The 126,810-nt window shown below is 45.1% G+C and overlaps 4 protein-coding genes across 5 annotated transcripts in view; 2 read left to right on the forward strand and 2 right to left on the reverse strand.

The window, feature by feature from the left end:
- The window catches only part of LOC113452262 (tubulin alpha-1 chain-like), a 6,425-nt gene extending 168 nt beyond the window's left edge, over positions 1–6,257 (forward strand). Inside the window, exons 1-3 of the mRNA XM_026723708.2 lie at positions 1–13; positions 2,328–2,476; positions 5,274–6,257. The exon at positions 1–13 is cut by the window's left edge and continues 168 nt beyond it. Of these exons, the coding sequence (XP_026579493.1) occupies positions 1–13; positions 2,328–2,476; positions 5,274–6,257 (1,146 nt within the window). The remainder of the gene's footprint in view (positions 14–2,327; positions 2,477–5,273) is intronic.
- A 2,628-nt stretch (positions 6,258–8,885) lies between these two features.
- TSGA13 (testis specific 13) lies at positions 8,886–23,156 on the reverse strand. Its single transcript, XM_026723709.2, has 5 exons — positions 23,103–23,156; positions 14,187–14,393; positions 13,204–13,319; positions 10,766–10,872; positions 8,886–9,076 (listed from the first exon to the last, which is right to left on the reverse strand). The coding sequence occupies exons 1-5, from the start codon at positions 23,154–23,156 to the stop codon at positions 8,886–8,888; spliced, it is 675 nt and encodes a 224-aa protein (XP_026579494.2).
- A 10,429-nt stretch (positions 23,157–33,585) lies between these two features.
- On the forward strand, positions 33,586–61,417 carry IL15RA (interleukin 15 receptor subunit alpha). 2 transcript variants are annotated; one of them, XM_087935350.1, is made up of 8 exons: positions 33,586–33,840; positions 51,190–51,378; positions 53,516–53,548; positions 54,693–55,061; positions 55,883–55,918; positions 56,663–56,717; positions 58,112–58,615; positions 61,122–61,417. In XM_087935350.1, the coding sequence occupies exons 1-7, from the start codon at positions 33,678–33,680 to the stop codon at positions 58,263–58,265; spliced, it is 999 nt and encodes a 332-aa protein (XP_087791476.1). In that variant the 5' UTR covers positions 33,586–33,677; the 3' UTR covers positions 58,266–58,615; positions 61,122–61,417. The 2 variants fall into 2 exon arrangements, with proteins under 2 accessions (XP_087791476.1, XP_087791477.1); XM_087935351.1 differs by lacking the exon at positions 54,693–55,061 and having other exon boundaries at positions 33,625–33,840.
- A 9,556-nt stretch (positions 61,418–70,973) lies between these two features.
- On the reverse strand, positions 70,974–117,306 carry FBH1 (F-box DNA helicase 1). The gene is given in 22 exon segments (XM_087935339.1): positions 70,974–74,991; positions 78,689–78,820; positions 80,015–80,130; positions 80,971–81,096; positions 82,669–82,863; positions 84,493–84,553; positions 85,862–85,986; positions 86,071–86,109; positions 86,112–86,169; positions 87,232–87,368; positions 88,837–88,923; positions 90,051–90,138; positions 92,172–92,394; positions 95,768–95,936; positions 97,546–97,634; positions 98,058–98,162; positions 100,552–100,742; positions 103,598–103,736; positions 108,058–108,188; positions 110,984–111,510; positions 114,781–114,951; positions 117,179–117,306. Coding segments are annotated over 22 exon segments (3,090 nt in total). The 5' UTR covers positions 117,180–117,306; the 3' UTR covers positions 70,974–74,811.
- Between the last annotated feature and the right edge of the window lie 9,504 nt (positions 117,307–126,810).

Genomic DNA, 126,810 nt, shown 5'->3' on the forward strand with positions numbered 1-126,810 from the left:
CCAACAGTCATAGGTACTGGGTGGGTGGGTGAGTGGGTGGGTGGGAGGGAGGGAGGAAGGAAGGAAGGAAGGAAGGAAGGAAGGAAGGAAGGAAGGAAGGAAGGAAGGAAGGAAGGAAGGAAGGAAGGAAGGAAGGAAGGAAGGAAGGAAAGTTGGAAGCATTGATGGATGGGAGGATGGAAAGGATGGATGGATGGAAGGATGGATGGGTGGGTGGAAGGAAGGAAGTTTGGAAGCATGGATGAATGGAAAGGATGGATGGATTGATGGCAGGCAGGCAGGCAGGCAGGCAGGCAGGAAGGAAGGAAGGAAGGAAGGAAGGAAGGAAGGAAGGAAGGAAGGAAGGAAAGAAAGTTGGAAGCATTGATGGATGGAAGGAAGGAAGGAAGGCTAGAATCATGGATGGAAAGGATAGATGGATGGAAAGGATGGATGGAAGGATGGATGGAAGGAAGAAGGAAGGAAGGAAGGAAGGTTGGAAGCATGGATGGATGGAAGGATGGATGGAAGGACTGATGGATGGATGGATGGAAGGAAGGAAGGAAGGAAGGTTGGAAGCATGGATGGATGGAAAGGATGGATGGATTGATGGCAGGAAGGAAGAAAGGAAAGAAGGAAGGAAGGAAGGAAAGTTGGAAACATTGATGGATGGATGGATGGAAGGAAGGAAGGGAATCATGGATGGATGGATGGATGGATGGATGGAAAGGATGGATGGATGGATGGAAGGATGGATGGGTGGGTGGAAGGAAGGAAGGTTGGAAGCATGGATGGATGGAAGGATGGAAAGGATGGATGGAAGGATTGATGGATGGATGGATGGATGGAAAGAAGGAAGGAAGATTGGAAGCATGGATGGATGGAAGATGGATGGATGGAAGAAAGGAAGGTTGGATGGATGGAAGGATGGAGGGATGGGTGGATAGGTGGAAGGAAGGAAGAGGTAAGGAGGAAGGTTGAAAGCATGGATGGATGGATGGAAAGGATGGGTGGAAGGATTGATGGATAGATGGAAGGAAGGAATGTTGGAAGCATGGATGGATGGATGGGTTGATGGCTGGAAGGCTGGCTGGCTGGCTAGAGGGATGGGATGGGATGGATGGATGGTTGGAAGACTGACAGCTGGAAGGGAAGGAAGGAAAGAAGAAAGGAAGCATTGATGGCTTGGAAAGGATGGATGGATGAGTGGATGGAAAGGAAGAGTGGAAGGATGGATGGAGTGAAAGGATGGAAAGGATTGGATGGATGCATGGAAGGAAGGAAGGATGTCAGAAGGTGGCCAAAGGGCATCACATGACCTTGAGATACTCCAACCATTATTAATACAAGTCAGTTGCCAAGCGCCCGACTTTTGATCGCCAGGCCACAGGGATGGGTGCCAAGGTCGTAAGTGTGACAAACGGTCGTTGTTCACATTTTTGGGTGCTGTTGTAACTCTGAACGGTCGCTAAATGAACTTTTGTAAGTCAAGGACTACCTGGACAATAATGCAAAGCCAGAATGGACACTTCAAGGGGGGATTGGTATGCAGCTGTGTCCCGTTCCGCCAGCCATTCTATCTTGAAGTGGCGTCTCATCTTGGGCAGATACGATGAACTCTTTGTTTCCCTTCAAATCCTCCCCACCTGTCCCATCCAGTCCTCCCACACCTCACCTCCACCCCAGGTGTACATGGCAGACTGGCGCCGAGCATTAGCAGAGCCCAAGCGTGAGGTGGCAGGTGACAATTGCAGTGTGCGGTGTGTGAGCTACCTGGGTAGTTTGCTCTCGAGACTGGCTTGAGGTTGTTAATCTCCTATAGCCATGATGGCAAACCTATGGCAGGTGTGCCACAGGTAGCATGCAGAGCCATTTGTGCCGGCACACAAGCTGCAGGCAAACTTACCTTATTGGGCATGCGCGTACCTCACAGATGATTTTAGGCAGGTTTGAAGCCTTTTTCGGCCTCCCAAAAGCTTCAGGAAGGCTTCTGCAGGTTTTGCAGGCCGAAAACTAGGCCCGTTTCATCACTTCCTGTTTTTCCTGGAAATATCGGAAGTGATGAAACGGGCCTAGTTTTCAGCCTGCAAAGCCTGCAGACTCCTTCCTCAAGCCTCCGGATGCCAAAAAGGCCCCAAACTGTCTGAAAAATCAGCTGTGATGTGCAGTGCAGGTAAGGGGGCGCTAGGGTGGGTGGGTGGATGGGGGATTGCGCACGCATGCATAGGCGGCGCGCATTGCCTTCTGGGTGCTGGCATGCAAGCGCGCGTGTGCAAGCACACACACAATTTTGGGCACAGGAGCCCAACAAGGTTAACCACCACAGTCCGATATCCCTTTCTCTACAGACGAAATCCGCTGTGGGACCTTTCGCTCACTCTTTCACCCTGAGCAGCTGATCAGCGGCAAAGAAGATGCCGCCAACAATTATGCCCGAGGCCACTACACCGTTGGCAAAGAAATTATCGAGAACGTGCTGGAAAGGATTCGCAAAATGGTAAGTTGCACGCTGGGCTCCCTCGCCTCCTCAGGTAAACAGCGCTGGGGCCAAGGATGTTTTCCGGTGTTCCTTTGGAATTAAAAACAGGAAGGACTAGGGTAGCATCGTAGTTCAGATCTAGAACTTGGAAGATCGAGATCAAATGCCGGTTTGATCGCAAATCTCATCGTCTTTGAGCCAGCCAGCCTACCTTATAGGGGTGTTGTTGGATTTCCTGTGGCTTTCAGAGAAAAGACATGTGCGAAAGCAATACAGCTGCAGTCCTTCAGGATTTCACCCTGGGCTCCGCTCCCATCGTTCCCATGTCATGGTTGAGAATTATGGATATTGTAGTCTTATTGAGTTGGGGAAGACTGCTCTGAGGACGCTAGGTCTCCGGGTGTTGTGAATTCCCACCATCCCAGACTCTTGATTCTTAGGAGTAGCATCCTGGATGGAACATTGATGGAATGTGAACTTGTATGTGTCAACTCAAAAAGCATGCCTATGCCTGTTATAGATTTGCCATAAACAAGAGGGTGAGGGGTGGAAATCTGAAGGAGCAGTATGGCAGGGGGTTGGACTAGATGACCTCCAAGGTCCCTTCCAACTCTGTTATTCTATGTTCGAAGTACATTCCACCGTTATCTTAAAAAGCGCTGCAGTTTAAAACCACAAGTACATCCCAACACTTACCTTACAAAGATTGTAACTAAGGGACCGGGTCTTTTGCCCACAAAAATCCTTCATTGGAGAATGTGATTGATGATACCCAGCCTGGGAAGGTGCTTCAATTGGAGGATTTGATTTATGACATTCCCAGGGAGGAAGGGGGAAACAGGGTCGCAAGGGACTGTAAACTACGCATGCCAGACAAGTGGTGGGATTCAAATATTTTTACCCCCGGTTTGGTGGGCGTGGCTTGGTGGGCGCACTTTGCGCATGTGCGCATACTTTGCATGCACGCGCATGCCAAATGCGTACTTCGTGCAGGCACAAAGGCGTTCTAACTCACCTCCTGCAAGCCTGCATGATCCCGGTCGCTTCAGCAGCTTCTGTGCCGCGCAAAGCAGCTGCGCTTCAAATTCAGAGGACAAAGGTGGATATAGGAACTTGGGCAGGCAGGTAGGTCTCCGCTACCGGTTCGGCAGAACTGGGCCAAACCGGTAGAATACCACCACTGATGCCGGAGTTGGCTTCATACAGGTTAATGCCGGACATGTTGCTCCTAACAAATCTTTTGGTTTCTTTTGAAGTTTGGCTCAAGGCTCCTGGTTCAATGAGGGCAATCGCCGGAATCCTGACACTACGTTTGTTTTCCCAGAATGACCCGGTTCATACAACCCATTGAACCTCAAAATCCAATCCTGTTATTAGCCTAGTCGAGCAGGTTGTGGGAACAGGCCGAAGCACTGGTTGCTAGCTCAGGGTGACGTGACAGTTGAAGAAGAAGTGTATAGATGGAAATGTTATCCTGGTTGACTTCTCAAAGTTGAGTATCACTCTACATCAGGGGTGTCAAACTGGGTTTCGTCAAGGGCTGGATCGGCATTGTAGTTCTCTTCTGCAGGCTGGTGGTGGTGAGGGAGGCGGGATGGCAGGACAGGTGCCTCCAGCACCCTGCCAGCCAAAAGGGGATATGGCGGGGGCGCATGGTCCCCCGTGCCTCATTTTCACCTGCCATGGCCTCCCAGGTTTTGCTGCCGAAAACAGGCCACGTGGTGCCATTTTCGGCCTGGTTTTTCAACTTGCTTTGGGCCTATATTTTTGGCCCATTTTTCTGCCATTTTCAGCCTGTTTTCGGCCCAGTTTCGGGCAGCAGAGTGCTGCAGGAAGCCATGGAGGGTGAAAACAAGGCACGGGGAGTGCGTGCCGCCCATTTTAGCTGCCAGAGGCACTGTGGGCCGGTCCCTGGATATTTCCAGGATGGCCCTGCGGGCCGGATCTAAGCACCTCACGGCCCTCGAGTTTGACACCCCTGCTCGACATCCATATTGGTCAACGTTGAGAATTTTAAAACGGGTGGACTTCAACTCCCAGAATTCATCCATGCTGGCTGGGGAATTCTGGGAATTGAAGTCCAACCCATCTTAAAATCCCCAAATTTGACAAACACTAATCCCGATCTAGGCCAGCCTTGATGGTGACTTCAACCTGGTGTTCTTCTTCCTAACCCAACATTTTTCCAATTTGTTGTGGAGTCTCTCCTTGTCAATGAACAGCTGTAATTTAGGAACCTCTGGGTAATCTCCATCCTCAACCCAACCATTGTTTTTGACCCAGGAAGGACAGGTCATAAAGGTTGGATCCCAAGGACCATCTTGCACTTCCTGGTCCAATGTAGTATTTAAGTAGGATCTCGTACCACCATCCCTACCAGCGAAGGCTAAACTCCCTGACCTACGACCTATGATAAACTCAGAGAGAGGGGGTGGCTGGGCTGTCCCTCAGCCCTATGATGGAGAGTCAACAGTCCCCAGGTCTGGAGGTGGCTGATGAGGAAGAGGAGGAACAGCTGGGTCCAGTGCCTGACACGTGGATGTGTAGAAGGTAGAGGAGAGGAGAGCAGTGGAAATCTATGGGCTGGTCCTTGGGACAAAAGAGCCACCACTGGTAGCAAAGCCCCGCCAAAGCTCTGGGGATAAAAGGCAGGGGGTGGAGATGAATAGATGTGACAGATAATTATTCATCTCCCTGATTAACACACACACACACAGAGAGAGAGAGAGAGAGAGAGAGAGAGAGAGACTTTTTGCCAGCATGTCTCAAATGCTCAAATCCTACAAGGAACTCAAACTAAGGTCTTCTCTTCCAGGCCGAGCAATGCAGTGGCCTCCAAGGTTTTCTGCTCTTCCATAGCTTCGGAGGAGGCACGGGTTCAGGATTCACATCTCTCCTGATGGAACAACTTTCAGTAAACTTCGGAAAGAAAGCTAAGCTTGAGTTCTCCGTGTATCCTGCGCCACGGATTTCGACCGCCGTGGTGGAACCGTACAACTCCATCCTGACCACCCACACCACCCTGGAGCACTCGGACTGTTCCTTCATGGTGGACAACGAAGCCATCTACGACATCTGCAACCGGAACCTGGACGTCGAACGCCCAACCTACACGAACCTCAACCGTCTCATCGGGCAAATTGTCTCCTCCATTACTGCTTCTTTGAGATTCGACGGGGCCCTGAACGTCGACCTCACCGAATTCCAGACCAACCTGGTGCCGTACCCCCGCATCCACTTCCCCCTGACCACGTACGCCCCTATCATCTCGGCCGAAAAAGCCTACCACGAGCAGCTCTCCGTGCCGGAGATCACCAACGCCTGCTTTGAGTTCTCCAACCAGATGGTCAAGTGCGACCCGCGGCGGGGCAAATACATGGCGTGTTGCCTCTTGTACCGGGGAGACGTGGTGCCGAAAGATGTCAACGCGGCCATCGCGGCCATCAAAACCCGGCGGTCCATCCACTTTGTCGACTGGTGCCCGACTGGCTTCAAAGTGGGCATCAACTACCAGCCGCCCACCGTGGTGCCCGGAGGAGACCTGGCAAAAGTCCAGCGGGCCGTCTGCATGCTCAGCAACACCACGGCGATCGCCGAGGCCTGGGCCCGTCTGGACCACAAGTTCGACCTCATGTACGCCAAGCGAGCTTTCATCCACTGGTACATGGGCGAAGGCATGGAGGAAGGAGAGTTTACGGAAGCCCGAGAAGATCTGGCGGCTCTGGAGAAGGATTACGAAGAAGTCGGAGAAGATACGAGGCTTTGTAGATCTGACGCCGAAGATGACCAAGAATACTGACCCCTTTACCCAAGACTATCCCGGCTTCTTCAGCCTAACCTGATGATGCAGACGTAAAACAGCCAACATGCTACATCCTGGCTTGCTAGGATTATGGTTTGTTCCTTCCTTTCTAAGCACCTAATAAAGTCAATTTTGCAATCTGTGTCTTCGGATGGTATGTCTACAGGGGGGCTGTTTGTCAATGTAGAGGTAGCCCTTGGCGTACAACAATTCATTTAGCGACTGTTCAAAGTTATAAAAGCATTGGAAAAAGGGCCTTATGAGTTTTTTAACATTTACGACTGTTGCAATGTTCACTTAAAATTCATCCGTCACCCAGCTGGCTTTCATATCTAAGGCGGGACTAGACCTCACCATTTCCTGGGGATTGGCCCAAAGTCACCCAGGTGGTTTCATGCCTAAGGCAGGACTAGAACTCACCATCTCCTGGGGATTGGCCCAAAGGAACCCAGCCGGCTTTCATGCCTAAGGTTGTTGTTTAATGTCTGACAGACAAAGATTTGTAGTTCCTTGATTGAGGTAATGTTTCCTGCCTGATTTTTGGTAAACAATAACCTAACCCAGGAGCCACCAAGGCTACCCCAACCAATGCTAACAGGGCAACCCACTTGTATATTAACTGAGAGAAAATGCCATTCCTTCTAGCACTGATGAGGTTACCTAGTTGGGTCATGAAACATCTGCAGGAAAGTCATCAAGCTCAGAGAGCACCAAGGACTCCACAGTTGTCCTCCTCCTTCTCCTCCTCTCCACAAACCCCATTCTCTAAACCCCACTTCCTTCAACACTGCTGATATTGTCTAGCTGGGTCATGAAACGTCTGCAGCAAAAACACCAAGTTCAAGAGACTAACAAGGACTCTACAGTTCTCCTTCCTCTTCCTCCTTCCCCTCCTCCCTCCTCTCCTCCTCCTCCCCTCCACAAACCCCACTCCCTTCAGCACTGATGATATTACCTCGTTGGGTCATGAAACATCTGCAACAAAGCCACTAAGCTCAGAGACCACCTAGGACCATACAGAAACAAAAATTCTCTCTGCTCGCAAATGCTGGACAATTTCTCTACTTGGCAGTTAAACTGCCAGCAAAGTTCAAGCAAACTCCACCAGAACAAAATCAAAATCTGGCGCAGGAATGACTTTTTCCCAGAATCCCCCTTCCCATTAAATATTGTGCTCCATTGGTGGTCAAGACCTTCTCCTATGGGGGGAGGGGGGGGAGGATGGCCCCTTTATGATTTGTGGACTTCAACTCCCAGAATTCCTGAGCCAGCATGGCCCTTTAAGAACCTGTGGACTTCAACTCCCAGAATTCCTGAGCCAGCATGGCCCCTTTAAGAACCTGTGGACTTCAACTCCCAGAATTCCTGAACCAGCATGGCCCCTTTAAGAACCTGTGGACTTCAACTCCCAGAATTCCTGAGCCAGCAGGCCCCCCTTTTACAACCCATGGACTTCAACTCCCAGAATTCCTGAGCCAGCAGGGCCCCCTTTTACAACCCATGGACTCCAACTCCCAGAATTCCTGAGCCAGCATGGCCCCTTTAACAACCTGTGGACTTCAGCTCCCAGAATTCCTGAGCCAGCAGGGGCCCTTTATTACAACCTGTGGACTTCAACTCCCAGAATTCCTGAGCCAGCAGGGGCCCTTTATTACAACCTGTGGACTTCAACTCTCAAATTCCTGAGCCAGCAGGCCCCCTTTTACAACCCATGGACTCCAACTCCCAGAATTCCTGAGCCAGCAGGCCCCCCTTTTACAACCCATGGACTTCAACTCCCAGAATTCCTGAGCCAGCCTGGTCCCCTTTACTGTGGCCCTTTGATGACTTGTGGACTTCAACTCCCAGAATTCCTGAGCCAGTAGGGCCCCCTTTTACAACCTGTGGACTTCAACTCCCAGAATTCCTGAGCCAGCAGGCCCCCTTTTACAACCCATGGACTCCAACTCCCAGAATTCCTGAGCCAGCAGGCCCCCTTTTACAACCCATGGACTTCAACTCCCAGAATTCCTGAGCCAGCCTGGTCCCCTTTACTGTGGCCCTTTGATAACTTGTGGACTTCAACTCCCAGAATTCCTGAGCCAGTAGGGGCCCTTTATTACAACCTGTGGACTTCAACTCCCAGAATTCCTGAGCCAGCATGGCCCCTTTATTACAACCTGTGGACTTCAACTCCCAGAATTCCTGAGCCAGCAGGGCCCCTTTATTACAACCTGTGGACTTCAACTCCCAGAATTCCTGAGCCAGCAGGGCCCCTTTATTACAACCTGTGGACTTCAACTCCCAGAATTCCTGAGCCAGCAGGCCCCCTTTTACAACCCATGGACTTCAACTCCCAGAATTCCTGAGCCAGCCTGGTCCCCTTTACTGTGGCCCTTTGATGACTTGTGGACTTCAACTCCCAGAATTCCTGAGCCAGCATGGACTCCAACTTCCAGAATTGGACTCCCAACTCCCAGAATTCCTGAGCCAAAGAGGCTGGCTCAGGAATTCTGGGAGTGGAAGTCCATAAGTCATCAAAGGGCCACAGTTCCGCCCCTCTCCCCCCCCACCTTGGTAGAAACCAAACTCTCCACATCACAGGAAACCAACCTTGCAGAATGCAGTCACTGAGCTAAGATTTTACTAGGGGGAATTTAATACCACTGAGTTATTTACAATCCAGAGAGGGGCGTTCCCGTGTCTAAAGCCGTCTTCTCCGGGGACGATAAATGTGGGTTTCATTTCGGTCAGGCAGGAAAGGGTGAGAGGCTCCCACTGAAACTGCGTGGCAGACCATCCTTCAATCCTCGGAAGAGGCTGATTTTTCAAATCATCTGCAAGGAAAAAAAGCGGGAAAATGACTACGCGAACTCTGTTTGCAGGCAGTCCTCGACTTACGAAGGAGAGTGAGCGAGAAATGTGTCGAGCGACTTTTGCCCTGTTGTATGGCTTTCCTCGCCGCGTTTGTTAAGTGGATCGCCGCCGTCCTTAAATTAGTCACCCGATTGTCCGGTGAATCTGGGAGCGGCGTGTGGGTCTCGCGGCAGGGTTAGGATTCAAATTTTTTAACAACTGGTTCTGTGGGTGTGGCTTAGGTGGTGGGTGTGGCTTAGGTGGTGGGTGTGGCTTGGTGGTCATGTGACTGGGTGGACATGGCTTGGTGGTCATCTTATTGGCTGGGCGTGGCCAACTCAATATCACTCACATCGAGGCACGCATCTCCTCGCCTGGCCTCTCGTGACTGTGGGGATGCTGCAACAGTCGTAAGTGTGAAAAATGGTCATAAGTCACTTTTTTCAGTGCCATTGTAACTTTGAGTGGCTACTCCAAACAAGCAAAGTACCAGCAAAGGAGGGGGAAAAAAACTCCAGAGAGGTTCCTGAGACAGGAAGTCTAGTCCTGCCAAGAATGTAATAAGGGTTAATGGAGAGGCAGTTTCTGTAAGCAACACCAGAATGTTTCCTTCCTGCCTTCCTTACAGGATTAGGCCAGTAATTTCTTCTAACAACCGGGTCTCCGAACTGCTTAGGATGTTAACAACCGGTTCTAGCGAATAGGTGAGAACTGGTAGAATCCCACCCCTGCCTAGCGGTGAAGCTAATTGCCTCCCGTTCAGAAGGTTAAGAGTTCAATCCTAGCTAGCAGCAAATATTTCTCTCTTCCCGGGTGCAAAGAGAAAAAAAAAATCAGCTGTGAACTCCCATGTGATGTCGGGAAAGGCATCCGGCCAGGAAACGCTCAGCTCCATCCAGTTGCCACAACTAGGGGTGGGATTCTACCTGTTCAGACCGGTTTGGGTAAACCAGCCCCTCCCCTCCCAGGAGTCTCCATGGGACCCATTTTCAATGCAGGTAAGTGCAGGATCTGGGAGGAGGCTCTGGGAGGGGTGAAATGGGCCTTCCGGAAGTCTGGAAACGGGCCTGTTTCCAGCTTCCAGAGGGCCTCCAGAGCCCGGGGGAGACTGTTTTTCTCCTCCCAGAGGCCTGAGGTAAGCCTCCTGACTCTGGGGAAGGTGAAAAATGGCCCTCTCAGAAGTTCTGGTAGGCCACGCCCACCGTGGCCACACCCACCCAGCAACCGGGCAGTGAATCGGTTGCTGGGATTTTTGAATCTCACCCCTGGCCCCCGACTCTACCCCGAATTACTGAAGGGATGAGTGTCGTAAAAGGGGAGTTTGTTAAGTGAATCGGGCTACCCTGCCGACTTTGCCAGTCAGAAGGGGAACACGTGACCCCTGGGACACTGCAACCGTCATAAATACGAGTCGGTTGCCAAGGGTCTGAATGTGGATGGCGTGACCCCTGCAACAGTCGGAGTTCGAAAAATGGTCGGAAGTCGCTTTTTTCAGCGCCGTCATAACGTCGATCGCTAAATGAACTGTTCTAAGTCGAGGGTTGTCTGTATTGGCAAGATTAAAGTCAATGTTTAGGATTCCTCAACGCTTCCCATCCCCAACACACACACACACACACACACATATGAATTTCCCAGTTCCTTAGAACCATGAAGAAGCCACAACTTACCTAGTCTGGAATGAAGGTGCAACTGAGGATACAACCTTTGTAAACGCCTCTCGGCATAATTTTTGGAAAAGCGGGCTTCGCCTTTGAAATCCTTCTTGTTGGTGAACCTGCTGAGAAGACGAAATATGTTTGTTGAGGACGCAGCTGTCCTGACCGACTCCTCGTCCTAAAAAAACCCACCTTTTTATTTCGTTTACAGTGAGTTCCTCTCCAGCAAAGTCACGGCCAACAGTCTTTCAAGAGTTGCCAGGCCGATAGCTTCCAAACGCCACACTGTAGCAGCAATGACTTGGCAAGAAATCAGGAACAGATCTTCACCCGAATGAATTGAACTATCTCCTGCAAACCCCACTCCCCTTTCGCTCCTCTTTATTCCCTTATGGGAGGGGCCATCCACCGTCCTCCTGAGCCTTTACTCCCGAGTCGACCCTTGTTCCTCAGCTGTTCCCTTCGTCTGGCAGCTCTGTGCATGCGCACACTGGGAACAGGCTCCAGCTGCTCTTCTTCCCCACTGATCTCCGACTCTGAAGGCAGCTGATAACTGCCGGACGGCCCTGGCCCCATCTCTGCCTCGTGTTCCTTAGCTGTTCCCTTCATCTGGCAGCTCTGTGCATGTGCACACTGGGAACAGGCTCCAGCTGTTCTTCTTCCCCATTGATCGCTGACTCCGAAGGCAGCTGATTAACTGTCGGACGGCCCTGGCCCCATTTCTGCCTCCGACGCAGAGCCCTCCTCAGAGCCTTCCTCAGCCTCCAGGACTGGCCCAGGTTCCTCCCCAACCTCCTCACTGTCCAAATCTGCCGCCAGCTCTTGTGCTAGCAGACCACAACAACGGCAATCTCTTTTTGCACATCCAGAAATCCCAATTTGGACCTCAGATTATTCAGGTGGCTAACAAAAGATTTGCTCAAAAGGATTATAAATAAAATAATATTTCCATATCTGGGATTTCATCCCAGAAAAAAATAGGAATAACGATGTGACAGTCAAAAAGATAAAGGAAAAATGAACGTTGCCAAAGGGAATCGCGTGACCCCAGGATGCTACGACCGTCATAAATACGAGTCAGTTGCCAAGCGCCTGAATTTTGATCCCGTGACCCCAGGGATGCTTCAATGGTCCTAAGTGCGAAACACGGTCCTATGTCACATTTTTTTCAGGGCTGTTGCAACTTCGAACGATCACTAAACAAACTGTCGTAAGGCGAGGACTACCCATCAGGGGTCAGCTTGAAAGTATCACCAGTCTTGTTTTGGGGGCCTGACATCTCTTAAATGGCTTTAATGAGTGGTGAGGTAGCCTAAAGTTGGAGCTCTGGCCTCACCATCAAGAGGCTGTGAGTGGTTCTGACCCAGGCTTCGTCAAACGTGATTAATCTCAAGCTTGTTTTCAAAGCAAAACCTATTTTATGGCGACGCCGGGAACTGTTTGCATTCCCAGCCAGAACTAATCTTAAACAGTTCCCCGAGATAAGCACACGCCTTTCAGTGCTGTGGAATGCTGCCAAAAACAGGAGTCTCCAATTAATTATACCAGAAACCGAGCAGAGTATATACAGAGCTTCAAGGAGGACTCGGAATCTATTGAACTACTTTGCTTCCTGCAAAGGTTTCGTCATTGAGGTCTGACTTTTATCCCTTATGGGAGGGGAAATCACCTCCCAGCCTTACTCCCGAGTCGCCCCTTTTGTTTCAGCTGCTCTCGCCTTCTAGCAGCTCTGTGCATACGCGCACTGGGAACAGGCTTCCCTAGGGTCCTCTTCCTCGCTGCTGCCAGACTCCGGAGGCTCCGCAGGCAGCACCCCATTCCCAGATGGTCCTGACCCCATCCCTGCATCGGACGCAAGACCCTCGTCCGAGTCCTCTACAGACTCCCCGACCGGTCCCCATTCTTCCTCACTGTCGATTCCACTGCCGTCTGCACAGCCTGCCGGCGAACCACAATCGATCCTAGGTGAGGAGCTCTTTCCCTCTCTGGGCACAATGAGCCTATTATCTGCTGAACAAAACTCCGTACTGGTGACAGGAAGAGCATCTGGCCATTATTAGCTCCATGCAGTTTCCTACACTCCACCCAGCAAGGGATTATGGGATCGTTAAATGATAATGATGATGATTTATTCTATTCTATTTAGAGTGATGCGGTGGCCTAGAAGGGGAACTCTCACCTCTCAATCAAGAGGCCGTGAGTTCAATCCTAGGTAGAGGCAGATATGTCTCTTTCTCTTTCTCTCTGGGTGCCATGAGGATATTATCTGCTCAACAAAACTTCGTACCGGTGACAGGAAGGGCATCCGGTCAAGAAAACAACTCTGCTAGCTCCGTTCAATTGCCCAGACTCCACCCACTTAAGAATTATGGGCTCCTTAAAAGGAGATCATGATCTCCTCAGTTGCTTTAATAGGGAAGACAAACCAGGATGGATTTAGGATTTGGTACCTTAATTGCGTGGGGATTTTCAGCTTTTTGGTTTCCATCCCGGGGGGTTCCTTGGATGAGACCCCCACTGGGGGCAAGAAGCGGGGGGCTTGACCCCGGAAGCTCTGCGGGTAAGGCTGGGTAGGAAAGGAAGACGGTCAGTCGGGGGTGACCTCCGATACAGGCAGTCCTCGACTTACGACGGAGCCCAGAATTAATGGTCATAAGTGGTGCTGGTTCTTAAGTGAGTCACGAGGTGGCAGGGCCCAGTTTTACCCCTTTTTTACCCCTTTTGGCAGTCATTCAGTGAATCCCGATGTCCACGATGGGCAATATTTGACCAGAAACTGGAATTAAATCATCGTTTCTGAGGAAAACAAGTTAGTCAATCGTGGTCACCTGACTTTAGGATTGCCCTAAATGCGGATTGTGGATTGGCTGGGTACCCGACATAGGATCGTGTGACCGAGCGGGTGGATGTTGGGACTTCGAATGTGAGTCCCTTCCTTCATTTCAACTACCTACCTACTCATCTTCCTCCCTCCCTCCCTCTCCCTCCTTTCTTTCTTCCCCCTTCATTCATTCATTCTTTTCCTTCCTTCCTTCATTTCAACTACCTACCTACTCATCTTCCCCTCCCCCTCTCTCCCTCCTTTCTTTCTTCCCCCTTCATTCATTCATTCTTTTCCTTCCTTCCTTCATTTCAACTACCTACCTACTCATCTTCCTCCCTCCCTCTCTCCCTCCTTTCTTTCTTCCCCCTTCATTCATTCATTCTTTCCCTTCCTTCCTTCATTTCAACTACCTACCTACTCATCTTCCTCCCTCCCTCCCTCTCTCCCTCCTTTCTTTCTTCCCTCTTCATTCATTCATTCTTTTCCTTCCTTCCTTCCTTCATTTCAACTACCTACCTACTTCTCTTCCTCCCTCCCTCCTTCCCCCTCATCCATCCATCCCTCCATCCATCCATTTTTCTGCCAGGGGAAAGGGCCGAGTCCCCTTACCCTCCTGGACAAATCTTTGGGGAAGTACTGGAAAGGGGTGGTGAGGTGTTGGCCAGAAACGAGCAGAGGAAACGGGTTGTTGGTGACGATCAGGGCCGTCTTGTCCTGGTTGAATTCCGACGATCTCAACATGAGGGCGATTTCCCTCCGGTGCTGCTCCAAGTGCTCTTGGAAATCCGCGTCCGTTGGAGGGATAAAATATTGGGTCTGCAAAGAGACGGGTAGAGCTGGTGAGAAAGAAAACGTAGGGTCTCCCAAATTCGGATTTGAGGTTGCTGGGAGGAAGCGAAGAGGCGTCAGAGGTCAAAAAAAAGACAAAATGGCACCTATGGTGGGAGGACGGAAGTCTGCCCCCTTTCGGCCTGAAGGGGGCAGGGCTTGGATCCCCCATCGATGGTGTCCGATTTGTCCTTTTGGACTCTCCCCTGACAGACCCCCTACAGGTAGTACTTGATCTACAACAGTTCATTTAGTGACCGTTCAAAGCACTGGTGGGTTTCAAAACTTCTTCCTACAGGTTTGGTGTGAGCGCAGGCTTTGCGTTTGCAACTCTGCTGCAAGCCCTGTGTATAAAACAGATGATGCGCGCTAATCGGCTATGCCACGCGAAGAGCTGAGGTTGAAAAGCAGGAAATAAAGTCAGTATAGCGCCAAGGTGGGTGGGAGAGCCCAGCAGCTGATCGTTGGGGTGAACCGGTTTGTTCAAAGCTGATCATTGGAGCGAATCAATTCACTCACAGATAATTGTCGGAGTAAACCAGTTCACTTACAGCTGATTGTCAGAGCAAACTAGTTGGCTAACAGATGATCATTGAAGTGAACTAGTTCGCTCTCAGCTGATTGTCAGAGTGAACCGATTTACTCAAACCTGATCATTGGAGCGAACCGATTTGCTCACAGATGATCCTTGGAGCGAACCAGTTCGCTCACAGATGATCGTCAGAGTGAACCGGTTCACTCTCAGCTGATTGTTGGAGTGAACCGATTCACCCTCAACTGATCATCGGAGTGAACTGGTTCGCTCTCAGCTGATCGTCAGAGTGAACTGGTTCACTCTTAGCTGATCGTCAGAGCGAACCGATTCACTCACAGATGATCATCGGAGCAAACCAGTTTGCCCACAGTTGATCCTCAGAATGAACTGGTTCACTCATAGCTGATTATCAGAGTGAACCAGTTCGCTCACAGCTGATCATTGGAGTGAACAGGTTCACTCTCAGCTGATCGTCAGGGTGGCCAGTTCGCTCACAGCTGATTGTCGGAGTGAACCAGCTCAGTCAAACCAGGCCGAACTGGTAGCATACCACCACTGGTTCAAAGTTGCAACAGCACTGCAAAAATTGACCTATAACCGTTTTCCCCACACAACTGTTACAGCATCCCCATGGTCACATGATCAAAATTCAGACTCTTAAGATGCTCGCCGTGTCCGAGAGATCACATGATCCCCTTGGGCCAGCTTTTGACAAGCAAAAGTCAATGGAGAAGCCAGTCGTAAGTGTGAAAAAAAAAGAAAAATCCATGGCCATTGTTACTTTCACTGGTTACTATGAACCATGGTAAGTCAAGGATTCTCGGTGATCCGCCAAAATGGCTACTCCGCTTTGTGTCTGCAAAAGTCTCTGGGTTGGAGAATGCGGTTGCAAGCAGAGTGGGGTACATGTAAAAGCTCTATCCCCCCAAGTTTCCATTTCAATCCTGTTCTGATTCTACCCCATTCCTAAATCCAGTCCTCAATATCTCATTTCCTTGTCCCAAAGGAGCTTTTTCACGAGGCAACTGGACTTTCTCATTTTCCTTTGAAGTTGTTTGTTAAACAGGAAACGTTGTCTATCTCCAGTCTACAACAGTTAGTCCTTCAACAGTTCCAAGAAGCTTCCACACTGTAGGAAGAAAAATCCACTCCGGTTCCAAGCCTGGGAGAAGAAAAATATGCTGGAAATAAAATGGAGGCTGGCTACAAGTAAAGGAAGTCTCTGTTTATTTGGCTTTCCAGAAACTTCAGGGATAGCAACGTGTTTCTGGGGCGGCTGACAAAATAGCTGAGTGAGTAGATGGACTTTTATAGGGTTCTGGGGGTTTGGTGTTTGAGATGCTCCAGGGCGTTGTGCGATGTAGCGAGCCTTGTGTCTTTTGCTATTCTAATGGTGGTGGGTTAATCCTATTATGTCCTAAAAGATCCTGTCCTGTTCTTCTTAATTCCATCACCCTGGAGCTGAAAGTGTTTTGTTTATGAATAGATTGGCCCGGATTTCTTAATGGGCACAACATCTCTAAAGACTTCAGGTCTCTGCTGGAGGCTGTTTTACTATGCAGGAAGACTGGGGGGGCTGCTTTCCACCTTTAAAAACACGTTTTCTCTTTTGCTTCTTTGGGGAAATATACTATTCTGCCTCTTTTAATATTCCCCTAAATATTTTGTTCTCTAGGTGTGTGTGTGCATGTGTGCGTAAGCGTCTGTGTGTGTTATTACTTCTTACATCATGTCCTGCCCTTAGAATTTGGGTGGGAGGGGGATATAAATTCTTGATCCCATCAGCTCCAGCCTTCTGTGGGAGTTGTGGCTGAAGCAGTGGTGGGATTCAGAAAAAAAGTTTTAACTACCGGTTCTGTGGGCGTGGCTAGGAGGCGTGGTTAGGAAGCATGGTCATGTGACTAGGTGGGCGTGGCTTTTTTTTTTTTTTTGCTTTTTGCAGCAAACACCCCACCCCAATTTTGGGGCCTTCTGGGTAAAAAAAACCTCCTGGGGAGCTTTTTTGTTTCCAGAAGGCTTCCCTCAGGCTCAGGAAAGAAAAAATGGAGAAGGGGGGGCAGCATCCCCCACACTTCATTTTGGGGCTCCCTGGAATCCAGGAAGGCAAAAAATGGAGAGGTTTTGGGGTTTTTTTGCCTTCCTGGTCCTCAGGGAAGCTTCCTGGGCGAAGCAGTAAGTCAGCGAGGGGAATCGTAGGAACAGTTGATCGTCAGGAGGGGAATAAAAGAAATACCTTAAGGAGTGACTGGGCAGCGTTGAGGTATTTCCCTGTTAGGAGAATGAGCGCGTACAGGGAGACATAGTGAGAGTAGGGAAGAATAACACACACAGACAGCACACGGATACACTGTACAGTAAGCGTAGGTTTTTACTTCCAATAAATGTTTAAGCACATTCCAAGATAAGCAGTCCAAGTCATTCATAGGTAAAGCAGTCGATGTTCAGGTCAGGGATAAGCCAAATATCAAAGTCCAGTATCAAAAACAGTTCAGTAACAGACTTACATCAAATACAAGAATAACAGTCAATTAGGAGGAACGGCAATACTCTCTAACAGAAGGAAACCGAGATACACTCACACTCTCTTCTGAGACTAAAACAACCCAGGTTTCTGGCTCCATCTTATGGCCATTTGAGAAACCACACCCAATTACCGTTTTAGCATTTTCTTAAAGACATAGTATTAAAATGTCTATCCTAGTTTATATATTTCCAACCCAAATAACTGTTTGGTGACTTACATTCCTAACATTCTCCCCTTTTGGGTAGGACAATATATACAACCTTACATTCTAAGTCCATAATCCTTGCAGCACGCCTTATGCTTTATAGAGCCTCGGGCCTTTGTAAAATGATCTGCTATGTTGTTTTCTGACATACAGTATTCCAGCTTAATCATCTTACTTTGCACACATTGTCTCACATTTAACTATCTTAAATCTGTGTGTTTTGATTTTGTCTTGACAGCAATACTTGAAGCCAACTGTATCACTGATTGATTATCTTCATAAACAACAATAGAATCTGTTACATCAATTCCCATGTCAATTAGTAATTGCTTATAACAAACTAAATCTGTACATACATTCCTAACAGGCGGGCTAGCATCGGGCAGGCGGGGCGAGTGAGTGAGTGGTGACTGGGCTGGGGGCGTGGTCAGCCAGAAGTTACTACCGATTCGGCAACCCACACCAAATCCTTGCTACCAGTTTGTTTGAACCGGTGCAAACCGGCTAAATACCACCACTGGACTGAAGGCGTTTTGTTTATGAATAGGATGGCCTGGTTTTCTTAACAGGCACAAAATATCCATTTCTAAAGACTGGAAGCTTCTACTTGAAACTACGGCAAGAAGACCAGCGGGGTGTGGGGGTGATGGCTGCTTTCTGCCTTTGTTAAGATTTTTTTTTTGCTCCATTTTGAGGAAATATACTTAATATTCTGCCACTTTTAATATTCCCCAAAGTATTTAATTCTCTAGGAGAAGTGAGATTCCCACAACACAAATTGGCACTACTCAGGTGACCCTGGGGGCGCAGGTAAACCTCCAAGTGGCCTCAACGATTCTCCAAAAGGGTACAAATGACCAGCTTTGCCTGCAAGGAAGCTCAATCTTTCCATTCCCCACCACCCAGTCAGAACTGAGGAAGCTTCTTGGAGGAGAAGCAAAACGCCTTCAAAGAATAACAAGAAAAGCCCAGTTGCCTCTTGAAATAAAAGCACCTTTGGGAACAACCACGACCTGGAGGACCGAGAATCTCTATAGACATCCCATTTCCTTGATTTTGGAGAAAAACCTGGATATCTTCTTCCCTTGGGAGTGATCTCCAGCAATTCTCTCTTTTGTCTCTATTGTTTGAAGGCTGGGCTGGGCTGCTTAACCAATCAGTTTCCTTGGCTTTGGCCCAGGGATTGTGATGTGCCACCTCCATGCACCTCACAGTGCACCTCACAACTGAAGAAGTTTCTTTCTTGGATGAGAAGTAAAACATTTTTTTAAAAAAAAAGAACAAGGAAGTCTAGTTGCCTTTTGAAAAGCCCTTTTGGGACTCCACTGTGCACTAACTCTGTATAAGCACAGAAGCTGGGGAGAAGTTTTGAGGAACTTCAAGCCTACGTGAAGGAGGATCAAGTTGAGAAAGACATTATCTAACCCAGTTTCTTGACCTTGGCTATTTAAAGATGGGGGAAACTTCATCTAATAAAAGAACTAGAACAATATGGTTCAGTAGCAGGACTAAAGATCAACAGAAATAAGACGAAATTACTGACTAAAAATCTAACAGAGAACCAGAGGAAAGAATTAGAAAAAACCATGGGGATACAGGCAACAAAAAGGTCAAATATTTAGGCATATGGTTAACACCACATAGTAAATCACTCAAAGAGAATAATTATGATAAACTGTTACAGCAAATTAAGAAAGATCTAGAATCCTGGAATAAGTTGCAGCTTTCTTTACTGGGCAGGATTGCCACAATCAAAATGAACATTTTACCAAAACTCCTTTACTTATTCCAGACAATCCCAATAAAATTACCAAAAATTTTTTTGATGATATAAATAAGGTAACTCTTAAATTTATTTGGCAAGGGAAAAAAGCTAGAATCAGTATTAAGGCCTTACAAGATGCAAAAAGTAGAGGTGGGCTAGCGCTTCCAAACTGGGAATTATATTATTGGGCAGCCAATTTACTATGGTTAAAAGACTGGGTCAATTTACGGAATAAAAGAACTCTAGCCTTGGAAGGGCACGACCTTCAGAGAGGATGGCACGCATTTCTATGGGATGTGGGGAAAACTAAACAGGCGTACTTTCATAGACATCTTATTAGAGATTCACTATTAACTAATTGGAAAAAATATGTAAAAACATTATTTAAAAATTCGATTTGGCTTTCAACAATGGAGGCAATGGTTCATCCCAACAATTTGGATATAACAAAAATGACTAAATATAAAGATTTATTAGATCCTTTAGGGAAACTAAGAACTCGACAGGACTTACAGGAACAGGGATTTAAAATTGATCAGTGGTTATATATACAAATCCATAGTAGATACAAACAAGATATCAAAGAGTTTGGAATTTATAGCAAATTACAACACTTAGATAAAATCTTATTAGGATCAAATAAAAAGAATATTTCTAAATTTTATAAATATTTATTGGAGGTAGAATTAGAGCAAGAGATAGTGAAAGGGAACATGATAATGTGGAGTAGGAATATTGGAAGAAGCATTACATTAACAGAATGGGAAAAGATCTGGAATAGAATCATTAAGATTACGAAATCTGCGGCGTACAAAGAAAATATGTATAAAATGTTATATAGATGGCACTTATCCCCTTCGAGGTTAGCGAAAATGAACCCAAACTCTAGTCCAAAATGTTGGAAATGTAAAAACATAGAGGGAACCTACTTTCATATGTGGTGGACCTGTAAAGAAGCCCAGAAATACTGGCAAAAAATTAGAAAATGGCTGGAGGAGATAACCAAAGATCAAATTGAATACAAACCAGAGTTCTTCCTACTAGGGATCTCTGATAAACATTTTCCTAAAAGACGAAATACATAATAATTCATATTCTAACTGCGGCCAGATTAGCATTTGCCCAGTGCTGGAAATCATCCGTTTACCTACAGATCAATTGGTCATTCAGAAAATATGTGACTGCGCAGAAATGGACAATTTAACCATAGCTCTTAAAAATAAAGAGTCTTCAGCATTTGATAATAATTGGAATGCATGGTATAATTGGTTATATCAGAGATAAACTGTTCAATGAGCATAAATAAGCATAAATATCCATAAATAGCGATAAGATGTGTATATTTAAAGTAAGGTAGGAGAATTGGATCTTGTAGACTGTCAAAAAGAATATTTGTCTGGTTTTAACGTATTTTCTTTTTTCTTCCGTCTCTTTGTTTTTTTGTTTTTTTTCTCTTTTATACTTCTTCTTCTCCTTTTTCGGTCGCAAGACCAGCTTTTTTTTTTTTTCTCTCTCTTTCTCTTCTTTCTTTCTTCTTTTCTCTCCCTGTTTCTTATGTAATGTTGTTATGTTATTTTTTTAATTGTAAATTCAATAAAATTTATATGAAATAAAGATGGGGGAAACTTCAATTCAGTGGTGGGATTCAAAAAAATTTTTACTACTGGTTCTGTGGGCATGGCTTGGTGGGCGTGGCGTGGCGTGGTTTGATAAGCGTGGCAGGGAAAGGATACTTTAAAATCACTCATGAGGGAAGGCTACCGCAAAATCCCCATTCCCTCCCCACCCCACTAACCTGCTTTCCAGCTCCATTCTCCTGTGTAGGGCAACCAAAGAAGACCCAGCCAATCAGCTGGGACTCAATGGGAGGCAGAGAAGAAATGGGGTTGGCGGGGTCAAGTCAGAGGTGGGATTTGCGGTTCTCTGAACTACTCAGAATTTCTGCTACCGGTTCTCCAGAACTGGTCAGAACTGGCTGAATACCCACCTCTGGTTCAATTCCCAGAATTCTCCAGCTGCCTCAGCAACTTTAAGATGGATGGGCCTGCTCCCAGAATTCCACAGCCGCAGTCAACAACTTGAAGATGGGTAGCGGACTTCAATTCCCGACAATTTTAATATAGGTGGACTCCAACTCCCAGAATTCCCCAGCTCTCTCAACAGCTTGAAGTTGTGTGGACTTCAACTCCCAGAATTCCCCAGCCATCTCAATAACCTGAAGATGGGTGGACTTCAACTCCCAGAATTCCCCAGCTATCTCAAGAACTTGAACATGAGTGGACTTCCACTCCCAGAATTCCCCAGCTATCTCAATAATTTGAAGATGGGTGGACTTCAACTCCCAGAATTCCCCAGCTATCTCAAGAACTGGAACATGAGTGGACTTCAATTCCCAGAATTCCCCAGCTATCTCAATAATTTGAAGATGGATGGACTTCAACTCCCAGAATTCCCTAGCCGTTGCAACAATTTGAAGAGCAGTAGACTTCAATGTCCAGAATTCCACAACTCTCTTAACAACTTGAAGAGAGGTGAACTCAAACTTCAATGATTTTCCAGCCCTCTCAGCAACTTTAAGACATGTGGACTGCAACTCCCAGAATTCCCCAGCCAGCTGGGAGTTAAAGTCTTCATGTCTTGAAGTTGCCAACATTGAGAAACTAACCAAAGTTAGATTTTGGAAAGAACATTCTTGGAGCTGTGTTGAATTAGAATTAGAATTAGAAGAACTTTACTGTCATCGTACAAGTACAACGGAACTGTCGATGCACCCCAGCAACTGTTCGCAATACAATAAAACCAATTGAAGATAAGAAAAATAGAGTACCTGTTATATATTTGAATGTTTGAATGTTCCGTTCTGATTGGTTTGGCCGACGGCGGGAAAATTGAATAGCCGTCATTGGCTGCGAGCCGCGAGCCGCGAGCAGGAAAATTGAATAGCCGTCATTGGCCGCGAGCCGCGAGCAGCCGCTATAAAAGAGGCTGCCGTGGCTCCGTTGTTGTTCAGTTACCGATTAATGATTAATTAACGACAATTAATTAATTAATGACAATTAAAAGCAACTAAAGATTAACTGGTCTCGAGTCGTCTTTCCCACAACTTAACAGTACCCACGTCTCCATTTGCAATTTGAGAGTACAATATCTACGAATATACACAAAATATACATCCAACACTGACTGTGACGCTTAGCCGAGTATAATACACAAGAGAGGAATTGTACTGTAATATGTTATTATACATCTGGATGGGGTATTGAGATTTCACATCTTTTCACATCTTAATAAGGTAGCGACTTCGTGTTTATTTGCGGTTCGGATCGCCCAGGGAAAGAAACTATTTGTTAGTCTAGTGGTGTGGGATTTTATTGACCTAAAACAATGTCCAGACGGCAGCAGGTCAAAAAGATAATTGCCAGGGTGTGAGGGGTCTTCTATAATGGCGTTGATTCTGCTTTGGCAGCGGGACCCGGCTAAGTCTTCCAGGGAGGGCAGAGGGCAACCAACGATCTTTTGAGCTATGTTTATCACCCTTCACTCTTCTGAATGACCGACGCTTTATGAGAACAACTATCTGCTGGACATGTACTGTATGTAATGAGACTGATAAAACAAAATTTTCCTTCCTTCAGTTAAAAAAAAAAAAAGGAGATATTTTTATTTACCAGATTCGGATGGGGAGAGAAATGCAACTCGTGCGTCAAATAGAAGCTGCTCATCGTGCATAGAATCAACCTGCAAATAAAACAAATATTGTAAATTTACCACACCAAGAGGACTGCATCCAGCTTTGTTCACCACATTATAAAAAAGATGTCGAGACTCTAGAAAAAGTACAGAGAACAGCAACCAGGAGGATTAGAGGACTGGAGGCTAAAACATACGATGAACGGTTGCAGGAACTGGGCCTGGCTAGTCTAGGGAAGAGAAGGACCAGGGGAGACAGGAGAGCAGTCTTCCAGTATTTGAGGGGCTGCCCCAGAGAGGAGGAAGGGGGTCAAGCTATTCTCCAAAGCACCGGAAGGCCAGGCAAGGAATAATGGATGGAAACTGATCAAGGAGAGATTCAAACTAAAAATACGGAGAAACTTTCTGACAGTGAGAACAATCAACCAATGGAGCAGAGGTTTCCCTCAGAAGTTGTGGGAGCTTCATCACTTGAGACTTTCAAGAAGAGATTGGACTGCCATTTGTCAGAAATGGTGTAGGGTCTCCTGCCTGGGCAGGGGGTTGGACTAGATGACCTACAAGGTCCCTTCCAACCCTGATTATCTATTATCTGTTAAATATTTTTCCCTGTTGGAACAATAATCCGCGCCTCCCTCCAAGCTAGGAGAAAGACGCAGAAGAAACGAATTGGAGGCAGTGAGAAAGGAGGCCTCCCTTTAGTTAGGATTTAAAAGTGAAGTGACACAGCATTTCGTTTTGGGACAGCTGACAAAACAGTCTGAAGAGTGGGTGGGTTTTGACGTGGTTCTAGGGCCTTTGCGATTTAGATGCCCAGGTTCATTGTGAAGCATAGATTTTCGGAGCTTTTGTTTTTCTGCTTTTCATCCGATCAGCTTCAGCTACCTGCAGCTGATAGCACTTTGCTTATGAATGGAGCCATTGGTGGGATTCCACATTTTTTTCCTACCGGTCCTATGAGAGAGCACTTCGCCCACACACGCAGTATTCACACATCACCCTCTTTGTCAGCTGAGCTGCTTTTCAGCTCAGCTGAGGCGCGGCAATCCACTCTGCCACACGAATCAGCTGAGATAAAAAAACCGAGAGAATATAAATGTTCTGACCCAAACCTTGTTCCAAGGGAATGAACACGAAATAGAGGTAACAGCAAAACCTTTTAACGATTCTTTACTAATTCCGTTCCTTCCCGGTGAAAAGGCTGTTTCAAACTAATTGTCTCTGCCTTGCCAAGGTGATGCAAGGCTGCCAAGAATGCTAGATAAAGTTGCCAAGAAATATTTCAAACACCAAGAGTCTCCAAACACAAAACAAGATAGTACAAACGTCCACAAGGCTTGAGTGCAAAAAATTTCTTTGCTTCCTGCAAAGAACTCCGGTTTCTCAGCTGGCTTTTATCTCTTGAGGGAGCGGCCTATACCTTGCAGCCTTCCTCCCGAGTCGCCTGTGCTGCTGCAGCTGCTCTTTCCTTTGAGCAGCCCTGCATGCACGCGCTCTGGGCACAGGCTCCTCGGGGTGCTCTTCCTCACTGCTGCCAGCCTCCACCATCTCCGAAGGCAGCACTCCACTCCCTGGTGGTCCTGGCTCCATCCCTGCATCACGTGCGGGGGCCCTCATCTGAGTCCTCATTCTCCGAGACCTCAGCTGTCTGCACCTGCTGCCGGCGAACCACAGCAACAGGAGAGATAACGACTGTGGGTGGGTGGGTGAGGCCTTTGCTGAATGACTCAAAATTTCCGCCACCGGTTCTCGAGAACCATTTCGAACCGGTTGAATACCACCTCTGAATGGAGCTGTCCGGCTTTCTTTGAATGGATGCCTTGCTTGGAATGTTTTCCGGATAGTGGAGAGACGCAAATGTTATAACGGCACTGAAAAAGGTGACTTAGGTCCATTTTCCACAGGGCTGCTTGAAGGAAAGAGCGGCTGCAGCAGCACGGGCGACTCGGGAGTAAGGCTGCAAGATAATGGCCCCTCCCTTAAGAGATAAAAACCAGCTGAGAAACCGGAGTTCTTTGCAGGAAGCAAAGAAGCTTTTGCACTCAAGCCTGGTGCACCGTTGCGGCATTCCCCCGTGGTCGCGTGATCAAAATTCAGATGCTGGGCAACTGACTCATATTTATGACGGTTGCAGGGTCCCGGGGTGTATGTCCCCTGATCCCCTTTTGAGACTAAGCAGCTTAATCAAGCAAAGTTCACAAGGAAGCCAGATCCACTTCACAACCGTGGTACTAACTTAAGAACCTCCGTGGTTCACTTAACAACTTGAAAGGTTGTAAAATGGGGCAAAACTCACTCAACAATGCTCACACGGCAGCAAAAATGTTGGGCTCAATTGTGGTTGGAAGTGGAGGACTACTTCTCTCTATCTATCTATCTATCTATCTATCTATCTATCTATCTACCTACCTACCTACCTACCTATCTATCTATCTACCTATCTAGCTAGCTAGCTAGCTATCCCACTCTCTCTCATCCATCTATATCTATATCTATATCTATATCTATATCTATATCTATCTGTCTGTCTGTCTGTCAATCATCTCTCTCTCTCTCTCCCTACCTACCCTACCTAGCTATCTAATCCAGAATCACTGTTTTCTCTTGTTTAATTCTCCGATCTCATCCATGTCTTCCTTTGTTTGATCTCTTGCTTTCTGACATATCGACTGTCCCAAATCTACAGTATGTATCGCTTGTTTCTGTATAAAAATTCTTGATCAATCCCCTTTAATAAACACGTCTTTGCTTTGCCAAAATGACTTTTTAAGTCATATTTCCAGGTGGCCCAAGAAGCCAGGTAAAAAACACTCTCTGTCTCTCTGTCTGTCTGTCTCTCTCTCTCTCTCTCTCTCTCTGTCTCTCTCTCTCTCTCTCTCTCTTCCTCTCTCTCTCTTAATCTCTCTCTCTGTCTCTGTCTGTCTCTCTCTCTCTCTCCCTCTTTCTCTTCCTCTCTCTCTCTTCCTCTCTCTCTCTGTCTCTCTGCCTCTGACTCTCTCTGTCTCACTGTGTCTGTCTCTGTCTCTCTCTGTCTCTCTGTCTCTCTCTCTCTCTGTCTCTCTGCCTCTCTCTCTGTCTCTCTCTCTCTGTCTCACTGTGTCTGTCTGTTTGTCTCTCTCTTCCTCTCTCTCTCTCTTCTCTCTCTCTCTCTCTTCCTCTCTCTCTGTCTCTCTGCCTCTGTCTCTCTCTGTCTCACTGTGTCTGTCTCTGTTTCTCTGTCTCTCTGCCTCTCTCTCTGTCTGTCTCTCTCTCTCTCTGTCTCTCTCTCTTCCTCTCTCTCTTCTCTCTCTCTCTGTCTGTCTGTCTGTCTCTCTCTCTCTCTCCCTCTTTCCCCTCCCTTCTCTCTCTTCCTCTCTCTCTGTCTCTCTGCTTCTCTCTCTCTCTGTCTCACTGTGTCTGTCTCTGTTTCTCTGTCTCTCTGTCTCTCTCTCTCTCTGTCTCTCTGCTCTCTCTCTCTGTCTCTCTCTCTGTCTCACTGTGTCTGTCTGTTTGTCTCTCTCTTCCTCTCTCTCTCTCTTCCTCTCTCTCTGTTCTCTGCCTCTGTCTCTCTCTCTCTCTCTTCCTCTCTCTCTCTCTCTCTGTCTCTCTCTCTGTCTCTCTTCCTCTCTCTCTCTCTCTCTCTGTCTCACTATCTGTCTGTCTCTCTCTGTCTCTCTCTCTGTCTCACTCTGCGTCTCTCTGTCTCTGTCTCTGTCTCTCTCTGTCTCACCCTCTCTGTCTCTCTCTCTCTCATTCAAGGATCAGTTTCTTGTCAGCTACATGCCAACCTCCGGGTGCTAAACTTTAAAGGTACCAATTAAAGTCACTGGAAATCTAACAAACTGCGCTTAGCCAGTTTGTGTAAACCCAACTAAAGTTGCAGGTCCAACAGAAGCCCCCTCCCCCCCCGAATAAAAAAAGGAGCAAACGTCACCTGGACCAGTAGAGAACAGAATTTAGACTCCCGGGAACGATCTTAAACTGGTGGGGGAGAGCAGAACTTCAGGAGAACCCCTCTTACAGAACTCCCCAAGGTTTGAGACCAGCTGGAGATCTAGGGGAATCCGGTGGCATCCTTAACATCAACGATCCACGGTCCTTCCTTGGTAGACATGAGGTGCGGCCAGCACACCTTCCATCTATTTGGGGGACTACAGTGGTGAGTCATTCAGCCACCTGAATTAAGTTTTGGAGTGACAGTTGGAGCTGTTACAGGAAGATTTCCAAGATTCCACGTATGGAACCGCGGACTTCAGAATCATGGAAACGCGTGGCCGCAGAAAGGACGGCAGGGCTCACCCAACTCGACTTTTCCAGTGCGCAAGAAGAGCCATGCAAGCATCAGCGAGAGGGGACTTGTGTATGAACAGAATAACAGAGTCGGAAGGGACTTTGGAGGTCTACTAGTCCAACCCCACCCACCCCTGACTCATGCAGGGTGACCCTATACCCGTGATGTATAGCTTTTCGGCACCGAGGGCTCAAAGCGCGCATCCCCAAAATGCAATACATGCACATCCCCTGTGCATGTGCCCCGTCTCCATGCATGCGCCCCCAACCCTGCATATGAGTGCACCCCCATTCTTGATGGATGTATTTTTCATCTACACTGAGAGCTTCGGCACCAAAGGCAAATTCCTTGTGTGTCCAATCCCATTTGGCCAATAAAAGAATTCCATTCCATTTTATTCCACTCTTTTCTATTTCTATTTCTATTCTGTTCTTCCTGTTTTCTATTCTATTCTAGTTTTATTTCTATTCTGTTCTGCTATTCAGTTCAATTCTATTCTATTTTCTATTCTTTCTATTTTCTATTCTACTCTTCCTGTTTTCTATTCTATTCCATTCTATTCTAACTTTATTTCTATTCTTTTCTATTCTATTCCATTCTATTTTAATTTTATTTCTATTCTATTCTGCCATTCATTTCAGTACAATTCTTTCTATTTTCTATCCTGTTCTATTCTTTGTTTTCAATTCTATTCTGTTCTTCCTGTTTTATTTCTATTCAGTTTTATTTCTATTCTGTTCTATTCTGCAATTCAATTCTATTTTCTATTCTGTTTTCTATTCTATTCTTCCTGTTTTCTATTAAATTCTATTCTATTCTAGTTTTATTTCTATTCTATTCTGCTATTCAATTCTATTGTATTCTACTTTTTATTCTATTCTTTTTATTTTCTATTCTATTCTTCTTGTGTTCTGTTCTGTTTTGTTCTGTTCTATTTTATTCTGTTCTAATTCTATTCTATTGTTTTATACATAGTTTTATTTCTATTCTATTCTATTCTATTCTATTCTAGTTTTATTTCTATTCTATTCTTCCTGTTTTCTATTCTATCCTATTCTAGTTTTATTTCTATTCTATTCTAGTTTTATTTCTATTCTATTCTATTCTGCTACTCAATTTAATTCAGTTCTTTCTATTTTCTATTTTCTTCAGTCGGGAACAACCCGCATATAAAGATTTTCTGAAGTCTTCCGCTTCTTGGATGCGAAGCGAAAGGCCTTCAGAGAAAAACCAGAAAGTCCAGCTGCCTCTTTGAAAATGAAAAATAAAACCCCTTTGGAAAAACCATGAGCTGGATGACGGGGAAATTCCACCTGACATCTGGCTGAAAAAGCCAAGTCAGCTTGGTGTTTCTTCTCTGAGGAAACCCCTTGATTGATATATGACCCGACAGCATATTTGACCCAAGGAGCTGTCATATTGGAAAAAAAAGGTGAGGTCTTTGTTGACAAAGCCCAGGAATGAACATTGAACTCTTGAACTGCAGCTGTTAACTCACCAGGGTTTTCAGACCCAAAGTCCACGCCGTGCCAAATAAAAAAGAACAACGCAGGAACTGAGTAGGTCTAGTTTAGCGAAAGGAAAGACTCGGGGTGACAGGATCGCAGTCTTTCCAGTATTTGAGGGGCTGCCCCAAAGAAGGGAGTGGGGTGTCCATCTATTCTTCAAAGCCCCTGAAGGCAGGACGAGAAATAATGGATGGAAACTCATCAAGGAGAGAAGCAACTCAGAACTAAGGAGGAATGACCTGACAGGGAGGACAATTAACCAGTGGAACTCCTTGCCTCCAGAGGTTGTGAATGCTCCAACACTGGAGGTTTTTAAGAAGAGACTGGCCAGTCCCTTGTCTGAAATGGGATAAGGTCTCTTGCCTGAGCAGAGGGCTGGATCAAGGGCCCTTCCAAATCCTATCCTATTCTATTCCTTATCTTATCCTATCCTATCTTATCCTATTTTATTCTATTCTATCTTCTAATCTATTCTAATATTCTATTCTGTCTCTACTCTATATTCTATATTCTATTCTATTCTAAAATTTTATTCTGTTCTAACTCTATTCTATTATTCTATTCCTCATGCTATTCTATCCTATCCTATCCTATCCTATCTATCCTATCCTATCCTATTCTATTACTCTATTCTAGCTCTTCTCTCTTCTCTTCTAATATTCTATTCTAGCTCTTCTCTTCTTTACTCTCTATTCTATTCTTTTCTAATATTCTATTCTAGCTCTTCTCTACTCTTTTCTCTACTCTCTACTCTACCCTACTCTACTCTACTCTACTCTAACTCCACTCCACTCTATTCTAATCAAGGAGAGAAGCAACCTTGAATTAGGAGAAACTTCCTGACAGTGAGAACAATTAACCAGTGAAACCATCATAAATATCAGTCAGTTGCCAAGTGTCCGAATTTTGATCAGGTGTCCAGGAGGAAGCTACAACACTCGTAAGTGTGAAAAATGGTCATAAGTCCCTTTTCTTTCAGTGCCATTGTAACTTTGAACAGTCACTAAATGAATTGTGGGGGGCTACCTTTAACTAGGACCCAGAACATCATACACACATATATACACACACACACACATATATATATATACATATTCTTAATATATATGTAGGTAGGTAGGTATAGGCAGGCAGGCAGGCAGGTACGTACATATGTACGTACATACACACACACACACATATATATATACATTTACAACTTTTGACAGATGGAATAAAAATTGAGAAATCTCAAGTGAAACTATAAAACACAGTGAAACACAGCTGTAAATCATCTCTGCTTTTCTTGTTCGCTTGAATGTAAAAGCTTTAGGAAGTTGGCCTGTATACAAAATTCAGATAAGAATTCCCGTTTGGCCTCGAATTACTTTTGTAGAGAAACAAACAAACGCTATGTTTGTTATCCCAGAATAAACAGGACAATATTTGTCCTAGCAACCATCTCAACATTATTTATCATTCGCTGTTTGAAGAGAGGATTTTTGACATCTACAGTCAATATTTTGCGTAGGGAAAACACAGCTGCTCATCCAACGAATGGACTTTCCTGAGAATTTCCCCAGAAATCTTTATGGGACTTTCAGAAGCTTATTCTTTGCCAGTTCTTGTTTTATTCTCATCCTTGCCATATGAAAATTTTACCAGTTGCCTTTTGGGTTTCTGCTATTTTTTTATTTTTTGTTTTATTTTTACTGATGGAAGATACAGGTTTAGTGCACAATTTTAGGGAGAAATCCATTTCAGGGGTGCATTTGAAGGCAAAAGAGCTATATAAGTCTTGGTTGCAGATTTGTTTAAAAAATTTTTTTTAAAAAGAAGTTTAAAAAAGCTTTAGAAATGTGCAATTTTCAGAAATGTTGACATCATGGGCAAAAATGAAAATCTGGGAGAAAATATTCATATGGCTACTACAACACAGACCTGGAAAATATCTATTTTAATGGTTAAGGCACAAAGTTAGAAACCAGGAGGCTGTGAAAACGCCTTATGAAAACTGACTGGGTGACTTTGGGCCAATCATCAGGAGATGGTGAGTTCTAGTCCCTCCCCCCCCTTAGGCATGAAAGTTGGCTGGGTAACTTTGGACCAATCACCAGGAGGCTGTGAGTTCTAGTTCCGCCTTATGAAAGCTGACTGGGTGACTTGGGCCAATTACCAGGAGATGGTGAGTTCTAGTCCCACTTTAGGCATGAAAGCCGCCTGGTTAATTTTGGGCCAGTCCCTCCTTCTCAGCTCAACCCACCATACAGGGTTGTTGCTGTGGGTATAATTGGCTGTGGAGGAAGGAATATTAGGAGTTTGCCTAATTGGGAATTGTACTACCAAGCTACCAATCTGATGTGGGTTAAGGAATGGATAACACTAAAAAATGCTAGACCGTTGACATTAGAAGGACATGATCTGTTGTTGGGGTGGCATGCTTTTTTATGGTACAAAGGAACTAAAACACAGGGGTATTTTAGAAGACATTATATACGGAGTCTCTGTGGTTAAACTGGGAGAAGGTTAGAAGACAATGTTATTTGAAAATTCCAGTCTGGTTATCGACTATTCAAGCATTTTTGTATCCTATAATATACAAAAAGGAACAAACAGTGAAAAGGAACAAACAGTGAAATATTGAATGAAAAGGGCAAACTTAAATCTATGCAAAAACTAGAGGAACAAGGTATGAAGATGAATTGGTTTTCATATGCGCAAATACATTCAAGGTATGATAAAGATTCTAAAACAGAAGGTTTTTATGATAAACTGACTGACTTAGATAAGATTTTGACAGGTACCGATGAAAAGGTGATTAAAAAATTGTAGGGATATCTATTAGAAATTAAACACAGAAGAAGAACAAGTTAAAGAAACGATGATTGCTTGGGGGAAGAATTTTGGATATGGGATTGATTTAGAGAAATGGCAAAAATTGTGGTCTCAAAATTATAAAATGACAATGTCAACAGCATATAAAGAAAATTTGTATAAGATGTTTTACAGGTGGCATTTTCCCCCAGCAAGAATAGCAAGAATGTTCATGAATAAATCCGAAAAATGTTGGAAATGTCATCAGACGCCTGGCTCATTTTACCATATGTGGAGGACTTGTGCAGATGCTAAAAAATACTGGACTAAAATCCACATGTGGTTGGAGAAAATGAGGAAAAAACATATAGACTTGAAACCAGAGATATTTTTATTGGGAATTTTACCTGAAATATATAGTAAAGACTTGAAATACCTGATTGTAAATGTATTAACAGCGGCTAGGATTGTATTTGGGACTGTGGCCTCCTTGATGCTCTCTGAGCTCGGTTTTCTTGCAGACGCTTCATAACCAAACTAGGTAATAGCATCAGTGCTGCAAGGGAGAGGAGTTTGCAGAAAGGAGGAGGAGGAGGAGGAGGAGGAGGAGGAGATGGGGAGAACTGTAGGCTCCTTGGGGTCTGTGAGCTCAGTTGTTTTCCGTGCAGACATCTTATCACCCAACCAGGTAACATCGTCAGTGCTGAAGGAAGTGGGGTTTGCAGAGAGGAGGAGGAAGAGGAGGAGAAGGGAGGGAAGAAGAAAAGAAGAGGAAAGGGAAGAAGAAGAGGAGAGGGAGAGGAAGAGAGGAGGAGAAGGGGAAGAAGAAGGAGGAAGAGAGAGAAAGGAGAAGGGGGAAAGAGGAGGATTAGGAGAAGAACGAGAAGGAGAGGGAGAAGGAGAAGAAGAAACGACAACAACTGTGACGTCTTCGGGGCTCTCTGAGCTCGGTTGTTTTCTTGAAGACCTTTCATGACCCAACTAGGTAACACCATCAGTGTTGAAAGGGAGTGGGGTTTGCTCCCTATTTATATTCAACCTTTGCCTTGTGGGTTGTGATTGGATGGGTTTTTTTCCCCCTCCTTGGTAGTTCCTCGATTTACCTATTCTTTTTCTGCTTGACCTTTTTCTGGCAATAAAAAAGCTAAAAAAAGTCAAAACGACCACAACATCCTCTCTCCAGCAACCAATACCCCCCACCCCCCCACCCCAATAACCCGGGATAACCTGGCTTACTGGCCTTGAGCCCGCAAGGTTCCCCTTCTGGATCGCCGGGAGGCTGACTCGATACAGCTACAGATCATCAGAGTTGGAAGGGACCTTGTAGGTCATCTAGTCCAACCCCCAGCCCCACCCCCGCCCGCCCAAGCAGGAGAACCTACATCTCGCTGTAAGGCAACCCGGGTCCTGCCAAGCCCAGCTTGCAATTGACGTCCACCCCACCCACCCCCACCCCCGCGCCCCGCGTGTGCGCAACCCACGAAGCTCCTTTGCACGCATCAGCCCCGCGGGCCAACCCAGGGTCGTGGGAACCCGGCTTGACGCGCGCCCCCCCGTCTTCCCTCCGCCCGACTTGCAATAGATAACAGATAAGCAGAGTTGGAAGGGACCTGGTAGGTCATCTAGTTCAACCCCCCACTTCCCCCACCCCCCGCTTAAAAACCCCTCCCCTTCGCCGGGTTCTCAGTGCCAGGGCGCAGCCGCCTTGCCTTCCCCAACCTGGCGCCCGCTGCAAAGAAGGAGCGGGGCGGGGTTCTCAGCGCTTGCGACCCCCACCCCCACGACCGGGTTGGGATGGGGCTCTAAGCGGCCCTCTGCCCACGCTCAGAGACCTCGGCCTCCTTTTGCAAAGGAATTCCTCCTCCTGCGCGCAATCCCCGCCCCGGGAGCGCAAAGCGAAAGAGAAAGAGGAGCTTCGCCTCGAGGGAGCGAGCGCAAGCGGCCGCTGCCGCTCCGTTCAGTGACTGCGACGAGGGGTGGCCATGCGGCGCTGGGCTGGCCTCGGAGGTCCCGCCACCCCCGGCCCGGGGAAGGGTCCGGGGTCTTCTCCTCCTCCGCTGTCCGGACGGCGGCTGGTGCTGCTGTTTCTCCTCCTGGCACTGGTCCTGGATGGCGCCGCTGCCGCTTTCTCGGAGCTCGGGACCGGTAAGTGGGGTTCCGGGGCGTGTGCAGAGTGCCGCTCCCTCTCTCGAACCCAGAGCCGGCCAGTGAGGAGGTTGCTGGGGGAGAGAATCGCAGCGTCCTTGGACTGGGCCCTGCTGTCCTATCTGGCAGGGGTAACAGATAACAGACAACAGGTAATCAGAGTTGGAAGGGACCTTGTAGGTCATCTAGTCCAACCCCCCACCCAAGCAGGAGACCCGACACCATTTCTAACAGATGCTAGTCCAGTCTCTTCTTGAAAGCCTCCAGGGATGAAGCTCCCACAACTTCCAGGGGCAACTTCTGTTCCATGGGTAGATTCTTCTCACTGTCAGAAAGTTTCTCCTTATTTCCAGGTTGAATCTCTCCTGGGTCAGTTTCTGATCCATCGTTCCTTGTCTGGCATTCAGGTGCCTTGGAAAACTGCTAGACCCCTTTCTTCTCTCTGGGGCAGCCCGTCAAATATTGGAAGATGCTCTCCTGTCTCCCCTGGTCCTTCTCTTCCCTAGACAAGACAAGCCCAGTTCCTATAACTGTTCTTCATTGTTGTTGGTTGGTTGGGTGCTGTTGGTTGGGTATGCAACACCTGGAGAGTCCAGGTAGGTAGGTAGGAAGAGAGCCAGATCTAACAACATGAAACTCAATGGAGAGAAAATTAAACTTTTACACTTAGGCAAGAAAAACCCAAAAGACTGTTGTAATGACGAGGCAGTCGAGTTATTTGATCATGAACAACCGAATCATGAGGATCTTTACTGGAGTCTAGTCTTGCATTTATACACATTTTTAGTTATCCACTATCACTGGTTAACTTTGGTTACTGCTTAACTTTCGTTACTGTTTAGCACAGTAATCCGTACAATTAATTATCTCTAGTTCAAGTCTAACATATGTTTACTTCCTCTCTCTAATCCTCCTTTAGATTAGTGACTTTGTTTGCCTGAGTTGTATTTGCTTGGAAACGTTCTTTATCTGAGGTTTGCCATCCGAGATTGGAACATTCCTGCAATTACAACTCTACAAAGGACACATATAGACTGGGTGAAACCAGGCTCAATAGCAGTCACTGGGAATCTTGGAGTCTTAGTGGACAACCAGCTAAATAGGAGCCAGCCGTGTGCAGCAGCAGCCAAAAAAGCCAATGCAATCCTAAATTGTATTAACAGAGGGATACAATCGAGATCAAGGGAGGCACTAATACCACTCTATAAAGCCTTAGTAAGACCACACTTAGAGTACTGCATCCAGGTTTGGTCACCACATTATAAAAAAGATGTTGAGACTCTAGAAAAAGTGCAGAGAAGAGCAACCAGGATGATGAGGGCACTGGAGGCTAAAACATACGACGAATGGTTGCAGGAACTGGGCCTGGCTAGTCTAGGGAAGAGAAGGACCAGGGGAGACAGGAGAGCATCTTCCAATATTTGAGGGGCTGCCGCAGAGAGGAGGAAGGGGTCAAGCTATTCTCCAAAGCAGCTGAAGGCCAGACAAGGAATAATGGATGGAAACTGACCAAGGAGAGATTCAACCTGGAAATAAGGAGAAACTTTCTGACAGCGAGACCAATCAACCCATGGAACAGAAGTTGCCTTTGGAAGTAGTGGGAGCTTCATCCCTGGAGGCTTTCAAGAAGAGACTGGATTGCCATCTGTCAGAAATGGTGTAGGATCTCCTGCTTGGGCAGAGGGTTGGACTAGATGACCTACAAGGTCCCTTCCAACCTCTGTTAACCTGTTATTATTCTGTTATTCAGAAGTTGTGGGAGCTTCATCCCTGGAGGCTTTCAAGAAGAGACTGGACTCCCATCTGTCAGAAATGGTGTAGGGTCTCCTGCTTGGGCAGGGGGTTGGACTAGATGACTTACAAGGTCCCTTCCAACTCTGATTATCTGTTATCTGAAGACAAGAAGTTCAAATGTTGTTGGGAATGTCATCAAACGCCAGGAACATGTTATCATATGTGGTGGACTTGCATGGAGGCTTAAAAGGTATTGGATTAAAAGGCACACATGGTTGGGAAAAATGATTAAACAACATATAGATTTAAAATGTGAGATTTTCCTACTAGGAATAGTACCAGAAGGCTATAGTAAAGAAAAGATTTATTTAATTATACATGTTTTTAACAGCGACTAGAATTGTATATGCCTCAGACAGGAAGAATGATAAGATACCAATAGAGAGGAAAAAATAATTGAAAAAAATATTTGAATGTGCAGAAATGAAGAGATTGAGACTAGAAATCAAAGAAAAAGAAGAAACTGAATGGTGTGGAATCTGTTTTATCAATGGATAGAGAATAAAACAAATTAAAAGAGATTTGATATAGAGCAATTTGAGAAATTAAAGCAATTAAATTAAAGAAAGTCATTAAATTAGAGACCTTGAAGAAATTATACATGATATTATTATGTATGTGGGAATGTGATTATTGTTGTATTTGTTAGATTTGATAAGAAGAACATCATTTATAATGGTGAAATAATTGAAATATGTACATAGGTGAATCTGGACCTGGCATTAAATCAGGGTGGGGTTTTTTTTCCCAGTGTCAATACTTTCAGTTTTTGAATGAATGTTTCATTTAGTGACTGAAGAAAGGGACTTACGCCAGATTCTCATATATACATATGGCATACGTACATACATACATATGTGTCACATATGGCAGCTCCGGAGGGGCATAGATGTGGAGCTCTCTCCCTCACAATCAAAGAGGCTGTGAGTTTGAGCCTAGGTAGAGGCTAATATTTGGAATAGAAAGACTGTCCTGCTTGGGCATGGGGGGGGTGGACTAGATGACCTCCAAGGTCCCTTCCAACTCTTGTTATAATATGAAAAGATATAAAAAGGTATCAAAGGTACATACGAACGTCCTTTGCAGTCAGGGGGAATAAAAGCCCGATGCTTCTCGATGGATATAGAATAGAAAAGAATAAGAATAAGAAATAAAATAGAGTAAGAATAGAATGGAATAGAAGAATAGAATAGAATAGAATAGAATAGAATAGAATAGAATGGAATGGAATGGAATGGAATGGAATGGAATGGAATGGAATAGAATAGAATAGAATAGAATAGAATAGAATAGAATAGAATAGAATAGAATAGAATAGAATAGAATAGAATAGAATAGAATTCTTTATTGGCCAAGTGTGATTGGACACACAAGGAATTTGTCTTGGTGCAAATGCTTTCAGTGTACATAAAAGAAAAGAGACATTCGTCAAGAATCATCAGGCACCACACTTAATAATACAGATGAAACTCAAAAAATTAGAATATCTAATCAGCTAATTCAGCCATAACACCTGCAAAGGGTTCCTGAGCCTTTAAATGGTCTCTCAGTCTGGCTCAGTAGGAATCACAGTCATGGGAAAGACTGCTGACCTGACAGTTGTGCAGAAAACCACCATTGACACCCTCCATAAGGAGGGAAAGCCTCAAAAGGTAATTGCAAAAGAAGTTGGATGTTCCCAAAGTGCTGTATGAAAGCACATGAATAAAAAGTTATGTGGAAGGGAAAAGTGTGGAAGAAAAAGGTGCACAAGCAGCAGGGATGACCGCAGCCTGGAGAGGATTGTCAGGAAAAGGCCATTCAAAAGTGTTGGGGACTTTCACAAGGAGTGGACTGAGGCTGGAGTCAGTGCATCAAGAGCCCCTGTCAGCTTTCAAGATTTTTCTCGCTTTGCGTTGCATCTTTCGGCTGTCATAAGTAACGGGGGGAGGAGGGGGGAATAGTTATGGGAAGTGAGCTGGAGGTGTTACAAACCAGCACTGTATAAACTGGGAGGGGGGTACATTCTTGCTTAGGTTTCTATCCTACGCTACGCGCAGCTGCAACCCTTTATCAAACTACGTCAAGGTCAACGGACAGAGGCCTCATCACCACCTGGAGATGCCCACATGATGATCCACACAACTTTTAATTGGATGAACCAATTGAACTATTGGTTATGGGAATGTTGCCATTATATATGTGATTTACGCGCCTATTTTCTCAGATTCAGAATTCTTTTGTTGCTACCACTTGATTTCCAGTAAAAGATATCTTTTCTCTGATTATAAGAGTCTAAGTATTTCTTTCTTGGATTTTGAATGGAGCACCAGCTGACATTATTCTGAATCTCCACATTACCAGCCCACCCGGAGAAATAGTAAATTTTCTTCCCAGAGGATCTGAACACAATGTCAAATCCAGCCAGTGACCAAGAAGACCTGGGAGCAACCGGAGGACAAGATTCTCTGCTGCTAGAGGAAGCCGACTTGTTAGCAGAACTAAATCTTGGGGAAAAACCAGCTGTAAAACCCAAATGGTCCCTGGGAATCGGCTGGAAGGATCCTGAAGAAAAGCCTCCTCCAGGAGTGACCACTGCCCGTCGGCGTGGAAGAGAGGAGCCATGGCAAGAGAAGGAAAGAAATAATTTTTTACTAACTCAAGCCATGCATCTTCTAAATGAAGCTATCGGAGAACCTCAAACTGATCAAAGGTATGAGGAAGAGGAGGGGGAGGCAGCCCCAGCCAGAAGAATCAGAGCAGACACCCCCATAAATCAACTCGGGCTAGCGCAACAGGCAGCAGCAGCCCAGGGGCCCCCAGCGGGAGGGGTAATTGCCAGAAGACGTAGAACTCCAAAGGTGCCCCCGTTGGAAGTAAAATATGGGGAAGGGGGGAATCCCAAGGAGTTAGGATTCTTCCTGGCACAAGTCTGGAGCCATATGGAGGAATACGGAGGGGATTTTATCTCAGAAGCAGGAAAAGTCAGATGTGTTACCAGGGCTCTGGAGGGAACAGCTGCAAATTGGATGGTGACTTTGCATATGATAATGACTCTCAGTTGATGAATTATGACCTGTTCATGACTGCGCTGCGGGCCAGGTTTGAAGACCCACTTGCTGAGCGTAAGGCCAGAATTAGGATGAAGACCATAAATCGGGTGGAGATAAGGGGCCGACTACACCCAGGAATTTAGAGAGCTGGCGTGTCATATTCGAGGCTGGTCCCAGGGAGCCCTGATAGAAGCTTTTAAAGATGGGTTAAATGAAGATGTATATCAAAGCTGTATTGCCAGAAGAGACCCCAGTGAGCTGCAGCTGTGGTATGTGCTGGCGGCAGAGGTGGAAAGTGATCTGACCCAAAACAGACGCCGGGGTGGTTTGGTTGGAGCAAATCCTCCCCCACCAGCCTTCGAGAAGCCTTAAAACCTCAAAAGGGAGGAATGGCGGCAAAACCCAAGACCACTGCTTGCTTCCGATGTGGAAAGGAAGGTCACCGGGCTGCAGATTGCCGTGCCAAGTTAGAAGCAAAGGGGGCGCCAGGAGGAGGAAGAAAACCTGAAAAAAAAACCAGCGAAGCCTCGCGAAATGGTGCTTAAAGCGGAGGAGGTTGTAGAGACCGCCCCTTCGAAAAGAGAGGAGCTGGGAACTCCAACCTCTTCTGAAGAGAGTGAATCCGAATCGGAAGACGACTCACTGGTAAGTCCAAACAAGGGCCCTATGACCATTCCAGTGAGATTAAGGGTACCCACGTTGGGAGCCGAAGGGGAAATGCTGGCCTTGTTAGACTCTGGGTGCACAAGGTGCGTAATCAGCTCGGAGGTAATGGAGAAAATGGGCTTAAGGCTGAAGACTTTAAAAACGCCCATAGCCTTTTGCCAATTGGATGGATCGGTAGCTGGGGGCGGCCCTGCACATTTCATAACGGAACCAATAGAAATGATGACGGGGAAGCATAGAGAGACTTTGTGTTTTATTGTGGCTTCTGGGATGGAGCGGCCCCTAATCCTGGGGTTGCCCTGGCTCTGGAAATGGAACCCCCACGTCGATTGGAGGAGAGGGTCATTGCGCATACATACTGACCAGCGCCCAGAAGGGGAGGGGCAATCTCAACCGAAACTCAATAATCCCACTGAACTGGCCTCCACTGGCACCGAGAACCTGAAGGGGGAGGAGAAAATTCCGGAGGAATATTGGGACTTAAAGGAAGTATTCAGTGAAAAGGCCTCGGACGAGCTTCCACCCCATCGTTCAACAGTTTGTAGTATTGAAATTTTACCCGGGGTGAAACTCCCAAAACCGAAACTGTACTCGATTACACCGCGGAAGCTAGAAGAGCTGCGGTCATTTATCGATAAGAATTTGGAACGTGGTTTCATCCAACCCGCTAGATCCCAGGTAGCAGCCCCAGTATTGTTCCGTGAAAAGAAAGATGACGCCCTTCGTTTATGTGTTGACTAGAGAAACCTGAATGCTATTTCAGGGGAGAACGTGTACCCCCTCCCCTTGATGAAGGATATGTTGATCCACTTGGCCAAAGGGAAAATTTTTACAAAACTCGACTTGAGAGAAGCATACTATGGGTTCGAATTAAGGAAGGGGATGAATGGAAAACTGCTTTTAACTGCCCAATGGGTTGTTTCCAATTCAACGTTCTTCCATTTGGCCTACAGGGGGCCCCTGCAGTATTCATGCAAATGATCAATCAGGTGTTGCATGAACATCTATACAAAGGGGTGTTGGTTTATCTTGATGATATTCTTATCTACACGGAGACTCGTGATGAACATGTGAAATTAGTGCGGTCAGTTCTGGAAAAACTTTGAGCTGCTGAGCTGTATGCAAAGTTGTCCAAGTGTGAATTCCACCAGGAAAAAAATGACTATTTAGGTTATCGCATCTCACATGATGGCATAGAAATGGATCCGGGGAAGGTTTGTGCCGTTTTGGAATGGGCCCCTCCCCGCACCAGGAAACAACTTCAAAGTTTCTTGGGATTCGCTCATTTTTACCGTCAATTTATCCCTGCTTTTGCGAAGATTGCAATGCCTATCACGGATCTCCTAAAAAACCAAAGAGGAGGTGAAACCGAAGCCTAGTAAACCCTTTGAGTGGTCCATGGAATGTCAAGCCGCTTTTGAGAAGCTGAAATGACTGTTTGCTGCTGAACCAGTACTCAAGCACCCGGACATGGACGCTCCTTTTGTAATCCAAGCCGATGCGAGTGACGTTGCAGTCGGGGCGGTGTTACTACAGGCAAACGAGACGGGGACTCTGCAACTGTGTGCATATACTTCCCGTAAACTAACGGAAACCGAAAGAAGATGGGCCATCTGGGAAAAAGAAGCTTTTGCAGTTCGTTGGGCTCTGTTAACCTGGAGGCATTTCTTAGAAGGGGAAAAACACCCATTTGAGGTGTGGATGGATCATAAAAATTTGGAGGCTTTGAAAACTCCTCGGAAGCTGTCTTCCAAGCAAGTTCGCTAGGCGCAGTACTTTAAGTGTACTAATTTTTCATTGAAGTACATTCCAGGAGGGAAGAACTTCATGGCGGATGCTTTATCTAGATTACCTCAATATAATAGTGCTCGCCAAGAAGTGGTACGGCTGATTGTCCCAACCAAACAGTTGACAGCTCCAGTGGTTACCAGAGCCCAGAAACAGAAGGAAGTTGATTTATCAAATGATTTGACTGCACAGTGAAGAGGTGCTCTAAAACTTGATGATTGGTTCCTTGCTCACTCAAATAACTATACGGTTAAAGATGGAGTGGCATGGGTGGGGGGCAAATTATATGTGCCAGCGAAGCTGAGAAACCAAATATGACAGCAAGCTCATGACTCTAAAGCCACTGGTCATTTTGGATTCATGAAAACCTTACACTTGGTTAAAAGGCAATTTTGGTGGCCTACCTTGAAAAAGGACATTGAGACTTATGTAGCTAGTTGTCCTATTTGTGCCTCAGCCAAACGGCCTCCTGGTAAACCAGCAGGCTTACTACAAAACGTGGCTAGACCAACATCTCCATGGAAGGAAATCTCTGGATTTTATAGTGGAATTACCTGAAAGTGGGGGGAATACAGTTATTTGGGTAGTAACCGATTTGTTTTCCAAACAGGTACATTTCATACCTTGTCCAAAAATCCCATCTGCAAAAACATTGGCTAAACTGTTTATTTTACATATCTACAGTTTACATGGAGTTCCTGAACGCATAATCTCAGACTGGGGTGTCCAGTTTACCTCAAACTTTTGAAAGTTATTGGGCTCTGCCCAGGGTCTAAGCTCCACCCACCACCCACAAACCAATGGGGCTTGTGAGAGAACTAACTCGGTATTGGAACAATATCTTCGATGTTATATAAATTATCAGCAAGATCATTGGGCTCACCTATTGCCATTCGCTGAGGTGGCATATAATAATTCGGTACATAGTAGTACTGGGTTTACTCCGTTTAAAGTACTTCGGGACAAGACTTTGCACCCATACCTGAGCTTCCATGGGAGAAACCTAACATTCAGTCATTAGAGGAATGGATAATATAGCTCCAGCTTACCTGGCCGGTTACCTGTAAAGCATTAGATGATGCTCATCAAGCTCATAAAAAAATTGCAGATAAAAAGAGAACTCCACAAAAACCATATCAAGTGGGTGACAAGGTCTTTTTATCTACCAGATATTTGCAGACCACACAAAAGTCAAAAAAGCTTGGACCTAGGTATGTTAGACCTTTCTCAATTGAACGAATTGTGAACCCTGTGGCAGTCCAACTGAAATTACCAAAAACTCTTTGACGGATCCACCCTGTTTTCCATGTTAGTTTGTTAAAACCTGAACATACCTCCGACTTGAGACCAACTCAGGTTGATCCCCCTGTACCATTGCTAATTGAAGGTGAACAACATTTTGAAGTTAAGGAAATTTTGGCTTCTCGAAAACGAAGGGGTCGACTCCAGTATTTGGTTGCTTGGAAACATTTTCCTCCTTCCCAGGCTGAGTGGGTGAATGAGAAGGCTGCTATTGACGCATCCTGGTCTTCCATAACATCTCAGCAGTGCCACAGGCTGATAGCTTCCATGCCATGCTGCATTGAGACAGTAATTGCTGCAAAAGGGGCCCAAACCAAGTACTGAGTACATATGCATGCTTATACTTTTCAGAGGTCCGATATTGTTCTATGAACAATCCTTGTTTTCCTGATTGCATGTAATATTCTAATTTTCTGAGATTGTGGATTTGAGGTTTTCATGATCGGTAAGCCATCATCATCACAATTACACCAAATCACGGTTTGCATGTAATGTATCTATCTCATATATTAGGTTCACCTTTTAAGTTGCATTACTGAAATAAATGAACTTTTTCACAATATTCTAATTTTTCGAGTTTCACCTGTACGTGTTGAAAAATTATTTGTAAGGGAATTGTGAAGGGAATTTTTTTTGGGGGGGGTCTTCAATTTGGGGTCCTTTTCACAGGTAATACTCGCCTTACGACCCACCAATGAGCCCCTAATCTCTGTTGCTAAGCAAGGCAGGAGTTAAGTCATTTTTGCCCCATTTTACGACCTCCTTTGACCCCGTTGTTAAGTGAATCGGGGTGGCTCTTCAGGGAGTAACACAGTTGTTAAGTGAATCTGGCATCTTCATGGATTTTGTTTGTTGGAACATCACAAGAGGGGATCATGGGACACTGCAATTGTCATAAGTGTGTCGTGCCCCTGTTGGAGTCTGATTCTGAGGGGGAGATTGAGCAGCTGACAGGGAGTGGGAGTGTGGCTCTGGTGGCTTTGGAGGAAACTGGGGAAGGACACAGGTCAGCTGGGCATTCAGAGGAAGACCTAGGGCCACCCGCTCTTCATCCTAGGGCACGCAGGGAGGAACGGATAAGGGAGCAACGTGGCTTACGGGGGAGGAAAAGGCCCTGATTCCCTTCATTAGCTGCAGCTGGGAAAACAGGATATAAGTGGACCTCCCAACTGTGGTTGCTGTGTTATCCTTTGAACGTCTGCAATTTATCATCCTGGCCTGCTGTGTTAATTAGTTCAGTGTGGTTTGCGTTGTTGTTTTTTATTTCTAATTATCTTTGCTTTAGGTTAGGACTGCATTTCTTCCCTTTAGTAGACCGGTTTTTTTAAGCGTTTGATACCCAGCCGAGGATAATTGGACATTGGGGGCCAAGTTGGAGGCATTAAAGGAAATTTATTCTAGTTCCGTGGCTTTGCTATTTTTGTGTCACGCCCCAGGTCATCACAAGCCAGCTGGCATGACACACTCTCTACATCTGGAGCAATTTTTCACTTTCCTTTTTCCTGAAATGAACTCATTGCCTTGAAATGAAGAGGAAAACACACACACACACACACACACACACACACACTTCTGCCTTTTTCCACCCTGGTTAAGTTCTTGCCATTATAAATAAAAGGATTTTTTTTTTCTTTCCCCTTCTCCTGTTTTCCTCCAAAGGACACGTGATTTTAAGGAAACAGAGGCAAGGTTGCCAGCCAGCTGCATGTCCTACCGCCTCCTACCTTCGTGCAGTTGAAATTATTATTATTATTATTATTATTGTTGTTATTTTTTAAAAAATCCCTGACTGCAAACAGCTGCACCAGGGAGTCCTCGGACATATGACCACAAAGGAGCTCCGGGTTTCCGTGTCGTGAAGCGAGACCGTTGTTCAGCAAATTTCATCCACCAGCGGCAAAAATCTCTCTGGCCACCGTGGTTCAGGGAAGCCCTGTGGCAGTTCAAGTTAGTAGCTTAACGGTTGTTAAGCAAATCCGGCTTACCCCTCCCTCCCGCCTTCCCCGTTGATTTGACTCGTGGGAAGATCGCAAAAGGGATCATGTGACACCCTTCCCGGGATGTTAGCGGCCATCATAAATGTGAGATGGTGGGGGCGAGTGTCTGAATTTTGACTGGGTGACCTTGTGGGGGGGAAGGCGGAGGGGGGAGGCTGCAATGGTCGTAAGTCTGAAAAAAAACCTTCATAAGTCACTTGTACGAGTCGTCCTTAAGTCCCTGACTTAACGACGGTTCAAAGTACCGACGTCACCAATTGTGGGATTCAAATTTTTTTACTACCGGTTTTGTGGGCTTGGCTAGGTAGGTGTGGCCATGTGACTGGGTGGGCATGGTTTATTTTTTATTTTTTTTTGCAGCCAACCCCCCACCATTTTGGAGGCCTTCTGGGCCTCAGAGGAGCCTCCAGGGCAGTGGTCGCCAACCAGTGGGCCGGGGATCACTGGTGGTCCACGTCAAAATTTTGGTGGTCCGCAGAAAAATGTGTCCCCCGCCCCAAAGCAATGAATCCAGGCTGCTCAGGAATACAAGGCTGTGCTGCCAACATGGCTCATGGGAACACAAGGCTTGCGTTGCTTGCATTGCACACAACACAAGGAAGTGAGGGGAGGGGGGGAAAGGGTGGAGGGGGGAAAGAAAGACTTCTGCGGCTTCTGCTGCTTTCCTTGCACGAAGCCAAAAGTCTCTCTCTCTCTTTATCTCTCTCTCTTCCCCCGAGAATGGAGCTGGAGACAGTATCCTGCGATCCCAAATAAAGAATGATTGATCAGTAGGAAAAAATGGGGTGGGGGATTTTCCCAGCGTCTCTGGTCTGCGGGTTTTAAAATTATGAGTTTGGTGGTCCCTAAGGTCCAAAAGGTTGGTGACCCCTGCTCTGGGGAGGGGGGGCATTTTTGCTCCCGTAAGGCTCTTCCGGGACTCAGGAAGGCCAAAAATGGAGAGGAGGGCTGAGCCCCTCCCTCCATTTTTTGCCTTCCTGGGCCTCAGCAAGGGAAATCCCAGCACAGCTGATTGTATGAACAGAAATACCTTAAGGGGTGAGCATTGGGCGGGCAGAGCAAGCTGCGACCGGGCAACCAGATCAGGGGCGTGGCCGGCCAGAACTTACGACACACCAAATCTTTGCTACCGGATCGCTTGATCCGGTGCGAACTGGCTGAATACCACCACTGGACAGCACCAACATCTTGAATCACGGATAATTTTCTTCTGTCGGAAGAGTGGTGGAGGAAAGGAAAGAATATACAGAGTAACTTGGATGGAATGGAACCCTGATTTAATTTTTTTTCCTTTAGTATTTTTTTTTTTAAAAAGATGTTTTTATTTGCAATTTTCAAAAATACAAATCACATTTATATTCGTAACAGCGTTTTGGCATCGACAGATACATGCGTCTTATACATCTTGTTATCTACACATCTACTTTAATAATCTTTTAAGGTCTCTTACTTTATTTATAATAATCCATTCTTCCTAGTCTTAATACCTATTTTTTTTTATATAGCCATTTACATTTGTCATCTCTTAAGGTCTCTTATTTTATAACAATCATCCATTCTTCCTAACCTTTATATCTATTTTTTTAACCACTCACACCACTTATCCCATATTAGGTAATATTCAGAATCCTTCTTGTCTTTCATTTCCAATGTGAGCTATTTAATTTTTTATTTTATTTTTTAATACGAAACAATCCGTCTTCCATTCAATGGTGTATCGTCTGGATACACAAATATCTTGTGCAATAACAATGAGAATTTACAGCCTTATTCATTACATTAATATGAATTCTCCACTCTTGATTTAATACTGATATACATAATATATCTTAACTGTTATAACAATCCTCACCTTAACATATTTAATTCTAGTAACCTATTTTCTATATTTCACTGGTCTTCTTTGCTTTTTAACTTTCATACTTACTCTCTAGCCATCGATAAAATAGTTCTCTTGTCATATAATACTCAGTTTGTTCCTTCTGTTTAATTGCAAGTGTTAACCTGCTCATTTCTGCACAGCCTAATATTTTCCTGACCACCTGAACCCCGATTTAAACTGAATTATTAGCCCACATTCAGAGCTTGCGTTATATTCCTGAGTCTTTAAAAGAACCGGAGAGGTTGGGTGTAGGCACAATGTGTTTAATCTGCAAGGAACGTCGCAGGAGTTGATTATTAACTTTAACTTTCTATATTGAGTAGTAGATCATCAACCCGAAAAATTTCTAGACACTTGGGTAGGCATATTGTCCAGAGGCAATAAAGCAACCCACCTGCTTGTAATTTTTCTTTTTAATGTTTCTTTTAATGTTTTTACTGTACGTTTTCCGTTATTGTTCATCATATTTCCAATTTGACAGCATCTGTGTACTGACTATATTAAGTCCCTTGATGTAAAAATGCATCACAGTATACATCCTAGTTATAACTATTACTCTCATGGTCATCTATCTGTATCTATATTCTATATCTATATTTAAAAGGGAAATATCACTCACGCATCATCCCAAAATCTCCAGAACCGTAAAGCCTACAAACTTGAAATTTGGCACGTATGTTCCTCTTGGCTTCTAGGGGCTCACTAAGAAAGGGTTTTTCAAAATGACCATCAGAGCATTTAGAGCATTTCCTATATTATTATTATTATTATTATTATTATTATTATTATTATTATTATTATTATTATTATTATTAACACGCTCTGATGCTAAGGAGTTCTACTCCCCCTCCCCACCTGAAAAGAAATCTCTTCCAAATGCAAAACAGAAGCAGAGGAGTTTCAGTTTCACAGCACCAAGCAGCTTTAGGACAGAACAGTTGAGCTAAGCCACGCCCAGGCTCCTTGCTGTCTCCTTCTTGCTCACACAATAAATACTCTTTCAGCTTCCAAACAGCCCTCCACTCTCTCACACACTGACAGGACGCTAGCCAGATGAATACTAATGGATGCTGGTAGGCAGAGGCAGAATTTTTTCCCCCTTATTTTCCTCCCCCAAAACTAAACCCCACCACATAGTTTTGGTAGCGAAGCACAGGGATCCAGTTAGTACAATATAATCTCTTTTAATTACATAGTGTTGTACATCATAATTAAAACTGGTTTTTTATATATATTTGTACCACATTACGCTATTACATTTACCAATCTATACATTTTAAACTATATTCATGTACAGTCCAATAGTGGCATCGCTGACGTTGTGTATTCTTACGTGTTTCTATGCATCTGTATTCATTTCTGTTTCGTTAATCTTCTTTCATTATTGAAGTATTAATCTCTGCACCTGTTATTTAGCCATTTATACAATAAAGCAAGGTGTAACAGAGTCAGGGGGGTTCTTGGAGGTCTTCTAGTCCACCCCCCTTCAAGCAGGAAGCCCTATACTATTTCATACAAATGGTTGTCCAATCTCTTCTCAAAAGCCTCCAGTGATGAAGCAGCCACAAGAAGAAAGAAAGAAAGAAAGAAAGAAATTTAAATAAGGAAATCTCTATTTTGCAATTTCCCTTTAGCCACCCAATGAAGCAACGTCTCCATTTCTGAGCTGGATTAAAAAAAAAACTTGAAACGAGCGAACGTCCCTTTAAGGATCTGCTTTTAAGAGTCGTGGGGGCAGGGGGAGAACAGGTTTCTTGGAAGGGGCAAGGAGATTTCTCACCGGAAGCGCTACCAGGAGGAAGAGGGGTGGGGAGAGCTCGTGATGGCAAGGCCGCGCACGACTTGCAAGCGTGCTTTTTGGGGCCCTTGACGTAAAACTGTCCTTTTGCTGAGATTTCTCCCCTGTTCCTTGAAGGGGGAACTTCCTTCCTTAGCTGACCACCATTGTTGGAAACCAGCAGTTGCAATCCCCGTAGTTGTGAAACAGGAAATTCAGAAAAAAATTGAAGAAAAAAAAATATTTTCGGTATGCAGAAAAGAGCCACCAGGATGATTTATAGCTCTCTTGGTGGAGGCTAAAACATATGAAGAACGAACGGTTGCAAGAATTGGGTTTATCTAGTTGAATGAAAAGAAGGACCAGGGGAGACAGGATAGCATCTTCCACTATTTGAGGGGCTGCCCCAAAGAAGAGGCAGTCAAGCTATTCTCCAAAGCCCCTGAAGGCGAGGCAAGAAGTAACGGAGGGAAACGAATCAAGGAGAGAAGCAACCTAGAACGAGGGAGAAATTAATTTAATTAAGGACAATTAACCAGTGGAACAACTTGCCTCCAGAAGTTGTGAATTCTCCAACACTGGAAGTTTTTAAGAAGAGATTGGATAACCGTTTGTCTGAAATGGTATAGAGTTTCCTGCCTAAGCAGGGGGTTGGACTAGAAGACCTCCAAGGTCCCTTCCAATTCTTTTATTCTACCTCAAAATAGGTTTATATAGTCCAGGGTGCTGGAGGTTAGGTTCAAAACCCTCAGCCGCAGAAGCTCCGACCGCATGAGCTAAACGAAAACAAAATAATATAAAACCCATAAACAGTAATAAAGAGACGAAACGATGGAAATAATCGAAAGAAGAATAAAGAGGGAAAAGAAAAAGCCACAAATAGCATAGCAATAAATAGCAGGAAGTAGATGAAATAATGAAAATTATAAAAGACAATGAATAGATAAAGAAAGAGAAATTTAATCCTATGTGGTAATAGTCATCAACAGAGGAAGTAATGAAAATAATGAAAAAGGATAGCGAAACCGAATTAAAAAATTAATAGAAAAAAAAAACATTGTTAGGTGAAATAATGAAAATGATAAGAAGAAAAGATAAATGAACATAAATTAAAGGCAGTCCTCGGCTTATGATCACAATTGAGGCCAGAATTTCTGTTGCTAAACTCTCGTTAACAGTTGTTAAGTGAATTTTGCCCCATTTTGCGAGTTTTCTGGCCACCGTTGTTAAGTGAATCACTGTGGTTGTTAAGTGAGAAACATGGTTGTTAAATGAATCTGGCTTCCCCAAGGATTTTGCTTGTTGGAAGGTGGCAAAAGGTTAAACATAACCTCCCCGGGATTCTGCAACCTTCATAAATACGCGTCAGTTGCCGAATTTTGATCACATGACCACGAGGAGGCCGCAACGCTGAAAACAGCTCATCGGTCATTTTTTTTCAGGGCCGTCATAACTTTGAACGGCCACTAAGTGAACTGTTGTAAGTCGAGGACTACCTGTAAGTACAGTAGTCAAGAGACAATAAAGGAAAGACCACCAGATCTATGAAAAAATAATAAAAGAAATTAAGAAATTAATCGTTTCAATTAAAACGATGCCCCCTTGTGGCCTTTGGTGGGAGCTGACCGTCAGAGTGCGCATAGTTTGGCTACGGGAGACCACCCAGGAGCAAATAAACAGAGGTTTGTATTTAAATAGTGGTTTATCTACAATGAATATATACATACACGTTCCTTAGTCAGAACTCAAACAAACAGCAATCAGCAATTACACATGGAGAGAGAGAGATACATGCCCCAACGGGGCCTCTTCTTATTACAGGCTCTTAAAGTGATATCAGCCCCCAAACCTTGCTGACACCTTCCCAACATTACGTCATCGTGGCAGCTGGTCAGCTCTTAAATCTTTACCCTGATACTCTTTCATTCTCTCTTGTCTATCTGTCTGTCTATCTCTATCATCTATCATCATCCTTATCTGTCAGTTTGTCTGTCGATCAATCTCTATCATTATCTATCGATCTCTATCACTATCTATCTATCCTATCTCTATCATTTCTGTCTGTCTGTCTGTCTATCTATCTCTCTATCACTATCCTATATCATTTCTGTCTGTCTATCACCCGCCCATTCACCTGTCTGTCGGTCGGTCTGTCTATCATCTATCTATTTATCTATCTATCTATCTATCTATCTATCTATCTATCTATCTATCTATCTATCACTATCCTATATCATTTCTGTCTGTCTGTCTATCACCCGCCCATTCACCTATCTGTCGGTCTGTCTGTCTGTCTATCTATCTATCTATCTATCTATCTATCTATCTATCTATCTATCTATCTATCTATCTATCTGTCACTATCCTATATCATTTCTGTCTGTCTGTCTATCACCCGCCCATTCACCTGTCTGTTGGTCTGTCTGTCTGTCAATCTATCTATCTATCTATCATCTATCTGTCTATCTATCTATCTATCTATCTATCTATCTATCTATCTATCATCTCTCTATCACTATCCTATATCATTTCTGTCTGTCTATCATCCGCCCATTCACCTGTCTGTCGGTCTGTCTATCTATCTATCTATCTATCTATCTATCTATCTATCTATCTATCTATCTATCATCTATCTCAGAGTGCGCACAGTATGCCTACGTTGAGACCACCCAGGAGCAAATACAGCAAATAGAGGTTTTTATTTAAACAGTGGTTTTATCTGCAATGAATATATACAGACACGTTCCTTAGTCAGACCTCAAACAAGCCGCAAGCAACAAGTACAGCACGGAAGCACACATGGAGAGAGAGATACGCCCCAACAGGGCCTCTTCTTATTACAGGCTCTTAAAGAGATATCAACCCCAAACCTTTGCTGATTCGTATGCAGCATTACATCATTGTAGCAGCTGGTCAGCTCTTAAGGGGCGTGCATAAGCACACAATCGTGCCTACCGTCCCTGTCCTATTGTCCCCAATTATTAGTACCTATTTCTTATATTTAAACCTAAGTTTATTCTTATTTCTATTGTATTGTAAGCTTTTGACAAAATAATTAAATAAAAAATAAATCTTTACCCTGACGGCACCCATATTTTTTACCTGACGCAGGTAAATGCGGCGTCCCCTGGCAGGTGCCGAACGCCCGCATCGACCCCGAGAACAGCAGCGACAGGAGGGTGCGATATGCCTGCCTGAAGAACTTCAAGAGGAAAGCTGGCAGGTCCAACCTTATCGTTTGCGAGCAAGACCCAACCACCCGGGAGTACAGATGGAGTCCACCCGCGCTGGTTTGCATCAGTGAGTATTGTGGCCGTGGGCTAGAAGATCCCATAGCATCATCTCCAAGGCGGCTGGGTGTGGAGGAGATCCTTAGAAAGCCAGACCTCCAAACCGCTGGAGGGCATCGTGTTGAGGAAAGTGGATCTAACTGTAGACCAGACCGGCAACTTTAAGCATGGCCGGCTAGGGAATTCTGGGAGTCGAAGTCCACAAGAATTGGAAAGACAAAATCAGAAATGGACTGGAGAGGAAGGAAGGAAGGAGAACAGAAAGGGGCGGGAGGGAGGGAACAGAAAGAAGGAAGGACAAAGGAAGGAGTGAGAAATAGACAAGAAGAAGGAAGGAAAGGAGAGGACAAGAGGAAGGAAGGAGAACAGGAAGGGAGGAGGGAGGGGAGGGAGTGAAGGAACGAGAGAGAGAGGAAGGGGAGGGAGGAAGAAAGGAAAGAAAGGGAAAGAGGAAGGAAGGAGAACAGAAAGGGGGAAGGGAGGAGAGAAGGAGGGAATGAAGGAAGAAAGGAAGGAAAGAGAGAAACACACAAGAGGAAGGAAGGAAGAGGAAGGAGAAGGAAGAAAAGAAGGAAAGGGAAGGGGGAAGGGAGATAATAGATAGATATAGATAGATAGATAGATAGATAGATAGATAGATAGATAGATAGATAGATAGATAGATAGAATTGATGTAATTCCCCGTTAGGAGAATGAGCGCATACAGGGAGACGTATTTGAGAGGAGTGTTTGAATAATACACATACAGCACACAGATACACTGTACAGTAAATTTAGGTTTTTACTTCCAGAAACGTTAAGCAAAGTCCAAAATAGGCAGTCCAAAGTCATTCACAGGTAAAATCAGTCCATTTTTCAATCCAGGGATAATCCAAATATCAAATTCCAGTGTCAAAAAACAGTTCAGTATCAGACTTGCATTAAATCCAGTAATATCAGTCAATTAGAAGAAATGGAGGAACGGCAATACTTTCCAACAGAAGGAAACAGAGATACACTCACACTCTCTTCTGAGACTCAGACTAAACAACCCAGGTTTCTGGCTCCATCTTATGGCCGTTTGAGAAACCACACCTGATTACAGTTTTGCATTTTCTTAAAGATACAGTTTTAAAATGTTTATCCTGGTTTATATATTTCTAACCCAAATACCTGTTAGGTGATTTATATTCCAGATAGATAGATAGATAGATAGATAGATAGATAGATAGATAGATAGATAGATAGATAGATAGATAGATAGATAGATAGATAGATAGATAGATAGATAGATAGATAGATAGATAGATAGATAGATAGATAGATAGATAGATAGATATAGATGGAAAGAAATAAAGATATATAGATGTATAGATGAGATAGATAGATAGATAGATAGATAGATAGATAGATAGATAGATAGATAGATAGATAGATAGATAGAAATAGAGATATATAGATGACAGATAGAGATAGATGATACATGATAGTTCAATAGAGATAGATAGATAGAGATAGATGATAGAAATATATAGAGTTATATAGATGATAGAGAGATAGATAGAGATAGATGATAGATAGATAGATCGATAGATAGATAGATAGATAGATAGATAGATAGATAGATAGATAGATAGATATAGATGGAAAGAAATAGAGATATATAGATATATAGATGATAGATAGAGATAGATAGATAGATAGATAGAAATAGAGATATATAGATGACAGATAGCGATAGATGATACATGATAGTTCAATAGAGATAGATAGATAGAGATAGATGATAGAAATATATAGAGTTATATAGCTGATAGAGAGATAGATAGAGATAGATGATAGATGATAGATAGATAGATAGATAGATATGATAAATGATAGATAGATGATAGATAGATAGATAGATAGATAGATAGATAGATAGATAGATAGATAGATGATAGATAAATCGATAGTTGATCGATCGGTGGGAGGTGGAGAGAGCGAGATAGAATAATAACACTTAGCAGCTCTGCTCCAATCGTGCTGGTGCCTTTTGAACTCTTCGTCCTTCAAATAATCTATGTCTCTGGAGGGTTTCATGAGAAGTCGCCCTTCTGAGTTCATCCTAAGCTGCTTTCATGACCAACCAACCCTTGACTCCTCTTTCCCTTCTCTTTCCCCCAAAGACCTGGGCAGCGCAGCTGAAGGCCCCATCCAAGGTAGGAGAGCTTGTCTTCCTTGCTTAGTCCATGGGGAACCAGGGAGCGGGGAAGAGGGGATGGTCCTTCTCCAGGTCGTTGGGTCAACCATCAAACTTTGGCCACCGTCAGGATGTTATTTGTGGCAGTTAGAGAAATTAACCAGTGGAACTCCTTGCCACCAGAAGTTGTGGGTGCTCCATCCCTGGAGGTTTTCAAGAAGAGACTGGATAGCCGTTGGTCTGAAATGGTGTAGGATTTCCTGTTTGAGTGTGGGGTTGGGCTAGAGGACCTCCAGGGTCCCTTCCAACTCTGTTCTTCCTAATATTCAATCATGTAGGTAGTCCTTGACTTACAACCATCAGTGGTCAGTGACCATTCAAAGGTACAACAGAAGTGACCAGTCCTCACACTTATGACTGGCACAGCACTCGTATGGTCACGTGATCAAAATTGTGGACTTGGCAACTGGCATGTATACTTATGACAGTTGCGTTATCTTGAGATCACAAGCGTAGATATATTTTTTTTCCTAGTGAGTTCTCTTGATAAAAATATCCTAGCAATGTTGCCTTGGCCAACCTTGGCCAACTAACTTTTGCCACGTGCCTTGACCAACTTGCTGCCAACCTTGCTTGGCCAACTCATCTTGGCCAAGTTACCTTGGCCAACCTGCCTTGGCCAACTCGCCTAGGCCAACTCACCTTGGCCAACTCACCTCAACCAATCTTGCCTTGGCCAGCTTACCTTGGCCAACTTGCCTTTGTCAACTCACCTTGGCCAACTCGCTTGGACCAACCTGTCTTGGCCAACTCACTTCGGCCAACATACCTTGGTCAACTCACCTTGACCAACTTGCCTTGGCCAACCTGCCTTGGCCAACTTGGCTTGGCCAAATCACCTCAACCAATCTGCCTTGACCAAATCACCTCAACCAATCTACCGTGGCCAACTTCCTTTGGGCAACCTGCCTTGGCCAACTCACCTCAGCCGATGTGCCATGGTGGGTCGGCCGCGATGAATTCTTCCATTCTGTAAGCCAACTGCCTGAGGAGCCAGTTACTAACCTCTCGAGTTCTGTGTCTCGACTAAAAAAACCACGTCAGAGAATCTTCCCTCAGATGTAGCTAAGAATTTTGACTTCATCCCATATTTCTATAAGCAGAAACGGCCCGGCCTACGCAGACCCCAATGCGTACAAATCCAGTGAGCACCTCTGCACGTCTGTACGGAAGTCAGACCGACTCGCCAGTAGTACTGGGAACGTCACGTTTAACCAACACTCCGGGTAGGACGGCTGAGCCAACGTCCGATAGCCTTGGGTCAACAGGGACACCTACCCCAAGGGGTGGACAGTTGACTCCGGGGACAGTTTCTGAAAGTATAACCCCCTCCCCGAGAACGACGCCATTTCCCCCAGACGAAACTAGCAAGACGCAGCGGACGCCACGCCAAACTATGTTCACGCCCTCTGAGGAAACACCTGGAATTACCACAGACCCCTCCGATACGAGTGTTTCGCATAACCTGACAGGTTTGTTCCAGGCATCGATGCGTGTTCCTAACAACCGCCTTCTTTAGCGTGTCTGCATTAACCCTTCGCGGCTCGGATGTCCTCTTGGTTTGAAGAGTAGGGTATTCCCCAGGTGGATACGTTTCCCTTCGCCTTGTTGTATCTCTTAGAGGAGAGTATATGTAGCTCAGGGTTGAACATGTGGGATGCTGGGGGCTCTCTGAGCTCTTGGTGGTTTTCGGGCAGACATTTCATAGCCGAACTAGGTAACGTTGTCAGTGCTGGAAGGGAAGCGGGGTTTGTGGAGTGAAGAAGGAAAAATGGAGGAGGAGGAGGAGGAGGAGGAGGAGGAGGAGGAGGAGGAGGAGGAGGAGAGAAATGGTGGCATCCTTGGTGTTTTCTGAGCTTGGTTGTTTGCTTACTGACGTTTCTTGACCCAACTAGGTAACATCATCAGTATTAGAAGAGATTGAGGTTTGGGAGGAGGAAGAGGAGGAGGAGGAGGAGGAGGAGGAGGAGGAGGAGGAGGAGGAGGAGGAAAAATTGTGGGGTCCTTGATGCTCTCTGAGCTTCAAAGTTTGGTTGTGGGACCTTAGGGATGCTATGACGGTTGTAAGTCTGAGGACCATTGTCTCTTTCTCCAGTGCTGTTGTAACTTTGAATGGTTGTAAATCGAGGACTGCCTGTGTGTCGTAATACCAGCTTCTAACATATAGGTGTTTTTTTGTTTTTGCATTTTCTGCAAATAATAGCATCTCACAAACTAAGCTATGCGTTTGCTTGTTGGTGAAAAGAAAGAGACAGTTTTTAATTCCTTAATTTTCTTTTTCTTTCTTTTGCAGGTTCTGTTTACTTCAGAGCTGGAATCCCTTTGTTAGGTAAGGAAGGTTTCTGAATAATAATATATAGCATTTTTAGCAGCCATCCAAGTTGGGTGGCCTGACCTAATCGTTTTTAATTTAAAGGATTAATCGTCACAATAGTCGTTGTCTTTTAATGACCACAATATTCATTGTCGTCGTCTCATAATCCCTTGTGGTGCCGAGTCTGGGCAACTGAATGGAGCTGGCAGAGTTGTTTTTAATGGCCGGGTGCCTTTCCTGTCACCAGTACGGAGTTTTGTTCAGCAGATATATTCTCATCATGAATAAAGAGAGAAATATCTGTGTCTACTTAGGATCGAACTCACAGCCTCCTGATGGTGAGGCGAGAGCTCCATCTCCGGGCCACAGTACCACTCCAATTAATAATCACAATAATATATCAAAATAGTCATTAAAAATAGAATTGTTACCCTCCAGGCTAAAAATTGGCCCCAGGAATGATCCGAGACACTGTCAAAAAAGGAAAATGAAAAGAGACCGGCCCTCACCTAGTAAAGCCCTGTCTATTTTTAACATTTTTTTTTAACAATGGAAAACGGCTTTCATTTGGCAATTGCACTTGGCATCTGGATATATTTTTTTTTAATCTCAGTTTTTAGACATTCCTGGTTTATTCAGGTCTAAATGGGATGGGGAGTTGGTGCGCTTTGCCCGGTTTTATTTATTTAAATAATTTTTTAAAATTTTTTTAGAACTTTTGAGGACTGACTATTCCCTTTAATTCACTTTTCTCTCTAGTAGCGGTAATCCTATCGGCAGGATTCATGTACTACTGCTATTGTAGAAGGTCACGGTAAGCTCAGCTCTGTTCATTCTTAATGTTGGCGATAGGTTTAAAGCGGCGTTTCTCAAGCGTGGCCCCTTTAAGATGCATGGACTTCAACTCCCAGAATTCCCCCCCCCCCACGGGGTCTGGCTTCTCTTGATAACAGACTCTATGGTTCCTGGAGCTTATTGGTTTATTGGCTGTTTCTCAACCTGGGCCAGTTTAAGATGGCTGGACTTCCAGAATCCCTTCCACCTGGGTCTTGCTTCTCTAGATAAGACACTATGGTTCCTGGAGCTTATTGGTTTATTGGCTGTTTCTCAACCTGGGCCAGTAAGATGACTGGACTTCAACTCCCAGAATTCCCCCCGGGTCTGACTTCTCTAGATAAGACTCTATGGTTCCTGGAGCTTATTGGTTTATTGGCTGTTTCTCAAACTGGGCCAGTTTAAGATGGCTGGACTTCAACTCCCAGAATTCCCCAGCCAGACTGGCTGGGGAATTCTGGGAATTGAAGTCCACGCCTCTTAAAGTGGCCAAGCTTGAGAAAAATTGCTTTCAGCTAACTCAGCCTTTCCCAAACTCGCAATTCTAGTTATATGGGGACCCTCCCTCAAATTCCCAGCCTGCATTTCTCCAGTCTGTGGGAATCACTTACCTCTGATTCCAGGGACACAGAAACTTGTGAAGAAGGGGGTTTGAATCCCTTCAGCTCTGCTGCTTTTTTCTCGGTTGTGATGGCCTAGTTTTTCCAAAACCGGGAATCTATTGGCCAGTCCCTCCAATTTTTGCCGTTTCAAAGTTCCTCGGACTGTTTTCTGCCCCATTTTCTTCTTTCTGCAAATATATTGGGGGCATTTTCCTAAGACAGAGTTCTTCATGACTGCAATAATATTTTTCTTTTTGCTAAAGAAAAATAAAGGCAAGGTTCAAACTTGTACAACAGGCAAAAGAGAATTTGGTTCCATGTTTTTTTTTTCTCCCTGAAGAAAAATAAAAACAGTCCAAATTTAGGCACAATAGATAAAAAAGTTTCCTATTTCTACCCTTTGAAGGTTTTTAATTTAGGTCAGGCTGTGCAACTTTGGCTACTTTTAAAACGTTAGGACTTCAATTCCCAGAATTCCCCAGCCAGCACTGGCTGGGGAATTCTGGGAGTTGAAGTCCACAAGTCTTAAAGTTGCCAAATTGGACCTCCACCCACCCACCCACCCAGGTTAAATCCTTCCTGTAGTTTTACACAGTCGCATTCCAGTTAAAAACAAGAGATTATCCCAAACTGCAAAATATAAATAAAGGGATTAAATTTATTCATTAAGCCAGCCTTAAAAAAAATCCTACCAGTCTTACGTCTTCTCGACCTAAGATTCTCGAGGTAAGCTTGCCACCCTGGTGTGAATTAATGCCCTTTCAACCCACAGGAGGCAGCCCAGGATCCCTTCTGTAGAAGAGATCCCGGTGGATCCCATGGGATCTGAAGAAGGAAGACCAGCATCGATCGGCCATTCTCCAGACCCAGGACCGGTTAACGAAGACGACCCAATGCTAACAGGATTACCTCCACCGGTGGAGTAATCCTGCTGGGCAGATCATCGAAGCATCTACGAGCTCTGGGAAAGAGGCCCTAAGCACGACGTCTGGAGTCAGGGTGAACGTGGTATCTGTCCGTAAAGGAGCCCTTAAATCTCTTTGGGGCGCCTAGAGTTCTCCCCGACTAGCAGCCAGGAGAATCCCAACAAGTGTGAGAGGAAGCTGAACACGAGAAGGGAGCGAGAGAGGCGAGAAGAACGGGCGGACGGGAGTTGGAAGAGGATGAGGAAACAACACCCTGGTGAGATCAACGGAGGCATACGTGGGGAAGAAAGGAGGAGGAAGAGACTGAGCGTAGCGGAAGCTTCTACTGCAGACAGTGAAAGAGACGTAAGGTGAGCTGAAATATATTGTTTTTTTGGGGGGGGGTGTTCTCTGGTGGCTTATTGGAGACGTTTCATGACCCAAATAGGTGACATCATCAGTGCTAGAAGGGAGTGGAGTTTGTGGAGTGGAAAGAGAGAAAGGAGGAGGAGGAGGAGGATTATGGGTGCTTTGTACTCTCTGTGCTTGGTGGTTTTATTGCAGATGTTTCATGACCCAACTAGGGAACATAATCAGTGGTGGAAGGGAGTGGGGTTTGTGGAGAGGAGGAAGAGGAGGAGATGGGGCGGGAGGAGGACTATAAGGTCCATGGTGCCCTCTGAGCTTGGTGGTTTTCTTGCAGACATTTCATGACCCAAGTAGGTGACATCATCAATGCTAGAAGGGAGTGGAGTGTGTGGAGTTGAAAGAGAGAAAGGAGGAGGAGGAGGAGGAGGAGGAGGAAGTGGAGGATTATGGGTGCTTTGTGCTGTCTGTGCTTGATGGTTTCTTGTAGACATTTCATGACCCAACTAGGGAACATCATCAGTGGTGGAAGGAGTGGGGTTTGTGGAGAGGAGGAAGAGGAGGAGATGGGGCGGGAGGAGGACTATAAGGTCCATGGTGCCCTCTGAGCTTGGTGGTTTTCTTGCAGACATTTCATGACCCAAGTAGGTGACATCATCAATGCTAGAAGGGAGTGGAGTGTGTGGAGTTGAAAGAGAGAAAGAGAGAAAGGAGGAGGAGGAGGAGGAGGAGGAGGAAGTGGAGGATTATGGGTGCTTTGTGCTGTCTGTGCTTGATGGTTTTCTTGTAGACATTTCATGACCCAACTAGGGAACATCATCAGTGCTGCAAGGAGTGAGGTTTAGGAAGTGAGATTTGTGGAGGGGAGAAAGGAGGAGGAGGAAGAGAACGACGACTTATGAGGTCGGAGGTGTTCTCTGAGCTTAGTGGCTTTTTTTGGAGACGTTTCATGACCCAAATAGGTAACATCATCAGTGCTAGAAGGGAGTGGGGTTTGTGGAGTTGAAAGAAAGGAAGGAAGAGAGGGAGGGGAAGGACTGTGATGTCCTTTTCTGAGCCTGGTGGCTTTCTTGGAGATGTTTCATGACCCAACTACCCTGTTTCCCCAAAAATATGACCTATCCTGAAAATAAATCCTAGCTTGATTTTTACATGTGTGCCCAATATAAACCCTACCCCCAAAATAAGATCAATCCAGAGCTCTGTTATCGGCTGCAGAGGCCTTCAGGGAAGCCTGGCCAGCCACAGAAATTCCTGAAGGCTTCCGAGAGCGGAAAGCAGGCCGAGGGGGTGACGTGCACAAGTGAGGTTAGTCAGTGGAGGACATCCCCTGAAAATAAGACCTGGTGCCTTTTTTGGTAGCAAAAAATAAATAAAAATAAGACAGGGTCTTATGGAGAAACATGGCAGGTAATATCATCAGTACTAGAAGGGAGGCAGGTTGCAGAGAGGAAGAGGAGGAGGAGGAAGTGGAAGAGGAGGAAGGGAGGAAAGCTACGGGGAACTGAGCATGGTGGTTTCCTTGCAGACGTTTCATGAGCCAACTAGAGAACATCATCAGTGCTAGAAGGGAGGGAGGCTGGTGGAGTGGAGGAGGACTCTGGGGTCCTGGGTGCTCTCTGAGCTTGGTGGTATCTTTGGAGGCATTTCATGACCCAACTAGGTAACATCATCAGCGCTAAAAGGGAGTGAGGTTTGTGGAGAGGAGGAGGAAGAGGAAGAGGAAGGAGGAGAACTCTGGGGGCCTTGATGTTCTCTGTGCCTGGTGGTTTTCTTTTAGATGTTTCATGACCCAACTAGCTAACATCATCAGTGCTAGAAGGGAAAGGAGTTTGTGGAGTTGAAAGAGAGAGAGAGAGGGAGAGAGAAAGGGAAGGAAGAGAAGGAAGGAAGGAAGGAAGGAAGGAAGGAAGGAAGGAAGGAAGGAAGGGGAGGAGGACTGTGAGATCCAACTAGGTTACATAATCACTGCTAGAAGGGAGGGGCATTGCTGAGAGAAAGAGGAGGAGAAAATGGAGGAGGAGGAAGAGGAGAAGGAAGAGGAGGAGGAGAGGGCAGGAGGAGAACTGTGGGGTCATTGGTGCTCTCTGACCTTGGTGGTTTTCTTACAGACGTTTCATGACCCAACGAGGTAACAGCATCAGTGATGATGAAGAAAGTAAGTAGGGAAGCCAGATTCATTTTAACAGCCGTGTCACTAACTTAACCACTCCCATGATTCGCTTAACAACTCAGGCAAGAAAAGTTGTGAATTGGGGCAAAACTCAACTTGACAAATGTCTCGCTCAGGGACAGAAATGTCGGGCTCAACTTTGGTCATACATTGAGGACTTATCTCTTATTTTCTGGGTTTTCTGGCAGCAAGACATCCAACCTCTATTTTAAGAAGAAGAAGAAGGGGAAAGAAAATCCCCTTTAGGTCCCGAAAATCCACCTTGGCAAATTTCCTGCTTGAAGCAGCACAAAAAAATTTTTGCATCACTGACTTGAAATGTTCTTTTTATTTCTCAGGGGAAGAGCCAGTCTGTGGTTCCAGAACATTCTCTCGTCCGAGCCGCCATCTTTTGGTTCTCAAGAAGCCGACAAGTTCAAGTAACCTCAAGATGGATTTTTTCTGGGGACCTTTGGCCTCTTGTTACGTTTTGGCAAGCGGGGCTGACTTTCTGACTAAATGGGAAGCTTAAAAATGTCAAAGAGTTAAATATTTGTCGAGGGAGAATCCAGGAACTTCTGAACAACTAACAGAGAGAAGATTCAATCCATAGAAACCCCCTTTTTTTAAAAAAAAAATCTGCCAATCAAGGAGAGAAATAAATTAAAGGGAATTGATACACACAGCCAGGAAGCTTGGTTCTCCAAAGTGTTTGAAACTCATCAAGGATAGAAGCAACTTGAAAGTAAGGAGAAATTTCCTGAACAATGAATCGGTGGAATGATTTCCCTCCAGAAGTTGTGTGGATGCTCCATCCCTGGAGGTTTTTAAGAAAAGATTTGTATGTCATGGTGTAGGATCTCCTGTCTGCTCTGACCCAAACCTGGTGCCAAGGAAACGAACGCCACATATCAGACATGAATACAATCGAGCGAGTCCAGAAGTATTTCACGAGAAGAGTTACTACACCCCTCTACTCTCAACAGAATATCCTACACCACCAGGCTTTAAATGTTGGGCTTGGACAACCTTGAACTATGCTGCCTACGGTTGGACCTAAGCATAGTACACAAAATTATCTGCTACAATGTGCTACCGGTCAATGACTACTTCGGCTTCAGCCGCAACAACACAAGAGCACACAACAGATACAAACTCAATGTAAACCGCTCCAAACTTGATTGCAGAAAGTACGACTTCAGCAACAGAGTGGTCAATGCCTGGAATGCACTACCGGACTCTGTTGTTACATCCTCAAACCCTCCCACTCCTTTAACCTTAAACTATCCACTATTGTCCTCACCCCATTCCTAAGAGACCTGTAAGGCGGCGTGCATAAGTGCACCGTCGTGCCTACCGTCCCTGTCCAATTGTCCCCATTTATTCATACCCATTTCCTGTATTCTTACTCATGTTTATGGTTACATTTATTATCTTGTAAGCGATTGACAAATCAAATAAATAAAAGAAACAAAAAATAAAAGAAGGAAGGAAAGAAGGAAGGAGAACAGGGAAGGGGAAGGAAGGAAGGAAGGAGGGAAGGAAGGAAGGAAGGAAGGAAGGAAGGAAGGAAGGAAGGAAGGAAGGAAGGAAGGAAGGAGAGAAAAGAATGGAGGGAGGAGAGAAAGGAAGGGAGAGAATACGCATTCCTAAGAGGTCTATAAGGAGCATGCATAAGTGCACCATCGTGCCTACCGTCCCTGTCCTATTGTCCCCCATTTATTCGTACCTATTTCCTGCATTCTTACTGATGTTTATAATTATACCTACTATCTTGTAAGCGATTAACAAATCAAATAAAATAAAACACCAGACGTTGGTAAGAGCAAAACCTTTTAATGATTCTTTACGAATTCTGTTCCTTCCTGGTGAAAAGGCTGTTTCAAACAAATTGTCTCCGATAAGAACGAGCCTTGCCAAGGTGGTGCAAGGCTGCCAAGGATGCTAGATAAAGTTGCTAAGAAATATTTCAAACACAAAGAGTCTCCAAACACAAACTAAGGGAGTCCGAACATCCACAAGGCTTGAGTGCAAAAACTTCTTTGCTTCCTGCAAAGAACTCCGGTTTCTCAGCTGGCTTTTTTCTCTTGAGGGAGGAGGCATTATTTTGCAGCCTTACTCCCGAGTCGCCCTGTTGCTGCAGCTGCTCTTTCCTTCGAGCAGCCCTGCGTGCACGCACACGGGGCGCAGGCTCCTCGGGGTGCTCTTCCTCACTGCTGCCAGCCTCCACAATCTCCAAAGGCAGCACTCCACTCCCTGGTGGTCCTGGCCCCATCCCTGCATCACACACAGGCCCCTCTTCGAGTCCTCGCTCTCTGGGACCTCAGCTGTCTGCACCTGCTGCCAGCGAACCCCAACACCGCCTGAGCAGGGGGTTGGACTAGAAGACCTTGAAGCCCCCTTCCAACCCTGTGATTCTATGTTCTGTATTCAACACATCTGTAGCTTCAGAAAGCTGGAAGTCTAATGAGCTGTGGTTAGCCCTTATTCCCTATGGATATGTAAGTCCTGGACTCAGTACAGAAGACATAATAATAAATCACATTTCTCCCAAATGACCTGAAGGCAGAAGAAGAAGAAGCGATAAGTGGGAATTAATCGAGGGGAGAAGCAACTTAGAACTAAGGAGAAACTTACTAACAGTGAGGACAATTCATCAATGGAACAGCTTGCCACCAGAAGTTGTGGGTGCTCCATGACTGGAGGTTTTTTAAGAAGGGTCTGGACGGTCACTTGTCTGAAATGGTGTAGGGTCTCCCGTTTGGGCGGGGGGTTAGACTAGAAGACCTCCAAGGTCCCTTCCAACTCTGGTATTCTGTGATCTAAGAGAGACTGCTGGGGCGTTGGTGGAGCTGTCTGGGTGTGGCATGGCCTGATGATGTGGTTGGAGATCCAGGAGGATCAGGGGCACGCCGGATCGGAGAGTGATTTGCCGAGCAAAGCTTTCGGAGGAGGGATCAGAAGTCACAAGCAAGATCTCAAGCTAAGATCTCGAAAATCCAGTAAATAGTCCTTTTTTTTCCCCCTTCTCCTCCCGCATCCCTTTCCTTAGGAGACAAGAGCCCAGGCGTCTTAGGAAAGGAATTTAAACACACAAAGGTATTAGGAAAGCTCGTTCTGCAATTATCTTCTAGAGACCTGCATGGGTATTCTTTGCTAAGACGGGGATGTTTGTATATTAAATCATCTCTGTAAACAGAGCAGAACTGGGTGTATCTCTCTCTTGGGAGGGGGGAAAAAAGCCCCCATTTTTCTTTCTCAGTAATTCGTGGGGGATTTGGAGCAGATCCAGGCGCGGAGATGGATAGGTAGTGCGTGAGGAAGAGGCATAATAATTTAGGTCCAGGACTCTGTGCAGGATATTAGAGCAGCGTTAGAAGCTGATCTGGATTGGAGACCAGCAGACAGATGCTTGAGTCCAGATGCCAGAATCCTTGGCGTAGGTGGAAAGGGACGTAGGTGGAGAGCATCCCACAGTATAATGGCAACCGGAGGATGTTCCAACAGGGAGGAGGAGGAGGAGGAAGAGAAGGAGGAAGAGGAGGAGGAGGAGAACAACAACTGTGGGGTCTTTGGTGCTCTCTGAGCTAGTTGTGTTTTTGCAGGCGTTTCATGGCCCAACTAGGTAACATCATCAGTGCTGGAAGAGTGTGGGGCTTGCAGGGAGGAGGAGGAGGGGGAGGAGGAAGAGACGACCTGTGGGTTTCTTGATGCTTTCTCTTTTCCTGCAGACGTTTCATAACTCAACTAAGTAACAGTATCAGTGCTGGAAGGGAATGGGATTTGCAGGGAGGAGGAGGAGGAAGAGGAGGAGGAGGAAGGAAGGAAGAGGGGAGACAACTGTGGGTTTCTTGATGCTTTCTAAGTTTGTTTCCCTGCAGACGTTTCATAACCAACCCAACTAGGTTACGCTATCAGGGCTGGAAGGGAATGGGGTTTGCAGAGAGGAGAAGGAAGAAGAGGAAGGAGGATGGGGAGAGATTAGAAAGGAGTGTTGTCTAGTAGATCTTTTTTTTTTTAAATGGACTGCATTTAATATTTTGAAGACTATAAGAGAAACAAAAAATGAAAATAAGAACAATATAGGTGACATTAAAAAAGAGCAAGAAACAACATCAAATTCCATCAGATGAAATGATTATCGAAAAAAATTTCAAAATGTGCAGAAACGGATAAACTGACTTTGGCACTAACAAACAAAGACACTTCACTATATTATGATAGCTGGAATTGTTGGTATAATTGGATTGACCAAAGATAAATTTTATATCATAAGGCATAAGAGAAAAGTATTAATCTATAATAATGAGGTAGCGACATCAGTAAAGAACAGGTGTGTGTACATGACATAAATTAAGGTTATGAAAAAAAGATCTTGCAAACTAAAAATAAGAATGCTTTTAACCTTCTCTTTTTCTTTTTTTTTTCTTTTTTTCCTTTTCTTTCTTTTCTCTAAATTTTTCCTTCTTTTCTTTCCTCTCTCCTTTTCTTTTCTACACCTCATTAAAAGTATTCAGATCATGGAACAAACAGCCAAAAATTAGGTATGTCACTCCAAAATGTGCCAATGTGCTATAGATTACTGAGCTGCCTGCATTTCAAAGGGTCGAAGAAAATATATTATTGGCTGTTTGGACAAAGGCCGGGGACAAAAGATAGAACCTCATTAAAGAAAGAAAAGAGATGAAAGGACATAAAGCGAAACCTAAATCCAGGAAGTCCTCGATTTACGTCCGTTCATCGAGTGACAGTTTGAAGGGTGGTGCAGTGGCATAAGTGGTGGAGCACTCGCCTCACAATCAGGAGGCTGTGAGTTCGATCCTGGGTAGAAGCAGATATTTCTCTTCTCTGGGTATACTGAGAATATATCTGCTGAACAAAACTCCGTACTGGCAATAGGAAAGGCATCCAGCCAGTAAACACTCGGCTCCGTTCAGTTGCCCTAACTCCACCCCGATGCAAAGGGATTATGGGGTCATTTAAAAGGGACTTTTAAATGTGTATATGGCATAAATTAAGGGTTAAAATAAAAGAGATCTTACAAACTGTTGAAGATGAGAATGTTTTTAATTGCTTTCTATTTTTTCTTAATATTTTCTTCTCCTTTCTTTTCTTTTCTTTCATTTGTGTATGTGTTGCTGGTTTGTTTTAATTGTAAAATTAATTTAAAAAATTTTTTTTTTTAAAAAAGGGACTTTGAAGGGATAATTTTTCACAGTTACCACCATTGCGGCCTCCCCATGATCAGGTGATCAAAATTCAGACGCTTGGGATATCGATGACAGCCATAGTTATGATTCATAGTTATGACGGCTGCAATGTCCCACGCTCACGCAAATCCCATTTTGCGACCTTCTCACCAGCAAAGTCTTCAGGGAAGCCGGGTTCACTTAAACATATAATCAGAGTTGAAAGGGACCTTGTAGGTCATCTAGTCCAGCCCCCTGTCCAAGCAGGAGACCCTATCTCATTTCTGACAGATGACAGTCCAATCTCTTCTTGAAAGTCTCAAGTGATGAAGCTCCCACAACTTCCGAAGGCAACTTCTGCTCCATGGGTTGATTGTTCTCCCTGACAGAAAATTCCTCCTTATTCCCAGGTTGAATCTCTCCTGGTTCAGTTTCCAGCCATTGTTCCTTATCCTTCAGGTGCTTTGGAAAGTAGCTTGACACACACCCCTCCTCTCTGGGGCACCTCGAAAACTGCTATCATGTCACCCCCTTGCCCTTCTCTTCCCTAGACTGCAACCGTTCACCTTAGGTTTTAGCCTCCAGTCCCCTAATCCTCCTGGTTGCTCTTCTCTGTACTTTTTCTAGAGTCTCAACATCTTTTTTGATAGTGTGGTGACCAAAACTGGATGCAGGACTCTAGGTGTGGTCTTACTAAGGCTTTATAGAGTGGTATTAGTACCTCCCTTGATCTCAATTGTATCCCTCTGTTAATACAATTTAGGATTGCGTTGGCTTTTTTGGCAGCAGCTGCACACGGCTGGCTCCTATTTAGCTGGTTGTCCACTAAGACTCCAAGATCCCTCTCCCAGTTCCTGCTATTGAGCCTGGTTTCAGCCAGAATAGAATGGAATGGAATAGAATAGAATAGAATAGGAATCTTTATTGAGAATAAAAATAGAATAGAGTAGAGTAGAATAGAACAGAACAGAATAGTATAGAATAGAATAGGAATCTTTATTGAGAATAGAAATAGAATAGAGTAGAGTAAACAGAATAGAATAGAATAGAATAGGAATCTTTATTGAGAATAAAAATAGAACAGAATAGAATAGAATAGGAATCTTTATTGAGAATAGAAATAGAATAGAGTAGAGTAGAATAGAATATAATAGAATAGAATAGGAATTTTTATTGAGAATAAAAATAGAATAGAGTAGAATAGAATAGAATAGAATTCTTTTTTATTGGCCAAGTGTGATTGGACACACAAGGAATTTGTCTTGGTGTAAATACCTTCAGTATACATAAAAGAAAAGGTACATTGGTTAAGAATCAAGAATCATCACGTACAACACTTAATGATAGTGTTCCACCCAGTCTATATGGGTCCTTTGGGTTTTCCTTGCCTAAGTGTATGACTTTCCTTTTCTCTACATTGAATTTCATTTTGTTAGATATGGCCCAATGTTAACAACCGGGTGACCAACTGCAATGGTTCGAAGGTCGAAAAATTGGGCATAGCTCGCTTCACCAGTGTCTCGCTTAGCGACAGCAATGCTGAGCTCAATTGTGGTCATAAGTCGAGAACTCCCCTGTAGGAGGAAAAGTGGATTTAAAGGGGGAGCGGAATATCCAGAGGGGGGAAGTGAATAGACAGAAAGAAGCTGGAAGGAAGGACTGAAATCTGACATTGTGAAAAAAATATGTTTGAAATTGCATGCAATTTGTTTAGTTTGCGAAAGCCAGTGTATGCATTAAGTTTGTAAATAAGAGTGGGAGAAAAAAATCTGGGTTTATTTTAGTTGATTGTTTTTGGGGCCACTCTCCCACATCATCAAGATTCCAGTTAGTTTTGAGATTTTGGACTAATCGGAGAAGCATCAAACTGGCTTTCTAAAGTAAGCTTGCAAACTGCTGGTTTGTCTCAAAATCCACCCTCACAACCCTCACGCGCACGAAAGACATTTGAAAAGAAAGCATTTGGAAAGAGACCCATGCAGTTTGAAAGAGGGAGGGAGGAAATTAGAGTCCTTGTTACTGCAAAGAGCCAATTTTGGTTGCCATGATGTAAAAACATAAAACATAATGAAGAATGGTTGCAGGGATTGGGTATGTCTAGTTTGATGAAAAGGAGGACTAGGGGCTGCCCCAAAGAAAAGGGAGTCAAGCTATTCTCCAAGGCACCTGAGGGCAGGACAAGAAGCAATGGGTGGAAACTAATCAAGGAGAGAAGCAACTTAGAACTAGGAGAAATTTTCTAACAGTGAAAAAAATTAACCAGTGGAACAACTTACCTCCAGAAGTTGTAAATACTCCAACACTGGAACTTTTCTTAAAAACTTGGATAATCATTTGTCTGCAATGATGTAGGGTTTCCTGCCTAAGCAGGGGGTTGGACTAGAAGACCTCCAAGGTCCCTTCCAACTCTGTTATTCTATTCTAGTCCAATCCCCCTGTTTTGGCAGGAAACCCTACATCACTTCAGACAAATGGTTATCCAACCTCTTCTTAAAAACCTCCAGGTATAGAGTTGTAATTGCAGGAATGTTCCAATCTCGGATGGCAAACCTCAGATAAAGAACATTTCCAAGCAAATACAACTCAGGCAAACCAAGTCACTAATCTAAAGGAGGATTAGAGAGAGGAAGTAAACGTATGTTAGACTTTAACTAGAGATCATTAATTGTATGGATTACTGTGCTAAACAGTAATGAAAGTTAAGCAGTAACCAAAGTTAACCAGTGATGGAGGATAACTAAAAATGTGTATAAATGCAAGACTAGACTCCAATAAAGATCGTCATGATTCAGTTGTTCATGATCAAACAACTCGACTGCCTCGTCATTACAACATCCAGGCATGGAGCATCCACAACTTCTAGTGGCAAGCTGTTCCACTGATTCATTGTCCCGACTAATTGTCAGGAAATACCTCCTTATTTCTAGGTTGCTTTTCTCCTTGATGAGTTCCCACCCTTTGATTCTTGTCCTGCCTTTCAGGTACTTTGGAGAAGAGCTTGACTCCTACTTCTTGGTAGGAGGATCCACCTATATTCTCCAAAGCACCAGAAAGCAAGGGGTAGAAATTCATCCGGAATAGCAACCTAGAAATAAGGAGCTATTTCCTGACAATTTAGTCAGGACAATGAATCGGTGGAACAGCTCACCACTTTTTGAGGTCCTCTTTGAAGATTATATTGGGTTGGGAACAGGGGTGCCTTGGTTGGTTGGTTGGTTGGTTGGTTGAACAAACCCACAATCTTGGCTTTGAGAAAGCTCATCGTAGGCCTTTCCCTGCCAAGGCCTCCGATCTCAGCTTCTTGGTTTGGAAAAACAGGCTATATGGACAGATCAACTTTAAAAGAAAATGGAAGACTTGGAATAGTGTTTGATATGGAGTAGATTTTATGAGTGGCTTAAAACAAGGGGAAGAAAAACAATGTTCTTATTAAAAACAAGGAAGATATACAACTATAATTTCTATAAATATTAAAAAATATGAATGAGTTAAATACAAAAAAAATGGAAACTGAATTATATGGGAACTGCAGTATTACCAGAGCTGTTAATTTAGGTGTTATTATATTATTAGTAAATAGACAATATTTTTTACAGTGTCAGCTATTTTTCTCTTCTCTTTCTTTCTTTCTTTCTTTCTTTCTTTCTTTCTTTCTTTCTTTCTTTCTTTCTTTCTTTCTTTCTTTCTTTCTTTCTTTCTAAAACTAAGCCCCATCACAGTTGCGTAGCGAAGGACCGGTATCAAGCTACTTCTTAATACTGTTAAGAATTAATAGTATTTTTTACTATTTTTTTATGGAGAGAGGGAAGCGAGGCGGCCAAAACAATAGCTTTCATGAGGCCCCCTCAACAGGGGATTGTAACCAAGAGTATCATCCTCGCAAGCTGAGAGTTTGGCAGCGCCAAGTTGGTATTGGCTGAGTTTGGAAAACTTCGGCAGGATCAGATCCAGTTCACTGGATGGGAGGAGAAAGACACTGCTGCAAAATCCCAGGGCTATAAAGGCAACCGAGACGTTAAAAAGCCAAAACTGTCCAAGAAGAACTTGCACGCCTCTTTTGCCGCTGAGGCTTCCTCCAGGCTTCCTTGAAATCAGCTGGATAACGAGCTGGACTTTGAACTGTGTTTAAAAAAAAAAAACTCTACAAAGGGATGGAGCGCTTCCAAGAATATTTTTTTTCAAAAAGAAATAATTTTGTCCGTGTGTGTGTGTGTGTGTGTGTGTGTGTGTGTGTGTGTGTAAAACACATTCTTCCCTTTTATATATCTGTCCTGCCATCTAGTGGCCAAAGGATTCTGAATTTTGTCCATGCACTGTGTGTATATCTGTCCATCCATCCACTCTATATCATCCATCCATCCATCATCTATCATGTATCATCTATATCGATCACCATCTATCTCATCTATCCATCTCCATCTATTCATCTCTCTAGCCATGGATCTTTTTAGCCATCCATCCATCCTCCATCTATTATCCATATCTATCTATCTATCTATCTATCTATCTATCTATCTATCTATCTATCTATCTATCTTTCTATCTATCTATCTATCTATCAATCATCTATCTAATCCCTCCATCCATCCATCTAGCTTTCTATCATTCTATCTACCTACTACCTATCTATTGATCCATTGATCTATCATTCTATATCTATATCTATTTATATCTATCGATCTATCAATCATTCTATAAACTATCTCTATATCTATCTATCTATCTATCTCTATTGATCTATCATTCTATATCTATCCTTCCATCATCTATCTATCTATCTATCTATCTATCTATCTATCTATCTATCTATCTATCTACCTACCCACCCACCTACCTACCTACCTATCATCTCTATCCACCATCTATCTATCTATCATTTATTTTAGGATATCTCTATCATCTCTGTCATCTCTCTCTCTCTCCCTCCCTCTCATCTATCCTCTCTATCATCCATCCATCTATCCATCCATCGATCTATCCATCCATATTTCATGAAGAAGGAAACCGTCATACCATCGTGACTCACTTCCGTTACCGTTTTATTTTATTTTTTAATGGTCAGATTCATTTAAAATATTGTAAACCAGGCCCAGTACCCGTCCAACCAGAACTATTTTTTATTGAAAACACACTAAAAACAAAATTACTGCAAACATTACATTCTTCCTGACGAACGAACGAGAAAGGGCGAAAGAGACATTGGAAAAAGGTCGAGGGTTCCCTTCCTTTTCCTAGGCACAATAATTTGGGAGAAATTACCCTTCTTGCAAAAAAGTTTTTTTTTTAAAAAAAAAAACTCACTTTATAAAAAAAAAATGCAGCCACGCAAGGTTGCTGGAAGGGCTTAAATAAAAACTTTACAAAATGTTAAAAAAGCAGGTTTAAAAAAAAAAAAAAAACTTTTAGGAGCACCAGCCTTGAAACAGCCTCTCACAATGGAAGACCGAAAGAGAACCAGAAATAAACACTGATATCCTTTCTATTCTCCTTTCGGAACACAGCATGGAAAGCCAACGGCTGATAAGGGGAGGGGCTAAAAACCCAAACACATTTCCACCAGAATTCAAGGACTGATCCAGCGGTGGGATTCAAATTTTTTAAGCTCTGGTTCTGTGGGTGTGGCTTGGCTTGGTGGGCATGGCTTGTTGGGCATGGCAGGGGAAGGATACTGTAAAACAGGAGTCCACAAACATGGCAACTTTAAGAGTTGTGGACTTCAACTCCCAGAATTCTTCAACTCATGAAGTTGTGGACTTCAACTCATTGCTCTTTAATGCTTGTGGACTTCAACTCCCAGAATTCTTCAACTCATGAAGTTGTGGACTTCAACTCCCAGAATTCTTCAACTCATGAAGTTGTGGACTTCAACTCATTACTCTTTAATGCTTGTGGACTTCAACTCCCAGAATTCTTCAACTCATGAAGTTGTGGATTTCAACTCCCAGAATTCTTCAACTCATGAAGTTGTGGACTTCAACTCATTGCTCTTTAATGCTTGTGGACTTCAACTCCCAGAATTCTTCAACTCATGAAGTTGTGGATTTCAACTCATTGCTCTTTAATGCTTGTGGACTTCAACTCCCAGAATTCTTCAACTCATGAAGTTGTGGATTTCAACTCCCAGAATTCTTCAACTCATGAAGTTGTGGACTTCAACTCATTGCTCTTTAATGCTTGTGGACTTCAACTCCCAGAATTCTTCAACTCATGTAGTTGTGGACTTCAACTCCCAGAATTCTTCAACTCATGAAGTTGTGGACTTCAACTCATTGCTCTTTAATGCTTGTGGACTTCAACTCCCAGAATTCTTCAACTCATGAAGTTGTGGATTTCAACTCATTGCTCTTTAATGCTTGTGGACTTCAACTCCCAGAATTCTTCAACTCATGTAGTTGTGGACTTCAACTCCCAGAATTCTTCAACTCATGAAGTTGTGGACTTCAACTCATTGCTCTTTAATGCTTGTGGACTTCAACTCCCAGAATTCTTCAACTCATGTAGTTGTGGACTTCAACTCCCAGAATTCTTCAACTCATGAAGTTGTGGATTTCAACTCCCAGAATTCTTCAACTCATGAAGTTGTGGACTTCAACTCATTGCTCTTTAATGCTTGTGGACTTCAACTCCCAGAATTCTTCAACTCATGTAGTTGTGGACTTCAACTCCCAGAATTCTTCAACTCATGAAGTTGTGGACTTCAACTCATTGCTCTTTAATGCTTGTGGACTTCAACTCCCAGAATTCTTCAACTCATGAAGTTGTGGATTTCAACTCATTGCTCTTTAATGCTTGTGGACTTCAACTCCCAGAATTCTTCAACTCATGTAGTTGTGGACTTCAACTCCCAGAATTCTTCAACTCATGAAGTTGTGGACTTCAACTCATTGCTCTTTAATGCTTGTGGACTTCAACTCCCAGAATTCTTCAACTCATGTAGTTGTGGACTTCAACTCCCAGAATTCTTCAACTCATGAAGTTGTGGATTTCAACTCCCAGAATTCTTCAACTCATGAAGTTGTGGACTTCAACTCATTGCTCTTTAATGCTTGTGGACTTCAACTCCCAGAATTCTTCAACTCATGTAGTTGTGGACTTCAACTCCCAGAATTCTTCAACTCATGAAGTTGTGGACTTCAACTCATTGCTCTTTAATGCTTGTGGACTTCAACTCCCAGAATTCTTCAACTCATGAAGTTGTGGACTTCAACTCATTGGTCTTTAATGCTTGTGGACTTCAACTCCCAGAATTCTTCAACTCATGTAGTTGTGGACTTCAACTCCCAGAATTCTTCAACTCATGAAGTTGTGGACTTCAACTCATTGCTCTTTAATGTTTGTGGACTTCAACACCCAGAATTCTCCAGCCAGCTTTAACTCTTAAAGTTGCCAAGTTTGGAGAGCTCTGCTGTAAAATCTCCATTCCCTCCCCGTTCCTGGGGGAAGGATATACTGCAAAATTCCCATTCCCTCCCCCACCCCACTAACCTGCTTTCCAGCTCCGTTCTCCTGGGCAGGGCAACCAAAGAAGACCCAGCCGATCAGCTGGGACTCGATGGGAGGCGGAGAAGAGATGGGGTTGGTGGGGCCAGTCAGAGGTGGGATTTTCCAGTTCTCTGAACTACTCAAAATTTCTGCTACCAGTTCTGTAGAACCGGTCAGAACCAGCTGAACACCACCTCTGGTCTGACCAGTTAAATCTACAGGCAGCCTCAACTTAAAACAGTTCACTTAGTGACAGGGGTGGGATTCTAATGGTTTAGCCCGGTTCAGACGAACTAAATGTTAAATTTGCATCTGGTTCACCCAAACCAGTATTTGAAATGACCGGCTGGCCCCACCCACCATGCCCCTCTCTTCCCAGAAGTCTCCACGCAGCCCATTTTCAAGGCGGGTAAGTCTGCATGGAGGCTCTCAGGGCGTGAAAAACGGGCTTTCCAGAAGTCCGGAAACGGGCCTGTTTCCGGCTTCCGGAGGGCCTCCAGAGCTGGGGGGGGGACGCCGTTTTTGCCCTCCCGGAGGCCCGAGGGAAGCCTCCGGACTCTGGGGAAGGCAAAAAAACGGCCCTCCCGGAAGTTCCTGTAGGCCACGCCCACCTAGCAACTGAGCAGCTAACTGGTTGCTGGGATTTTTGAATCCCACCCCTGTTTTGTGATTGTTCAAAGTGGTGCGGTGGCCTAGAGGGTGGAGCTCTGGCCTCACAGTCAGGAGGCTGTGAGTTCGATCCTAGGTAGAGGCAGATATTTTTCCCTCTGGGCACGATGAGAATAGATCTGCCGAACAAAACTCTGTACTGGTGACAGGAAGGGCATCTGGCCATTCAAACACTGAGCTCCATTCAAGTTGCCCAGACTCCCCCCACCCGATTCAAGGGTTTATGAGGATGATTCAGTGACCGTTCAAAGTTACAACGGCACTGGGGGAAAAAAAAGTGAGGACGATTGTTTTTCACATCGCACAGTTACAGCAGCCTCTCTGGTCACGTGAGCAGAATTCCAATGCTTGGCAACTGGCTCATATTTAGGACGGTCGCGAATGTGTCCCACGGTCAGTGACCCTCTTTGGCGCCCTTCCGACAAGCAAAGTTCCTCCCTGAACAACGGCGGAGATTCACTTTACAACTCAGGAGAAAGGTCATAAAAAGGGGTCCAAATTCACGTAACATCCGTCTCCCTTGGCAACAAAAATCTCGTGGTCGTGGACTTATCGCGTCCTTTTTTTTACAATTCTTTGCTTTGGTTTTTTCTTAAAAAACATCCAGTGCAATCTTTTTCTTTTCTTTCTTTCTTTCTTTCTTTCTTTCTTTCTTTCTTTCTTTCTTTCTTTCTTTCTTTTTCTTTTCTTTCTTTTCTCCCTTCCTTCCTTAAGAACTCAAAAGGCTTTCGAGGAGGATGCGAGCCACGGATGGAACCTCGATGTTTTCCGGGGGACAGGCTGCGTCCTGCTCCGTCGTGGGAGATCCTGTGAGCTGTGCAATGGGTCCAAGAGTCCACGCTGCGCAAGAATGGCAAAGTAATCCCTCGGGGGTTTTGGTGCCGTCCACCTGCCAGAAAGAAGTTGAGGGGGGGAACCAGAAAACAGTGAGCTTAGGAAGATGACAATGATCTCTACCCACCAGTGTTTGTGGGACGCGGCTCTAAACAGCACCGTCCTCTGACTCTGGAGTAGCTATAGAAGATAATCTTTGTAGTTCAGGGTTGAACTGTGGGGTGGTCGGTGCTTCTTTGAGCTTGGTGGTTTTCTTGCAGATGATTCAGGACCCAAATAGGTAACATCATCAGTGCCAGAAGGAAGGGGTTGCTGAAGTGGAGGAGGAGGAGAAAGGGAGGAGGAGGAGAACTATGGGGTCCTTGGTGGTCTCTTGAGCTTGGTGATTTTCTTGCAGATGTTTCATGACCCAACTGGGTAACATTCATCAGTGCTAGAAGGAATGGAGTTTATGAAGGAGGAGGAGGAGGAGGAGGAGGAGGAGGAGGAGGAGGAGGAGGAGGAGGAGGAGGAGAACTATGAGGTCCTTGGTAGTCTCTGAGCTTGGCGACTTTCTTGCAGATGTTTCATGACCCTACTGGGTAACATTCATCAGTGCTAGAAGGGAATGGAGTTATGATGGAGGAGGAGGAGGAGGAGGAGGAGAACTATGGGGTCCTTGGTGGTCTCTGAGCTTGGCGATTTTCTTGCAGATGTTTCATGACCCTACTGGGTAACATTCATCAGTGCTAGAAGGAATGGAGTTTATGAAGGAGGAGGAGGAGGAGGAGGAGGAGGAGGAGGAGGAGGAGGAGGAGGAGGAGGAGGAGGAGAACTATGAGGTCCTTGGTAGTCTCTGAGCTTGGCGACTTTCTTGCAGATGTTTCATGACCCTACTGGGTAACATTCATCAGTGCTAGAAGGGAATGGAGTTATGATGGAGGAGGAGGAGGAGGAGGAGGAGAACTATGGGGTCCTTGGTGGTCTCTGAGCTTGGCGATTTTCTTGCAGATGTTTCATGACCCAACTGGGTAACATTCACCAGTGTTAGAAAGGAATGGAGTTATGGAGGAGGAGGAGGAGGAGGAGGAGGAGGAGGAGGAGGAGGAGGAGGAGGAGGAGGAGGAGGAGGAGGAGGAGGAGGAGGAGGAGGAGAACTATGGGGTCCTTGGTGGTCTCTGAGCTTGGCTATTTTCTTGCAGATGTTTCATGACCCAACTGGGTAACATTCATCAGTGTTAGAAGGAATGGAGTTATGGAGGAGGAGGAGGAGGAGGAGGAGGAGGAGGAGGAGGAGGAGGAGGAGGAGGAGGAGGAGGAGGAGGAACTATGGGGTCCTTGGTGGTCTCTGAGCTTGGCGATTTTCTTGCAGATGTTTCATGACCCAACTGGGTAACATTCATCAGTGTTAGAAAGGAATGGAGTTATGGAGAGGAGGAGGAGGAGGAGGAGGAGGAGGAGGAGGAGGAGGAGGAGGAGGAGGAGGAGGAGGAGGAGGGGAGGAGGAGGAGGAGGAGGAGAACTATGGGGTCCTTGGTGGTCTCTGAGCTTGGCGATTTTCTTGCAGATGTTTCATGACCCAACTGGGTAACATTCATCAGTGTTAGAAGGGAATGGAGTTATGGAGAAGGAGGAGGAGGAGGAAGAACACGAGGTCCAGGGTTGAAGAAACTGATCCTCTCCATAAGTTTCAGCCAACATTTTTATCCCAGAACAACCATGAACATAAGGAAGTTGAGAAGGGGAGAAAGAAATCCCTTCTTTGGGGCAGCCCCTCAAATACTGGACTGCTGCTATCCTGTCACCCTTACTCCTTCTTTTTCTCCAGACTGCCCAAACCCAATTCCTGCAACGGTTCTTCGTATGTTTTACTCTCCAGGCTTTTAACCATCTTAGTTGCTCTTCTTTGCACTTTTCCCAAAGTCTCCACGTTTTCGTTGTAACTGGGTGACCCAAACGGGATGCAGGATTCCAGGTGTGGGCCTTACTAGATTACTGCATATGGTATCTATAATTCCCTCAACACTGTCAAACTATTTACTAAGTCTGCATTACTATTACTATTAATCCTCCCACCTTCCCTTTCACCTCCTCCCACTTATGACTGCGTGACTGTAGCCTTGTTGCTTGTATCCTAACGATTTATATTGACTGTTTCCTAGTGTCAAACTCATAAAATATATCTATGGTCGCTTTATAGAAAGGGTTGGGGGGAAGGGGTTTGGAAGACAAATGCGGCAGCTTGGAAATTGAAAGTGCATTCCATAAATGTTTTCAAAGATAGTAACTAGGTGACTGGAATTTATGCCAGGCAAAATTCTAGCTGGAGAGCCTGATTGATGACTCTGGGCTATGGAGGTGTCCCATTGGAGGATATGAATTACGATACACCCAGAGGGTAGAGGGGAAAACCAGGGTCAACAATGACAATGAATGATGTGCCTCAGAGTCACCCAGGCAGTGCCGGCACGTTAACTCTCAATAAATCCTTTTGAAGTTTTGGAAGTTTGGGTCGAGACTCAGGATTTCAATGGGGGAAACTGCCTGACACCTAGTATGATTTGACTGCTTATTGTACCCTATGACTATTAAGTGTTGCACCTGATGATTCTTGACTCTTGACGGATGTCTCTTTTCTTTTATGCACACTGAGAGCTTTTGCACCAAGACAAATTCCTTGTGTGTCCAATCACACTTGGCCAATAAAGAATTCTATTCTATTCTATTCTATTCTATTCTATTCTATTCTATTCTATTCTATTCTATTCTATTCTATTCTTTATTCTATTCCATTCCATTCCATTCCAATCCATTCTATTCTATTCTCAATAAAGATTCTATTCTATTCCTATTCTATTCTACTCTACTCTAGTTTTATTTCTTTTTTCTATTCTATTCTAGTTTTATTTCTATTCTATTCTATTCTATTCTGCGTTCTATTTTATTCTATTTTCTATTCTAATTCTATTTTCTATTCTATTCTAATTGGGGTGACTGCTGGAATCCTGACACCTGGTATGATTTGATTGCTTATTGTACCCTATGACTATCATTTAGTGTTGTACCTGATGGATCTTTTCTTTTATGTATACTGAGAGCATTTGCACCAAAGACAAATTCCTTGTGTGTCCACTTGGCCAATAAAGAATTCTATTCTATTCTATTCTATTCTATTCTATTCTATTCTATTCTATTCTATTCTATTCTATTCTGTTTTATTTCTATTCTATTCTATTCTGTTTTATTTCTATTCTATTCTATTCCATTGCATTGCTATTCTATTCTACTCTAGTTTTATTTCTTTTCTATTCTAGTTTTATTTCTATTCTATTCTGCATTCTATTTTATTCTATTTTCTATTCTAATTCCTTCTATTTTCTATTCTAGTCTATTCTTTCTATTTTCTATTCTATTCTATTCTTTCTATTTTCTAATCTATTCTATTCTTTCTATTTTCTAGTCTATTCTTTTTATTTTCTATTCTATTCTTTGTTTTTCTATTCTATTCTAATTGGGGTAACGGAATCCTGACACCTAGTATGATTTGATGGCTTATTGTATCCTACGACTACCATTATTAAGTGTTGTATCTGATGATGCTTGACTCTTGACAAAACGTATGTATCTTTTCTTTTGTGTAGACTGAGAGCATTTGCACCAAGACAAATTCCTCGTGTGTCTAGTCACACTTGGCCGATAAAAGAATTCTATTCTATCTATCTAGATTACTCTGTGTTACTGAGAACGGTTGCTTACTAAACCAAGATACGTACGTAAACAAAATTGATCCTTTTTGGGATTAGCACAGAATCCGCTGGGATGGCGTTGCAGCAGCGCTGTTCTGAACACCAAAGCGACATATTCTTGCAAACTTCCTCAGTTAATTCAAAGCGTACGTAGTATTCCTTGGGGGAGGAAGGGTAGGACAAAAAAAAAACCAAAAAACCACAGAAATGTTTAGCCAACTAGGAAAGAAGAGAGGCTCCTTCCTGAGCACTGGAACACAGGCAGTCCTCAACTTACGGCCACAATTCAGAGTCCCAAATATTCAGTCGCTAAGCGAAACATTGAGGTTTTGTCTCCGTTTGACCCCCTTCCTTGACACGGCCGTTAAGTGAATCTTCAAGCTAGGAGCACAGTTGTTAAGTGAACCTGGCTTCCCTGTTGAGTTGGCCGGCCAGAAGGTCATAGTCCTATGACTCCGTCATAAAGATGAGATTCATCGCTGGAGGCTGGGCTGCCATTTGTCAGAAATGATGTAGGGTCTCCCGCTTGGACGGGGGTGGGGGGTTGGACTAGATGACCTACAACGGTGGACGGCGAACCTTTTTGTTGTGCTGTGCCGAAAGCACGTGCCTAATGAGCCCCGCCCCCCGCCCGCGCATAACATCCCCGCCCCACCCCTTTACTTGCAATGTGCACGTGCGCGCCTCCCAGCTGATTTTCGGTCCGTGTGAGGCCTTTTTCACCCATCCGGAGTCTCGAGGGAAGCCTCTGCAGCCTCAGGAGGCCGAAAAACCGGCCTGTTTTGGCAGTATACCGGAAGTGCCGAAACGGGCCTGTTTTTCGGCCTCCCGAGGATGCAGAGGCTTCCCTCAAACCCCCGGGAGGGGGAAAACGGCCTCCCCGGACTCCAGAGGCCCTCTGGAGGCTGAAAATGGGCACTTCCGGTATTTCCAGAAGACCCGTTTTTTGGCCTCCCGAACCTCCAGAGGCTTCTCTTGAGCCTCAGGGAGGCCGAAAAAGGCCTCAAAGGGGCCGAAAATCAGGCGGGAGGTGCGCGTATGCGCAGTGCAGGAGAATTTGGCTGGGGTTCGCGTGCCCGCACAAATGGCTCCTCGTGCCACCTGGGGCACTCGTGCCATAGGTTCGCCATCACGGGCCTACAAGATCCCTTCCAATTCTGATGGTCTGTTATCTGTTATGAGTCACTTGCCAAGCGTCTGAATTTGGATCGTGTGACCACGGGGATGCCGGAACCGTTTGCTAAGTGTGGAAAACAGGGCACGAGTCACGGGTTTTTTCAGCACCACTGTAACTTTGCTAAATGAGTGGTCGTAAGCCGAGGACCGCCTGCATTGTGAAGGACTTGAATTCACCTTAGCGACTTTAAGGATATCAGCAAGATATCTGGACATGACAAGACGCTTCTTGGCTCGAGTGACAGCGACGTACATCAAATTCCACTCATCTTCCGGAATAGCCTCTGGGACGGCTTAAGGCGAGAGGGAAGGAGGGAAAAATGGAGTTTAATGGGAGTTCTTTGAACAGATCCGCTCCAAACATACGCCTCAATTCTTGAGCACTGAGTGGTGCCCCATCCCAGCTGCCAAGAAAGGGAGGTGTTCCACTGCTGATTAAATGTTGCTATCAGGGCTTCCCTAAAAAAGGAGGGAGGGAAGAATGGATGGGTGGATGAATGAGTGGAAGGAAACAAGGAAGGGGAAAGGAAAATGGAGGGAGGGAGAGTGAGTGAAACGAAGGAAAGAAGGAAGGAAGGAAGGAAGGAAGGAAGGAAGGAAAGAAGTGTTCCACTGTTGATTAGAAATTGCTATCAGGGCTTCCCTAAAAAGGAGAGGGAGGGAGGGAGGGAAGGAGGAGAATGGATAGACAGATGGAAGGAAAGTTAGAAGAACGGGGAAAGAAATGGGGAAAGAAAAGGAAGGAAGGAAGGAAGGAAGGAAGGAAGGAAGGAAGGAAGGAAGGAAGGAAGGAAGGAAGGAAGGGAGGGAGGGAGGGAGGGAGGGGAGGGAAGGAAGAGGGGAGGGAGGGAGGGAGGAAAGAAGGAAGGAGATAGAGATAGATGGAGGGGAGGAAGGAAGATGATTGAGATGGAGGAGAAGAAGGAAGGAACATGAAATAGAAAGAGGGGAGGAAGGAACATGATAGAGATAATAGAAGGAGGGGAATGAGTGAAGAAGGAAGGAAGGAAGGAAGGAAGGAAGGAAGGAAGGAAGGAAGGAAGGAAGGAAGGAAGGAAGGAAGGAAGGAAGGAGGGAGGGAGGGAGGGAGGGAAGGAGGGAGGGAAGAGAGGAAGGAAGGGAATTATACCCACCAGGTAGACTCCGTGGCAACCTTCCAGGGTAGGGCCATGTAAATGGGATGCTCACAAAGTCGCCCGCAACTTGGACGGTGTCAAATTCCAGCCCTTTGGCCTTGTGCACCGTCCCCAGGATGTAATCTAAAATACACAGAGGAGAAACAAGGAGGTCACCTGGCTTTGTCAGAAGGCGGCAAAAGGGAATCCCCTGATCCCAGTGGCCAAGCATCTGAATTTCGATCATGTGACTGTGTGGCTGCTACAACGGTCGTTAAGTGTGAACCACGGTCCTAAGTGCCATTTTTTTCCCCAAGTGCCGTTGTAACTTTTTTTAAAAAAAATTTTTTTAATAAATAAAGTTTTATTAAACAAAAAGAAAACATTTTAAAACAGTGAACATGCTGCAATCATCCTGACACACTTAATTGTCATAGAGAGCTGTTTCAGATGACAAATAATACACATTTACATAGTATATACATCTATATCAACAATTCTTTCTAATCTGTTATCTTAACATCCTTATTGTGATGACCCACAAAAAATAAAATGTCACAAAAGTAGAAAAAAAAATTCCCTTTAATGCCTCCAACTTGGCCCCCAGTGTCCAGTTATCCTCGGCTGAAGATCAAACTCTCCCCAAAAACGGTCTATGAAGGGAGTAAATGCAGTCCAAACCCAAAGTAAAGATAATTAGAAATAAAAGAAACCGACACAAACCACGCTGAAGTAATTAACATGGCAGGCCAGGATGATAAATTGCAGACTTCCACAAAATAACGCAGCACCCACAGTTGGGAGGACGCCAAAGCCCAGATTAGCCTCGACAAAGATAATGCACACTTTGCTTCCAGCAAAGAGCTGTGTGCAAGCGCTCCACTTATACCATGTTCTCCCAGCTGCAACTAATGAAAGGGAACAGGGCCGCTTTCTCTCCCGTAAGCCACCTTGCTCCCTTCTCTGCTCCTCCCTGCGTGCCCTAGGATGAAGAGGGGGTGGCCCTGGGCCTTCTTCTGAATGCTCAGCCGGACTGTGTCCTTCCCCTGTTCCTTCCACAGCCACTGGAGCCACGTTCCCACTCAGCGGCTTAATCTCAGAATCAGAACCTCAGAATCAGACTCCAACGAGGGCATGACAGAGTCAGAGATATTTCATGCTCGCAACAGAATACCTTATGCCACCAGACTTGAAATTCTAGACCTAGAAAACCTAGAACTACGATGCCTTCGGTCCGATCTAAGTATAGTATATTAAATCATACATTGCAATGTCCTACCTGTCAATGAATACTTCAGCTTCAACCATAACAATACATGAGCAAACAATACGTACAAACTCAAGGTTAACTGCACCAAACTCGATGGCAGGAAATACGACTTCAGCAACAGAGGGGTCGATGCCTGGAAAACTCTGCCTGACTCTGTGATTTCTTCCCCAAACCCTAAAAACTTTAACCCTAGACTGTCTACTATTGACCTCACCCCTTTCCTAAGAGGTCTGTAGGGGGCGTGCATAAGCGCACCAATGTGCCTATCGTCCCTGTCCTATTGTTCCCCTTTTTATTAGTATCCATTTCATGTACTCATAATCATGTTTATACTTATATCTGTTATCTAATACATGCTTGACAAAATAAACAAATAAATAAAATAAATAAAGTAGCTAGTTTGAATTCGATTCATGTGGATCCGGTCGTTCACACATAACATTTACCTGCATCTTTTGGATCCAAGACATGGCACCGGGATATTCTCTCCAGCAGCTCCGGAATACGTTCCCGATATTTCTCCACAATTCCAATTTTTATTTCCAGTTGTTTGTCTTCTGCTTTTTTAGCGTAGTCCCTGATGCCGGCCAAGCCCTTCTCAACCCACCTCTTGACGAAGAAATCCTTTATCTCCAGTTTCACTTAGGAAGATCAAATAAGAGAGTTTATTTTTTTAAAAAAGAGGCAACTGGACTTTCTGGTTTTGCTTTGAAGACGTTTCGCTTCTCATCCAAGAAGCTTCTTCAGCTCAGACTAGATGGTGAAGGAATGGAAGGATTTATACCCCTTGCAGACGGCTGGTCATTTGTGTCCTTTTTAGAGAGACGTTGGGTCCGCTTGGAGGCTCCTAGCTGACCTCCTTCCAACCTCCAAGTGGCCTCAACAACTCTCGGAGAGAGTCTAACGACCAGACGAAATTATAAAGTTGTTTTATCAATTATAAACAACTTCCTTGCGCTTCATGATAGAACAGAGTAAAATAGAACAGAATGTAGGTTAGAATAGAAATAGAATAGAATGCAGGATAAATATAGAACAGAATCAGAAATGAACAGAATAGAATGTATAGAAAAGAATAGAGTAGAATAAGAATAGAATAGGGAATGGAATGGAATGAAAAGAATAGAAATGAATGGAATGGAATAAGAATAGTGTAGAGTAGAGCAGAATAAGAATAGAAGAGGGAATGGAATAGGGAATGGAAAGGACAGAAATGAATGGAATGGAATAGGGAATGGAACAGAATAGAGTAGAATAGAATAGAATAGAATATGAATGTGAATATGAATAGAATCGAGTGTATAGAATAGAATAGAACAGCACAGCACGGAACAGAATAGAATAGGGAGTGGAATAGGGAATGGAAAGACTAGAAATGAATAGAACAGAAATGAATGGAATGGAATAAGAATAGAGTAGAATAGAGTAAAATACAATAAGAATAGAATAGAAATGAATAGAATATAGAATAGAATAGAATAGAATAGAATAGAATAGAATAGAATATGAATGTGAATATGAATAGAATCGAGTGTATAGAACAGAACAGAACAGCACAGCACAGAACAGAATAGAATAGGGAGTGGAATAGGAAATGCAAAGACTAGAAATGAATAGAACAGAAATGAATGGAATGGAATAAGAATAGAGTAGAATAGAGTAAAATACAATAAGAATAGAATAGAAATGAATAGAATATAGAACAGAATAGAATAAGAGTAGAGTAGAATGGAATAAGAATAGAATAGGGAATGGAAATAGAATAGAATGGAATGGAAGAAGAATAAAGTAGAAGAGAATAGAGTAGAAGAGAATAAGAAGATAATAGAAATGAACAGAACAGAATAAGGAACAGAATAGAATACAACAGTAAACTTTATTGTCACCTTGAATGTACACTAATCGTCATTCATTAAAATGAAGTTTTCTTGCCTGCAGCGCTCAGAGGATCAGAGAGGGGAAGATTCCTAGACCTCAGGTCTTAAAGAGTTTTTTTACACCAGTGTAAAGGTTCTTCCCCTCTTAGTCTTACACCAACCCAAGATCACTGTTATGAAGCGAGACGTTTGTTAAGTGAGCTTTGCCCCGTTTTATGACACTTCTTGTCACCGTTGTTAAGCACTGGAGGGGGGGGGGGCTATAAATAACCGAGCCATTTCAGACTCTTGCTACCTATGACCGTAGTGGCCAGGCTCCTTTACGGTCGTATGTCGAGGGCGACCTTTACACAACTTGCACGAACGACAAAAATGCCAGTTGAGAGAACTCACGTTCGGGGTGAAGGAGCTTCCAGAGATCATGAATCTTGTCCAGTCCAAAAGCTTTAAGACCCTAATGAGAAAAAAAAGAAGAGAGAGAACAATATCATGTAGAGCCCTGTGAGATGGGAGTTGTAATCTGACGCACAGTCATAATTACCTGTCTATATTCTGGGGCTCCTTAACAGGCTTCAAATAGTAAGGTGTATCTGCAGAATTCACTGTTTGTGCAACACGCTGACCAGCATGGCAGCCTTCCAGGATTTAAAGGGCTGTCACAGAGAAGACCTTGTCAGGAGGGAGAGGAAGGAGGGAGGGAGGGAGGAAGGAAGGAAGGAGAAAGAATTAGCAAGGGAAAAAAGTGAAATGAAAGGAAGGAGGGAGAGAGAGAGAAAGGAGGAAAGAAAAGAAGGAAAGAAGAAGTGGAGAAGGAAAGAAGGAAAAGTGAATGAAAGGAAGGAGGAAGGAGGAAAAAGAAGAGAAGGAAGGAAAAAAGGGGAGGAAGAAAGGAGAAAGAATTAGCAAGGGAAAAAAAGTGAAATGAAAGGAAGGAGGGAGAGAGGGAGGGAGGAAAGAAAGAAGGAAAAAGTGGAGGGAAAGAAGGAAAAAGTAGAAGGAAGGAGGAAAGAAGGAAAAAAGGGAGGAAGAAAGGAGAAAGAATTAGCAAGGGAAAAAAGTGAAATGAAAGGAAGGAGGGAGAGAGGGAGGGAGGAAAGAAAGAAAGAAGGAAAAAAGTAGAAGGAGGAAGGAAGGAAGAAGGAAGGAAAGAAGGGAAAAGGGAGGGGGAGAGGAAGGAATGAAGGAAAAGGGTGAAAGGAAAGGAAAGAGGGAGGGAGGATGGAAAGAAGGAAAAAGTGAGGAAGGAAAAAGGAAGGAGGAAGGAGGAGGAAGGTAAAAAGGTGAAATGGAAGGAAAGAGGGAGGGAGGGAGGGAGGGAGGGAGGGAAGGAGGAAGGAAAAACTGTGAAATGGAAGGAAGGAGGGAAGGAGGAAAGAAGGAAGGAAAGAAGGAAAAGGGGAGGAGGGAGGGGAGGGAGGAGAAAGAAAGAGGAAGGAGAAAGGATGAAAGAAGGAAGGAAGAAGGAAAAAAAGAAGTGGAAGGAAGGAGGAAGGAAGGAAAGAAGGGAGGAAAAAGGAGGAAAGAAAAAGGGAGGAAGAATTAGGAAAGAAAAAAGTGAAATGAAAGGAAGGAGGGAGAGAAGAAGGAAAGAAGGAAATAGAGAAAGGGGGAAGTAAAGAAGGAGGAGGAACGAAAAGGTGAAAAGGAAGGGAGGAAGGAGAGAGATGGAAGGGAGGAAGGAAGGAAGAGGGGAAGAAGGGAGGGAGAAAAAGAGGGAGGGAGGAATCAACCCCTACTCTTTCCTGGGCCTTCTCACACTCACCCCCAGCAGGTGTATCTTAGCAGGTGAGTCTCCACCTGTAACGTTCACAGCATCCTCAAAGACGGTTTGGTTGTTCCGGGATAAGCGAGCCACTTTGCCTTCCACGCCGACTCCGCTGACATCACCTGTCGAAAACAGAGCGTCGTGTGAGTCCCTCTTACCTGGAGACTTACCTGGAACGACAAAAGAGACGAACTTAAAACACTCACCTTCCTGGTTGTTCCCCACCAGGATTTTGTTCCGGACTTTTTGCAAACATCCAGAAGGGTCGCGCCGACGTAAGCTATTTCGGAGCCAAAGCGAAAACTCTGCAGAAGAGGAAAAGGAGAAAAGGAACCTCCAATGAGGTGAGAACTGGTTCCCAGAATAGAAGTCCAATTTGCTGGCCATTTTAATCCCTCTAAGCTATGGCTGGTTTTCACTCCTAAGGCAGGACTAGAACTCACCGTCTCCTGGTGATTGGCCCAAAGTCACCCAGCCTGCTTTCGTGCTTAAGGCAGGACTAGAACTCACCTGGTGATTGGCTTAACACTCAGCCAGCTTTCATGTCTAAGGCGGAACTAGAACTCACCGTCTCCTAGTGATTGGCTTAAAGTCACCCAGCCAGCTTTTGTGCCTAAGGCAGGACTAGAAAGTCTCCTGATGATTGGCCCAAAATCACCCTAGAACTAAGGCCCAGAACTCACCTGATGATTGGCTTAACCCAGCCAATGTTCGGATCACCCAGCCGGCTAGTGATTACCCAAAGTCACCCAAGGCAGGACTAGAACTCACCTGGTGATTGGCTTAACACCCAGCCAGCTTTCATGTCTAAGGCGGGACTAGAACTCCCAGTCTCCTAGTGATTAGCCCAAAGTCACCCAGACTGCTTTCATGCTTAAGGGAAGACTAGAACTCACCTGGTGATTGGCTTAACACCCAGCCAGCTTTCATGTCTAAGGCGGGACTAGAACTCCCAGTCTCCTAGTGATTGGCCCAAAGTCACCCAGCCTGCTTTCATGCTTAAGGGAAGACTAGAACTCACCTGGTGATTGGCTTAACACCCAGCCAGCTTTCATGTCTAAGGCGGGACTAGAACTCCCAGTCTCCTAGTGATTGGCTCAAAGTCACCCAGCCTGCTTTCAGGCCTGAGGTGGGATTAGAACTAGGGCCCACAATGAGATCCATGAATTTCTAGGAACTGAATCTTCTGGATTAAATTGTGGATCTTCTCCAAATGGAATCAGAGACTGCTTTCAATTGGAACCAGAGAAGATCACAACGAGATCCCTGAATCGCAAAGAACTGAATCTCCTGGCTCTTCAGTCTACAGCTAACCCACAAATCCCGGTCAAACATCTCAGCTAGCCTGCCGTCCTGCCTCGGCTTACCTGGGTCAGGTAGAAGATGCGGCTGTGGGGCACATTCGAAAGTGAGTTGACAGCACCCCGGAAGGTGTAAATCTGTTGGTGTGGATCTCCTACCAAGATCACTCCGCATGTTTGTGAGAGGACAATATCCATAACCGCTAGAGAACGAAAGAAAAAAAAAGAGCTTTAGAAGCTTGATATGGAGAGAGTCAGAGAGAGAGAAAGAGAGAGACAGAGACAGAGAGAGAGTCAGAGAGAGAGAGAGAGACAGAGAGAGAGAGAGAGAGAGAGAGAGAGAGAGAGACAGACAGAGAGAGAGACAGAGAGACAGAGTCAGAGAGAGAGAGAGAGAGAGACAGACAGAGAGACAAAGAGAGAGAAAGAGACAAAGAGACAGTCAGAGAGAGAGAGAGAGAGAGAGAGAGAGACAGAGACAGACAGAGACAAAGAGACAGAGAGAGAGAGAGAGAGAGACAAAGAGAGAGTCAGAGAGAGAGAGAGAGTCAGAGAGAGAGAGACAGAGAGACAGAGACAGAGAGACAGAGACAAAGAGACAGAGAGAGACAGAGACAGAGACTGAGATAGAGAAAGATAGAGACAAAGAGACAGAGACAGAGATTATTTATACATTTTTCTTTAACATACATAAGTGCCTAGTAAACAGTGTATTGTCTGGGTCAATTTACTTATACATAATAATAGCGACAATATTATTATTTACTTGTGGGTAGTAGTATTCTTCCAACTTCTAATTTCTACCTCTATTATCTAACCATTGATAAAAAAAAATCCCACTTTGAAAAATATTCTGTATCTTCCTTATCCTTTACCTTTAATGTTAACCTATCCATTTCCGCACAATCAATTTTTTTTAGTTATATTTTCATCTGTGGGAGTTTCCTCATTTTTCCGGTGTTGTTCAGATACAGTTCTCGCTGCTGTCAAAACATATAGCATTAAGCGTATGTTCCCTTTGTCATATTTTTCTAACAATATACCTATAACAAAAACATTCCTGGCTTTAAATTTATGTGTCGCCTTATCATTTCCTCTAACCATGCGTATATTTTCATCCAATTTTGGGGTGAGGGCGGGGGGGGGCTTTGGGCATGTCCATCACATATGGTAGTACGAGCCTGGTATCTGATTGCATCTCCAACATTTGGCGGACATGTTTTTAAACATCTTTGCTTTGCTGAATTTTAATCTTTAACGAGCCCGGGGATTTTAACCTTTTAATCTTTACCATAAACGGGCTGTGGGCCGCCAGCTGCCAGTAGAACTGGTGGCAAACTCAGACAACGAGGAGGTTGGAGAAGAACTTCGGCCAGTTCTGGAGCATGGAGAAGGTTCTGATGGATGCTCAGCGTTGGGACACAGAGATAGAGCCAGGGCCATCCGACTCTCATGCCCCTGTTGGAGTCTGAATCCAAGGAGGGAGACGAACAGCTGACAGGGAGCGTGGCTCCGTTGGCTGTGGAGGAGGCTGGGGAAAGGCAAAGTCCGGCTGGGAAGAGCAGGGGAGAGGCAGAACAAGGGAGAGCCACATTCCCGCTCCCTGTCGGCTGCTCGTTTTCCTCCTCAGATTCAGGCTCCCACAGGGACATGACACCACACCTCACTCACCGGGGGTGCAATCTTGGGCCTCATCCACCAAGATGGCATCGTAGTTGGAAAGAGAAGGCTTCTGGAGTTGCCAAAGTTTCAAGTAACCTAAAAGGCACAAGACCGGTGCTTAAAATCAATATCACTGTACAAAAAATACCCCCCAACATTGCATGATTTGAGGTTCTTGGGCTCCTGCGGAATCACAGCCCACGGTTATTTCAAAAAGGAAGCATCTGTTATAATTACCATCTCCTAGACTCGAACTCCTTATCTCCTGGGGATTGGCCCAAACTCACCCAGTTGGTGTGTTCTTCATTCTTAAGGCGGGACTAGAACTCACTGTCTTCTAGTGACTTGACCAAAGTTACCCAGGCGGCTTTCATGCTTAAGGCGGGACTAGAACTCACGGTCTCCTAGACTAGAGCTCACTGTTTCCTGGGGATTGGCTCAAATTCACTCAACTGGCTTTCATGCCTAAGGTGGAACTAGAACTCACCGTCTCCTGGTGATGGGCCCAAAGTCACCAGCTTGCCTACATGCTTTAAGGGAGGTCTAGAACTCACTGTCTCCTTGTCTAGAACTCACTGTTTCCAACTCATTTTGGGTGATTGGCCCAGAGTCACCTAGTTGGCTTTCATGCTTTAAGGCGGACTAGGACTCACTGCTGGTGATTGGCCCAAAGTCACCTGGCTAGCTTTCATGCCTAAGGCAGGTCTAGAATTCACCGTCTCCTGGTGATTGGCCCAAAGTCAGTTGGCTTCCCGGGACTAGGACTCACTGGCCCTGGTGATTGGCCCAAAGTCACCTGGCTAGCTTTCATGCCTAAGGCAGGACTAGAACTCACCGTCTCCTGGTGATTGGCCCAGAGTCACCTAGTTGGCTTTCATGCTTTAAGGCGGGACTAGGACTCACTGACTCCTGGTGATTGGCCCAAAGTCACCTGGCTAGCTTTCATGCCTAAGGCAGGACTAGAACTCACTGTCTCCTAGACTAGTGCTCACTGTTTCCGGTGATTGGCCCAAATTCACCCAGTCGCCTTTCATTCTTAGGGCGGGACTAGAACTCACTGACTCCTGGTGATTGGTCCAAGGTCACCCAGCCAGCTTTCACGCCTAAGGCGGGACTAGAATTTCCCTCCATGAAGAAAATTGCCCCTTTATTCTTATTTTTTTCCTCCTGTTTCTTCAGCAGAGCTAAATGCCCCCAACCTCCCCTCACATATTCCCATTTACCGTCGTGCGTCATTCGGTGCGCCATCTCCTGGGTTGGGCCCAGCGATTTCATCTTGCTCCATATTTGTTTCGCTTCTTCCACAATGATCTAGAAAGCAAAAAAGTTGGTTAAGAAGATCTTGCGGGTGAAAAAGATCAAATCCAAAGTTCTCTGCTCTAGGCTGCCCAAGGATCTTGGAGGTCTGGATCTAGAGCTAGCCCTCGACTTACAACCACAAAAGAGTGCCAGATTTCCACTGCTAAGCAAGACAGTTGCTAAGTCAGATTCTGCCCCATTTTACGACCGTTCTTGGCACAGTTGTTAAGTGAATCTGCGATGACCCAGGGTGGGATACAAGACAGAGTCACAGAAAACAAGTGAAGCCCCTTTTATTCCTTCAGTTTGCTTCCAAGCTCCGACTATCTTTGATGGAAGACAAAAAACACTCCCACACAAACAGTTACACAAAGAAGGAAAAAAGCAACACAAACCAGACAAGATAAAGGACTGGAGGATGTCCACATCTAACACACACTGGGAAGGATGCCAAACTCAGAGAGGAACCATAAACTAGAGATATTTACACGCTTTGTTTCCAGCGTTCGCCAGTACTTATTCAGTTGTCACAGCTGCAGCCCATGAAGGGGATCAGGGCCCTTTCCTCCCCCCGTAGACCAGGCCATTCACGTTTCTCCCTTATCCGCTCTTCCCTGCGTGCCCTAGGATGAAGAGGGGATGGGCCTGGCTCCTCCTCTGACTGCCCAGCCGGCCTCTGCCCTTCCCCATCCTCCTCCACCACCTCCGGAGCCACCCTTCCACTCCCTGTCGGCTGTTCCTCCTCTCCCTCAGAGTTCGTCTCCACCACGGGCATGACAGAATCGCTGCAAGTTTGTCACACGGTTGTTAAGTGAATCTGGCTGCCCCCGTGGACTTTGCTGCTCAGAAGGTCATAAAAAAGGATCATGTCATCCCAGGGGACTTTAACTGTCATAAATAAGACTTAGTCCCCGACTTACGACCACAATAGAGCCCAACATTTCTGTTGTTAAGCGAGACAGTTCTTAAGTGAAGCTTGCCCCACGTTGCAACCTTTCTTGACGTGGCTGTGAAGAGAATCACTGCAGAAGTGAAGTAAGGAATGCCGTTCTGAAGTGAATCTGGCTTCCCCACGGACGTTGCTTGCCAGAAGGTCGCAAAGGGAGAATTCCCCCTTGAGGTCAGGAACCGTCATAAAAATGAGTCAGTTGCCAGTGCTGATCAAATGACCCTGGGGATTGCTGCAACGGGGTGATGTAACTCACTTTTTGCCATGCTGTTGTAACTTGGAATGGTCACTCAATGGACTATTGTAAGTCAAGGACATCCTGTACGTGTTAAGAGGCGAAGGGTCTGAATTTGCAATCGCGTGAGCCCGGGGGTCGTAAGTGTGAAAAAAATGATCCTAGGACGGTGATGGCGAACCTATGGCATGCGAGCCCCAGCCAAACTAACCCGCACTGCGCATGTCCACGCCTCCCAGCTGATTTTTGGCCCGTTTGAGGCCATTTTCGCCCTCTTGGAGGCTCCAGGGAAGCCTGTGCAGCCTTGGGAGGCCGAAAAATGGGCCTTCCGGAAATACCGGAAGTGCCGAAAAGGGCCTCCCAAGGCTTCTCTTGAGCCTGCGGGAGAGCAAAAATGGCCTCCCCCGTGCTCCAGAGATCCTCCCGAGGCTGAAAACGGGCACTTCTGGTATTTCTGGAAGGCCAGTTTTTTGGCCTCCAGAAGCTGCAGAGGCTTCCCGTGATCTTCCAGGAGTACAACAGCCTCCCCCGGGCTCCAGAGGCCCTCTGGAGGCTGAAAATGGGCCAAGGCTTTTCTCGCGCCTCCGGGAAGGCGAAAACAGCCTCTAACAGGCCGAAAATCAGCGGGGAGGTGCACGCATGCGCAGTGCGGGTAACGTGGCAGGGCGGGGGGGTGTTGTGCGCACATTGGTGTGGGGGGGTGTCGCGTGCGCTTTCGGCACACAACAAAAAAGGTTCGCCATCACTGTCCTAAGTCTTTTTCTTTTTCCCCCGGACCGTCGTTAACTTCAAACGGTCACTAGACAAATGCTCGTAAAGTCGAGGATTGCCCGTCCCTGGTCCCGAGAAAGAAACACTCACGTGTTTTTCACACCCCTCCATAAGGACGATTTGTCCGCGGTTGTTCTTGAACCAAATGGGCGTGTGCTCCATGGTGATGGTCGCATCCGCCGACGCGAAAAAGGCAGTGAGGGTCTGAACGATGGTCTTGCCTCGGATGAACGGAGACTGGCCCTGGCGATTGGAGAGGACGAAGCTGACCATATAGGAGGTCAGCGAGCCCGGGTTAAGCTTCTGTCTGTAACTGCGGCAGAATGAAAGAGGGGAAGTGAAACTAATTATCATCTCCTTTCAATGACCCCGTAAGCTCTCGCCGGGGTGGAGTCTGGGCCATTGAATGCAGCCGAGTGTCTTACTGGCCGGATGCCCTTCCTTTCGCCAATGAGGAGTTTTATTCGGCAGATATGTTCTCATTTTGTGCTCAGAGAGAAAAATATCTGCCTCTACCCAGGATCGAACTCATAGCCTCCTGACCGTGAGGCAAGAGCTCCACTTCTAGGCCACCCCACCGGAAGGTGGAACTCAACCTGATGTTAAATCTCTGCTTATTTGGGTGTGGATTGCTAGCGAGGAGCTTGTAGGAAGTTGAGCCTGAAGGAAGGGTGAAAGGCGTCATAAGTCACGAGTCCCTGCATGCCCACAAGAGGTCAAAAAAAAGGATGTTGACACTCTGGAAAGAGCGCAGAGAAAATTAACCAAGATGATTAAGGGACTGGAGGCTAAAACATACGATGACCAGTTGCAGGAACTGGGCCTGGCTAGTCTAGGGAAGAGAAGGACCAGGGGAGACAGGATAGCAGTCTTCCAATATTTGAGGGGCTGTCCCAGAGAGGAGGAAGGGGTTGTCAGCTGGCGCCCCATTCAAAATCCAAGAAAGAAATACTCCTTTAAGACTCCTTTAATCAGAGAAAAGATATCTTTTACTGGAAATCAAGCGGTAGCAACAAAAGAATTCTGAATCTGAGAAAATAGGCGCGTAAATCACATATACAAAGTAATGGCAACGTTCCCACCCCCAATAGTTCAATTGGTTCATCCAATTAAAAGTTGCGTGGATCATCGTGTGGGCATCTCCAGGTGGTGATGAGGCCTCTGTCCGTTGACTTTGACGTAGTTTGATAAAGGGTTGCAGCTGCGCGTAGCATAGGATAGAAACCTAATCAAGAATGTACCCCCCTCCCAGTTTATACAGTGCTGGTTTGTAACACCTCCAGCTCACTTCCCATAATCCTCCTCCCCCCGTTACTTATGACAGCCGAAAGATGCAAAGAAAAGGGAGAAAACTCTTGAAGGCTGACAGGGGTCAAGCTATTTTCCAAAGCACCCAAAGGCCAGACAAGGAATAATGGATGGAAACTGAACCAGGAGAGATTTAACCTGGAAATAAGGAGAAACTTTCTGACAGTGAGAACAATCCACCCATGGAACAGAAGTTGCCCTCGGAAGTTGTAGGAATTTCACTGCTTTTCAAAAAGAGATTGGACTGCCATCTGTCAGGGATGGTTTAAGGTCTCCTGCTTAGGCCTGGGGTTGGACTAGATGACCTACAAGGTCCCTTCCGCCTCTGTTAATCTGACTTTATCTGACTTTAATGGACAAAAGGACCAGGGGAGACAGGATAGCAGTCTTCCAGTATTTGAGGGGCTGCCACAGAGAGGAGGAAGGGGGTCAAGCTATTCTCCAAGGCACTTGAAGGCCAGAGAAGGAACAATGGATGGAAACTGACCAAGGAGAGATTCAACCTGGAAATAAGGAGAAACTTTCTGACAGTGAGAACAATCAACCCATGGAACAGAAGTTGCCCTCGGAAGTTGTGGGAGCTTCATCCCTAGAGGCTTTCAGGAAGAGACTGGACTGCCATCTGTCAGGGATGGTGTAAGGTCTCCTGCTTAGGCCTGGGGTTGGACTAGATGACCTACAAGGTCCCTTCCAACCTCGGTTAACCTGTTATTATTCTGTTATTCAGAAATTGTGGGCGCTCCATCCCTGGAGGCTTTCAGGAAGAGACTGGACGGCTTCCCTCTGTCAGCAACATTATAAGGTCTCCTGCTTGGGTGGGTGGGGGGGGGTGGACTAGATGACCTACAGGTTCCCTTCCAACTCTTGCTATTCTGTTCTTCCCTCAACCATGGTGTCCCTAACTCAGCCACTGCACTGATTCCCTTTAACGTGGCCAACAAGGTTGTAGAATTGGAGGGGTGGGGCGGACTCATTTCACCACTGTCTCATTCAGCGGTTGAGCTCAATAGTGGTTGTACATTGAGGAATACGTCCCACGGACTTCCGGTGGCACTTCCGTCGAAGACGGACGGAAGGCCTCAATCACGCGCGGCTTTGACCCGTGCTTATCCTGTTGGAAGGGACCGGATCCATCAGACCCAACTCGGAAGGGTGGGGGAAGAGGGGGAGGCCGCCAGCTGTGTCGAGAGGAGCCGCCTCTCCCCTCCCTGGCTTGGTATCCTCTCCTTGAAGACAGGAGGTAGGCGGCCATTTTAATGGCTGCCCTACGGATGGAAAGCTTCCGGCGACCTCAGTGTGTGCTGAAGCGGTGAGCAACGTGTAACCAGACAAAGGATTTCGGATTTTGCTTTGATCACCCCAATGAGAGAAAAATTATAAGTTGCTCTTTTATAATGGACTTTATGCAGCAAGATTAGAAAACCCTTTGGCTCATTTTGCATATAAAATAGACGAGAAGGTTCTTTCTTCCATTCCTTTCTGACGCTCTCACTAGCTTTCTCTGTCTTTGCATAAAACCCCCTCCCTTTCGTTGTTTCTACTGAAAAAAAAATATCAACCTAGCCAAGGAGGCGCTCAAGACCGTAGCCCGGTCATTGACAGACACATGATACATTCGACAGATACATAAATAGATTGATAAGAAAACAGGAAGATCTGCCCGGGCTATGAAGAATAAATAAGATAAGAACATCCGTCTAAGGTAAAACCCCGACAGCGCAGCAATAAATATAAGATATAACACTGAGGCACAGGGAACAATATCATGCTGACCCCATAGCCTGGGTAGATCTTCCTGTTTTCTTAACAATCTATTATGTATCTGTGGAATGTATCATGCGTCTGTCAATGACCGGGCTACGGTCTTGAGCGCCTCCTTGGCTAGGGTGATATTTATTTTAGCATATAGAAAATAACGGGGTGCAAGGGGGGGACCTTTCTAGGCGTGGCGTGTTCTGTGCAGCGGTATCAAATGTATTGTTTAAGTCGTGAAATTCGCTCTCCTTGTACTCAATCCCCTTGGGGAAGGGTCTTGGGAGGCCGCGTTTGCAACCGCTTTTTTTTCCCTCAATAAATCTTTGAGATTGTGAACCGGGGGCTCGTCTTCGCGTTGTGATTGCATTTCTACAATTATTGGGGGGATCTTAAATCTCACACCGAGAAGCAAAAGGAAAAGAGACCTCGTTTAAGAGCGTGGCAGCGGCGACTGGAAAACAAGAGGAAATTATAAGGTAAATAAATAAAAAAAACGGATTATAAAAGGACCGCAATGGAATTCAAGAGACCAAATTTGGAATAAGACCCCAGAACTGGCATTCATTAGGCATTGGAGAGAATGAGGACTAAGTCCCGATAAAAGAAGACGGGGTGTCACTTACTGTCGGCCGACTTCTTCAAACGCTAAAGAGTGGATGGTTTTACAGGTGACGTTGGCGGGGAAAACCTTCGACGCCTGGTTGGCGATGGTCCTGTTGAACGCCAAGTACAGGAAGTTCTGCTCGGACCACTTCCGGGCGTACTGGATCAGAGTGCATGTTTTGCCAGTGCCTGCGTGAAAAATTACAAACCTTTCAGTCCTTCTGGGTTGTTTTTTTTTTTTTTGTTTTTTTTTTTTTTAGTAAGACCACACCTGGAATCCTGCCTAAGGGGTGCAGGGGCCTAGTCCAGGGGTCGCCAACCAGTGGGCAGGGGGATCGCTGGTAGTCCGCGACAAAATTTTGATGGTCTGCAGAGAAATGTCCCGCCAAAAAAGGAATTAATCCAGGCTGCGCGGGAACACAAGGCTGCGCCGCCCACATGGCCCACGGGAACGTAAGGCTTGCATTGTGAACAACACGAGGGAGTATGGGGAGCGGAGGAAGGGCGGAGGTGGGGGGGAACTTGCCCCACGTGCCCCACGCACCTGGCCTGGCCACCGGGCTGCTTCTTTCCGCTTCTTTCTTCTTCTGCTTTTGGTTGCACGCATGGAAAGCAGCCAACGTCTTTCTTCCTCTCCCCCAAACTCCGCCAGAAATGAGTCTTTGGGACCCTGCAAGGCCTCCTGCTCCAAGAGGCTGCGCCGGCAAAGACTCATTTCTGGTGGAGTTTGGGGGAGAGAAAGAAAGACTTCTGCGGCTTCTGCTGCTTTCCTTGCATGGAGCCATGAGCAATGAGTGGAAACTAATCCAGGAGAGAAGCAACCTGGAACTAAGGAGGAACTTCCTGACAGTGAGGACTATTAACCAGTGGAGCTGCTTGCCACCGGAAGTTCGGAAGGCTCCAACACTGGAAGTTTTAAAGTAGAGATTTGATAACCGTTTGTCTGAAGTGGTTTAGGTATCCTGCCTAAGCAGCGAGTTCAACTAGAACACCTTTGAGGTCTCTTCCAACTCTTATTATTCTGCTATTCTTCTTCCTTCTTTCCCTTCCTTCCTTTCCACCCTCCCTCTTTTCCTTCCTTCCCTCCCTTCTTCCCTTCCCTTCCTTCCCCCCTTCTTCCCTTCCTTTTCCTCCTTCTTTCCTTCCTTCCTTCCTTTCCTCCCTCCTTTCCTTTCCTTCCTTCCCTCCCTCCCTTCCTTCCTCCCTCTCTCCTTTCCTTTCCTTCCTTCCTTTCTTCCCTCCCTCCTTTCCTTTCTTCCCTCCCTCCCTCCCCTTTTTTCCTTTCCTTTCCTTCCTTCCTTTCCTTCCTTTACTCCCTCCCTCCTTTCCTTCCCCTTCTTTCTTTCCCTTTCTTCCTTCCTTCCCTCCCTTCTTTCCTTCCCTTCCTTCCTTCCCTTCTTTCCTCCCTCTTCCTTCCTTTTCCTCCCTTTCCTTCCTTCCTTCCCTCCCTCCTCCTCCCCCTTTTCCTTCCTTCTTTCCTTTCCTTCCTTTCCTCCCTCCCTTCTTTCCTTCCCTCCCCTCTCTTTTTTTCCTTTCCCTTCCCCCTTTTTCCTCCCTTCCTTTCCTCCCTCCCTCCCTCCTTTCCTCCCTCCCTCCCTCCTTTCCTTCCTTCCTTCCTTTCCTCCCTTCCTCCCTCCCTTTTCCATCACTGGAGGTTTTTAAGAAGAGACTGGACAAGCATTTGTCTGAAATGGTATAGATTCCTGCCTGAGCAGGGGTTGGACTAGAAGGTCTCTAAGATCCCTCCCAACCCTGTTATCCTTATTCTCAAGAATCTTCTGGGCTCAAGGTGCCTTACCTGCAAAAGCCACAATTTTTACCCGCTCTCCAGGTGCAAGAGGGTGGTTTAAGATCTGTTGCTGTTCACTAGTAGGTTGTAAAACAGGCCTGTGGAGGAACAGAAGTAATAGTTGTCCATGTTTGTGAACCAGGCTGCTAGTCCTCAATTTTACAACCCCAAGGGAGCCCAACCGTTTCTGTTGCTAAGCGAGATTACGGTTGAGTGGGGTTTGCCCCATTTTGTGACCATTCTGTGCACGGTTGTTAAGTGTCCTCCCCACTGAGACCCAAGCAACATGACACACACACACACACACACACACCACGCCAGGACGCCACAACGGTCGTAAGTATGAATCCGTTGTCTGCATTTGGATCACGTGCTCACAAGAATACTGCAACGGTCTTTAAGTGTGAAAAACGGTCATAAGTTGTTGTTTTTTTCAGTGCTGTTCCAACTTCGATCACTAAACGAAACGGTTGTAAGTCGAGAACTTACCTATATTAACCTAACAAAGTTCATGTACCCACCTGAGACCTCCTTGACTGCTGGATAATTTGGGATTATGTTCGACGGCCGAGCTGCAGGTGAAATTTTCCAGGTGATACAGGCAATAATAAACATTGTAGTGAAGCCTAGAAGGAATACAGAAAATACGGGGGGAAAATGAAAACGAACCTCAAGACTAAAAACTCTTCAATTGCATAAAATCCAGGAAAAAAATAAATTCGGAGAAGGGGAATAAACACACCTGAGTGGATTTCTGCTTTAAGGAACCATCTCTTGAAAGCAGCAGCATCTTTCTAGCAGATGCGTGAGAAAGCCTGAGCAAAATAACAGCTGCTTTAAAGAGTAGGTGTTTTATTTTTATTTACAGATTTGTATCCTGCCTTGATTATTTTGGCACCTAATTGAAGGGGGGCGAATTGATATGTGATAGAGGTTCTTCCTCATACTTTCCCCACAACAATAACCCTGTGAGGTGGGTTGGACTCAGAAAGGGAGGGGGGGGAGGGAGAGACAGAGAGAGATAGAGAGAAAGCGAGACAGAGAGACAGAGAAAAAGAGTGAGAGACAAAGTAAAGGGGCAGAGAGAGAGAGAGACAGAGACACAGAGAGAGACACAGAGAGAGACACACAAAGAGACAGAGACAGAGAGAGACACAGAGAGAGACAGAGACTGAGAGCGACAGAGACAGAGAGGCAGAGAGAGAGACACAGAGAGAGAGAGAGAGACACAGAGAGAGACACAGAGAGAGACAGAGACAGAGACAGAAAGACAAAGAGAGACAGCGAGAGTGACACAGAGAGAGAGACAGACACAGACACACACATACACACACACAGAGACAAATAGACACACACAGAGAAAGAGAGACAGAGACAGAAAGACAGAGAAAGAGAGAGAGAGACACAGAGAGAGGCAGAGACACACACACACACAGAGACAGAGAGAGACGCAGAGACAAGAGAGAGACAGAGACACACAGAGAGACACAGAGACAGACACAGACAGACAGAGAGACAGAGAGACACACACACAGAGACAGAGACAGAAAGACAAAGAGAAAGAGACAGTGAGAGTGACACAGAGAGAGAGAGACAGACACACACAGAGAAAGAGAGACAGAGACAGAAAGACAGAGAAAGAGAGAGAGAGACACAGAGACACAGAGAGAGAGAGAGAGACAGAGACACACAGAGAGAGACAGAGAGACACAGAGAGACACAGAGACAGACACAGACAGACAGAGAGACAGAGAGACACACACACAGAGACAGAGACAGAAAGACAAAGAGAAAGAGACAGTGAGAGTGACACAGAGAGAGAGAGACAGACACACACAGAGAAAGAGAGACAGAGACAGAAAGACAGAGAAAGAGAGAGAGAGACACAGAGACACAGAGAGAGAGACAGAGACAGAGACACACAGAGAGAGACAGAGAGACACAGAGAGACACACACACACAGACAGACAGAGAGACATAGAGAGACAGAGACACAGAGAGACACACACACACAGACAGAGAAACAGAGAGAGACACAGTGAGAGAGAGAGACAGAGAGAGGTGCAGAGACACAGAGAGAGACAGAGAGACAGAAACACACAGAGACACAGAGACAAACACAAAGAGAGAGACAGACACACAGAGAGAGACACAGAGACAGAGAGACACAGAAAGAGAGAGACACACAGAGACAGAGACAAAGAGACACAGAGAGAGACAGACACAGAGAAAGAGAGAGAGAGAGAGACAGACACAGAAAGAAATAGAGACGTACAGAGAAACAGAGAGAGACATACAGAGAGAGACACAGAGACAGAGAGAGCGACAGAGAGAGAGAAAGAGACAGAGAGAGAGAAAGAGACAGAGAGAGAGAAAGACAGGCAGAGAGAGAGACAGACACAGAGAGAAGCAGAGAGAGATATACAGAGAAACAGAGAGAGACACACAGAGAGAGACACAGAGACAGAGAGAGTGACAGAGAGAGAAGAAGGGAAAGAGAAAGAGACAGACAGAGAGAGGCAGAGAGAGGGACACACAGAGAGAGAGAAAGAGACAGAGAGAGAGAAAGAGACAGACAGAGAAAGAGAGGCAGAGAGAGGGACACACAGAGAGAGAGACAGAGGCAGAGAGACAGAGACACACATAGAGGGAGATGAGTTCAAAGTCATCAGTTGGCTTTCATGCCTAAGGCAGGACTACTACTCACTGCATCCTGGTGATTGGCCCAAAGTTATCCATTCAGCTTCTAAAGTGGGACTACAACTCATCATCTCCCGGTGATTGGCCCAAAGTCACCCAGCCGGCTTTCATGTCTAACACGGGACCAGAAATCACCGTCTCCTGCTTTCTAGCCCGGTGTCTTTAACCACTAGACCAAACTGGCTCTCATGCTCAAGTGTGTACGTTTTTCAAAGCATGCGCAGCCCTCCCTACCAAAGATACTCCTACTTTTACTCCTGCCGTACGCTACATGTATCAGACCTAAGAGCCTCCTGAGACCCTTTGCAAACTTACCTGTTACTGATCTGGACTTCATTCTCTCGCATGGCGTAAAGTAGGGTGGCCGCACAATACAACAGCTCCAGGGTGTCCGTCCGCGACATGGGGGCGCTGGGTCTTCGGAGACAGTTCACCAGCTCCTGAACATCGCAAACACCTCCAGCCAAGAGTACAATGGCCGCCATCACTGCCCGAACATAGGTTGGCTGGAAGAACAGGGGGTGAATTATTGCAGGGGTGAGGGAAAACTTGTTCTCTCTCACACAGGTTGTGTTACCTGTCCTGCCTGACACCTACAGGACGGCAGGATGAAGTAGGGCCCCGACTTACAACTATTCAAGGAATGTGGGGTCCTTTATGTTCTCTGAGCTCGAATTGTTTTCTTTTTCTAAAAACAAGTTTTATTCAATTTTTCCAAAACAACATAAAAGAGAGCTCTTTTCAGTGTACGACATAATTCCGAGTCGCCACTTTTACATGCGAATATGACAGTAATTATATATTCATTTTTACATTCAACATCCTATCCTGTCCATTTTTAACTTGATTCTATTATTACTTCTCCATTTCAACTTTTACATAAGAAAAGGAACACATTAATTCTGTTAAGTGATATTACTCTCAATGTAAACATCTTCTCAGTTCATTTCAATTTTATTTCAAACGTATTTCTTAAGCGTTAACATTTCTTTTAAGCGTGGCCTTTTCCAAAGTACTCTTTTCTCATTTTACCTCTCAACTTTTACGTAAGAAAAGGAACAAACAAATTAATCCTATTCATTAATGTTACTTTCATTCTAAACATCTTCTCAGTTCATTTCAATTTATTTCAAATGTATTTCTTAAGCAATAACATTTCTTTTAAGCGTAGCCTTTTCCAAAGTACTCTTTTCTCATTTAAATCATTAATAGTTTCCATATCTTCATATTTATTCCCTTTTAATTCTTTTATCTTGTCAAATTTGCAATTCCATCGCATATTCTCTTCATAAAGTCTAAATTAATACAAGCTTTTTCACATAAAACATAAATTTCCCCACCCCTTTTACTAGTTTGGGGGTGTCACCTCAGTGGTTTAAATATGCCTTAATTCCCTCATCTGTAATTCCCAGTTAAACATCTCTTTTACTTAGTTATAGTAATAATCATTCCCTAGAAAAATAAACTACTTTTCAGTCAGATTCCCCAATGTATTTTCTCCCTTTACTTCCATAAAATTTTATTCATGATATCCAAAAAAAAAAAGAAGAGAAAGAAACAATTAATCCATTTTGCTATTCATGGTCACTGATATTAATCTCATTTTTAAACCTTCTCACGATTCATTTAAATCATTTCAATATATATAATAAAGATTAACCTCTATTGTAACAATAAAAATAAGAGCATACATTCATCTTCTAAAAAGATATCAGTGCTCCTCCCTCCTCTCAACAGACTATATTCTATAATTTATAATTGCAAAGTGCATTATTATTACCGCTCATATCAATGCAGAATCCCCTTTGAGCTTGACTGTTTTCTTGCAGACGTTTTATTAACCAACTAGGTAACATCATCAGTGCTAGAAGGGAAGTAGGGTTTTCAGAAAGGAGGAGGAGGAGGAGGAAAAGAGATGGAAGAGAAGTGAGATGGAGGAGGAAGAGATGGAGAAGGATGAAGAGAGATGGAGAGGAGGAGGAGGAAGAGAGACGGAGGAGGAGGAAGAGATGGAGGAAGAGAAATGGAGAAGGAGGAAGAGATGAAGGAAGAAAAAATAGAGAAGGAGGAAGAGAGATGGAAAAGGAGGAAGAGATGAAGGAAGAGAGATAGAGAAGGAGGAAGAGATGGAGGAAGAGAAATGGAGAAGGAGGAAGAGATGGAGGAAGAGAGATGGAGGAGAGGAGGAGGAGGAAGAGATGGAGGGAGAGAGATAGAGAAGGAGGAAGAGATGGAGGAAGAGAAATGGAGAAGGGAGGAAGAGACGGAGGAGATGGTCTTCAAACTTGGCAACTTTAAGACTTGTGGACTACAACTCCCAGAATTCCTGAGCTAACATGACTGGAGAAAGAATTCTGGGAGTTGAAGTCCACAAATCTTAAAAGCTGTCAAGTTTGAAGGCCCCTGCACTAAATGGTCACTAAACGAATGCTTTTAAGTCGAAGGGCCGTCTCTCTCGGAATCCATTACCTTTTGAGTGACATCCCCAATTTTTGAACAAGAAAACCCACATCCAAGGGAAACAGAACGGAAACATCCCAAAACCTCAATTCCAGGGAGCGTTTACGCCTCCTGTGATGACCCAAAGGGGCGTGTCACAAAGGCAACACAGTCACATAAGTAAGAAAAGTCCCTTTAATACCTCCAACTTTGCCCCCAATGTCCAGGTTACCTTTGGCTGGAGAAAAAAAACTCTCCCAGGTACAGCCTTTAAGTGGAGGAAATTCAGTCCGAAAACAAAGTACATACAAACTGTAAATAAAAATCCACACAAATCATGCTGCAGCAATTGACTGGACGGGGCAGGAGAAGGAATTGCAGACTTGAAAGTCCAGCAAAACACACACAGTTGGGAAGACGCCAGGAACACAGATAAGCCACGAGATACAAGCTAAAGTCACATTTGCTCCCAACAACTTGCTGTATGCAGCTTCCCTTTTTAAACACTGTGTTCCCAGCTGCGGCTAATGAAGGGAATCAGGGCCCTTTCCTTCCCTGTAAGCCATGCAGCTCACGTTGCTCCCTTCTCCATTCCTCCCTGCGTGCCCTAGGATGAAGAGGGGGTGGGCCTGGGTCTTCCTCTGAACTCCCTCTCCCTTGTTCTGCCCAGCCAGACATTATCCTTCACCAGTTTCCTCCACAGCCAACGGAGCCACACTCCCATTCCCTGTTGGCTGCTCGGCCTCTCCCTCCAAATCAGATTCCGACAGGGGCATGACAGACCGTCTCTCTCGGAATCCATTACCTTTTGAGTGACATTCCCCAAGTTTTCCCATAAGACAACCCAGATCCAAGGGAAAAACGCAATGGAATTATCCCAAAACCTCAATTCCAGGGAGCGTTTAAGCCAGCCAAGACCTACCTGCTCTTTGAGACCGTCGAAATCCGGAAAATTCTTGGCAATGCAGACTTCTGCCTTGGGAAAGAGCGAGTGGCGTTTCAGGCACGCGAGGACGGCGGTGGGATCTCGGCAGTGGCAGCTCCGAACAGCAGACGCACACCTGGATTGGGACAAGAAACATGGACGGGTGATCCCAAAGGTGCTGGGCTTTTTGATTTTTCTATGAAGATGTTTCGCTTCTCGTCCAAGAAGCTTCAATAAACGAAGCAACAATAAACCAAGCAACGTTGTCATTCTGTACGTTGCAGACGTATCGGAGAAGCTCAGGAGGGTCTTTAGCCGACATAACATATGTGCACATTTCAAACCCGTGAATATGCTAAGGCAGAAGCTGGTCCACCCCAAAGATAAAACACCCAGGCAAGAAACCAAGTAACATGATCTATGCAGTGCAATATACTGCAACCCAACAAGACAGACACAGACTCCAGAGGGTAATTAGGACTGCAGGAAAAAAAACTATTACCACCAGCCTGCCTTCCATGGAGGACCTGCATCCTGCACAAGTCAAGAAGAGGGCTGTGAAAATATCTACAGACCCCTCACATCCTGGACATAAACTGTTTCAACTCCTACCCTCAAAACGACGCTATAAAGCACTGCACACCAGAACAACTAGACACAAGGGGAGTTTTTCCCCGAATGCCATCCCTCTGCTAAACAAATAATTCCCTCAACACAGTCCAACTATTTACAAAGTCTGCACTACTATGACTATTCATCTTCTCATCACTCCTGATCACCCATCCCCTCCCACTTGTGACTGTAGGACTGTAACTCTGTTGCTTGTATCCTTACTATTTATATCGACTGTTTCCTAGTATGATTTGATTGCTTATTGTACCCTATGAATATTATTAGGTGTTGGGCCTGATGATTCTTGACTCTTGATGAATCGGTCTTTTCTTTTATGTACACTGAAAGCATTTGCACCAAGACAAATTCCTTGTGTGTCCAATCACACTTGGACAATAAAGAATTCTATTCTATTCTATTCTATTCTATTCTATTCTATTCTATTCTGTTCTGTTCTGTTCTGTTCTGTTCTGTTCTGTTCTGTTCTATTCTTATTGTACCCTATGACTATTATTAAGTGTTGGACCTGATGATTCTTGACTCTTGATGAATCAATCTTTTCTTTTATGTACACTGAGAGCATTTGCACAAAGACAAATTCCTTGTGTGCCCAATCACACTTGGCCAATAAAGAATTCTATTCTATTCTATTCTATTCTATTCTATTCTATTCTAACTTTACTCTACTCTACTCTACTCTATTTTCTATTCCATTCCATTCCATTCTATTCTATGCAGCGACCCATGGGCAGACCTGTACATCGGGGAAACAAAACCGCCACTTCATAAACGCATGGCACTGTCAACTCATAAAACAGTTCTATGGTCTTTTTAGAGTTGCCAACAGAAAGGGATGGGGGGGGGAAATGGGGTTTGAAAGAGGAGTGCAGCAGCTTGGAAATCGAAAGTGCATTCCATGCATAGTTTTTCAGAGATAGTAACTTAGGTGACTGCAGTTTCTGCCGCGCAAAATTCTAACTGGAGAGCCTGATTGATGACTCTGGGCTATGGAGGTGACCCATTGGAGGATATGAATTACGATACACCCAGAGGGGTGGAGGGAAAACCAGGGTCAAGGAAGACAATGAATGACGTATCTCAGAAATCGGCTACACCCAGACAGTGCCGGACATGTTAACTCTCAATAAATCATTTTTCAAGTTTTGGAAGTCCGGCTCGAGACTCTTGATTTAATTGGAGGTAACTGCCAGAATCCAGACAGGCAAAACATTGGAGAACAAACCCACGGGGACAAGATTCAGCCGCCCATCTGCATTCAAAAGACAAAAGCCACCTTTTTGAAGACAGCGAAGTCCACATTTTGGACGGAGAGAGGACCTCTGGTTTGAAAGAGGGGGGGTCCAAGAGGCCATCTGTGTCAAACCTGAACACCCCTCCCTCAACAGAAGGGGAGGGACATGACACCATCTATCTCCAGCCTACAGCACGGCCCTTTCAGCAGTTCCAAGGAGGCTCCACACCCATTTGCACTATTCAAATCCTCCTGAGGATAAACCTCCAAGTGGTCTCCGGGTCTCTCTAAAAAGGCTGCAAATGACCAGCTGTCTGCAAGGAGTATAAATACTTCCTTCCTCCACCATTTAGTCAGAGCTGAAGAAGCTTCTTGGATGAGAAGCGAAACGTCTTCAGAGGAAAAACCAGAAAGTCCAGTTGCCTCTTGAAAAAGCACCTTTGGGACAACCAGCACCTGGAGGACTGAGAATCTCCACAGACATGGACAGGTGATGGCCTTATACAGGTAATCCTCAACTTACAACACTTCCATTTAGTGACCATCCAAAGTTACAACAACGCTGAAGAAAAGGGACTTGTGACCGTTGTTTCACAGTTATGACCTCTGCAGTATCCCCGTGGTTGTGCGATCAAAACGCAGAGGCTGGGCAACTGACTCATACTTACGACAGTTGTTGTGTGACCCTTGTTTTGTGACCTTCTGATAAGGAAAGTCCACGGGGGAAGCCAGATTCGCTTAGCAACAGGGTTGCTAACTTATCAACTGCAGTGATTCGCTTTAACAACTGTGGCAAAATGGTCGTGATGTTTGCAGCATCCCTGGGGTGTGATGTCTCCCTTGGACGAATCCCCGGATTCTTCCTCGGAGGCCGGCTCAAAGGAGGGATGAGCACCTTCGTCGCACATCAGGAACTGGGTTAATTAATGACTCTGATCAGCCGGGCAAAAGAGATTTACCGGAGGCTTCGGCTGGGGACAGCTTGCAGGGACAGACAGTCAGTGAAGAAGAGGAGCTTGTCTTCTGTGGTTGATCCGAGAGCACTCAGGGCAGAGAAAAGACAAGAGCAATGGAGATCTGCCAGACTGCTTGAGAGAAGGCTCTGCCTGTCTTGATGGGCTGCACCCATCAAAGCTATTTATTGCAGCGGGTGGAATCGGGCATCACTGGGAACAAGGTGTTTGGTTTATGGCTGTGCGTGATTGTTCCTTGTGCTTCATTTGAATTTCTCTTCCCACGCGAGCTCACCTGGGCGTATTTCCATCTGGCCAGGTGGGTTTAGGTTTGTTGGGTGGGCTTATTGGTGGTAGCGACTTTCCATTGTTTTGTGGACGATTGGCCACTGCTTTGTGGACTAACTGTGGCCTGCTTGTGGCTGGATTTATTTGGGAAAGTTCTGAGGCTGTGTGAAGGGGATTGCTGGGGAACAATAATAAACTCTGAAACATACTTCTCCCTGCGTATATATGCGTGTGTGAGAGAGTCATGCCCCTTGTGGAGACTGACTCTGAGGAAGAGGAGGAACCGCCAACAGGGAGTGGGAGTGCGGCTCCAGAGGTTGTGGAGGAGGCTGGGGAAGGGCAGAGGCCGGCTGGGCAGTAAGAGGAGGACCCAGGCCCATCCCCTCTTCATCCTAGGGCACGCAGGGAGGAGAGGATCAGGGTAAAAGGTGGTCTACTTGGGAGGAGAGGGCCATGAGCCTCTTCATGGGTCGCGGGTGTGAAATCTGCATAAGAGTTTGGACCTGCGTGCTAACAAACGCTGGAGACAAATTAGTGTTTTATTCCTAGATGAGGTTTATCTTGGTTGGCGTTCTTCCAACGGACTATACCTAGTTATTTTCCTGAAGTTTGTAATTATTTATCCTGGTCTGTCGTGGAACTTTATTCAGTGCGGTTGGTTTTCGGCTTTTGCTTCGTTATCTACTCTCTGAATTTGTACTGTGTTTCTTTCATTTTGGAATGTTATTGTGAAAAGAGTTTAATCTTCAACGGTGAACAATTAAACAGTGAAGCCAAGTTGAAGCCACTAAAGGACCTTTATTTATGTTTTGGTTTTTGTTCTATTTTTGATACACTCCGGGTCGAGAGGGAGGGGAGGGAGGAGAGAGAGATGGAAGGAGAGAGGGAGAGAGAGGGAGGAGAGAGAGAGAGAGAGAGAGAGAGAGGGAGGGAGGGAGAGAGAGAGAGAGAGAGGGTAGGGAGAGAGAAGGGAGAGAGGAGGGAGAGAGAGAGAGAGAGAGAGAGAGAGGGAGAGAGAGGAGAGAGAGAGAGAGAGAGAGGAGAGGAGAGAGGGAGGGAGAGAGAGAGAGAGAGGGAGGGAGAGAAAGGGAGAGGGAGAGGAGAGAGAGAGGGAGGGAGAGAGGGGGAGGGAGGGAGAGAGAGAGAGAGAGGGAGGGAGAGAGGGAGGGAGAGAGAGGGAAAGGGAGAGAGAGGGGGAGGGAGGGAGGAGAGAGAAAGGGAGGGAGAGAGGGGGGAGGGAGGGAGAGAGAGAAAGGGAGGGAGAGAGGGAGGGAGAGAGCAGGAAAGGGAGAGAGGGGGGGGAGGGAGGGAGAGAGAGAGGGAGAGAGAAATGACATCGGGAGGCCACTCACCGAATAAATCCCAGCATGCACTGGGGGTGCTCCTTGGTTAGGCCGTACCGTTGCAGAATGAATTGAAGGGTCTGCGAGGTGTGGCCGATTCCCTTCAAATACTGATAATACAGCTTCTTCCAAGGAATGAACTGAAAAGCCAGAGCAAAACAATCGGATATTATGACTTGGGGGGCTTCTTACTTATTTATTTTTTTTAATCCAGCCTTTATTATTTTTATACGCATTGAATCGAGCTGTTCGCTGTGGACGGCATGCATTTTCCGCTTTAGGGAAACCAACCTATCAAAAGCACCTCTGGTGCGGGATCCACAAAATTAAGAATTAAAAAAGTTTTTGGGACTCATAAAAAGCAAGGCCAAAATTTTAATCACACACCCACCCACCCACCCCAAAAATGGGGGGGCGGGGGGGAGGCAGGAAAAATTACCCTTGATTTGACTTGGATCAGAGGAAGTGTGCTACAGAACATGGCCCAATTGCCCAAGAATTCACCGGTGGCACCATTGCTGAATTAACCATTTAGCAAAGCATTGCTAGAAGGTATTTCTTAGGTCAGTATTTTTTAAACCTGGCAAATTTAAGACCCATGGACTTCAATAGAATAGAATAGAATTCTTTCTTGGCCAAGTGTGATCGTACACACAAGGAATTTGTCTTGGTGCAAATGCTCTCAGTGTGCATAAAAGAAAAGAGACATCCATCAAGAGTCAAGAATCATCAGGTGCAACACTTCATAATAGTCATAGGGAACAATAAGCAATCAAATCATACTAGGAGACAGTCAATATAAATCGTAAGGATATAAGCGACAAAGTTACCGTCCTACAGTCCCAAGTGGGAAGGGATGGGCGATAAGGAGTGATGAGTAGATTAATAGTAATAGTAGTGCCGATTTTGTAAATAGTTGGACAGTGTGGAGGAAATTACTGATTTAAGCAAAGTGATGGCGTTCAGGAAAAAAACTCCCCTTGTGTCTAGTTGTTCTGGTCTGCAGGGCTCTTATAGTGTCGTTTTGAGGGTGGGAGTTGAAACAGTTTTTGTCCAGGATGTGAGGGGTCTGTAAATATTTTCACAGCCCTCTTTTTGCAGTATACAACTTTCAGAACACAACTTCCAGAATCCCCAGCCAGCATGTTTCACGACCAAAATAGTTAGTATTTTCAACCCATTAGTGCTAGAATGGGTTCGTGTTTTACAAGGAGGAGGAGGAGGAGGAGGAGGAGGAGGAGGAGGAGGTTATTCAAATCCCAGAATTCTGGAAGTTGAAATCCATCCGTGTTAAACTAGCCAAGCTTGAAATAAACTTATAGTATAAAACTGATGTTACATAGTTGGGTCATGAAACATCTGCAAGAAAGCCACCAAGCTCAGAGAGCACCCAGGACCCCCACAGCTCAACCCTGAGCTATCATCTTATCTTCTATACCCTCTTCTCTGTTTGCTCTTAAAGTTGGCATTCCAAGACTTTGAGAGAGTCAACGGTGAGTCTAACTCTGCCACCTGCCAGGGAAGACTCCAAAGTATTTCTGATAACTTTGGTTCGTTGCTTACTTATGTCAAACACCAGATGCCATAATTTAGAGTTCAAATGATTCATCGCTTGTATTTTTTTATGTACACTGAGGACTCTGGCACTGAAGACAAATTCCTTGTGTGTCCAATCACACTTGGCCAATAAAGAATTCTATTTTTAATTCTAATTCCATTCCATTCCATTCTATATTCCAATATTATTCCATTCTATTTTCTACTCTATTCTGTTCTGTTCTATTTTCTATTCTATTTTCTATTCTGTTTTGTTCTATTTTCTATTCTATTCTATTTTCTATTCTATTTTCTACTAGCTCGATACCCATGATTTGCTATTAAACTATGTGGTCGGGCTTAGTTTTTGGGGAGGAAAATAAGGGGAGAAAATTCTGCCTCTGCCAAAAGTATCCGTTAGTATTCATCTGGCTAGCGTCCTGTCAGTATGTGAAAAAGTTGAGGGCTGTTTGGAAAGTGAAATAGTATTTGCTGTGTGAGCAAGAAGGAGACAGCAAGGAGCCTGGGCGTGGCTTAGCTCAACTGTTCTGTCCTAAAGCTGCTTGCTGCTCTGAAACTAAAACTGAAACTCCTCTGCTTGTGTTTTGTATTTGGAAGAGATTTCTTTTTTTCAGGTGGGGAGGGGGAGTCAAACTCCTTAACATCAGAGCATGTTAATAATAATAATATAGGAAATAGTCTAAATGCTCTGATGGTCATTTCGAAAAATCTTTTCTTAGTGAGCCCCTAGAAGCTAAGAGGAACCTATGTGCCAAATTTCAAGTTTGTAGGCTTTAGGGTTCTGGAGATTTTGTGATGATGCGTGAGGGGTATTTCACTTTTAGATAGATAGATTCAATTTTCTATTCTATTTTCTATTCAATTTTCTATTCTATTTTCTATTTATTCTCTATTCTATTCTAATTCTCTTCTCTCTATTCGATTCTATTTTCTATTCTATTCTACTCTATTTTCTATTTCTATTCTATTTTCTATTCTATTCTCTATTCCATTCTCAATAAAGATTCTATTCTATTCTATTCTATTCTAATTCTAACTCTCTTCTCCTCTCTATTCGATTCTATTTTCTATTCTATTCTATTTTTTATTCTATTCTACTCTATTTTCTATTCTGTTCTACTCTATTTTCTATTCTATTCTCTATTCTCTTCTCAATAAAGATTCTATTCTATTCTATTCTATTCTATTCTATTCCTATTCCTATTCCTATTCTAATCTTCTACTTGCAACCTAAAATATAGTTACCAAATGGAAAAGGTTTCCAAGCAGAAGAATGACCTTGACCATGATAATTAAATCATGGATGAAACCCTGCTAAGGGAGACCAAGGTCTGGCCCAGGTCCATTCCGCCATTCCTGAGGTAACACCATTCCTTACCTTCACGTCAGAGACGATACGCTTCCAACGCCGACACACCTGAGGGAGGTTTTGGAGGAGATCAGCCACAGGTAGCAGGACAAAGATCTCCTGAAGAATTTCATCAGGCAGTTTGTCCAGGGTTCCCCGAGGCACGTCATCCCCCGATGTGGTTCCTAACAGCCCAAAGTGGACATCGGGAAGTGGATCCACCTCAATGTCTTGAACTTCCTCTGTGACAGTTCCATCACCCGAGCGCTCTTCAGGAAGCCTCACCAACCATGGTCTCCGTTCTTGGACCTCTTGGCCAGGGCGTCCGTCGAAGTCACTAGGTCCCCGGGAGAAACGTAACTGTTTCTTGGGGATCGCCGACACGTCCGTCCAATCGTCAAGAAGACTGCAAGAATCGTCCGAGTCGGACGCCGAGCCGTGAGCGAAATTCTCCAGAGGTTCTTCAACTTTGGCTTTGTGGCTCTCCGCCATGTTACTGGAGCATGGCGAGATGCGGGATCTACTCCTGAAGTAATCTGTGATGGTCCTTTGGTGGCCTGCAAACCCAACCGAGACGGAAAAGGAAGATAAATTTGTCAGAATATTCATTAACTGGCAGGGACATGGTAACAAGGTCAGCCAATGAATAGGCATAGCAACTTGACTCATGATGGCGAACCTATGGCATGTGTGCCACAGGTGGCAGGCAGAGCCACTTGTGCAGACATGCGAGTCACAGCCAAACTTACCTGCACTGTACATGCATTTGCCTCCCAGTTGATTTTTGGCCCATTTGAGGCTGTTTTCGCCCTCCCAGAGACTCGAACAAAGCCTCTGCAGCCTCAGGAGGCCAAAAAATGGGCCTTCCGGAAATAGCAGAAGTGCCCGTTTTCAGCCTATGGAGGGCCTCTGGAGCCTGGGGGAAACCATTTTTGCGCTCCTGGAGGCTCAAGGGAAGCCTCTGGAACCCCGGGAGGCCAAAAAACAGGCCCGTTTTGGCACTTCCGTTATTTCCGGAAGGCCTGTTTTTTGGCCTCCTGAGGCTGCAGAGGCTTCGACCTTGCCTCAAATGGGCTGAAAATCAGCTGGGAGGCACGCACATGCACAGTGCAGGTACGTTTGGCTGGGACTTGCATGTCTGCACAAATGGCTCTGCGTGCCACCTGTTCGCCATCATGGGAAAAAGACTGTTTGGAAACTGAAACTGGAAGGAGCCTGGGCATGGCTCTGTTTTAAGCTCTTGAGCTCTGAAGCTGCACAAAGCTGAAACCGTTCTCTGCTGTTCTCTCCCTCTGCTTGTCTTTTTGCCTGTAATTTTCGACCATGTTGGAAGAATCTGCTGTTGGTACTGCAAGTGTACTTCATGTGTTATTATGTACATAAAGAAGTTAATGAATCCGGCTGAATCTGTTATATGTGGGTGCTTTCTGGATTTGATTTTCTGCAATAATCTCTGATAAAATTACAGCAACTTCAAAGGACGGCTGCGCCCAGGCAGAAAAACAAGGTGGACAATGGAAGGCATCTGTACAGGTAGTCCTTGACTTACAACAGTTCCATTTAGTGACCGTTCGAAGTTACAACGGCACTGAAAAAAGGGAGTGTTTCTCACATTTGGGACCGTTGCAGCATCTCTACAGCTGTGTGATCAAAATTCAGGTGCTTGGAAACTGACTCGTATTTATGACAGTCACAATGTCCTGGAGTCATGTTATCCCCTTTGGTGACCTGCTCTTGTGGCCTGCCAGCGGCCAGCAGAGCTGGGGGCAGATTCGGACAGGGGAGGACTATGGGCCAGTCTTGGAGTCTGGAGAAGGCTCTGCGTCAGAGGTAGAAATGGGGAGAGGGCCATCCGACAGTTATCAGCTGCCTTCGGAGTCGGATATCAGTGGGGAAGAAGAACAGCTGGAGCCTGTTCCCAGTATGTGCATGCACAGAGCTGCCAGAAGAAGGGAACAACTAAGGAACACGAGGCAGAGATGGGACCAGGGCCATCCGACAGTTATCAGCTGCCTTCGGAGTCGGATATCAGTGGGGAAGAAGAACAGCTGGAGCCTGTTCCCAGTGTGCGCATGCACAGAGCTGCGAGAAGAAGGGAACAGCTAAGGAACAAGGGTCGACTTGGAAGCAAAGCCACAAATGGACAGTGATTGGCCCCTCCCATAGGGAATAAAGAGGAGCGAAAGGGGAGTGGGGTTTGCAGGAGTCAATTAGTTCAAATCATTAGGGTGAAGATCCGTTCCTGACTTCTTGCCCAGTCATTGCTGCCACAGCGTGGCGTTCAGAAGATATCGGCCTGGCAACTCTCCATGCCTGATAAAGGTCTGTAATTGTAAAATCTCTTGACTGTTGGCCGGGACTTTGCTGCATTGTGAATGAGAGGAATTCACTTTAGCTCAAATCAAAGGGGTTTCTTTTCTGGACGCGGAGTCCGCTTCGTGATTTTGGGGAACCCCTTCTGATGAAGCAAGGTCAATGGGGAAGCCGGATTTGCTGCACAACCGTGTTCCTAACGTAGCCACTGTAGTGATTCACTTAACAACGGGGACGAGGAAAGGTCATAAAACGGGGCAAAATTAGCTTAATACCTGTCTCGCTGGGCTCAATTGAGGTCGTAAGTCAAAGACCACCTGTACTGCTACCTGTACTGCCCTCCACACCTCTGTTTTAAGCCTGCTCCCTGGTGACAGCACCGCAGGGTTGCTTATAAATGCTGCAACCTGGAAACCAGCAGCAGAGAAGATGCGTGTAAGACGCTTGGTTTTCTTGCACAAGACGTTTCATGACCCAACTATGGAATATTTTCAGTGCTATGTGAGAGTGGGGTTTGTGGAGGAGGAGGAGGAGGAGGAGGAGGGAGAAGGAAAGGAGAAGTTAGGAGAGGAGAAGAGAGGAAAGGAAAGGAGAAAGGAAGGGGAGCAAAGGGAAAAGGAAAAGAAAGGAGAAAGGAAAACGGGAAGGGGAGGAAAAGGAAAGGCGGGAAAGGAGGGAAGAGAAGGAGAAAGGAAGGGAAGAAGAAGGGAAGGGAAGGAAAGGGAGGGAAAGGAAAGGAGAGGGACTGTGAGGTCCTTTGTTCTCTCCGAGTTTGATGGTTTTCTTGTAGCGTTCCATTGACCGAACTAGGTAACATCATCAGTGCTAGAAGGGGGTGGGGAGTAGGGTTTGTGGAGGGGGGAAGGAGGAGGAGGAGGAAGAAGAAAGAAAGAAAGAAAGAAAGAAAGAAAGAAAGAAAGAAAGAAAGAAAGAAAGAAAGAAAGAAAGAAAGAAAGAAAGAAAGAAAGAAAGAGGGAGGACTTCTGGGGTCCTTGATGCTCTCTGAGCTGTGTGATCTTCTTGCACAAGATGTTTCATGATCCAACTAGGTAACATCATCAGTGCTAGAAAGGAGTGGGGAGTGGGATTTGTGGAGTGGAGAAGGAGGTGGAAGAGAAAGAAAAGAAAAGAAAGGAAAAGAAAAGAAGGAAGAAAGAGAAAGAAAGAAAGAAAGAAAAAAGTGAAGGAGGGAGGGAGGACTTCTGGGGTCCTTGATGCTCTCTGAGCTGTGTGATCTTCTTTCACAAGATGTTTCATGATCCAACTAGGTAACATCATCAGTGTTAGGAGGAGGTAGGGTTTGCTCTCTTTATACACATGGCTATATAAACAGGGAGCCAACCTCTAACAACAGAGGACAATTGCCAAAGGCAGCACCTAACTGCTGCAACACACTCTCCGTATGTGGCACTGCAACACGGCTTTTGCGGTTTCTAACCAAAGCATCAGACGAGGCAAATGCCCCCAGAAATCATTCACTGATCTTTTCAGCAAAGCATCCCAACTCATCACACCTTTGGAATGCTTCTTCCTCCTCCTCCGAGGAGTTGGGCCAAGGCACCTATAGGAATCTCGGCTGCCCGGCCTCTGGCTGAGGGGCTGAGTCAGAGCGGCTGTGCCTTCTGGGCTCTGCCGAAGAGATTCACAATCGCTCGTCGTCAGACGGAGTTGCTTGAAAGAGCGCACTGACCCAACAAGAAAAAAGAGAGAGAAAAATGACACTGGAGGACAGAAAACCAGGATCCTGTTGCAAACCCAGACCTTGCGTTTTGCAAACCACCATTGGTGGTTTATGGTGGGGCCACTGCCAATCGGATTTTAAGCAATCAACCAGGGTTCATCCAACCATCGCTCAGCAAAAAGACATCAGAGTAGGATAACAGCATAGCATAATAATATAGTTCGGCGTGGAGTAGCGAGATAGGTGGCAAATACATTTAACACATTTTTTTAAAAAATCGCTTGGCCTTCCAAGACAAAATGGTTGTTAAAGGATGTGAGGTTTTGGTGCTTTCGCCCATGATTTCATCTATATTTATTCAGTTAGGCAATGGATGGATGGATGGATGCATGATAGATGATGAAGATAGATGGATGGATGGGATTATAGATGATGATGACGGACGGGCGGACAGATGGATGGATGATAGAGATGATAGATAACACACAGAGGACAGAGACATGATAGATATGATGGATGGATGGATGGATGGATGGATAGATAGATAGATAGATATGGATGGGATGACAGACAACACAGATGACAGAGACATAATAAATAGATGAGACAGATAAGGATGGGATGATAGAAAGACAACACAGATGATAGAGACATAATAAATAGATGAGATAGATAGACAGACAGACAGATAAGGATGGAATGATAGAAAGACAACACAGATGACAGAGACATAATAAATAGATGAGATAATGAGATAGATGAGGTAGGGAGGGAGGGAGAGAGAGAGAGAGCTAGAAATATGGATGGGATGATAGACAACACAGATGACAGAGACATAATACATAGATGAGATAGATAGACAGACAGATAAGGATGGAATGATAGAAAGACAACACAGATGACAGAGACATAATAAATAGATAGATGAGATAGAGAGAGAGAGAGAGAGAGAAATATGGATGGGATGATAGACAACACAGATGACAGAAACATAATACATAGATGATAGATAGATAGATAGATAGGATGGGATGATAGAAAGACAACACAGATGATAGAGACATAATAAATAGATGAGACAGATAGATGAGATAGGTAGGTAGGTAGATAGATAGATAGATAGATAGATAGATAGATAGATAGATAGATAGATAGATAGAAAGAAAGAAAGAAATATGGATGGGATGATAGACAACACAGATGACAGAGACATGATAGATGAGAGAGAGAGAGAGAGAGAGAGAGAGAGAGAGAGAGAGAGAGAGAGAGAGAGATAGGTAGATAAGGATGGGATGATAGAAAGACAAAACAGATGATAGAGACATGATAGATTGATAGAAAGGGGTAGGTGGGAATAGATGGACAGACAAAAAGAGAGTGTTTTGTCTATAATTAAGGTGCTTTAATTGTAGACCAAACTGGCTAGCTATCTGTGTGTGTGTGAGACAGAGAGTGGGATATCTATCTATCTATCTATCTATCTTTGGTTATTCGGGTTTTCTCCCACATAATATTGGAAGTATGTTGGCCAAGGTACTTCCAATATTACGCGGGAGAAAACCCGAATAACCAAAGATCCACATTCAAATACCTGCGAAAACCTCAAAAAACAAACAAATATATATATTTCTCAAAAGAAAAAAATATATAAATCCTTTACCCCCACCCCCGCCCACATATACACACCCATATATAGGCGCTCTCTCAGTGCCCAGGTGGACATTTCATGCTAAGGGATCATTGCTTCCCTGTTTAATTGATGGCCGCCCATCTCACTATCCGAAGCGACCCCGGGTGGCTTAACAGTCATAAACAGTCATTTCTGGCTGCCTCCAAAGAGAGATCGGTTTCCGGGATCCGCGCCATTAAGGCATCCCATTAACAAGCGCTTCCTTTGAAAAGAGGCAAAAAATGCACTAATCCGGCGTTCCTCAGCCTTGGCAACCTTAAGACTTGTGGACTCCCACTCCCAGAATCCCCCAGCCTGCATGCAGGGGATGATAGGACATGTAATACCTCCAAAATCTGGAGGGCGCCAGGTTGACCATTGACTTTATATTTTAAATCCCTTCCTCCCCCCCACCCCAAAAAAATTACTTTTTTTCCCAAAATCCGGATGGGAAAATAATTCGGCCTGGATGACCATGCTTTTCCCCAGCTCCAATATCCCGAATAACCATTAATTAGCAATTAATTACATTTAAAATTAAAATTTGGGGATTTGCGCTTACTTTGACTTCCGCCTAACGTGCGCGCATTGCACGCGCACCGCAACTTGCTCCCAGCAAAGCGCAATATAACCTGATTGACGCTCCCAGGCAAACGAAACCCCGCCTCCTCGCCCGCGCCGACTGATGGGTCTCTGCCGCCCTATCGCAGAGCACGCTCCTTATTGGCCCACCTCCTTCCACAAGCGGAAGAGTGAGTGGCCCGGTTGCGAGCCAATGAAAGTCGCACGTCATCGGATCTGGTTCCCTCCTCTCCCCAAAGAGATGCAACAAAAAACTACAAGCGTAGAGTACGGCGCAGTAGTCGCTTCCGGTTCTCCCTCTCGCTTGGGTGGAGGAAAAGGCGGAAGTCAGCCCTTTCTCGCTGAGTGGCTTTGTCAAAATCGCCTTTGAGGTCTGCCCCAGAGCATTCTGGGAGGATAAAATCCCCTGACATGACTTTGACCCTGGTTTGAGTCCAGATATGCGTCCTTCCAGGCAGTCCTTGACTTACGACCACAACAGAGCCAACATTTCTGTTGCTAAGTGAAACATTTCTTAAATGAGTTTTGCCTCATTTTACGACCTTTCTTGCCTTTCAGTTGTTAAGAGAGACACTGCAGTTGTTAAGTCTCCTGCTCTATATGAAACACACTCTTCCCTTTTTATTTCTCTCTCCTGCCATCTAGTGGCCGATGGATTCTGATTTTCACCCCATGTGTGTATTATCCGTCCATCCATTCATCTTCTACCATCTTTCATCTTTCATCCATCCATTCACTCTACTATGTACATATCTCTCTTCTATCCAATCCTATCAACTATCATCTTTCATCCATCCATCCACTATCAAAGATCCTTCCTTCCTTCCATCCATCCAATCTTCTATATTTCATCAATCCATTCACTATCAAAGATCCTTCCATCCATTCACTCTCTCTCTCTCTCTGTCACACACACACACACACACACTCTGTGTGTGTGTGTGTGTGTGTATATGTGTGTGTATATATGTGTGTGTTTGTGTGTGTGTGTATGGTATTCAGCTTTGTTCGGGTATTTTCGCACGTCATTGTAGTTGTGCTTTTAAAGTTGTAGCAATGTTTTGGCAGAATCTCATCTGCCATCATCAGGCTTGTGTGTATATATATATATATATATGGATCTTTGGTTGTTCGGGTTTTCTCCCGCGTAAGATTCGAAGTATCTAGGCAACGTTTCGATGAAGTCTCATTCATCATCTTCAGGCTTCTGTCTCCGGCTCTGTGCTTCTCAGAGTAATGTGAGATTGCAGCTGCTTCCTCCTTTTAACTGCCAGTGGGGTGGGACTTGATTGGGTGGGGGCTTGGCTGTGTTCTGATTGGGTGGGGTGTGTTCTCATTGGTAGGGGTTTGGCTGTGTTCTGATTGGTTGGGGGGTTAGCCGTGTTCTGATTGGTTGGAGCGTGTTCTGTTCAGGTGGGGGCTTGGTTGTGCTCAGGTTAGTCTTAGTTGCTGGGATTTGAGCTGGTGAGTTGTGATCTTGCTGTTTGGCTTCTGGTTCGTGGTCCTGATGCATCTTCATAGTGGGTGTCAGTTTGCTTCATGTATGGCTCAGAGGGTTTGAAGTGGGTAGTGATGCAGCTGCAGTGCAGCTTCTGGTCCCATGGTCGTGTCTCATTTTCTGAATGGGTGGGAGTCTGTTTTCTACATGGAAGTGTGGTGGTGGCATCTTGTGTGGCTCTCATGGGTGTGGGTCTGGTGTCCTTCTTCATGTTAGGTACTCGTCTGTTCATGAGGCGGGTTTCCAAATGGCTGGAAGGCGGAGGTGTCATCTCGTTTGTTCATGCTGTGTGGGCGTTTTTCTATCTCTATGGCTTCTCTGATTATTCTGCTGTTGAAGTGTTCGGTTTTGGCGATAGTTCTGGTATTTTTAAAATCAATTTCATGTCCTGTGGCTTTGAGGTGTTGGACCAGGGAAGAGGTCGTTTCTCCTTTTTGATTGAGTTCTTATGTTCTTCAATGCGTGCACTTATTCTTCTGTTAGTTTGCCCAATGTATGTGGTAGGGCAGGCAGTGCAGGGGATTTCGTATACTCCTTGGTTTTCTAATTCGATTTTGTCTTTGGGGTTTCTTAGGATGGTGGATATTTTTCTGTTTGTGCAGAATGCTGTTTTGATGTTGTGTTTTTGGAGGATCTTGCTAATTTTGTCTGTAGTGCCTTTTATATATGGGAGGAGGGCTTTCCGTTTTCTTGTTCTCTGTCTTGGATTTTGGTTGGGGTTTCTTTTTGGATTAGGTGGGTAATCTTCTTTCTTTGGAATCCATTGGCTGTAAGTACGTTGGTGAGAGTGTGTAGTTCGGTTTTTGGTGTTGTTCATCGGCTAAGCATTTTGTTCTGGAGATGAGTGTCTTGGCTACGGACTTGATCTGTGCTGGGTGGTGGTGTGAGTGCATGTAGATAGCGGTTAGTATGTGTTTTCTTCTGGTAGATGGTGTGTCCTAGGGAGCCATTGGATCTTTTGTATACCAGGACATCTAGGAAGGAAGTTGATTGTTAGCTTCTGTTTCCATGGTGGTGTATTTTGGGGTGTAGGCTGTTGAGGGTATGTGAGGAAGTTGTTCAGTTTTTCTTTCCCATGTTGGCCAGATTATGAAGGTGTCATCTCGTATCTGAGCCAGAGTTTGGGTTTGTGGTCGTATTTTTCTAGAGCTTGTGTTTCAAAGTGTTCCATGTAGAGGTTTGCGATGACAGGTGAGAGGGGTGATCCCATGGGTGCTCCTTCTATTTGTTTGTATTTTTGTCCCACCACCTACCTAGAAAAAACTACCAAATCCAAAATAAAAGCCTCCCCCATCAGTGAAGAAATCCAGCAAGGAATCATACCAGAAAAATCATCCAGATGCCCCAAGCTTTATGGTCTCCCAAAATACACAAAGAAGGAACCCCCTCAGACCAATAGTCAGCTCCATAGGCTCACCTCTACAAAACCTGGCCAAATTTCTCGCCAAACAACTACAACCCTATGCAGAATCCATCAACTCACACGTAAGAAACTCATTCCAGTTCATCGAGATCATAAAGAAACAAAACTTACAACCTAGCGACCTACTAGTAAGCTCGATGTCATATCCCTCTTCACCCAAGTGCCAATAAAAGAAGCCTTGACAGCCATCCAAAACAAATACAACCCCCAAGCATCCTAGATCTAACCAACCACTGCCTATCCAATACATACTTCACCTACTATGGACAAAAATACAAACAAATAGAAGGAGCACCCATGGGATCACCCCTCTCACCTGTCATCATGCAAACCTCTACATGGAACACTTTGAAACACAAGCTCTAGAAAAATACGACCACAAACCCAAACTCTGGCTCAGATACGTAGATGACACCTTCATAATCTGGCCACATGGGAAAGAAAAACTGAACAACTTCCTCACATACCTCAACAGCCTACACCCCAAAATACAATTCACCATGGAAACAGAAGCTAACAATCAACTTCCTTCCTAGATGTCCTGGTATACAAAAGATCAATGGCTCCCTAGGACACACCATCTACCAGAAGAAAACACATACTAACTGCTATCTACATGCACTCTCACACCACCACCCAGCACAGATCAAGTCCGTAGCCAAGACACTCATCTCCAGAACAAAATGCTTAGCCGATGAACAACACCAAAAAACCGAACTACACACTCTCACCAACGTACTTACAGCCAATGGATTCCAAAGAAAGAAGATGACCCACCTAATCCAAAAGAAACCCCAACCAAAATCCAAGACAGAGAACAAGAAAACGGCAAAGCCCTCCTCCCATATATAAAAGGCACTACAGACAAAATTAGCAAGATCCTCCAAAAACACAACATCAAAACAGCATTCTGCACAAACAAAAAAAAAAAAATATCCACCATCCTAAGAAACCCCAAAGACAAAATCGAATTAGAAAACCAAGGAGTATACGAAATCCCCTGCACTGCCTGCCCTACCACATACATTGGGCAAACTAACAGAAGAATAAGTGCACGCATTGAAGAACATAAGAACTCAATCAAAAAGAAGAAACGACCTCTTCCCTGGTCCAACACCTCAAAGCCACAGGACATGAAATTGATTTTAAAAATACCAGAACCATCGCCAAAACCGAACACTTCAACAGCAGAATAATCAGAGAAGCCATAGAAATAGAAAACGCCCACACAGCATGAACAAAGCGAGATGACACCTCCGCCTCCCAGCCATTTGGAAACCCGCCCTCATGAACAGACGCAGTACCTAACATGAAGAAGGACACCAGACCCACACCCATGAGAGCCACACAAGATGCCACCACCACACTTCCATGCTGAAAACAGACTCCCACCCATTCAGAAAATGAGACACGACCATGGACCAGAAGCTGCACTGCAGCTGCATCACTACCCACTTCAAACCCCTCTGAGCCATACATGAAGCAAACTGACACCCACTATGAAGATGCATCAGGACCACGAACTAGAAGCCAAACAGCAAGATCACAACTCACCAGCTCAAATCCCCAGCAACTAAGACTAACCTGAGCACAACCAAGCCCCACCTGAACAGAACACGCCTCCAACCAATCAGAACACGGCTAACCCCCAACCAATCAGAACACAGCCAAACCCCCTACCAATGAGAACACACCCCCACCCAATCAGAACACAGCCAAGCCCCCACCCAATCAAGTCCCACCCCACTGGCAGTTAAAAGGAGGAAGCAGCTGCAATCTCACATTACTCTGAGAAGCACAGAGCCGGAGACAGAAGCCTGATGATGATGAATGAGACTTCATCGAAGCGTTGCCTAGATACTTTGAATCTTACGCGGGAGAAAACCGAACAACCAAAGATCCACATACAAATACCAGAGAACCTCAGAAAACAAATATTACACCTCTACGGGAGGAAACCCACCACCTGATCAGGACTTATGAAAAACTTGAAGTCCAAAGAGCTTCCATTTATGTGACCTTGCATTCCTATGCAACTGCCGAGATCAAAATTTAATTCCCACAAGCTTCCAACTGAAATTCACACCAACACAGCAGCCACCAAACGCATCCTAAAAAGAACAGAATTGGCCCTAATCAGAAATGAACTTCACACAAAAAGGTTTCTCCTAGACCAAATCAACAAAGATCTCCTCACACTCCACCTGAAACTCATCAACAAGATTCACCCCTACTTTGGGACAAATCCAAACAACTTGCTGTCTGGAGAGCGAAACACAGACCTCCCTCAAGACAGACACACACCAACAAACTCAGGAAACTACAACAACGCCAGAAACCAACTCCTCCCCCACAGCCACACATGAAACAAACAGTGCACAACATCTCAGACAAGATCCTCACTGAAGCTGAAACCAAGGTCCTTTCAAAAGGATTCAACTTTGCTGTCGCCCCCAAACACATCCCCACAGAAACCATCATATGTGGAGTTGAAACCAGCCTGACCAAAACCAACCCTGGCGATGCTAACAAAATCAGACTCGAAATCACCAACATCCTCTGCACTAGCAAACCACCCAAAAGCAACTTATCCAAAGAAGAACAAACTGCACTACTTAACCTAAAAGAAGACACCAGCATAATAATCCTACCAGCAGACAAAGGCAACGCTACAGTGGTTATGAACACATCTGACTACCAAACCAAGTTAACCAACCTACTCCAAGACCCCACATACAAACCCCTAAAGACAGACCCCACCACCTACCTAGAAAAAACTACCAAATCCAAAATAAAGCCTCCCCATCAGTGAAGAAATCCAGCAAAGAATCATACCTAGAGAGAAATCATCCAGATGCCCTAAGCTTTATGGTCTCCCCAAGATACACAAAGAAGGAACCCCACTCAGACCAATAGTCAGCTCCATAGGCTCACCTCTACAAAACCTGGCCAAATTTCTCGCCAAACAACTACAACCCTATGCAGAATCCATCAACTCACATGTAAGAAACTCATTCCAGTTCATCGAAATCCTAAAGAAACAAAACTTACAACCCAGCGACCTACTAGTAAGCTTCGATGTCATATCCCTCTTCACCCAAGTACCAATAAAGAAGCCTTGACAGCCATCCAAAACAAATACAACCCCCAAGCACATCCTAGATCTGACCAACCACTGCCTATCCAATACATACTTCACCTACAATGGACAAAAATACAAACAAATAGAAGGAGCACCCATGGGATCACCCTCTCACCTGTCATCGCAAACCTCTACATGGAACACTTTGAAACACAAGCTCTAGAAAAATACGACCACAAACCCAAACTCTGGCTCAGATACGTAGATGACACCTTCATAATCTGGCCACATGGGAAAGAAAAACTGAACAACTTCCTCACACACCTCAACAGCCTACACCCCAAGATACAATTCACCATGGAAACAGAAACCAACAATCAACTTCCCTTCCTAGATGTCTTGGTATACAAAAGATCCAATGGCTCCCTAGGACACACCATCTACCAGAAGAAAACACATACAAACCGCTATCTACATGCACTCTCACACCACCACCCGGCACAGATCAATTCCGTAGCAAAAACACTCATCTCCAGAACAAAATGCTTAGCCGATGAACAACACCAAAAGCCGAACTACACACCCTCACCAACGTACTTACAGCCAATGGATTCCAAAGAAAGAAGATTACCCACCTAATCCAAAAAGAAACCCCAACCAAAATCCAAGACAGAGAACAAGAAAACGGCAAAGCCCTCCTCCCATATATAAAAGGCACTACAGACAGAATCAGCAAGATCCTCCAAAAACACAACATTAAAACAGCATTCTGCACAAAGAGAAAAATATCCACCATCCTAAGAAACCCCAAAGACAGAGTCAATTAGAAAACCAAGGAGTATACGAAATCCCTGCACTGCCTGCCCTGCCACATACATTGGACAGACTAACAGAAGAATAAGTGCACGCATTGAAGAACATAAGAACTCAATCAAAAAGAAGAAACGACCTCTTCCCTGGTCCAACACTTCAAAGCCACAGGACATAAAATTAACTTTAAAAATACCAGAACCATCGCTTAAAACCGAACACTTCAACAGCAGAATAATCAGAGAAGCCATAGAAATGAAAACGCCCACACAGCATGAACAAACGAGATGACACCTCCGCCTCCCAGCCATTTGGAAACCCGCCCTCATGAACAGACGAATACCTGCAACCTCATCACTGCCCACTCCAAACCCCTCCGAGCCATACATGAAGCAAGCCGACACCAACTATGGAGATGCAGCGCCACCTCGAACTCGAAGCCGGGCAGCAGGAAATCCAGCCAATCAGAACACGGCCAACCCCAACCAATCAAAACACAGCCAGGCCCCCCACCAATGAGAAGACACCCCCACCCAATCAGAACACAGCCAAGCCCCCACCCATTCAAGTCCCACCCCACTGGCAGTTAGAAAGAAAAAAGCAGCTGCAACCTCACATCACTCTGAAAAGCAAGAGCCAAAGACAGAGGCCTGATGATGATGAATGAGACTTCATCGAAACGTTGCCTGAGATACTTTGAATCTTACGGGAGAAAACCGAACAACCAAAGATCCACATACAAATACCATGAGAACCTCAGAAAACAAATATATATATATATATATATGTGTGTGTGTGTGTGTGTGTGTGTGTGTGTGTGTGTGGTATTCAGCTTTGTTCGGGTATTTTTGTACGTCATTGTAGTTGTGCTTTTAAAGTTGTAGCAACGTTTCGGCAGATTCTCATCTGCCATCATCAGGCTTCTGTATTGTGTTTGTCTGTGAGTCAGGCTTTTATAGTGGTTCAGATTTAAATTTGGGGCTAGCCTATTGCTGTGCCAGAATGGTTTTTTCTTCATCCTGATTGGTTGGGAGTCTAGGTCTGTGTTTATTGGTCTTGGAGTTTGCTGTGTTCTGCTTGATTGGTGTTTCTAATATCTTCTGTCTGTTTTGTGGCTCTTTTTGTATCTTGATTGGCTGGCAACATTATGTTACTTTATTGGAGGCTTTTAGTGCAGCTTGGCTCCGAGTAAATGGACGGCTATCATTTGTTAGGAAGCTAGATTTCATCTAGGTGCCTGGTTGGGGTGTGTTTGAGCTGGAGGTATCGGGGAGGATCTGTTTGTGCCCAGGTGTTTGCCTGGCTTGTGGTGTGGAGATTTTTTTGTTTGTGAGTGCAGGCTTCCAAGTAATTGACAGTCTGGTGGAATCATCTCTTCTATTCATGCTTTCAGGTCTTTTTTCAATCTCTATGGCTTCTCTGATGATTCTGTGGCTGGGGTTTTCTATAGTGGCTAGGGTTTTGGTGCCATTGAAGTTGATGCTATGACCTGTGGCTTTCATGTGTTGGACTAGTGAGGAAGTGTGTTCCAGCTTTTTGACTGCATTTTTGTGTTCATCCAGGTGGGTACTTATACTTCTATTGGTCTGTCCAAGGTATGTGGCCGGGCATTATGCACAGGGGACTTCGTATATGCCTTGGTTTTCCAGGTCAATTTTATCAATTTTCCAGGTCAATTTTACAAAAAGAGCCACAAAACAGACAGAAGATATTAGAAACACCAATCCAGTAGAACACAGCAAACTCCAAGACCAATAAACACAGACCTGGACTCCCAACCAATCAGGATGAAGAAAAAACCATTCTGGCACAGCAATAGGCTAGCCCCAAATTTAAATCTGAAACCACTGTAAAAGCCTGACTCACAGACAAACACAATACAGAAGCCTGATGATGGCAGATGAGATTCTGCCGAAATGTTGCTACAACTTTAAAAGCACAACTACAATGACGTGGGAAAATACCTCAGCTAAGCTGAATACCATACATGTAAGTACCCCCGCAAAACTTAAGAAAACCATTAACAAGCGCTTCCTTTGAAAAGGTGCACTAACCCGCCGTTTCTCAGCCTTGGTAACCTTAAGACTTGTGGACTCCCACTCCCAGAATCCCCCAGCCTGCATGCAGGGGATGATAGGACATCTAATACCTCCAAAATCTGGAGGGCGCCAGGTTGGCCATGGTCGGGTTCCAATTGACTTTTGTTTTTCCCCTCCCAAAGAAATTCAATTTCTTTTCTCCCAAATCCTGCTGAAAAACAATTCGGCCCCAATGACAATGCTTTCCCAGTTCTAATACCAAGAATCTAATTAGCAATTAATTACATTTTAATTTAAGTTTGACTTGAACTTACTTTGACTTCCACCTACGGCAATTTGCAACCACCCACCACTCCTGGTTGCAGGCACACCGCAATTGCTCTCAGCAAACTCAACTTACAAGCTGTGGAATACCAGGCAGCATTCACTTTCAATTCTCCCCACCCCGTGTTTGGGAGAGGAAGCTGAATTTTCATCCTTTTCAGAGAGTCATTGAAGCTACTTGGAGGTTTGTCTGTGTCCTCAGGGTCACCTGAGTGGTGCAAATGGTTCTTGTAGTCAGCAATTTTTCCTCTGGAAATCCATTCCTACTCTCACACCATTCAAAGGCTGTTCATCCCAACTTGTATAGCTAAAAGTGTGTAGATCCTGGGTCTTCCAACTTGGCAAGTTTAAGACTTGTGGACTTCAACTCCCAGAATCTCCGAGCTAACATGACTGGAAGAGGAATTCTGGGAGTTGAAATCCACAAGTCTTAAAA

This window comes from Pseudonaja textilis, chromosome 5, assembly GCF_049901715.1.
Source record: "Pseudonaja textilis isolate UNSWEBS1 chromosome 5, rPseTex1.2, whole genome shotgun sequence".
Classification (NCBI taxonomy): Eukaryota; Metazoa; Chordata; class Lepidosauria; order Squamata; family Elapidae; genus Pseudonaja; species Pseudonaja textilis.

What these genes read in the sequence shown, in the direction of transcription:
- IL15RA (XM_087935350.1), top strand. Translation starts at nt 33,678, where the DNA reads ATGCGGCGCTGGGCTGGCCTCGGAGGTCCCGCCACCCCCGGCCCGGGG. An exon ending in AGCTGAAGGCCCCATCCAAG is followed by an intron (nt 53,549 to 54,692) that starts GTAGGAGAGCTT and finishes TTCTATAAGCAG; the next exon opens with AAACGGCCCGGCCTACGCAG. An exon ending in AGCTGGAATCCCTTTGTTAG is followed by an intron (nt 55,919 to 56,662) that starts GTAAGGAAGGTT and finishes TTTTCTCTCTAG; the next exon opens with TAGCGGTAATCCTATCGGCA.
- TSGA13 (XM_026723709.2), bottom strand. Translation starts at nt 23,156, where the DNA reads ATGAGCAGCTTCTATTTGACGCACGAGTTGCATTTCTCTCCCCATCCG. An exon ending in CCAAAGATTTGTCCAGGAGG is followed by an intron (nt 13,320 to 14,186) that starts GTAAGGGGACTC and finishes TTTCCTACCCAG; the next exon opens with CCTTACCCGCAGAGCTTCCG. An exon ending in AAAATCCCCACGCAATTAAG is followed by an intron (nt 10,873 to 13,203) that starts GTACCAAATCCT and finishes TCTTCTCAGCAG; the next exon opens with GTTCACCAACAAGAAGGATT.